General features: G+C 42.2%; 2 long non-coding RNA genes and 1 pseudogene across 2 annotated transcripts; 2 read left to right on the top strand and 1 right to left on the bottom strand.

The window, feature by feature from the left end:
• Nucleotides 1–42,008: 42,008 nt before the first annotated feature.
• On the bottom strand, nucleotides 42,009–119,655 carry Gm40056. Its single transcript, XR_003954487.1, has 6 exons — nucleotides 118,252–119,655; nucleotides 115,974–116,071; nucleotides 90,276–91,950; nucleotides 86,612–86,707; nucleotides 44,815–46,832; nucleotides 42,009–42,794 (listed from the first exon to the last, which is right to left on the bottom strand). It is a non-coding gene; the product is annotated as a predicted gene, 40056 (long non-coding RNA).
• 1700007F19Rik (RIKEN cDNA 1700007F19 gene) lies at nucleotides 45,264–67,364 on the top strand. The gene is made up of 6 exons (NR_040538.1): nucleotides 45,264–45,309; nucleotides 45,518–45,564; nucleotides 46,605–46,725; nucleotides 60,561–60,756; nucleotides 62,247–62,298; nucleotides 66,185–67,364. It is a non-coding gene; the product is annotated as an RIKEN cDNA 1700007F19 gene (long non-coding RNA).
• Gm5537 (predicted gene 5537) lies at nucleotides 104,775–106,513 on the top strand (annotated as a pseudogene).
• Nucleotides 119,656–144,179: the final 24,524 nt, after the last annotated feature.

Here is a 144,179-nt window from a genome sequence, read left to right as displayed (position 1 = left end):
GGAATTGACCCAATAGGGTCCTTAGCATGTGAGGAGTGACAAGTTGCCAATCGATTTTAATGTCACTGTTCCTGTGCCCCATCCCCTGTGGGCTCAGAGTGACAGAGATGCTCCTTTCTCACTCTGGCTGGATAATGACCAGTGTTTCTTGACAAAATATGTGCTTATAATTCCAGGATGCATCAGCTCTTGAAAGCTGGTCTGACTATATTACAAAATGCAGCATGAAGAATCTATTCCTTGGCATTATAGTTAAAAATAAAGGGAGTTTGTGATGCTTATATTAAGAAGGTGGTACTCTTATGCCCTATGATGAAGGACTAGTTTATGCAAAATGAAATCAATTGCTTCAAAGCTAATTTTTCATGGCAAATAAATATTCATAGTTACTGTTGTTAAGCAGAGAATGACAGTCTTAAATCTGAAGGTACCATTTTCTACTTCTCAAATAGATCCAGAATTTTAAGGATGACAATCCTCAAGATCTGTCAGATGTAAATGAAACAAGTATTTTCTTCCTTCCTTTAATAAAAAAATGGGTTACTATTGTGTGAGTGTGATGTATCTGTGCATGTGCGTGTGCGTGTGCATGTGTGTGTGTGTGTGTGTGTGTGTGTGTGTGTGTGTGTGTGTGTGTGTGTGTGTTGTATGCATGGGAGTGGTCAGAGGGAAACTTTGTAGAATCTCCCCTTTCACGTTTATGTGGGTTCCAGGCCTGGCCCACAGGTAGTCAGGCTTGTACAACAAGCATCTTTAGCTTCTGAGCCATCTTGTTGCCCTAAAATAGGTATTTGTAGAAGCCATTCAGAAGGCCGAAGCTTGGAATATCTTTACCAGATGATGATTGAGCTTTAGTTTTTACGTGCTTTCTTTCCTATCTCCTGCTCTTCCTTCCTTCCTTCCTTCCTTCCTTCCTTCCTTCCTTCCTTCCTTCCTTCCTTCCCTCTCTCTCTAATTTCCTCCCTCCACCCCTTTCCTCCTTCCTTTGTTCCTTCCTTCCACCCTCCTTTCCTTCTTTACTGTATTTTATTGGAGACAGGGTCTCACTACATAACCTTGGCTATCCTGAAACTATCTATGTATATCAGGCTGATCTTGAACTCATAGAGAACCACTTGTCACCTCTGCCTCTGCCTCTGCCTCCTCCGCCTCCTCCGCCTCCTCCGCCTCCTCCGCCGCCGCCTCCGCCTCCGCCTCCGCCTCCGCCTCCGCCTCCGCCTCTGCCTCTGCCTCCTGAGTGCTGGAATTAAAGGTATGCATCACCATGCCCACCTTAAATGCTTTTCAACTTATTCATTCCACTTCTAGGAATTTACCCTGTAGACAATGTTACAAAGATGATTTTAAGGACATTTCCCCCAAAATATTATTTGAAACATTAAAAAGCTAGAGACAGTACCGTATCCACAGTTTTTGTAATAAATTATACTGTATTCCAGGACGAACTGTTTTATACTTAATGAAAACAAGCAACTATTTTGAGAATACATAGTAGGAGTAAAAATACAGAAACATGTAAAATTATAGGCTTTTAGTAGCTCGAGTTTTAGTTTGACAATATTTGCTGCTGCTCTCTTTGATCTCAAATTTACATATATGAGATAGGAAAATGAATGCAAGCATGGACGTGGGTGTCTGCGAGGAGCGGCATTTTGGTGGCTGTCTCCACTCCTCGCCCATGCCCTGGCATTAGACAGCAAGGGACACTGTTTCTAAAAGATGAGCCATGCCCAGGCTGATGCCTGTTTGCCTGGCTTTCCTGTTGCTCTGGACACATTTGTTTTGCTGGTTGCTACTGAGCATTATTTTCCCCTAACCTTTGCTCCCTTTCCCCACCCTTGGCTTCCAGTTTTAACCACATTCAGGGCACTCGTTTGCATTTTCCTTTCTCGCTTGAACAGAAAGTCCAGAAACTGCATAGAGGCTGCCAATCTGATAGAGTCAGCACAGACATGCATGTCATCCGAAGGTCTCTTGGCATTATGAAGAGTTCAATGAAGTTTTTATAGACAAAGTAGTGTGTGTGTGTGTGTGTGTGTGTGTGTGTGTGTGTTGGGGGTGAGCTTGAAACCACATGGGATATGAATGGCTTAGTTCTGTCCATCTTACTTCCCTGCTTGTGACTGCTTCTATTGAGGACTTGGTATGTGTTGTTGGGGTAAGGAGGAGGGATGAAAAGAATTCTACAGCTGTTTAACCTTCTGCTAACATCTGGTTACAAGAAACATATTTCCAACTTCCCGCAGTTTGTTAGTGTGAAATATACAAGTTAGCTGTAAAATAAACTGGTTAAGTAAAAATATGGCTTTATATGGATTTTTACCTTGAAAGTGAGAAATATGAGGTTTTTTTCCCCTTCCTATTTATTAATGTTGTCTGTTCCTTGAAATTACATGTAAAAGTCTGAAAACATTAGATTCTGTTTCTGCTCTTTTTTTAAAGCTTGGATCAATTTCCTCCTGGGTGAAGTTTAAAATAATAAAAACTGGGAAACCATTTGCTCAATGCCTCCTGTTGCATAGCAATGTAAACAAACAGGTCCCTTTCCTCTGTTAGGAACATAAGAACATCCAGTGAAACAAACCACAAAGGTTGAGTTTTAAAAAGATGATTTCCAGGACTTCTTAAAAAAAAACAAAAACCAAACTTCCTTAAAAAGAAAAGTAGAGGGTGTTTTGTTGTTGTTGTTATTATTTTATTTTTTGTTCTTTTCAGGCAAAAGCACTCAGTTGACTTCTCAGGGAGTCAGACTTACACAACTGAACAGATTAGAAAATGTTTTCATTAGCTGGGTATGGTGGAGAAATGTCAGGAGTTTGAGAGCAGCTTGGGATACATGGGAGGCCTTGTCTTAAAGCAGCAGCAGCAGCAGCAGCAGCAGCAGCAGCAGCAGCAGCAGCAGCAGCAGCAGCAGCAGCAGCAGCAGCAAGTTCTTCCTTTAGTGTGTGCCCAGAAGAGCTGGGCTGGACACAAGCCACCCAACTCAAGAAAACATCAGGAGCACCCTGAGCTGGCCTAGCTCTTCTGTATGAAGTCTGTACTTCCAGACTGCCTTGTCTCCGTACAGTTCTCCTCAGGACCATCCTTTGCTCCTCTACTCTTCCCAGCTTACAAGTATGGTCTCCAGGACAGTAGCAAAGAACTTTTTTGCCCACGGGCCCTGGCAAGGAGAGATGAGGTTGGGGTAAGATGGGCTATTTCTTTTCCTGGCTCTCTTCTGCTTTGCTATGGGCAGGTTGGCTGTGTCCCTTTACCCAGAGTTACAAGAAGCTTCTGCCAGACAGCCTTCTTCATACATCTATCCTTCTTGGGCTCCAGAAATTTCTCCCTCCTCCTTGCCCCTTTCAGGCCTACTGCCAGGAAGAGCAGGATGCTGTGGTGTTGGTAGCACTGCATTGAAGTTTTGCTGGCCAGTCTTCCCATAAGGCTTGTTGGGAAATCCACTGACTATCATTTTTACCATATATACGCTAGTATCTTAGAAGTACTATTTAAGATTTCATTTGACTTTATAAAATCATGAGCTTTGGCACTGACTATAATCTCTGTCAATGAGGAAAGCTTACATGAGTTAGTAACCTGGCAGAGGATCCCTGTGTTTTAAAAAAAATGAATGCACAGGCTGGAGAGATGGCTCAGTGGTTAAGAGCACTGACTGCTCTTCCAGAGGCCCTGAGTTCAATTCTCAGCAACCACATGGTAGTTCACAACCATCTGTAATGGGGTCAGATGCTCTCTTCTGGTATGTCTGAAGACAGCTACAGTGTACTCATATACACAAAATAATAAATCTTTTAAAAAATGAATGCACAACAGTAATGCCCACCTTCTGTGGCACACTAAGAACTCAAAACTTTTAATATAAAATATGACAGATGATTGGTTTTGTTACCCTCTATCCTACTGCTAAGGGCCCCAAAACTGGCCACAATATACTAGCTCTTATTACCATATACTGCTCTAAGCATTTTATACCCATTATTTCCCAGTAGTTCTGTAGAGTATTTGTTCTATGGAGGCACTGAGGGATATAGAATTTAGGAAACTTGACTGAAGTTTACTCAGACATAGAGGAGATCACTAAATCTCAATTAGATTGTAGAGTTTTCAAGGCAAAGACCCATCACACATGCCAATTTTGTCTAGCTTTTCAGTGTCCTGTGCAGTCATCCCTATAGTAGGTGTCCAATAAATGTTGCTTTTATTCCAAGAGCAGAGGCACTTAAACTTGTTTTACAATAAGCAGTAGACTAGAAACATGAATGGCCAAACAGCAGCTGCTTTCTCATAGCCCAATAACCTGTGTGGCTAAGAGCTTGTAGGCCAAAAGTCTGATGACCAAGAGTGAGGCTGCAGCAGGCAGACAGAAACCGGAGAGCACTTGTAGGGCGGAGTGGGGATGGCAAGGTAGGAACCTAAGCCTAGGACAATGGAAAGCTCCACTAACTAAGCCTGAGCAAGTCTCAGCAAGGCTGTTGGCCCCAGTGAGACAGTCAACCTCAGTCTATTCCATGGTCAGGGTGAAAGCATCTTTAAGAATACCTAGCTGTTGATCAGACCTTCCTGCTGCTTTCTTCCCCTAAGCCAACAGCTCCTGAGCTTTCTGGCATTTCTGTTAAAGCATTCAGATCCCAGAATCCTTTACCACCAACTTAATGCCTGCTCACATCATTCCTAGGACACATGGCTGAGCAACTGGGAGGGGGCGGGTTGTCCAGGAGTGCTGGCAAATGGCACAGGCTTTCCTTATACTACATGTGTCACAGTAAATCCGGTTATAAATGTTCCCTCCCCCCTTCTTTGCATAGAGAAACATAAAGGGAGACAATTACTCAAGGCACCGTGACACTGTTTGAGTATGCCAAAGCTTGGGCTGGAGGCACTCACTGCATCTCCTTAAATATCTTTTTAATATCTTGGCCCGATCAGACATACCAAGGCCATTACAAAGTTTGCAAATCAATGCCCCAGCTGTTTTGGTTTTTAATAAAACTGAATATGATCTATTTAAAATGATTGTTTTCTATAGGGCTTTCCCAGAACAGGGCTGTGGGCAGCCCTGAAGGCAGGTCTTGGCTCTGATAGAGGTTCTCTCTTTGGATTCCACAGGGTGGGGTGGAAGTGAGGCCTCTGCAGGATTGAGGCTGTCAGCCTCACCTCAGTCCCCCAGCCTCACAAATGTGCGCTTCCTGATGAGTTTACCAAAACATTACTGAAGAATCTTAAAGTTTCAGTTCTTTAAAAATCACAGCTTCTCCATCTGGGATCAGTTCAAATGATTCCTTCGTAATTTTATTAGAGGTCCTGGCCCAGGCAAAGTCTTTTTAGTTGATTACTGCCATGTTGGAAACCGAAAGAGATTCTATTAAAAAAAATTAACCCTCTTGTCCCAAGGAAAAATAAAAGGAGATACACAAAACTGTCTCCTCAGCGACTATGATGTCCACAGTTCCCAAAGCTCTCAGTTTCAAAGTTCCCAAGCAAAAGGGATGTAGTATTATTAAGTTTGGGGCCTGAATAGAAAAACCACAATCTAAGTGCCCGTATATCAATTTTATAATGTTGATAGTTGAATGCAATTCATCTGGGCCATAAATGTGACATCCTGATAAACAAGTCCTTTTGAGGCTGTATTTGAAGATGATTTTACTAGTTTTGAGACATTGCAGTATGATCAGAAATGCGTCACCCACTCATGCAGTTTGCTTTTCTTTGCTTCAGTTTATATAAAATGACTAAGGCTGTGTTGCCTGGGCTACTTGACTGCAGATCTGTGTTCCCCTGGCTCAGCCAAAGGAGAAGATGGAGCCTCTTAGGAACCTTCTGGGCCTTGACTTCTCACCAGCTCATCCCAAGCAACGGAAACTCACTCTTCTTTCTCCTTCTCTTTTCTTTGTCTTCTTTCTTCCCTCCTTCTCCCCTTTCTCTTCATTTCCTCATTTTTTTCCTAACCACAGGCAAAGCACTGTCTCCCTAATTCTCTAAAGTTATCTATTCCTGAATTTTTCCCTTAACCACAGCCGAGAAGATTGAATAGCTGAGGTCGGGAAGCACGGAAAGAATGTCAACAATTTACCACTAAAATATACATTAAGAATATTTCCAGCAGTTTAATCTCCAGGTTGAATTTCTAAATCTAGATTTCTCTTGTCACATGACTGTCTGTTTTCACGTTTATTTGTGCCACTTTCAGCCATAATTTATCCTGTCCTAAATGAACTCTCTGTGGAAGGTAGAGCTGAACAAAAATAAACAAGTCATATAAACCTCAAAAGCAGGAGGCTAAAATAGTTGTCTTTTCCACAAGCCAATATATAAATACCATTAAACATTTTAAAATTATATTTGTTTATCTATTCACTCACTCACTCATTCATTCATTCATTCACACATTTAGTGGGCATATCTGTGTTCTAATTGTCTGCTCATCATATATACCAGTTTGGCAAATAAGTGACAGCACGTGTTGTATTAAATCTAAGGCAGACATTCTGTGGGTTTAGTCTTCCAAGTCTGATTGTTAAGGGATTAACGCTATCCTCAGAGTAAGGGCCTGATGGGCTTTATTATGTCCCCTTTAGCTATAAGAACATCATATATTATTCTTAGTTTGTGAACTTTCTTTAGAGATATTATTCCCACCTCTGTCCCTCTTCCTTATTGGACTTAGTAATTGAAAAATATTTTTGTTCTACATTTCTCTACATATTCCCTAATTGGGGGCATTAACATTTGAAATCCAATGAATGATTATCAAATGTAAGCATAGTTTGACAGAGGCAGGAGAGATGGCTCAGCAATTAAGAGCACTGGTTGCTTCTCTCCCAGAGGTCCTGAGTTCAAATCCCAGCAACTGCATGGAGGCTCACAATTATCTGTGATGGGATCCGATGCCGTCTTCAGATGTGTCTGAAGACAGCATACTCATATACATAATATAAATAAAAAAGAAAATTAGAAAATTGTTATCTTAATCACCTAAAAAATAGCTTGATCGGTTGGCACATGCTTCTTTTTTCTTATCTGGCCTGTGCAGTGTTTATTTGTTATTTCTTGTCTATCACAACCCATCCTGAATCCCAACATTCAGTTTTCCATTAAAGAGTTGTATTCTCCTCATTGTGTGAGATCTTGGTAGTTTAATCTGAACATCCATTTCCCAGTCTGAGAACTGGAAGGAAAAGTACTTTTTGTATAAATAATGTATGTTTTATTTCATGTGCAGAACCTAGATTCTTTCTGGTTTTTGTTTCTTGTTTTTTGTTTTTACGGAAACATGCAGTTAGGAGCATAACTAGTTGGTGGGGTTGGGGAATAAGGGCAGAGAGGGAAGAGGACAAGAAAGGGTGATGGGGTGAAATATTATTAACGTATATTGTAGACACATATGAAAGTCATGATACCCATTATCTTGTATAATTAATATACAGTAATAGAAATGTCCAGTTTCTCATTATATGTGTGTGTGTGTGTGTGTTTGATTAAAGAGTTAAGAGCCAGGAAGAGTTTGAAAGTCAAGCAAAGCCAAAGCCTATTCAAAGAGGACAAGTTCATTAGAGTTTAAAAGAATATCCCAAGGTAGGCACACTGTAAATCTCAGCAGCTGCCTGGAGGAAGAAAATGGAAGAGAGAGAGAGTGATGGCTTCTAGGAACTGTGCTACAGGGCATGAATTCTGAGAAGTATAAGTCTAGTTTCTCACTGAGAGGAATGATTATTCTGCCTATTTCTTTAGCATAGACTAAGGTGAAATGATCCTTGGACCTCAAAGGGATGGTCCTTCCTTCCTGAGAGGTGGTCCTTTGGCTAGATGATTAGCTGGCCTGACTGGACTAGCTTGTTTGTTTATGGTTTGGGGTGGTATGTAATGTCAGATCTTCACCCAGGCTGGAGATTTCATCCTCTTAACCAAAAGAACATAGGTTTCTCTTAATGGGTAATTGTTACTGCTGTGCTGCTAAGTGTCAGCTCTTCTGCCTGCTCCTGCTTCCTTATTGATTTTGTTCTTGCTGTTGTCACCCTATGGACATCCAGGGAAGGGTATTCTACCTAAATGTGACCACTTAGTCTTTTCTGGCTTGTTGAAGATCATGTAGTTTTCATGAGGACAGAGAATACACTTCCTTTACACTGTGAACTAAAACCCTATGAGATCAACTTGACTGGATCTGCAACCTCTTAGAAGACAAACCTCTGGATGTGTCTATGGAAGTTTATTTCCAGGGAGGATTAAGTGAAGGGACAAAACCTGTATTTAGATTGGATGATCTTCCCACAGTTGGCCTAGATATAAAGAGGTCTGAGTGAAAAAGAATTTTGCTAGCCTGACTTCACCTCTCCCAGAGTGCGTGTGTCTCTTGCTGTTGACTACTGCCATCTCCCACGGATTCAGTAAGATTCAGCATTTCAGCGTGGGCTGAATATCAGCCACTCTCCAAGGACTCTCCAGGCCTTCAGCATCAAACTGGGTCTGCTGAAGCTTTATACTCTAAGAGGTACCCGACTCTCAGCTTCCCCAGCATGCGGCCAGTTACTGTTGGACTACCCAGCACACCGCATGTAAGCCAATCTAATAAATCCCCCTTTATAGTGTTTATACACTCTGACCATTCTGTTCCTCTAGAGAACCCTGCCTAGTACACACTCAGCAGAGAGTGCATGAAACTGCATGCAAGATTTACAAGTAATTAATAGCAAGGGTTCATGCAGCAGGACCATGTGGATTTCCAGCCTTCAATGGTTTACTGTACGCTTCTCAGTAGTGGAAATCCCTCCATTTCTCAGGACAACATCATGGGTGGGTAAGGCCTTCAGGTGCTCTGTGGTCAGATGTCTTTCTTCCCCAATGCCTAGTTCAACAAGTTTCCTCCTTGAAATTTATAGTTTTTGAACAAATAAATCCACATTTAAAATTTTTCTCTGAGGCCCATGAGTTATACAGCATATCTACCTTCAGTCTGAAGGTGGCCATTTATTCTGAGTCTTCTCATGATTCTCTTGGGTTCTGTATACTTCTACCACTTCTGTGCTCATGTGGAAATATTTCTTCTCTTTGGAATATACTGATGATCCCTGCCATAAAGCCTATCACTCATATGATTATTGCCTCATAGGTCCATTTCTTTCCTAATACAGTTTGTTTTGCCCATGGTGACTTCTATTCCTTACAGCCAATGAAATACAACTGGCAGTCTATTACTAGAAAGCTCTTGACTGAGTTTGCTCATCTCTTTTTTCCTCAGAAAAGTTGCTATCCTGTTGTGTACTAGGTAATTTTCTGTTGTGGTGCTAAAACACCATGACCAAAAGCAACTTATGGGAGAAAGAGTTTATTTTGGCATAGGATTTCAGAGAGACGAGTCCACCATAGCAAGGGGGAAATCCATGAGAGCAAGTGCTAGCAGGACTAGGAAGCAGAGAGATCACATTAACTGCAAACACAAATCAGAGAGAATGTGAGCTGGACGTGGGATGAGGTTTTCTCTTATAAGAAAAACTCCAAACTGGCTTACAGTTCAGAGGTTTAGTCCATTATCAGTTTGGCTGGAAACATGACAGCATCCTACAGACATGGTGCCGGAGAAGGAGCTGAGAGCTCTTCATTCAGATCAGCAGGCAGCAAGAAGAGAGAGAGAGAGACACTGAGCCTGGCTAGGGCACTTAAAACCTCAAAACTCACCCCCACTGACATATTTCCTCCAACAAGGCCAAACCTATTCCAACAAGGCTACATTTCCTAATAGTGCCACTCCCTGGTGACCAGGCATAGAAATACATGAGTCTGGGGGGCGGTACCTCTATTCAAACCAGGGATTTGGGGTATTGCTGTGGTAGGATGGAACATGTTTTTGCTTGGGGAAATATGGAATTTTAGACTAGAAAATTGATTGGACATTTTAAGCATGGCTTATTGGGTCATCCTAGTAGAAACATGAAAGAGAGTCATATTGAGGGTGATTTGAACTGTGGGGGTCCAGCTTAAGAGGTTTCAAAGGAGAAGAATATTTGTATGTAGCCTACAGAACATTCTTTTGATATTTTTAAGAAGAATGTGAGTGCTTTTTGCCCTCGTTCAAAAAGTCTGCCTGAGGCTAAACTGAAGAGTTTTGGATTGATGTGTTGGCAGAGGAAATTTCAAAACAGCCTAGTGTTGACTGTGTTGTGGGGTTATTAGTGGCTGGTTTTATGCAGATCTATAACGAAAAGGAGCAAGCCGAGCAAGGAAAAATACAAAATGAGAAGAAAAGGGGCACCATGAAGTGTAAACAGATTAATGAAAAGGCTGATGCTGTGTGGAATAAAGGGAGTGGTGACCTCAGAGCAAAATGCCACCCAGACATGCTTCCAACTTATGAAAAGGAATTAAAGTAAAGTTTAGGGCCAGGTGTGGTGGTGCACACTTTTAAATCCAGAACTTGGGGTTGAGAGGCTGGGAGATCTCTTAAGATGGAGGCAGACTGGTCTACCAAGTGAATTCCTGGACAGCTAAGCTTAGGTAGTGAAGGAAACCATCTGTCTTAGTCAGGGTTTCTATTCCTGCACAAACATCATGACCACGAAGCAAATTGGGGAGGAAAGGGTTTATTCAGCTTACACTTCCACACTGCTGTTTATCACCAAGGAAGTCAGGACTGGAACTCAAGCAGGTAAGAAAGCAGGAGCTGATGCAGAGGCCATGGAGGGATGTTCTTTACTGGCTTGCTTCTCCTAGCTTGCTCAGCCTGCTCTCTTATAGAACCCAAGACTGCCAGCCCAGACATGGTCCCACCCACAAGGGGCCTTTCCCCCTTGATCACTAATTGAGAAAATACCCCACAGCTGGATCCCATGGAGGCACTTCCCCACCTGAAGTTCCTTTCTTTGTGATAACCCCAGCCTGTGTCTAGTTGACACATAAAACCAGCCAGTACACTATCAAAATCAAAAGCTGGTAAGGTAAGATCCTATTTGAACATGAGGGCCATGTTCCAGCTGCAGCAAGCAGAAGTTGGGAGCTTTGGCCACGTGGTTCTGGCTTTAGAGTCAAGAATAGAATTAAAAAAAAAAGGTTATGGAATTTCTCTCTGAAACTAAGGAAAGCCACTAAAGCCAAACATATGTGAAGGGTGTCCATGCAAGGAGGTCGGTCTAGAGAGGCCATTATGTGAAGCTGTGAAGGAGAGGCGTGGAGTACCTTGGAGACTCTAAGATGCTGGAGATGCCAGAACTGTGGGATACCTGTAGAGGAAAGCTGCTAACAGGGAATGGAACTAGCCCAAGAGAAAGAAGTGTTTTGCATCAACAAAGTTGAAAGGAGTTGGACGGAACTAGCCCAAGAGAAAGAAGTGTTTTGCATCAACAAAGTTGAAAGGAGTTGGACGTCTGAAGAGTGTTTTGACATCAGGCATGGAGATACAGAATTTGGATATGCCTGATGGTTTTTGGCTTTGCTTTGGTCCAGTATTTCCTCATTATGCTCCCTTTCCACCCTCTTATAATGGTAATGTGTATTCTGTGCCATTTGTATGTTAAAAGTAGTATATGCTCTGTCTATTTGCTTTCTGATTTTATAGGATATTACACTTATATGATTATATGGATTGATATGAGACTCAGAAGAGACATTGGTCTTTTAAACAGGGTTGAGAATGATAGACTATGTGGACTTTCAAAGTCGGAGAGTACGGGGACCAGGGATGGAATGTGATGGTTTGAATAGGAATGGCCCCCATAGACTGGTGTGTTTGAGAGGTCACCAGGGAGTGACACCAGTAGGTGTGGCTTTTTTGGAGGAAGTATGTCACTACAGGTAAGTTTTGAGGTTTTTAATGCTCAAACCAGACTCAGTGTCTCTCTTCTTGGTGCCTGCCAATCCAGATGTAGAACTCTCAGCTTCTTATCCAACAGCATGACTGCCTGCATGCCACCGAGCTTCCTGCCAAAATAGTAATGAACTAAACCTCTGGCCCTGTAAGCCAGCTCCAATGAAAGGATTTTCTTATAAGAGTTGCCATGGTCATGGTATCTCTTCACAGCAATAAAATCCTAAATAAGACAACTACCCTATGTCCATATTACCCCTATCTCTTAACTTAAATTCATTTGTTTGCCTACTTGTTTGTTTTTAAAGAGTTATATTTATTGTGTATGTATGAGTGTTTTGCCTGCATGTATATAAATGCACCACCTGTGTGTAGTACCTGCAGAGGTCATAAGGGAGTGTCAGATGCCTTAGAGTTCCTAAGACTAGAGTTACTGACTTTTGTACATCACCATATGGGTGTTAGGAACCAAGCCTAGGTCCTCTGTATGAACACCCAGTGCTCTTAAACCTCTGAGCCATACTTCCCACTCCATATTTCCCACTCAGCTTATTTATTTCTGATACAGGAGCTCACTATGTAGCCTAGGATATCCTCAAACTGTGTCACTCAACTTCCCCTTGAACACATTGTCCTCATATCTGGATCTCCTTATGGCTGTTGTAGCATGTGTGAGCAGATAGATTTTTCACATGAGTGTATCCTTGCTACAGAACTTTTGTTTGTCCCTCTTCCTTATAGAATCCTAATTTCTCTTAAGGCTGCATTTATTTGTTTATTTGTTTGTTTGTTATGGAGGGTATTGGAAAGGGGAGAGTCAAAGTCTCATATTGTAGGTTTAGCTAGCTAGGTAAGTGAGGCTAGCCTCAAATTGGTGACAATCCTCCAGCTTCCACTTCCCAAATGATAGGACTGCAGATTTGTACTACCATGACCAGCAACGCTTTAACTTAGGTGTCTTTTCCTTTAAGAATTTCATAAGCATAATCATCACTTTCTATGAGAAGATAAAAGGTAAGCAGAAGGTCTCTGACAGCCTCCTTTAATGTCATAGTTTTCCTACTTGGACTTTCATAGCCATTTCAGGCCCAAGCCTGGTTTGGGGAGCTACTGAGAAACATGTATTATTGTATTGGTACAGATAAGGACAGTCTATGTCCCATCCTCATCTATCCAGGCTGCTGCATGATAAAGTTTTGAGACTATACCAACCCAAGCTACAGAAGCAGAAGAAAGCATTCTGTTCTTGTAGCTGTGTGTGCTTGTCCAGAGTGGCCAAGTGGCCTTCATGTCTATGTGATCTATGGAAATGGATGGGTACATTGTTTCTCTATGCTGCATACTAATTTATAGTTGGTGCTCAACTGATGGGCCCATACTTGTGTACCGAAGGAAACCAATGGGCACCCAACTTTCAATTTTAGGCATCCTACACTTTTCTTAAAGCAAATATGCTCTGTCTAAGGGAGCTATATCACAGCTAGTGGGCAGTCTCAAAACCTCCTAAAAATAGGCTACTGAGACATGGCCCCCACAAAAGAAAATCTACTCTTTGTTGGGTCTGTAGTCTGTGTTCTATTGCTGTAATAAAACACTATAACCAAATAAACTTGAGAAAGAAGGATTTATTTCAGCTTACAGTTCCATATCACAGTCCATAACTGGGAAAATTAGGGCAGGATCTGAATTACGTCATGAACCTAGAGGCAGGAGTTGAAGCAAGAGGAGTACCACTTACTGGCTTACTACCACCTACCTTCTTATAGCACCCAGAACTACCAGCCCAGTGATGGCACCAGCCACAATGGGCTAAGTCTTCCCATGTCAATCACCAATAAAAAAAAATATTACAGGCTTGCCTACAGGGCAATCTGATAGGGATATTTTCTTAAATGAGGTTCCCTCTTCCAAAATGGCTCTAGATTATGTCAAGTTGACATGAAAACTAATCAACACTATCTTTCAGAAATGATGAATGAATAAAGTCTTAGGGAGACAAACAAAAAATCCATTACTACACTGGCCCACTGAGGACTACTACATTTAGGAGTTAAAGAAAGACAACTACAATCATGACAACACACAAAAGCATGGGACTCCCAAGTATGGCATATATGCCAAGTGTTATCAATACAGAAAACCATCATGTCTCAAAGATAATCAAAAGTAGAGGAAGATCTGACCAAAGAATACGCAAAACAGCCAGAAAAAAAAAAGACAGGAATAAGTCCTTATCTATCAATATAATCTTAACGTAAATAGAATTAAATCATTCCTTTAAAAACTTTAGACTGTAGGAGGGAGTTGTGGTAGACCTCTTTAATCCTAGCACTCAGGAGGTAGATAGAGGCAGGCAGATCTCTATGAGTTCCAAGGCAGCATGTTCTACATAGACAGTCCCAGGCATCTAAGGTGCATACTGAGACCCTGTCTCTAAAACAACAAACCAATCAACAAGCAAATAGAAACCTATTTTGGAATGGATGAATGGAGGGAGGGATATTTTGTTGTGTTGTATTGTGTTGTATTGTATTGTATTGTATTGTATTGTATTGTATTGTATTGTATTGTATTGTATTGTTTTCATTTCTTTAAAGAGACCCAAGATAGTGTGGTTGCACATAATTGTAGTCCCAGCACTCAAGAGACAGAGTTCAAGTGGGTCCAGAGAAGATGATTCTAAAGAGGAAAAAAAGGAAAGAAAGAGAAATCCACCTAAAATAAACATAATGGGAGAGAAAAAGAAACAAACAAAAGTAATAAAAATGGGAGAGACAGAAATATAGATAGACTGCCTATAAAAGTCTCATTGATGATAATGCAGACTAGAAGTAAAGAAAGAGGAAGAAGTATTTCACACAAACCCAAAACACAAGTGAGCAGGAGTTGTTACACTTAGATAAAACAGATGTATCCAAAATTATAAATAGACAAAGAAAGGTCTTTATAAAATAATAAGGGCATCAACTTGAGAAGAGGAAATAACAGTTACAAATATATATGCACTTTATTCCAGATCACACAATTATGTAGAGCAGATTTTTTTTTACTAAATGGAGATACACTTATATAATAATATTTGTTTTTGCAATTCCATTTTTTTTTTGAGACAGGGTTTCTCTGTGTACCCCTGGCTGTCCTGGAACTCACTTTGTAGACCAGGCTGGCCTCGAACTCAGAAATCCTCCTGTCTCTGCCTCCCAAGTGCTGGGATTAAAGGTGTGCACTACCACCACCTGGCCCATATTTCTATTTTAAAATTTTTACATGAACTATATTATGACCATATTTTTCCCTTTCTCTTTTTATTAGATATTTTCTTTATTTACATTTCAAATTTTATCCCCTTTCCTCATTTCCCCTCTGAAAACCCCCTATCCCATGCTCCCTCCCCCTGTTCACTAACCCACCCACTCCTCCTTTCCTGTCCTAGAATTCCCCTACACTGGGGCATAGAGCCTTCCCAAGACCAAGGGCCTCTCCTCTCATTGATGTCCCACAAGGCCATCCTCAGATTTAATATAATCATAATTAGAGACTTTAATATTCATTTTTATCATCTGACACATCAATCACACATTCCAAAACATATCACCAAAGTAACATTTAGATTAAACTATATTACAGACCAAATGGATGTAACAGATGTTTGCAATGGATTCCACCCATCAGCAACAGAATACAAATTTGTTTTATCAGCACATAGAACATTCTTTAAGATAAACTGTGACAGACCACAGAAAATATCTCAAAGAATTTTTTAAACTGATCATATCATGTGTCTTCTCTGACCATGGTGAAATAAAACTAGAAATAAAATAGAATAACTTTAGAAAATGGCTAAATAATGTGCTCTGGAAGATCAATAGGTCATTGAAAAAATTCAAAGGTAAACTTAGATTTTTCTTTAAACAAATAGAAATGGAAACACAACATACCAAAGCTACTGCACACAAGCTAAGAACAAAAATTAATACCGTGAGAGAAATTTATCAGAATATGCACGTACATTAAAAAGATTATAATTTATTTTTTTTCCATTTTTTATTAGGTATTTAACTCATTTACATTTCCAATGCTATACCAAAAGTCCCCCATATCCACCCACCCCCACTCCCCTGCCCACCCACTCCCCCTTTTTGGCCCTGGTATTCCCCTGTACTGGGGCATATAAAGTTTGCAAGTCCAATGGGCCTCTCTTTCCAGTGATGGCCGACTAGGCCATCTTTTGATATATATGCAGCTAGAGTCAAGAGCTCCGGGGTACTGGTTAGCTCATAATGTTGTTCCACCTATAGGGTTGCAGATCCCTTTAGCTCCTTGGCTACTTTCTCTAGCTCCTCCATTGGGAGCCCTATGATCCATCCATTAGCTGACTGTGAGCATCCACTTCTGTGTTTGCTGGGCCCCGGCATAGTCTCACAAGAGACAGCTACATCTGCGTCCTTTCAATAAAATCTTGCTAGTGTATGCAATGGTGTCAGCGTTTGGATGCTGATTATGGGGTGGATCCCTGGATATGGCAGTCTCTACATGGTCCATCCTTTCATCTCAGCTCCAAACTCCGTCTCTGTAACTCCTTCCATGGGTGTTTTGTTTCCAAATCTAAGGAGGGGCATAGTGTCCACACTTCAGTCTTCATTCTCCTTGAGTTTCATGTGTTTAGCAAATTATATCTTATATCTTGGGTATCCTAGGTTTGGGGCTAATATCCACTTATCAGTGAATACATATTGTGTGAGTTTCTTTGTGAATGTGTTACCTCACTCAGGATGATGCCCTCCAGGTCCATCCATTTGGCTAGGAATTTCATAAATTCATTCTTTTTAATAGCTGAGTAGTACTCCATTGTGTAGATGTACCACATTTTCTGTATCCATTCCTCTGTTGAGGGGCATCTAGGTTCTTTCCAGCTTCTGGCTATTATAAATAAGGCTGCTATGAACATAGTGGAGCATGTGTCCTTCTTACCTGTTGGGGCATCTTCTGGATATATGCCCAGGAGAGGTATTGCTGGATCCTCCGGTAGTACTATGTCCAGTTTTCTGAGGAACCGCCAGACTGATTTCCAGAGTGGTTGTACAAGCCTGCACTCCCACCAACAATGGAGGAGTGTTCCTCTTTCTCCACATCCTCGCCAGCATCTGCTGTCACCTGAATTTTTGATCTTAGCCATTCTGACTGGTGTGAGGTGGAATCTCAGGGTTGTTTTGATTTGCATTTCCCTGATGATTAAGGATGTTGAACATTTTTTCAAGTGCTTCTCTGCCATTCGGTATTCCTCAGGTGAGAATTCTTTGTTCAGTTCTGAGCCCCATTTTTTAATGGGGTTATTTGATTTTCTGAAGTCCACCTTCTTGAGTTCTTTATATATGTTGGATATTAGTCCCCTATCTGATTTAGGATAGGTAAAGATCCTTTCCCAATCTGTTGGTGGTCTTTTTGTCTTATTGACGGTGTCTTTTGCCTTGCAGAAACTTTGGAGTTTCATTAGGTCCCATTTGTCGATTCTCGATCTTACAGCACAAGCCATTGCTGTTCTGTTCAGGAATTTTTCCCCTGTGCCCATATCTTCAAGGCTTTTCCCCACTTTCTCCTCTATAAGTTTCAGTGTCTCTGGTTTTATGTGAAGTTCCTTGATCCACTTAGATTTGACCTTAGTACAAGGAGATAAGTATGGATCGATTCGCATTCTTCTACACGATAACAACCAGTTGTGCCAGCACCAATTGTTGAAAATGCTGTCTTTCTTCCACTGGATGGTTTTAGCTCCCTTGTCGAAGATCAAGTGACCATAGGTGTGTGGGTTCATTTCTGGATCTTCAATTCTATTCCATTGGTCTACTTGTCTGTCTCTATACCAGTACCATGCAGTTTTTATCACAATTGCTCTGTAGTAAAGCTTTAGGTCTGGCATGGTGATTCCGCCAGAAGTTCTTTTATCCTTGAGAAGACTTTTTGCTATCCTAGGTTTTTTGTTATTCCAGACAAATTTGCAAATTGCTCCTTCCAATTCGTTGAAGAATTGAGTTGGAATTTTGATGGGGATTGCATTGAATCTGTAGATTGCTTTTGGCAAGATAGCCATTTTTACAATGTTGATCCTGCCAATCCATGAGCATGGGAGATCTTTCCATCTTCTGAGATCTTCTTTAATTTCTTTCTTCAGAGATTTGAAGTTTTTATCATACAGATCTTTCACCTCCTTAGTTAGAGTCACGCCAAGATATTTTATATTATTTGTGACTATTGAGAAGGGTGTTGTTTCCCTAATTTCTTTCTCAGCCTGTTTATTCTTTGTATAGAGAAAGGCCATTGACTTGTTTGAGTTTATTTTATATCCAGCTACTTCACCGAAGCTGTTTATCAGGTTTAGGAGTTCTCTGGTAGAATTTTTAGGGTCACTTATATATACTATCATATCATCTGCAAAAAGTGATATTTTGACTTCCTCTTTTCCAATTTGTATCCCCTTGATCTCCTTTTGTTGTCGAATTGCTCTGGCTAATACTTCAAGTACTATGTTGAAAAGGTAGGGAGAAAGTGGGCAGCCTTGTCTAGTCCCTGATTTTAGTGGGATTGCTTCCAGCTTCTCTCCATTTACTTTGATGTTGGCTACTGGTTTGCTGTAGATTGCTTTTATCATGTTTAGGTATGGGCCTTGAATTCCTGATCTTTCCAAAACTTTTATCATGAATGGGTGTTGGATCTTGTCAAATGCTTTTTCTGCATCTAACGAGATGATCATGTGGTTTTTGTCTTTGAGTTTGTTTATATAATGGATTACATTGATGGATTTTCGTATATTAAACCATCCCTGCATCCCTGGAATAAAACCTACTTGGTCAGGATGGATGATTGCTTTAATGTGTTCTTGGATTCGGTTAGCGAGAATTTTATTGAGGATTTTTGCATCGATATTCATAAGAGAAATTGGTCTGAAGTTCTCTATCTTTGTTGGATCTTTCTGTGGTTTAGGTATCAGAGTAATAGTGGCTTCATAAAATGAGTTGGGTAGAGTACCTTCTACTTCTATTTTGTGAAATAGTTTGTGCAGAATTGGAATTAGATCTTCTTTGAAGGTCTGATAGAACTCTGCACTAAACCCATCTGGTCCTGGGCTTTTTTTGGTTGGGAGACTATTAATAACTGCTTCTATTTCTTTAGGTGATATGGGACTGTTTAGATGGTCAACTTGATCCTGATTCAACTTTGGTACCTGGTATCTGTCCAGAAATTTGTCCATTTCGTCCAGGTTTTCCAGTTTTGTTGAGTATAGCCTTTTGTAGAAGGATCTGATGGTGTTTTGGATTTCTTCAGGATCTGTTGTTATGTCTCCCTTTTCATTTCTGATTTTGTTAATTAGGATTTTGTCCCTGTGCCCTTTAGTGAGTCTAGCTAAGGGTTTATCTATCTTGTTGATTTTCTCAAAGAACCAACTCCTCGTTTGGTTAATTCTTTGAATAGTTCTTCTTGTTTCCACTTGGTTGATTTCACCCCTGAGTTTGATTATTTCCTGCCGTCTACTCCTCTTGGGTGAATTTGCTTCCTTTTTTTCTAGGGCTTTAAGATGTGTTGTCAAGCTGCTAGTATGTGCTGTCTCCCGTTTCTTCTTGGAGGCACTCAGCGCTATGAGTTTCCCTCTTAGAAATGCTTTCATTGTGTCCCATAGGTTTGGGTACGTTGTGGCTTCATTTTCATTAAACTCTAAAAAGTCTTTAATTTCTTTCTTTATTCCTTCCTTGACCAAGGTATCATTGAGAAGAGTGTTATTCAGTTTCCACGTGAATGTTGGCTTTCCATTATTTATGTTGTTATTGAAGATCAGTCTTAGGCCATGGTGGTCTGATAGGATACATGGGACAATTTCAATATTTTTGTATCTGTTGAGGCCTGTTTTGTGACCAATTATATGGTCAATTTTGGAGAAGGTCCCGTGAGGTGCTGAGAAGAAGGTATATCCTTTTGTTTTAGGATAAAATGTTCTGTAGATATCTGTCAGGTCCATTTGTTTCATAACTTCTGTTAGTTTCACTGTGTCCCTGTTTAGTTTCTGTTTCCACGATCTGTCCTTTGAAGAAAGTGGTGTGTTGAAGTCTCCCACTATTATTGTGTGAGGTGCAATGTATGCTTTGAGCTTTACTAAAGTGTCTCTAATGAATGTGGCTGCCCTTGCATTTGGTGCGTAGATATTCAGAATTGAGAGTTCCTCTTGGAGGATTTTACCTTTGATGAGTATGAAGTGTCCCTCCTTGTCTTTTTTGATAACTTTGGGTTGGAAGTCGATTTTATCCGATATTAAAATGGCTACTCCAGCTTGTTTCTTCAGTCCATTTGCTTGGAAAATTGTTTTCCAGCCTTTCACTCTGAGGTAGTGTCTGTCTTTTTCCCTGAGATGGGTTTCCTGTAAGCAGCAGAATGTTGGGTCCTGTTTGTGTAGCCAGTCTGTTAGTCTATGTCTTTTTATTGGGGAATTGAGTCCATTGATATTAAGAGATATTAAGGAAAAGTAATTGTTGCTCCCTTTTATTTTTGTTGTTAGAGTTGGCATTCTGTTCTTGTGGCTGTCTTCTTTTTGGTTTGTTGAATGATTACTTTCTTGGTTGTTCTAGGGCGTGATTTCCGTCCTTGTATTGCTTCTTTTCTGTTATTATCCTTTGAAGGGCTGGATTCGTGGAAAGATATTGTGTGAACTTGGTTTTGTCGTGGAATACTTTGGTTTCTCCATCTATGGTAATTGAGAGTTTGGCCGGGTATAGTAGCCTGGGCTGGCATTTGTGTTCTCTTAGTGTCTGTATAACATCTGTCCAGGCTCTTCTGGCTTTCATAGTCTCTGGTGAAAAGTCTGGTGTAATTCTGATAGGCCTTCCTTTATATGTTACTTGACCTTTCTCCCTTACTGCTTTTAATATTCTATCTTTATTTAGTGCATTTGTTGTTCTGATTATTATGTGTCGGGAGGAATTTCTTTTCTGGTCCAGTCTATTTGGAGTTCTGTATGCTTCTTGTATGATCATGGGCATCTCTTTTTTTATGTTTGGGAAGTTTTCTTCTATTATTTTGTTGAAGATATTAGCTGGCCCTTTAAGTTGAAAATCTTCATTCTCATCAATTCCTATTATCTGTAGGTTTGGTCTTCTCATTGTGTCCTGGATTACCTGGATGTTTTGAGTTAGGATCCTTTTGCATTTTGTATTTTCTTTGACTGTTGTGTCGATGTTCTCTATGGAATCTTCTGCACCTGAGATTCTCTCTTCCATTTCTTGTATTCTGTTGCTGATGCTCGCATCTATGGTTCCAGATCTCTTTCCTAGGGTTTCTATCTCCAGCGTTGCCTCGCTTTGGGTTTTCTTTATTGTGTCTACTTCCCCTTTTAGTTCTAGTATGGTTTTGTTCATTTCCATCACCTGTTTGGCTGTGTTTTCCTGCTTTTCTTTAAGAGCCTGTAACTCTTTAGCAGTGCTCTCCTGTAAATCTTTAAGTGACTTATGAAAGTCCTTCTTGATGTCCTCTATCATCATCATGAGAAATGTTTTTAAATCTGGGTCTAGATTTTCGGTTGTGTTGGGGTACCCAGGACTAGGTGGGGTGGGAGTGCTGCGTTCTGATGATGGTGAGTGGTCTTGATTTCTGTTAGTAGGATTCTTACGTTTGCCTTTCGCCATCTGGTAATCTCTGAAGCTAGCTGTTTTAGTTGTCACTGTTAAGAGCTTGTTCTTCAGGTGACTCTGTTAGCCTCTATGAGCAGACCTGGAGGGTAGCACTCTCCTTAGTTTCAGTGGGCAGAGTATTCTCTGCAGGCAAGCTCTCTTCTTGCAAGGCAGGTACCCAGATATCTGGTGTTCGAACCAGACTCCTGGCAGAAGTTGTGTTCCACTCACTAGAGGTCTTAGGATCACGTGTGGAATCCTGTGTGGGCCCTTGCGGGTGTCAGGCGACTCAGCTGGCAAGGTAGCCGGGGCTCGAGTGGAGTGGAAGGGGTTTGTGCCCCAGATCAAGCCCGGGTAGCCTGCTTCCCTATGTACCGCAGTCTCAAGTTCCACGCGATTGGATTGGGGTAGGCGCTGTGTTCCACTCACCAGAGGTCTTAGGGTCCCATGGGGAGTCCCGTGTGGGCCCTTGCGGGTGTTGGGCAAGACTCTGCTGTCAAGGTAGCCCGGGGCTCGAGTCTCGAGTCGAGCGGAAGGGACTTGTGCCCCAGATCAGGCCCGGGTAGCCTGTTTCCCTATGTACCGCAGTCTCAAGTTCCGCGCGATTGGATTGGGGCAGGCACTGTGATCCACTCACCAGAGGTCTTAGGGTCCCGTGGGGAGTCCCGTGTGGACCCTTGCGGGTGTTGGGCAAGACTCTGCTGGCAAGGTAGCCCGGGGCTCGAGTCTCGAGTCGAGCGGAAGGGACTTGTGCCCCAGATCAGGCCCGGGTAGCCTGCTTCCCTATGTACCGCAGTCTCGAGTTCCGCGCGATTGGATTGGGGCAGGCACTGTGGTCCACTCACCAGAGGTCTTAGGGTCCCGTGGGGAGTCCCGTGTGGACCCTTGCGGGTGTTGGGCAAGACTCTGCTGGCAAGGTAGCCCGGGGCTCCAAGATTATAATTTAATAATCTACTGATGTAACTCAAGACGCTAGAAAAGTAGAGCAAGCCAAATCCAAAATTAGACACAAGGAAAGCAAAAACATATCTGAGAAAAAAAGCATGGGCTAAAAATCAGCCAACACTACAGATTAAAAGGAAGAATTGGGGTTTTGAAAGGTTAAAGAAAATCAACAAGTACCTTGCTGGTTTAAATGAGATAGGAAGAGGAGGAGGGAGACCCAAACAAATGAAATGAGGCCGTTGTATAGACCAATGAGAGAGAGATTGTAGCATATAACCCAGAAACTCAATGGATTATGTGGGATCATTTTTGAAAGTCTGTGTAACAACGGACTGGAAGCCTAGGAGAAATGGGTAGACCTGGGCACATATAACCCATGGAAACTGAGTTATAAAGTTAAACAGAGGGGTCTTAGAAAGGAAAGGCAATTCAATAACTTCACTGCTGAGTTCTGTAAAAAATTAAAGATGAGCTAAGACTGGATTTTCAAATAAATCCCAAAATATAAAATGAATGGAAAAGAAACAGTCTTCATACACTCAATCTATCCCTTCAAAATTTTATTTATCCTTATTTATGTGTATGTATGTGCTGCTGGCATGAGTTTATTAGGTTCCCTGTAACTGGAATTACAGGTGCCTAGTGTGGGTGCTGGGAACTGGGTCTTTTGGAAGAGCAGCAAGTGCTCTTAACCACTAAACTCTCTCTTAGCCCTGTAACTCATTCCTTATATTAAAGCCAGACAAGGAGACAACAACGAGAGAGAAACTCTAAATTAACATCACTCATGAATAAAGATGTGAAAATTCTCAAGAATCCAAAGCAAATCCAGCACTGCATAAAAAGGATCATATAATGTGATCCAGTGAGATTTGTCCCAGGGATGAAAGCATGTTTTAGCATACACAATATAGTAAGTGTAACACATTGCACATCGGTAGAATAAAGGAGAAAACTGCTATTATTGTCTCAATAGATGCCAGAAAGCATTTGATTAAATTCATTATGAGCAGAAAAATCTTCAACCAGTTAGGTACAGCAGGATTAGACCTTCACACAATAAATGTAGGAAATTTCTTGGGCAACATGATACTGAATGTGAAGAGCCAAGCTGTTCCCTTGAATATCTAGAATGAGAGCAAGATTTCATCTTCGTAATCTTTATAAAAGAGGCTGGACTATAACAGTATATGTTATACAAAGAGGAGAATATCCCCCATGCTTCTGAGGGAAGCTTCATGGTCCACCAGACACTGACCCATCCCTAAAGATGGCAGAGGACTAAAGGAGCCAAGGGGCTTCTAAGTCCACAAGAATAACTCCTAGAAGCTTCAAATGACTTTAATGGTTAGACTGGAGTGTTGTTATTGTTGTTGTTGCAAGTGGGCTAGTGACTTCTGATCCTCTATGGGTTAATTGTATAGTACCCTCTTCTTCTGCATTTAATTATTACAGAGCCGACCCCTGCCTGCAGTGCGCGCACACACACACCCACACACACACACCCACACACACAGAGAGAGAGAGAGAGAGAGAGAGAGAGAGAGAGAGAGAGAGAGAGAGAGAGAGAGAGAGTTGTTGTTCATTGCTAGCTATGGGGTCTTTAACTTCCAGCAAGAATTATAGCCTGATAATAAAATGATCAGTAATAATACAAAAACATTAAAACACAGGCTATATTTTAAAAAGAAAAGGGCAGACAGTACTTCAGGTCTTAGGGGACTTCTTGTTGAATGCCGAGCATAGGCTACTCTGTGCCAGTTGGGATGACCACAGCCACCTGAAGTGTACATTCCACTTGTAAACATACTAACTTTGTGGAGCTGTACCTGATCGTATGATTCAGTTTGTACTCTGTTCCTTTTGACGTTGTAATTCAACCATTGCAACCTCACACTGTCTTCTTTTTAAATGTGTTCCACCATTGGATTCCTCCTTAAACATTTTTGTTTGTTTGAATAGTCAGTGTTTTGCTTTGTTTGTATCTCACTCACACTCTTGAGTTATGTTTTTGTCAAGAGCCTAGGTGATTGCACCTAGGAGAATAAGCTGTGCAGAATGACTTCTCTTGGGACAGGCATGGCCATGAATTTCCTTGTTCTTGCCTTTCTGGCTCATCAGCTGGCATAGTCATGATTTCTCAAAATTTATGTTTTAGTCTTGTAAAATGTGTGTGTTCTAGAATATGCTCGCCACAATGTCAAACTAAACTCCTTATGATAATACAGTATTATAGCAGTTCCTAACACAAAGAACCCCAAACCCCATTTAACCAATAGAGAAAGAGAACCTTGTGGTCACTGGAGTAGTGATTATGCCCCTCATATCCACAATAGAAGGTCTTTATCCTATAGCTCCCATGAAAGATTTCTGGACCACAGCTACCAGGGAAGTTGGGACTGGACAAAGATGCATCAAAATTAATGTGTTTAAGAAGCCAGTTGACAGAAAAAGGAATCTCTCTCTCTCTCTCTCTCTCTCTCTCTCTCTCTCTCTCTCTCTCTCTCTGTGTGTGTGTGTGTGTGTGTGTGTGTGTGTGCACTGCAGGCAGGGGTTGGCTCTGTAATAATCAAGTGCAGAAGAAGAGGGTGCTATAAAATTAACCCATAAAGGATCAGAAGTCACTAGCCCCCTTGCACCTTGGGGAGTGGTTTTGTTTGTTTGCTTGCTTTGTTTTTGTTTTTGTTTTCCTTCTTAACAAGTTGTCTCTAGGTATACTATTAAAAAATGAATTTAAATTTAAAAAATAAAATTAGTGTCTTCACCCCCTGCATTATAACAGTGGGATATAACACTGGGGATATAACATGGTCGGCCCCCTCCGGCTTCTGCGGCTGTGACTTCCCTGCTATGATGTGTAAGTGGCCCTGATTCCTGTTACATAAGCAAAACCTAGGAATTGAATCCTTAAGCTGAATTTTATTCAGAGAGCCAGAAATAGGGGGGGGAGGGGGAGGGGGAGGGTGGAAGGGCAATGGGGCAGCATCCTAAAGACCTGTTGTTGTTTTTTTTAACTCCCCCCCCCCAATTAGCAGATTATATAGAAAGGAGAAACAAGGGCCATCATTCACTCCCAAGTCTAGTCTTTCCCCTCGGGTCAGGTGGCTGTCTTGCCACTGGTGTTGGTCGTTTTCTCCTTATTGGCTCCTGTGCAGAGCTGGGGGAAGGGCTGCAAACATTGAGGCCTGTTGAGCCAGTTCTTTTGAAGAGATCTAGACTAGAGGTTAACTCAGTGCAAACAAACCATCAACAGTGTTTATGCATAGATTCCTTCCTGCAGAAGAAAGTGCAAAGGAGTTCTTATAATATAGAATATGCATACTCTTACCATGCTCTGTCACATGGGCTGTGAGTTGAAATAAGCCCTTTCTTAAGTTGCCGTTGTCAGACAGTTTGTTCCACCAACACATGCAGTGACTCAGTTCTACTTCCAGAGCTGGAGCCCAGGACTATAGTGCTGGCAAGAGAGATCAGAGAATGGTACTAGTATCTGGTGAGAAAAGTGTGGGACTGGGGTTCCGAATACTGTTGTAAGAAGACTACTAGGGAGCTTGAGTTTGTGTAACGTGCTGCCATCTTGACTGTTTAGTTTTAGACAATTTCCCAAGCCTATACCACTTATTCTCTTACATGTTTTCACTTGTATTGAATGGCCATCCTTCCCAGTCAGTTCATGTTTAATACATTAGAGGACCCATTTATTTCATAATATAACTAGGATGTCTGGCGAGGTAGTCTTGGAAGCTAGGCTAAGGCTGGAGGGTCCTGAAAGAAGGCCATTTTGTACTACAGAGTGAGACCACATTTTAGAACACTGAAACTAGCACATAATTTTGGTTAAGAAGCACATTAGGTGAAATTGTTTGGACTCAATGACAAAGCACAAGCAACCAAGCGGATTCCTTCATTTCTGTGGAAACAAATGAGGAAAGGTGGGGGTGCCACTTCTCCCCCAGCCACTGGGAAGCAGCAGATAGGTAAGGGCGTTGGCTTTTAGACCATAAAGGAATATCGGTTTATTTTCTTGTTCTTTTGAAAAGACTTCCTATCTTTAGGAGGCTATGACATAGGCACGCAGAATGCTGACCAGCAACACTGTAATCAAAGGAGCAGGAAACAGATAACACTCTGATGTCAGCTAGAGCTGTAGGTGCTTCAGCCACTAGACAGGGCTGATGGAGAGCTAGCCTTCCCTGGTGGCTGGGAAAAGAATGCTTCAGAAATAGCTCTGTCCCAGGCAGAAGGATCTGTAAGCACCCTAGAGGCATGCTTACCCCTCCCCAACACACACTCCCCCAAATCATCTTCAAAGGACCCGAGTTGGTAAGTACTACATCTGGGAGAAGTGTTTCAGAGGAGAAGTCATGAAGTCAAAACAGGAAGCATGTGGATCGCACAGCCTATGATCAAATTAGGTATTTTGGATAAATTTGTTTTCATTAGCAGTGCTATATTTTCTGCACCCCAGATAGTCATATAGAAAAGTTATGCTCTACTTTGTGCTCCTTGTTATCAATTTTATAAAAAGATTTAATTTACTTATCTTCTTTGTTAACCTATTTAAATCAGCAAGTTAGCAAAAACTATGAGCGAATAATGGGAGGGACTGAAGTTTCCTCTCCTATTCAGCACACATGGCATGTGGAAGGAATGTTTGAGAATGTATTTTTATCTGGGTCTACTAAAGGTGGCTGTCAGCACCAGTTGGGGCTGGCCTCTGGATACTTATGGGGCACGTTCATAGCTATGTCCCCCTTTCCATAGCAGCACAGCCCAGCAGGCAATCAGCATGTTCTCCCCCTGGTGCCTGCAGTTGGCTCAGAAGCCGGGCCCCTCCCACAACTTTGGTGAATGGATCAGATCTGGCTGAAACCTGTTTGTTGTGCTTTGTCTAAGACCTGACCTTGATTAGAATTAGCTGATATTCTGTAGCTCCCTAATAGCCACTCAGAAAGTTAAACTAGCTGTTTAGGGGGCTTGAGTTTATTCTTTCATTTTCCTAATGTTTGCTGGCTGCAGTTAGCTGAAATAAAGAAAACTTGATAGAGAAGTCAAACTAAAATGCCCGATTGTGATTCCAGACACCCACTTCTTTTCCTTTGGCTATAAAGGGTATTTGGCCTTTCTGGTGCCATTAACTTTAAGCAAGTGTGCAGATCAGGGGCTACCTAACTCTGAGGTGGGACAGTGTTGACACAGACGTGGCGTCTTCCCTAGCCTACTTGGCTAGGAGTGTTCAGTGAGCTGGAGGCTGAGGCTCAGGATTGTGTACAGAGACAGTGGCACACAGGTAAACCCCACTTTTCCTCCTTTCATATTTTTTGTTTGTTATTAGAAAGAGTATCAGTCAATAGGATTCACTGGCTTCAGATTTGGAATTGGACCGCCTTAGCTTTCCCAACCTGAGATTACATACTCACAGCTGCTAACCCCATCTACAGGTCTTCCCTCCCTCCCTCCCTCCCTCCCTCCCTCCCTCCCTCCCTCCCTCCCTCCCTCCCTCCCTCCCTCCCTCCCTCCCTCCCTTTTTTCTTTCCTTTCTTCCTTAACCTTGGCTGGCCTAGAACTCACTGTTGTAGACAAGGATGGCCTCAAACTCACAGGGATCTCGCTGCTTCTGCCTCCTGAGTGCCAGGATTAAAGGCATGCACCACCAAACCCAGTTTAGAACCTAGACTTCTAATTGTAGTGAGAGTTAGTTGGAGAGCTCAGGGTAGGGTGTATATACCTGGAAGTAGGACCCTGTAACTGAAGGATGCTGGGAGAACATGGTAGCCAGCATCAGCATTAATAAGTTAATAGGCACCTCAGTTGGCCTGTCCCAGTTTGAAACTTAACAACCTCTGTATAGGCACCAGCTTTATATAGGCACCAGCTCGACTTCTCCGTGTTTAATGAGTGATGTAGCTGTTGTCTCTAGCAATACTTTGATGTCAGTTTGTGGAGAGCAACCTACAGACTTGACAACAGCTTGGGTTGTTTGGGGATATCTATGGGTCCCGGTTAGATGTAACCCAATCCTGGTAATGGAAGCTTTATTTGGTGACAAGAAATGTCCAGGTGGGGCTCTATCTCTTTCATTATTTGGCAACTTCATTTAGATTGCCTTCATATTATTTTAGGAAGCTTCTACTGTTTTTGGTTTCCATACCACCCCCCAAATAGCCCTTAACTTTAGCTGTCTCTTCTCATATTCCCTCTCCTGTCTCTCTCCCCTCCCCTCCCCTCCCCTCCCCTCCCCTCCCCTCCCCTCCCCTCCCCTCCCCTCCCCTCTTCTCTTCTCTTCTCTTCTCTTCTCTTCTCTTCTCTTCTCTTCTCTTCTCTTCTCTTCTCTTCTCTTCTCTTCTCTTCTCTATTTGGTCTTCCCTTCCAGCCCCCTCTTTCATCCACATCTATCTATTCTATTTCCCTTACCTAAGGAGATCTATCTGTACCCCCTAGTTCCTTACTCTGTACCTACCCTCTGTGGTTCTATGGACTGTAGCTTGTTTATCATTGATTTAGCAGCTAATATTCATGTTTGAGTGAATATATACCATATTTGTCTTTTGGGATTCGTATTACCTCACTCAGGATGATTTTTTTTTCTAATTCTATTCAGTTACCAATGAATTTAATGATTTCATTATTTTAGCAACAGAGTAATACTTCATGGTGTAAATGTACCACATTTTCCTTTATTCATTCTTCTGTTGAGGGACATCTATGTTGTTTCCACTTCCTGGTTGTTATGAATAGAACAGCAGCTAACATAGGTGAGCAAGTGTCTCTGTGGTAGGATGAAGAGGCCTTTGGGTATATGCCCAAGAGTGATACAGCTAGATTTTGAGGTAGGTTGATTCCCATCTTTCTGAGGAATTACCACACTGATTTTCATGGTGCCTGTATGAGTTTGCACTCCCACCAGCAATGGAAGAGTGTTCTGCTTACTCCACATCCTCACCAGCATGAGCTGTCACTTGGTTTCTTAAGCTTTGTTACACCATTCTGACAGGTGTAAGATGAAATCTAAAAGTAGTTTTGAATTGCATTTCTCTGATGGCTAAGAATGTTAAACATTTTATTAAGTGTTTCTCAGCCATTTAAGTTTCCTCTTTTGGTAATTCTCTGTCTAGGTCTTGTCTTAGTTTAGGGTTTCTATTGTGAAGAGACATCATGATCACAGAAACTTTTACAGAGGAAAGCATTTAATCGGGGATGGCTTGCAGGTTCAGAGGTTTAGTGCACTATCATCATGGAAGCATGATGTATGCAGGCAGACATGCTTGAGAAACAGCTAAGAGCTCTACATCTTGATTGGCAAGAAGCAGGTCTTTCTATGACTATGAGCCACTGAGCCTTGGCTTGAGCCCACCCATTAGTAACATACTTCCTCCAACAAAGCCACACCTACTCCAGCATGGCCACACCTATTTGTTTGTTTGTTTGTTTACATCCTCAAAGCTACTCCCCGTCCTTGTCCATTCTCACAGAGTCCTTCCCCCATGCTCCCTCCTCTTTTCCTCTGAGAGGGTGGGACCTCCTTGGTATCTTCTGACCCTGGAGCATCAAGTCTCTGTAGGATTGGGTGCATCCTCTTCCACTGAGGCTAGATGAGGCAGCCTTGTTGGAAAATGGATTCCACAGTCAGGCTAGAGCTTTAGGGAGAGTTCCCCCTTCAGTTTTGGGGGACCCACGGGAACACTGAGATGCAGCATGTCTGGTTCATGTTTGGCTGGGCCTCAGTCTAGCCCGTGTATGCTCTTTATTTAGTGGCTAAAGACTCTGAGAGTTCCCAGGGGTTCAGGTTGGTTGACTGTGTTGGTCTTCTTGTGGAGTTCGTATTCCCTTCAGGGTCTTCAGTCCTTCCCCTAAGTCTTCCAAAAGAGTCCCTGACCTCTTTTCAATGTTTGTCTGTGGGTATCTGCATCTGTTTCAGTCAGCTGCTGGGTAGAGTCTCTCAGAGGAGAGCCATGCTAGACTCCTATCCGCAAGCATAACAGAGTATCATTAATAGTGTCAGAGACTGGTACTTGCCCATGGCATGGGTTTCAAGTTGGGATGGTTATTAGTTGCAGCCACATATCTTAATAGTACCATTACCTATGAGCCTACAGGGGCCATTTTTATTCACCCCACCACAGATTTGCACCCTATTTTTAAATTGGGTTATTTGTTTTCTTGATACCTAGTTTTTTGAGTTCTTTATATATTTTAGATGTTACCCTTCTATCGGATGCATAGTTGGAAAAAAAAAAAGCTGCTGCTTTGTCCAAATGACAGTGTCTTTTGCCTTACAGAATCTTTTAAGTTTCATGAGGTCCCTTTGTTAGTTAAAGTGCATAATTCTGCAGTAATGACTAAGGCAGATATTTTGAGATCTCTGAGAGAACTGTAATATGGCAACTTTCTGTGATCTGTTGCTGACTAAGTCATAGACACTGACAATACCCTATGCTTTATGCCACATCCAAAATAGGAATTAGCTAAGCCAGGCTTGATCGTGTTGGCCTTTAATCCTAGGCAGGAGGCTTGTACTGAAAAAAGAGAAGCTGCTAAATGTCACACAGCAGTTAGTGAAAATGACGGGCCCCTTTGCCCCATCTATCCAACTGTGGGACCTCTAAATTATATCCAATGGCAAAGCTCGAACTTAGGCAAATTAGGACATGAGAATGTCTCAGTTTTTGAGTGCTATGACAGAAATAGAGTGACATATTTGTGTCTTTCCAAAATGCCAGAACTTATTGAATAACCATACATTCACAAGCTACTTTATTGGTTGTAATTTATTGGCTGCTTTTGTTCAATCGCTGAGCATTGGCAGTCACAGTTTTTTTTTTTTAATCCTGAGCTTAATAGCTAATATTAACTTATTTTATCTCATACAGCAGTATTTCACAAAATACATTACACTTAAACATTGCACCTCATATAATTGTGTGTGTGTGTGTGTATGTGTGTGTGTGTATGTGTGTGAGAGAGAGAGAGAGAGAATGAATGAATGAATGAATGAATGAATGAATATAGGCCACATAATAGCAGCAAAAAGATTGAATAGGAAGCTGGAGAAATATTCTAAGTGGTCTAAATGGTTACAAGCACTTGCTGTTCTTTCAGGGGACCTGAGTTCAGTTCCCAGCATCCATGTCAAGTAGCTCACACCAACCTACAACTCCAGCTCCAGGGGATCTGACACCCATTTCTAGTCTCCATGGGCATCCACACACAGGTAGCATATACCCACACAGACACATACAAATATACGTAAATGAAAAAAATATTATTTTTAAAAAGAGGACTGAGGAGGCATCAAAATTCAGAAAGATCTACTGGAAGCAGAGGTATAGAGCTGATGCTGTATCAGTAATTCAAGTGGTATGTGCCAAGCAGTAGGGACCAGGCCAATCTGAAGTCCCCAGAACAGTCAGGAATTCTCTGGGATGGTCAGATGGAAAGTGGATGGAGCCTTCACCATCTCAGGGTTAGCTGTCTTTCAAAGGAACCCGGAAGAGGGTGGGTATTATTATATTCTTTGTTAGTCAATTGTCTTTGATGAGATTTTTAAAAAGATTTATTTACTTATTTAAAATTGATATTTTATTTACCTGCATTTCAAATGTTATCCCCTTTCCCAGTTTCCCCTCCACAAATCCTCTATCCCCCTCCCTCTCCCCCTGCTTCTATGAGTATGCTGCCCTCCACTCCTGCCTCACCTCCCAAGCATTCCCCTACACTGGGGCATTGAGCCTCCACAGGACCAAGGGCCTTCCCTCCCATTGATGCCAGATATGGACATCCTCTGCTACATATACAGCTGGAGCCATGGGTTCCTCCATGTGTACACTTTGGTTGGTGGGTTAGTCCTTGGGAGGGGGTCCTGTTTAGTTGATATTGTTGTTCTTCCTATGCGGTTGCAAACCCCTTCAGCTTTTTCAGTCCTTTCTCTATCTCCTACATTGAGGGAGGTCCCCACACTCAGTCCGATGGTTGGCTGTGAACAATCACATCTGTATTGGTCAAGCTCTGGCAGAGCCTCTCAGGTGACAGCTATATCAGACTCCTTATTTATTTTTTTATTTATGAGTACAGTGTTGCTGTCTCCAGACATATCAGAAGAGGGCATCAGATCCTGTTACAGATGGTTGTGAGCCACTGTGTGGTTTCTGGAAACTGAACTCAGAAACTCTGGAAGAGCAGTCAGTGCCCTTAACAGCTGAGCCATTGCTCCAGCCCCAGTTTGGTGAGTTTTTGGACGGGTTTTTAAAATATGGTTTTGATGCAATCAAATGCCCATGTTTTCAATATACTAAGATTTCAGGTGGCTGGTATGTTTTTACATGAGGAGTAAATTATTATCAGTCTGTGCCTCCCAGTTGGGTTGCTCCAGCTTTTGGGTCTAAGCCTGGCCTCTGGCAGACCCAACAAGCTAAGCTTGTCAACATCTCCCCAAGACATCAAGAGACAAGTAAGCATGAAAACAGGGGGAAACCTTATTTAATGCAGCCACAAGGAGTTCTAACAGCACCCTTATGTCCACCTTTAGGGATCTGACCTGAAGTTTAACTTCAGAGGACAAGAAGTCTACATAAGCAGACAGTCCTGATCACAGCAGAGTCTTAGCCATCACAGACCCATCTTTGTCTCTGCTCTATTTGGCTATGAGAATGATTTGATAAATTGTCAGAAGTGGATGAAGTATCCTCCTGGGAGATGTTTCTCCTTTGGCTGGCCACAGGCCTCAGCCTTTCTTTCTCCCAGCATAACATTTCTGAAGAAACTCCAATTTCTTAGGGGCCATTATTATAATAATTTGACAGAGAAGGGGGTGGGTTCAATTGTTTTTCTTTGTAAGATGTTTCTCCAGGATGGCCATGGAGGAGGTGTGTATGTTACAGGTTAGACCCAGAGTCTTTCCGGACCTCCATTCACTTTCAAAACAGAAGCAAATGTTGCTTTGTAAACTAGAACAACAGAAGGTCTCACAGTGGAGACAAGAGAAGTCCTGTCCCTGAGGGGGCCAAGTTGCTCCCAGGAAGTGGTCACCTCTGTCCAGGGTGCAGCCTCCCTGATATGGACAATTGCCCTCATCTGGGAGGCATCCTTCCTGGTAATTCTGCTCTTCCAGGGGTCTGAAGGGATTCACAAAAAATATTACAGACAGTGATATCTCTGTACCTTCACTCCAGGAAGAGGAAACCGAATGATGGGAGAGACGTTAGGAAAAATAGCTTCTAGATGCCTGCCTCTTCACCATGCCCTCGTCACTGTCCTCACCTTTCTATCACATCTCATTGGCTTGGCTTGTCTTCTTCTAGAGTTAGGAGAGTGTTCAGAATTCAAGAAGGGTCTTTGTCCATCCTCCTCCCCCTTCCCCTCCCAGAGCCCTCCACTTTGCTCCTCTTTCTCCCTCTCCCTTCTTCCTTAATTTGTTTTCTCTTGAGATAGGGTCTCACTAACAAGCCATGGCTGGTCTAAAACGTGCCATGAAGACCAGCCGGCCTTGAATGTGCAGTTTCTCTCTCACCTCTTCTTCATGTAGATTATAGGCATAAGCCCTGGTTCTGCCTCCAGCCCCAAGCTCCCAGAAGTAAGACTCAGACTCAAATTATATTTAAAAATACCTTGGCCATATAGCTAGGCTTCACTCTGACTAGATCATAACTAAAGATAACCCATTTATCTTAACCTACATTCTGCCATGTGGCTGGTTACCCATGCTCAGGTACCATGTGTCTGTCTTCTTACATCTTTTCAGACTTCTCTCTCTGCCTCCCTCTCCCCAGTATTCTTTTTCCTCCCTGATATCCCACCTGTATTTCCTGACTAAGCCATAGGCCATAGGCTTTTTAATTGACAGGTGAGGGCATCCATACGGTACACAAGATGGTCTCTCTACAAGCCACATACATGACTTGAAGACCCATGTATTTCTTTCTAGTTACTTTCCCTTCCCACTTAAAAAAGGTTGAAGAAATGACATATACTCAAGCAAAAACATCATCAGTCCACAAGTAAAATACATAAAACAGGAAGGCCCTTAGAGCAGGAAGCGGGGCCATACACTCACTCAACACTGGGGAATCTGAGTCAGTAGGGTTGAGAGCTTGAGATCAGACTGAAAGTAAAGGTGTCTTTCCTTGACACTCAGTAAAATGTCCCATTTCTTTATATAGCCAGGAACACGTGCAACTTGTTAGCTTTATTGTTCTGTTTCATTTTGCCTTTTGAGATATGTTCTCACCCTAAAGCCAGGTTGGCCTGGAACTCGTGGTAATCCTCCTGCCTCAGCCTTCTGGTTACTGGTATTGCAGGCAGGAGCCTCCACACCTGGAGATCTAGATTTTCTACTTAATATTTCTCAGACATCTTGATGTGTTTACACATGGAACTCTTTCTTTCTTTTTTGAAGGACTACATACTATTCCCATATTATATATGTATATGCATGTGTATATGTATACACAGATGCCTCATATTCAACCATTTCTCTGTAGGTGGATATTCATGTCATTTGGAGGTTGACTCTTCTGTTTATATTATTGCTTTTAGAAACAGTACTCTGATAATATTATATATATTTCTGTATATGAGTACACTGTAGCTGTCTTCAGACACATCAGAAGAGGGCATGCATGGGATCCCATTACAGATGGTTGTGAGCCACCATGTGGTTGCTGGGAGTTGAGCTCAAGTCCTCTGGAAGAGCAGCAGCCAGTACTCTTAGTACACTGAGTCATCTCTCCAGTCCCAGTATTGTATATGTTTAAACTATTAAAACCATCCCTGGAGGCAGAGGCAGAGGTAGGTGGATCTCTGAGCTCGAGGCCAGCCTGGTCTACAAAGTGAGTTCCAGGACAGCCAGGGCTACACAGAGAAACCCTGTCTCGAAAAACCAAAAAAACAAAAAACAAAAACAAAACAAAACAAAAACAAAAACAAAAACAACAACAACAACAACAAAAACAAAAACAAAAACAAAAACAAAACAAAACAAAACAAAACAAAACAAAACAAAAAACTATCCCTAAATGTACTTCTTCTTTATATCTGAATGAGTATGAGTTAAGGAGAAAGAAACAGAAATGTTAGCTGCTGTCTCTTCTCTTCATGCCACCATGTCCTTCCTGCTTCCCATCTTTTTGTCCAACCCCCTCTCCAACCCCCAGGATCTCCCTCTGTTATAATGCTTTTCCCATTCTACCTCTCAGTTGGAAACCTCACATTTTAGCTCCCTAAGTTCTTCATCCCATCATTATGGTAGGTCAAGGGCTCCTCCACAGTTCTATGGAACCTTCTGCGTCTCATAATGTGTTGGTTATCTTTCTATATACCTGCCCTTGCAGGATAGAGAAAGGATTCACTGTGGATCCCAGGTACCTGCCATCATGGTCTAGCTGTAACAGGTCTAGTGACAGACCTAGAAGCCCGAGTTGCATTCCTCCAAGTACCTAGGTGTTCACAGTTTACATTTGATCTTATTACCTGTAAGTCTGTGTTGAAGCCAATGGCATTAGATTATGAATCACCTGGAAAACATCAGGACATAGGATGAACTGTATAGACTAAGAGCATTTCAGGAAGATTAGAATGACACATGACAACATCAATGGCCAGATCCTCCCTTTTGTCACACTTGTAGGAACTGCTCTGGCCCTGCTCAGGCAGCAGCCTGCTTGCTTCAGCTTTTTTGGTGTGTTTTATTACCTGAGCCCTGCTTGAGTTCTCACAGCCTGGTGACTGTGCTATGACTAGATATGGTGGCTTCTTCCTCCTATGCTTCTACTGCAACACATACTAACAACTAAGGAGGCAAAGTTTCCAAACTCCATCGCTGGTGAGACCTCCAAGAATCCAGGACTCCTCCATGTTCCTCTCAGCAATTTCTCTGCATTCCGAGTGGGGACAACAGTTATCTGTAGGGTGGGGATCTGTTCTGACTGCAATGCCTCCTCCTCCTCCTGACTTGCAAATTCCCCATCCAAAAATATTAGTTGTATTCTTTGCTTCTTTCTAGGACAAAGACCCCCTAAGAGATGTGCAAATTCCTTAAATGATTTAGAAAATTATTTCTCTAAAGTAGACTGAACAAAGGAAGTTGGGGACCTCATAAGGGCCTGGGAGAAGGTCCCCCAATTTTCATGTGCCTGTGAGTGTGTGTGTGTGTGTGTGTCTGTAGATTTCTCACTTTCAGAAGGAATATGGATGCCAAAAGGGAAGAAAGAGATGGTTCGGGTTTGCTCTGCCTTTATACCTCTTCTGTTAAGAATATCCCTGATCACTCTAGCCAAAAGCTAAAGAGTATACTCATTATTGCTCACATCCTGGTCTGACCACTCCTGCAACCGTAAACTCCACTGACCCAGATTTTTCTTGGCAGCTTCAGGGAGATGAGTCTACATTGATAAGCAGATTAGGTCTTGAAAGTGAAGGCTGCCAGAGAGATGTGTCAGCGGAAAGGTAGGGGAAATGTGCTTTGGATTAAGGTGTGCGCTGGGCCAAGTGCTCATTTGGGGGTTCACTTGCTTGTTCCCATGTTCCTTCCTGCTTTCCTCACAGTAGATGACTCGGTTCATTGCCACCAGAGCCTTCATACCCTAACCAGGTTCCCTCGAACCTTACAGAAGCTCCACCTTGACCCCTGCATGGGAAACTGGGGATTACCAACACCGCTGCAACCATACAGGAGCGTCATTTAGACCCAGCTCTTTAAGCTGTGGTGTGTGATCCCTACGGGGCTGCACAATTGAATATTGGTAATGTCATAAAACACTACCAACATTTTTCTGAATGTCCATGACCAAAAAGAAGTAAAAAAATCCAACACGTAATCAAGCAAAGGTGTCTGTGCATTCCCCGCCCACGTTGCTTGTGCGACTTCACGGCAGCTTCGGTTGCTTGGAAACACACAATATTCACATTGTACATGCTGCCACACCAGCAGGGCCAACCTGGAATAAATAGCTCAACCTGAATTCTAGGCTACCCTGTGCTATAAATTATGGTCTTTTTACTACAGATAAAAAGTTGTCTTCTCTTATAGAAACAAAGACTTTTAATGTTTTCTACTATTTTTCAGCATTTAAATATCAAGTTAGTATATCTTTGGACTGTATTCTATTAGAATGCTTGATTTTTGTTTTTTGGGTTTTTTTTGTTTTGTTTTTGTTTTTGTTTTTGCTGTGTGTGTGTGTGTTTTGAGACAGGGTTTCTCTGTATAGCCCTGGCTGTCCTGGAACTCACTTTGTAGACCAGGCTGGCCTCGAACTCAAAAATCCACCTGCCTCTGCCTCCCGAGTGCTGGGATTAAAGGCGTGCACTACCACGCCCGGCTTTTTTTTTTTTTTTTCTTTTAAAGAATGCTTGATTTTTAAAACTGTGGTTTGTCTCTGTCCTTGAAAAAAATTGACTTATGGTATATTTCTTGTGTTCCCATGGGTGGCCCTATACCCATGTACATATGGAAAACACTAATTGGACTCAGTGGGTTCTTAGCAAGAAATAAAAATGAAAATTCATAAAGGTTGTGGGGGAGTTGTGGAAGTGGGGTCTGGGACGAGTTGGAGGGAAGTTGATAGGAGTTGTGAAGGAGTTGGGTGAGGGATTGGAGGGGCTTGTGGGGAGTGTATATGATCTACATATACTATGTAAATATGTGAAATTAGAAAATAATAAGTAAATAATGAATTTTATTCAGTATCCACAACAAGCAAATAAAACAAAACCAAGCAACAAAGAAAGACAAAAGTGTTGCCTGGATCACTGACTTGAATTTAATCTATGAGAGTGTTAAATGAATTTTGGCTTGGGATTAGAACAGAATTTCTAACAATTTGTGAAGTGGAAACAGCCTAAAACATACTTCTCTAGTTTTGTGCTATATATCTATGTGATGTGACATTCTTTGTGTTGATGATTATGAAATCAAAATATTAATCAATTCAGAGAAATGTTAGAGATGCTCTGTGTCTTGTAGTATCAAACAAATGTTCAGCTAAGATTTCATTTTTTGCATATAAATAAACAAGTGCATTCATCTCATTAGTATGTAAATTTGCCTTAATTTTTAATAAATGGTAAAGTTATATATATATATATATATTCAAGAATTGTTTTAAAATAAAGTTACTGCTTATCATTGTTGTATGTTTGATTTTCATGCCTACTTTAGATACCTGTGTATGCAGGGTCACTTAAAAATTTCCCAGGTAGAAAGGGGTTGTGAATAAAAACTATCTGAGAAGCGCTGATTTAAAGCGGTCTGATCCCGGATCCCGTCCTTCTCGCATGGAATGTGAGGATTAAAACAGTAAAACCTCAGAGCTCTCTGAGCTCCCAGGGGACAAGGGTTGTGGATGGCAGATTCTGTGGTTTAATTGGGGGCATTTAATAATGCCACTAACTGCTAGACTTTTCCTCTTAGCAGAATTTCATTGCAAGATTCTCCCAAAGGTCTCCTCTTAAATAGAAAGTCAACAAAAGTGGAGAACACTGCAGGCTTCAGTAATGACTGACCCCCGGCTAGGTCCTGCTGACCTCGGGGGAGAGGGTACATTTAAGACATGGAGACTTCTTCCTCTCCACAAAGAGACTAGAGGGATAATGAGAAACACAAAAGGAAGTGGGAATGCTGAAATTTAATAAGACTGTGCATTTCTCTGCCTGGTCCTCATGTATATTCCATTATGGTGATTCTCAAGACAGACCGCCATGAGGCTGTCTTGTGCGCACCAAGGCAATGGAAGGCCAAGGCAGGAGGGAGATGTCAAGTCACAGACAATCTCAGCAAAACTTCGGGATACCGGCTTGGTTTGTATTTCTCAAAAAAAAAAAAAATTACTTTTAAAGTGTCTCCTCTTATAAAGAACTTAGTCCCAATGTTCTTTTTTTAAAAAAATATTTTCTTAAAGATTTATTTTTTTACTTTATGGATATGAGTACACTGTAGCTGTACAGATGGTTATGAGCCTTCATGTGGCTGATGGGTATTGAATTTAGGACCTCTGCTCACTTTGGTCCAAAAATTTATTTATTATAAATAAGTACAAGTACACTGTAGCTGTCTTCAGACACACCAGAAGAGGATGTCAGATCTCATTACTGGTGGTTGTGAGCCACCACGTGGTTGCTGGGATTTGAACTCAGGACCTTTGGAAGAGCAGTCAGTGCTCTTACTCCCTGAGCCATTTCCCCAGCACCCCCTACCCCCAAGTTCTTTAGATACTTAAAAAATGTGATTCAATATTAAGCTCAACATTTGGAAAAGCAGAGTCATAATTTCTTAAGATGGCATCAGGAAAACTGGGAGGAAGATGGCTTAGGACAAAGCTATCTCTATACTATTATAGACAACGAGACAAGGGAGGGATGTAGAACGCAGTTGTACAGCTTCTCTCTGGCTGGTCAAACATTCTTTTAGGCCCTAGTGGTTAAGACACAAAACAAAAGACAAATACGAAACCCAAAACACCGAGTGTGCAGGCAAAGGCGGTAACCCACTGGGGAGGTAGAGACAGAAGGATCAGAAGTAGGTGATCTTTGGCTACTTATTGAGTTTAAGGGTAACCTGGGTCACATGAGGCCCTGTTTCAAAACAGAAACAGAACTTATAGTTTGCTTTGAAAATCAAGCAGCTTCCATTGGTGCCGGCTAGAATGTAGAAGGCTGGTTCTGGGCTCAGCCTGGCCAAATCAGTGGAAGATTACAATGACTTATGTAAGGCTGCAATACCCTCCAACAGAATGAGTAATTTTGTGTTATTTTTGGATGGTGCAGTTCTTTAAAACAAAGTGATAAATGAAAGTGGCCTTGGTAATGCAGCAAAAATGTTTAGTTGCTTTGAGGCAAATGGAAAACGTGGCCTCGTTGCTCAAAGGCAGCGGCCGAGTCCTCTCTCAACTCAGTTTAAAAAAAAACATGGACTAGTCAGTCAGTCTGGTACAGAATTGTAAAAGTGCACTGTAGCAAGCGAGCCTTGTGTCTGGGCCCGAGGAATTGCTAATGAGATCGGGTGCTCACAACTGAGCTCCAGCTGGCAGAGGATTCCTTGAAGGCAGGCAGACCATTTGCTTTCTTACTGAGCCGGGTCATGCCCCTCCTCTTGTGGTTCCGCGGCTTGCGTGCTGGCTTCGGTTATGTCCCCTCAAGTCCAGACCTCCTGTTCCACACGGCATGTTGCCAAGTCCTGAATCCCACAAACTGATTCAAACTTCAAAAAGGCATTATATATTTTTATGTGGTACCTTTTGGATCTTTTTCAAAAGGGTCCTCACTTGCTTCAGGTTTCTCTGAAAACAGAGGTGATGACGTCAGAGGGGGCGATCAATTATTCGGTTGTTGCTTACTTGCTTTAGGTTTTTTTTTTGTAATGTTTAGTGTATTTCATTTGCTCTACTTTATAATTTATGTATCTGAATATAAGCAAAATAAAGTAAAATAAAAGCATTAAAAAGGAATCTATTACTTATTAAAGAAAACATCATGTTCTCATATCAATTAAGTAAAGCAGAGTGTTGACTGTTTAAGCTGCAGCCAGATATAGTGAGTGACCAAGCCTTGTAACCCCAGCACTGGGGAGGCTGAGGGAGGACAATTATTGTGAGTTCAAGGCCAGCATAGGTTATATGTTGTCTTAGTCAAAGTTCTGTTGCTGTGAAAAGACACCATGACCATGGCAACTCTCATAATGGAAAGCACTCACTTGGAGTTGGCTTATGTTTAGAGGTTTAGTCTGTTGTCATCACAGTGGGGTGGATGGTGGCATGCAGGCAGACATGGTGCTGGAGAAGGAGCCCAGAGTTCTACATCTTGATTGGCCGGCAGCAGGAAGAGAGAGACAATGGGCTTGCCTTGAGTATCTGAAACCTCAAAGTGCATCCCCATTGACACAGGTCCTCTAAAAAGCCACACCCACTCCAACAAGGCCACACCTCCTAGTACTCCCACTCCCTGAGGACCAAACATTCAACTCTGTGCGTCTATGGGGGCCATTTTTATTCAAACCACCACAATAGTGAAACCCTATCTCAAAATCCAAAACTAAACCACAAAGTTGAATTTAAGTGCTAGGAACATAGCTGATTTTTTTAAGTCTTTTTTTTTCCTTTAAACTTATTGCACAGGAAAATATCTAATTTGCTTCAATGTTTTAAATTCTGTAAAATTTACCTGCTCTTATTTGTTAATAATGTCCCCAAATGAACCAACTTCCTGAATTTTTTCCAAAGAAACTTCACGATGTGCATGCCCCTATTTTGCATTTGATTCGTGAGTTCCTGACCAGTGGAAGATAAGCACCATAATTGGGTGCATGAGGAATACCACCACATTCTCTGTCCCTCCCTCCCCATGGAGGCAGGAGTCACTTACAGATCACAATGCCCTTGTCCCTGACTTCAGTGTTAGCCCTCCAGGCCACCACCAGGAGCCCACAGTAACCCCCTGTTTCCCTTGATGGAGCAGCCATCACCTCTTTCTTGGTGTCTGGCTTCTAGCTGCTTGTACCTTGCTTTTCTTTCTCACGCTGCTTGAGGAAAGGAAATCTGGGAATAAAAAAAAAAAAAACTACTCAAAGTGAAAACTACATCCCTGAATGGTTTCTCAAACATAAAGGCTGAGAAATTACAACTATTAAGTTGACATTGTCAGAAGTTTTTAGTGAGCAGGCCTGCAGGGGTTGGAATGGAACTAGAACCTGTGTTTTTCCCTGATGCTTGTCGGACTCTGGGCTTTATCAGACAGGATGAAGACAATGTTCCTGGGGTTTGACACTTGTAAAAACACCCCTCCATCATCCTGGCTATGCCTGGCAGCCTGCCAAGGCAGGAACAAGGCCAGATTTAGCAGGTCCTTCAGCACCATGACCGTGGTTGACATGATCAACTGATGTAGAACAGGGAACCCTTCCCCTAACCCTCACCACACACCCCCTCCCCCATAAATGCTGCCTCCCAAAGCCCAAAGCCTGGAGTAACTCATGCTCTTGATCCTGTCTGTGGTGGCTTGTCAGCAGTTGCCAGTCACTTGTGTATGGCTACAAAGCAGCTTTGCAGGCCTCCTGACTTGGATGCTGTTCTCACACACAATTCTCAAGCCTTAATCGTTTTCCTGGGCTTAGTCTTTTGTCTGTTTTGCTCTGAATCTCAATGGCATTCTTAGTTCTCATGTTTTAAACACTTGATTCCCCAGTTTGTGGGGGCTGCTTTGAAGGCTGTAGACTCCTGAGGAGATGCTAGACTAGATGGGCCACCAGGGGCAGGCCCGTGAAATTTATATCCTCTTGTGGCTCTAGTCCTGAACTCTGCTTCCTGGACAATGGTCAGGTGAAGAGCTGCCCGTGCATTCCCCTTGTAGTGATGGATTCAAGTCTCTCTTTAACGATGAATCAAAGTAAAATTTCTTCTCTTGACTTGTCCCGTGACCTGAGGCAGCAATGGATAAGTAGTTAATACGCTGTCCTCAGTACTGAGCTTAAGAAGATGTCAACTATTCTGGGCATTATGGGCCACCAACTGTCTTAGCTTTTTGAACACTCAAATAAGCACCCAAGTAAGCTGGTTTCTAAGATCACATAACAAGGCATAGTTGAAGAAACCTTTTGGAAGAGGGAAAAGGCCGAGTTTTCTGCCTCTCAAAATGTAGTCTTAGGTGTATACTAAAGAGGCCGGAGTCAGGCAGGACAGGCCCTGGTGCTGAGCCGCCCTCTAAGGATGAGCCCAGTTTGCTGCATTCATGCCTCACTGCACCCAGGGACCTGCTTTTTGTCAGATGCCCTGTGACTAAAGGTTTGCAAAACTCAGCTGCTCAGGCTATAGAGCTGGGGGCCTCCCCTGCCTGCTATGTATTTACAAGCGATATGAATATACTTTCATGAAAAGATCAACACACAGATTAAATGCGACACCCTGCTCTGTGAGCGGTAGTCTGGATCTCTGCCACAGTGGCCCACGTAATCTCCCCTTTTAACTCTTTCTGAGGACCCAGTGTGGGCTCCCCAGGTCTTGTTCGGCCCTTCTCCACTGGCTATGTTTGCTTTGCTTCCAGGGTTTGGTTACTCTACAAATTGCTGGAATAAACACGTGTTTTAGCTGACGTATGTGACAATTTCTCCATGGTAGATAACTGGAACGAGAACAATTGGATTTACAGAGATTTTGAAAATGTATACCGCTGGATTGTCCGGTGTGGTAGCACCAGTGGTAACAACCATGCTCCCACGGATATTCTGCTGTTGAATGGGTGATTTTACGCGTGTTGGGGCATGTAGACTTTTCTCGTTGCTTCTCTTTACCCTATGTTCATGTTTCAGTTATGTTGCCTTTTCTCTAACAGTTTGCAGACTTTTTTTAAAAAATGACGCTAAAAATGGTGGTACCTATAAAATTCTAGTGCTCAGAAGACTGACGTAGATTGGGCCACACAGGGAGCCAGCTTGGATTATACAGTAAGACTCTACCTCAAGTGGAAAAAAAAATGGTCTTAATAACACATGTATTCATCACTTAGCTTCAGTATTATTGAGTCCTGGACAGTACAGACTCCCATCCACTTGTATCTCATACAACTATTATTTTGAAGAAAATTCCCATGTACCATTCACACATAAACATAAAAAGAATTTTTATAATATCAACAAATATTTCCTTCATTAACTCTTATTTTTTTTAAAAAAGATAATTAATATTATCAAATATCCAGACAGTTAAATTCATTTGCCTCCATTTTTTTTTTACCAGAATCAGTGTGCAATGGAGTCTTTAATTCTAATTGGATAAAAAGCCATAGACAGACGAATGATGGGTAGATAGATGAATAGATGGATGGACAGACAGACAGATGGCAGGCAGATTCTCTCCTCTGTCACACTGGAGAATTCTGATTGTTCTTCTCATGAGGTTTTCTTGAGCCTTGATCTGGTGGCTGTATCTGATGGTGTCATTTAACGCGTTCCTTTCCTCTCAAACGTTTGGTCAGATCCAAGGCTGGACAAGAATCAGGCTTGATATTTTGTCCAGAACACTTGAACTGCTATGTTTTAGACCTCCAGCAAGGCCACATGATTTTCCTGTCTCTCCATGACGTTACCACGCACCCCCCACCCATGTCATTGGGCCTACTTTGGGAAACAGAAAATTATATAGTAATTTAAAATAACGGAAGTTTAATATACAGAATTATTAAAATAATAGCTGTGGAGGTGTAAAGTTGCTTCTGAAGGGCACCCTATATCTGAGGGAGAATAGCAAAGAAAAACAACCCTGAAATAGGGGCTCTCCCTAAGGCCGGACTTTTGACATTGTTGAAGGCAAAAGCTTGAGTGAGGCACAATAGCCAGTAGCTGGGGACACTAGGCTATCTGGTAGGTGCATGTTCATACTTGCCATGCAAGAAGGGAAGGATGCAAAAGGTACAGGCGAGCTGAGGCTATGGCTGTTTACCTACCATACACAAATAGGAAGTGTAAGGACTCGTGTGAAGCATTCACACTTGGAGGGCTTTAAGAAACAAAGTCCTGCTGCCTTGTCAGCCAGCTGTAGATGGAAAGTGGTCAGGAGGTCTGTGTAAAACTGGTACGTTACAAGGGTGAAGGCAAGGGGTCTCTGAGTCCAGGCAGAGGATCCGGGAGAAGGACTGTACACTGTAGCGATCTTGATGGCACATGGCCTGGCTGATGAGCCTACATGTGCACTGCTGGAGGTCAGACACCAGGAGTAAAACCAAGTGAAAAGCCCCTTGTTCCTGTAGTGTCTCTTTAGCGCCCTCTACTGATGAAGCGTCAAATCATGCGCGTTGGGAAGGAGAAGTGTTTCGAATTCCTTCAATGAATGACCCCAGAGCACTGAAACGGTGGACTTAGGGTTTAAAGGCAGTAAATTAGTAACTGATATAACGGTCACTGTTAACTTTCATTGTTTCTTTGGAGGCTGCAAAACGGTGGTAATTTGGTTTTATTGATCTCCCTGTATTTGCTGGATGCTTGTACGGGGAGAACTTTCCCACGTCCTCTTGAGTACCCCAGGCACCGTGTATACAAGCACCAGGCTCCTTCCCTGTTGCCAGTTGTTTTTGTTTGTTTGGGTTTTTTGTTTTGTTTTTTTGTTTGTCTGTTTGTTTGTTTTTTAACATGTCTTCTTTCTCCATCCAGGCCTAGATTCGTGTAAAAGCTATTTTCTACCGACCACATCTTTCTGGGTGAGTCTTGGTTCTGCCCACAAAGCCCCTTAACGGGGTGTATGGAGATAGAGCTGTTTGCTCCCACCTCATGTCACCCTCACCTAATGAACCTAATGAAATGGGTATCCGCTCAGGGAAAGGAAAGACGACTTCCAAGTCTCCCAGCTGGTGATGGGAGGAAATGGGGTTAGAAGACAGGCTGTTTGACTCTGAGCTGAGTCTGGGAAGACCTTATATTCAGCTTGTTTCTCCTGGGATAACTTCAAGCTCGGGTCTCCTGGGTCTTCATCTCTTCTCTATTTGCTTTTGAATTTCAAGGTCATGGCTCTTAGCATCATTGTTGAGAACTCCCAGTTTCTCTCCCAGGTTGGTCACACACTCCAGTGGGGTGGGATCTTTATGGAGGGGCCGGTGCACGCTGATTAACTTCTGCTTTTTGTCTTGTCTCACATGGGTGGGCAGGTGCTTCTGCCCTCTCCAGGTTTTTGTCCCTTCCTCTGTCTCCTCCTCCACACAGAAGAGAATGGGAACTTCTCAGGGGATGGTGAGAGAGAAACAGTAACTGCTGACCCTGGTAGTGACTTGAAGACGGACTGATTCTCCTCCCTGCTCCATTTCCAGAAGCCATGATCCAGCTGTGAAGGCCCAGTCACTCCAACTACGTGGGCCGCTGAAAATCCAGTTTCAACCTGCTTCTCTTTCCCTCTCTTCTCCAGTTCAACCCCATCCTTCAAAAACTCACCTAATTCCTCTGGGAATTAGTCTCTTCCCCCAGGGTCACCAATTCTGCTTGCTAATCTCCTGCACCCCTCTGATCCCCTTCTTGCTTTCCTTCCTCCTACCCAGGCTTTCCTGGCAAAGGCCAACAAAATAACAAAGACTAGGGAATAAGTAAACAGCAGCCTCCCCTCGCTTGGGAGTCCCTGGAAGCGCTTCCTTCATTCACACCGATGAGCCTCGGGATTTCAAAGTGCCTGGCACTGCTTCAAGGCCAGTTACAGCGGCCACGGAGTCATTGTATTGAGATGAAGGTGGATCCAGGCGGTTTCTATTTTTAGGTTCGATTGTTTCTGGAAAAGGTTGCACATCACATAATAGGAAATCCCAAGAGTGTGAAGACTGTTTCCTGCCAGTGGAAGCCTTGTTGTGGTTGGCTGTTCTGACCATAGAGACACTGAGGTAAGCGGACAAGGGTGGAGGGTAAGGTCCGGCTGTGCTGGGGACAGACAGGAAGGTGAAGTATGGAGTCAGGGAAAGTGAGATTGCAATTGTCAGGAGATGTAGAGCTGTGAGAGAAAGCAGAGCAGTTGTAAGAGGATGAAACCGTCACGTCTTCCTCAGAGTCTGCCAGGGCGGGGTCAGCTAGCACAAATTATTGTCAACTGGGTCTGTGCTATTTGTCACTAAAAATTATCCTGCGTAACTGAGTATGTAAATGATTATGCTGGAAGCTGATAATGATAACTGGAAGCTGATAATGACATCAGCCCACAGATGTCAAGATGTAGGTAATAAATATCCTTTCCTCATTACAGAATTCCGGGAATGAGGGCCAGGGATATAGGCCCTGGTATTGGACTTGTCAGAATGTGTGAAGCGCTGGGCTCCACCTTCCACATCCCATGAGCCACGTGTGTGGCCTCTCAGGCAGGCATCATTCAAAGGTCCCTGCAGGTGGGATGCATTGGCTTCTTTTTCTGTCTTGCTCGGTTTTGTGACATTGACTCCCACCTTACCTCTGGTTCAGAGCCACCACTTGGCCTTTGGTGTTACAGAACAGTACCATACGTTGGCAATAAACCAGGATCCATCACACCATCCCCTGCAGATAGTATTGTCCTAGGAACACAACCGTGGCTCAGTTTTCTGGCAAATCTCCGTCCTCCCTGAGGACTACTTCTCTTTCTGAGCTCTACTGACATGTGGCCATAATCACTGGAAAGGAGCCAATTTCCAGCATATTGAACATTCCCTAGGAAGTAGGTATTTGTTTTAGGGGACAGGACACTTATGTTACTAGAGGTTTGTAGGTGTCTACAGGACCAACATACTTTAGAGTACCATCTTGGGTTCCTATCCTGTGCCTCAGGTTCCACTCTTTATCAGAACTTTTATATCCCCACAATAGGAGTATCAGGGTGTAAACTCAACTGCCTTTATTACTCTGGCTGTGGACTGGATTTTCTTCACAACCTTGTTTCTGGCTGCAGGAGATGACAGAGGTTAAATTCTGCGGCAGAAACCTGCCACCTCTGGCCTTGTCCTCTTAGTCTCAGTCGGTTTGGGAGTTTTTGTTGCAATTAGCATCTGCTATTTTGTTTTGTTTTTTTTGTTTGTTTGTTTTTTGCCACTCCCCTCTGGAGTGCCAGAGATGTGTAAGCCAGTACATCTCCTTCTAGGGGATTCTGCCTCAATCGATGTTCCATTCCTACAGTAAGGAATCCATCTGGTTCCAGAATCCCTCTCCATTTGTGTCTGTTTTTTTTGGAGTGCTTCTAGTACTAGCTGTCTTAGGTTGGGCTTTTCTGGAACTGGGGTCCTAAACAAGGATTTGTGTGCAACAGATTGCTTGTGAAGGAATCCTAGGAAGCAAAGGTAGAGGCAGATGGGAAGGAAACTAGCAGAGAAGCATCAAGGAGGAGAGACACTGGCGATTAATTATGCTGGGAAAGTGGGCAGTCCTGGTGTTATTAGTCAGTGTTCTCAAGAGTCAGAGAACTTTGGGGCTGAATCTGTCTCGATCTGGGTATCTCTATCTATCTATCTATCTATCTATCTATCTATCTATCTATCTATCTAAAGGGAATTTATTGAAATGACTTACAGGCTGTAGTTCAGCAAATCCAACAATGGCTAGCTGCAAACAGAAAGTCTCAGCTGCTCTTCTGTATATGTTGAAATCCTGAAGAAGCAGGCTCCAATGCCAGTGAAGGAATGGATGTACTGGCAAGGTGAAGGGAGGCCTGCAGGCAAAGAGCCAGAACTTCCTTCCTCCCTGCCCTTATATGCACTTCCAGAAGGTGTGACCCAGTTTAAAGGCCTGTCTCGTACCTCAACATATAGATCACATGTGTGTGTGTTCCTACCTCAAAGGGCTGGACTAGAAATGGATTAACACACTTCAAACCAAGTCTAAAATCTCCCACAGGTGTGTTCTCCATATCTGGATTGTAGTTCATTCCAGATATAGTTAAATTGACAACCAAAGATAGGCACTGTAGTGAGCTATTCCCAGAGTTCCTACATCATGAATGAGGAAACAAGTATATTAGCTACCATTCCTCTTCTGGCACTGCAGAAGTCTGGTCTGGGGACTTTAACTCAATAGCTGCCAAACAAACAAACAAACAAACAAACCAAAAAACTGTCCTCAGCAGAGAACAGGGGCTTCATATGATCAACCACTGTCACTGAGATACAGCTTAGGCATTGTCAATCTCTGTCACAGATGTGTGTCACAGAACTGAAGTAAGGGCCACTCCAAGACAGTGGCAGGAGCCATGCTGACAAAAACATCCAATCAACCAACCAACCAGCCAACCAACCAGCCAACCAACCAACTTACCAACCAACCAACCAACCAACCAGCCAACCAACCAACTTACCAACCAACCAACCAACCAACCAACCAACCAACCAAATAAACAAAGCAGATCTTGAGCATACTCAAAACAAATGGGGAGGTACTTGGGAAGTCTTTGGGAGAAACCTGGAAGAAGGCCAATGGCTACAGTGAGGGAGACACTGCATGGCTCTGGAATCATGTTTTTTGCAGAAGCTAGCCATTTTCCATATTGCTTTAGTGAGACACCAGCTGGGTTCTATTTGACGCTTAGCTCTATCCAGGAGCATTTATTTACTCATCCTTGCATTGTAGTGGGTATGCAATAACCACTTATAGCCACAAGAGGGAGCCAGTGATGTGAAGAGCCATGCTTAAAAGCATGGCAGGTGACAAGAAGGACCCCCAAGAGCTTCAACATAACCCAGACTGAAAATATGGGAAGTGCGCTCAAGCTAGGAGAGAGGAGGTCTCCAGTGAGCTGGAAGGGCCTGAGAAAAACCTGAAATGTAGACTAAAACAGTGGCATGGCGACATTTTAATCATACCAAAAATTCCATGTGGAGACTTCTTTTACAGTATACTATTGTTAATTTTAAAAATAAGTATACATGATTTTCATAAGAATGAATCAGGATCAGATATAGTGGCACAAACCTGTAATTCCAGCATTTGAAAGGTACAGACAGGAGGTCATTTTTGGCTGCATAGTTCAGGTTTGAGGACATTCTGGGATATATGTTGCCTCAAAAACAAAGATACAAACAAAACAAAACAAAACAAAACAAAACAAAACAAATAAACAAAGAAGCCCAAGTAAGTAAATGGAGCTGGGGGTGCAGCTCAGAGGTTGAGTATTTGGTTAGCATGCATCAGGTCATATCTGGATTCTAAGTACCTCCAAAACGGAAAAAGATGTGTAACGAATGAATATACGCTCACATATGAAGCAAATGGAACAAATTAAAAAGCAGTGTGCCTCCCGAAAGCTGGGATCAAAGGCGTGCGCCACCACTGCCCGGCTTGCACTGAGGCTGTTAGGACATCATTTTTATTCCTTCATGAAGACAAATCCCCTAGATGGGCTATAAATCTAATTGTTAGAACTTCATTAGAAAGTAACGCCATCTTGTTTGCCTCTCGGAAGGGTCTGAGGCAGCTAAAAAGCAATGGGGATGATTTTAATTAAGCCGCTTACATTTCATATCTAATCAACACTTTCCTTCAAACCACAGGAACCAATGCGATTACGGCAGACGTACCCAAAGCATTGTGTTTAAGAAACTGCCTGAGTCCACTTCAGAAAAATACAAAAACAAAATCAATTTATGCCATGCCTCTTCGGGACTCTAAATGTTATTAGCCGTGTTAAAATGTCTTTTACTCCGTTAGATTTAGCTGTGGGTGATCCGGAGCACTGCTGGAAGTTCATTTTACAGTGAGGATTAACTAACCCTCGCCAACTAGACGCTGTGGTGTCAGAGGACCGAGGGTTGATCAGCATGGAGCCTTGCTACCAAGGGGAAGAGGAGTGTTTAAGGAGGGGGAGGTGGGATATCTAGCTGTTAGGTTGACCCACAGTCTGCCTGGAAGCTGCTGAGGTGAGAGAAACCTGGGTGTCACCTCTGCCATTTCTCTCCCTCCCCCAAGGCAGGGTTGAATGCATCTGCATCCTGGGTAGAGGAAGTGTTGCTTGCATGGTCTCAATATTGCCCAGACTTTGCATATCACGTAAGTCCGGAGAAGGTGCCAAAAACAAACAAACAAACAAACAAAAAAAAAAAACCAAAAAACCAAACCAAAACAAAACAAAAAAACAGAAGACAAATTGGCACTTAGGGATATTTGAGGTTCTATATGGGTTGATGAAAAATCTGCTGTACAAGTTTCTTATGTACTGGTAAGTTCTGGATTCATATAAAACATCCAGCTCTTTTGAGATTTTAAAGAAACAGATTGTGTTTGTTTGCAGTGGTTCCTCAAGACGAAACTGATGAGCAGTTTGAAGATTTCATCATGGCTATCATTGACTTTATAAATCTGAAGATAAAAACATGTTAAGACCAGTTTTACTACCATTCAAGTTTCTACAACATTTGAAATGAAAATAAAAGATAACCCAGCTATTCTTCCTTTGGTTCTTCAATAAAGGCAGTGTAGGCGTTACCCGTGAAAGGGAGAGTGGATTTTTTTTCAGTCCAATGGAATGCTTTAAGATCAAATATATCAAAATAAAGGTCTGTGGGTTTCTGAAGATACATGCATCAGTCAGTAGCATACTTAGCTTCCAATAAACAAGATTGCTTCCTTTTGGAGCAAAGCTCCATGCTGCTCGGCTCTCAAGATTTCCTCAGGGATATGAAGACAAAGACTAAGGAGCTTCCGAGTCTAGGAACTCCACAAGGCCTTCTTGCCCCCGTATTCCCCAGTAATAACACCATGGGTCCCTGGGCCTGAGCTCTCTTGGCATTTGACTTGGTTCCTTGCTCAGACAGGCAATCCTGCCTTCTGCATTGATGAGACCGTCCAAAGAAGGGTGCCTCTCTCACTGCTGTTTATTGATTGATGCATAGCAACTAAGACCTATGTAACTTGTGGTGTCATGGGCTGTTGGTCTACAAGGAGGCCCAAGATAATCTGTGTCTTGTAACCCATTAGAGCATGCCACTGGAAGCTGGATGCTGTCTTCCAGTTTGCGTTCAAGGAGTCTGCTTTATTCATACCTCTGAACAAGCTTCTCTGGTAGAAAATTGAAAGGGTATTTCAGGCCATAGGGCTGAGTATGTCACACACACTCAGCTAGCTTGGGGCCAGGGCCCAAGTTCTCTTGAAGGTCTCTGTGGTTCCCCACACTCACAGGAACTAAACGTCATAGGGTTCTTGGTTTAGAGTATAGGCTATTATTGAGAAGTGACCAACAACGTGTTTGCTATTCTATGTGAGATAGCTAAGCACTTAGCTTAGCTGGAATGCCAGGATCACAAGCTAAGCGCACACTCACCCTGGGTGACAACCTTTAAAGGAATGTCACTCAAGTGGACATTGAAGTTTTTATGGCAGAATAAGCCAAATATCCCTATCCTTAAACATCCTCCTCTTTTGTTTTGTTTTGTCCAATGTCAAATTCTTCTGAATTTCAGAAACTCATTTTAATGACCAGGTGAATGAGCTCTGTGAGTGGGCACCTGCTGAACGTCAGTCTTTATAGCTTCCTGTCTCTAGCAACGCCCTCACTGATAACAAATTCTCCCAAGTTAGCAATTTGGTGTGGCAGAGCATAGTCTCAGTGGGGTACTTCCTGTTCCACTGTGTCAGGAGGTGATTGGCTTTGTTGTCCTCTGAAGACTCAGGAGGGAAAACCATGTCCTTGGCTTACTCACATAGCTGTGGACAGGAGATTATACTTGTGGGTTGTTGGGCTAAGGACTTCAACAGCCCAACTTGTTGGCTGTTGGCTGAAGCCTCCCTTCTCTTAGTGCCTTGCCATGTAGGTCTTAACACAGGACAGGCTTGCACATGGTAGTTGGTATACCCCAGAGAGAACAAGAGAGAAATTCTCAAGATGGAAGCTTGTAAAAGTATCTTTAATTTGCCTGATGCAATTGTCATCTTAGAGGCTTACTACCTCTGTATGCTAACATAGCCCTAGTCCTGGAAGCTTCTAGCCTCCATATAATCTTATCTAGGCCTAGAGTGTTTTTCAGCCTCTGGGACTTACTATCTCTAAGCTCACCCTTTCTAGCTCTTTCTGAATTATGGATGGATGATTAATTCAGCTGTTCTGGCTCAAAACCCCTCTCTAGGCTGACTGATTCAAACTGATTTCTTTCAGCTTCTGACTAAATTGCTCTGCTTGCCTTCATACTAACTTTGTCAATATGTTCTAATTCTCTGGCTCATTTTTTCTTCGCCTGTGTCTAGCATGTTCTCTTTCTGCAACCTGTCTCTCTACAACTGTTCTGATAAAATCTCTCTCTTAAGTAGCCTCTCTTTTCTCAATGTTCTTGAGAGTTGGGCATATCCTATTCTGACAAATCTTTCTCTGATTCATCACTTTGTTTGACTATCAATTAGGCATCACTTTCAAACATGGCTGCTTCTTTCTACTTTACCTTCCTTGTTTGGAATTAAAGGTGTGTGCCAAGGTGGTGTCTGTATTCCAGCCGGAGTAGCCATGTTGGTTGGCTGCATTCTGAGTTAGTTTCTTGGTTCTCTAGGGTAGGAATATTGCTTGATCCTGTTAAAAGTCACCTTGACATCCATGCACCCACTGCATCTTTAAGCTAGATAACTCTTCTTCCATGAATTCAACTGCAGATAAATATTTGAGAAAAATCCAGCTGTATAGATAGATACTTCTTATCACCATCGCCCAAACAAAATGACAATCTATATAACATTTGCATTGGCAATTATGTATTATGAGGAATGTAGAGATGATTTAGAGTATATGAGAGGATGTGTCCAAGTTGTATGCAAATATAGCCATTTACATAGGAGAATTGGACAACCCACAGATTTAGGGATCCTGGGGATAGTTCTAGAACTAGTCTACCCTGGATGCAGGTAAGAACTATGCATGGAGGGTCACTAGACGCCAGGTCCCATGCTGGGTACTGGGGAGCCAATGGAAAGCAGGCACAACCTGTAAGTATGGTTTCTTCCTTCTGACCTGAATCTGTGGCCTGAGTAGTCCCTTCAGAAGCTAGGTAGAACCTGGGTGACTGACCATAAGGATGGACCAGGTCAGAGATGCTATACTACATGTCCGCTGGCTCCACAAGTCAACCTCCCTTTGATACTGCCTCCATCTGGTACAGACTGTAATGCCAGCCTGGTGTCCCACTTCTGAGGTCTTCAGTTCAGCCCATCTTACTGCCTTCTGAAGAATGGAGCCCCTAATGATCAATTCCCTCGCAGAGGAATAATGAGTACAGCAATTTGAGATAATGCAAAAGAAAATAGTGGTTGGCAACAATGAGGGAGAGAGAGAGAGAGAGAGAGAGAGAGAGAGAGAGAGAGAGAGAGAGAGAGAGAGAGAGAGAATCCTCCTCGTTGTAATTCCATACTCTGGGTCAGGCAGCTACAGATGCCACACTTTGCCACAGAATCATCCCTCTGGCTGTGTTGACAGGAATCTGGATTAAAGATTTCCCTTGCTTCCTCCACCTTAATAGCTATTGTAAGCTTCTTTCTTAAACGCACATCTTGTTTCATTATGGAAACTCGAGCTCAGCCACCGTGGTTCTTTGTTTCATAGGTTCGCACGTTGCTGATGCGAATCCTCGGAGTGATGGAGATGAGAGTGACGGTGGTGTTAGGAATGCAGCTGCCAGCTATAAGCTCTTTCACACGGTGGAACTGTAGCCTGTTATTGTGGCATGCATTGGCTTCAGGGGCAATTTGATGGAGGTTTCATTTTCTACCCCACGAGGGCAGTGCACCTCCAATGCCACATGGTAAATTCCAGACCAGCAACCATGCTGAAATTGGGATTCTTCTGGAGTTAGGTAAAGGGTAAGCCCCGATAGACTGTGAACAGTGCCTCACCGGCACCCAAGCCGGAGTCTCAGCAGGATTCCTCTAAGCAACTAAACTTAGTTCAGTGCCTCGATTCTGCCAGCTGCTCCCTTTCCACCGAGCAGACATCGCCTGGGTATGTCTACCCTCGTCCCGCCTGTGTCACTGCTGTGCAGCTGTGTAGAAACATGCTGAGAATGAGGGTTCCCTGGCACGATGGTTCACTTCTTGCGGGGCAGAGAAATGTTTGTGTTCTCATTTTGGCCTCCTATATGTGGCCAATAAAGAAATAATTAAGAAAGTTAGAATGCCTACTGTTAACCACGAGACAGAGATGTGTGGGGGAGTGGTGGGAGCCTGGAGAGAAGGCTGAAGCTTTCTCAGTAACAGGCAGAGCTCTTCAGGGTTTTCTAGCAGGAAGGCACTATGTAGGAAGGGTCTTCTCTTGGTAGGTCCACTGTCTGCCTCTTTATGATATTCACCTTGCTCTTTCACGATTTTCTTCTTCTCTTTCATGTTTCAACATGCAAAGTCTTCACCTCAACTGCCATTTTTTTTCTACAGAACCACGTCAATCATTCGTGCTCACCCCTTATCCTGATGTCCTTTCTGAGAGGAAGCCCCTCCTCCATCTAGGACAAACTATAGAAGGTTCCTCGGCAGATTGGGGCAAAAGTGTGGCACTAAATGGGGAGAGTGAAAGGCTCTCTTGGAGTGGGGACATGAGAGGTAGAGACAGACATACAGACAGAGAGACCAGGAAACAGAGAGAATGAGAGAGGGACACACACACACACACACACACACACACACACACACACACACAGAGAGAGAGAGACAGACAGAGACAGAATGAGAGAGAGACAGAGGCAGAGAGAGACACAGACAGAAAGAGAGAGAGAGAGAGAGAGAGAGAGAGAGAGATGCTGTGATGTTAGGGGGCACCTTATAAAGGGTGTGCATATTGCACTGGAAAGTAAGCAACTTGTAGTGACAGTGAAAATGCACGGCACCTGGCAGCAGGCTATGACTATGAGCTGCTGAGGCTGCTGCTGAGTCACTGAGAGGCAGGCTGGCAGAGCACCTGATTTACAACACCTCCCAGACTGCAGATCCTCTGGTCTCCCATACTCCTCTTGCCTCAAGCCCTGTCACTCTGCTGCTGGCTGTGGGTGGAAATTCTGCAGAAGACAGTGGGAGTGGTTGGAAGCCCCTATTTTTGTGTCAGGCAGGCTAACGGAGCTTCAGTGCGTGCTTGGGAAAAGCCCCAAGAAGTGGAGCCTGTATCCATTTTTTAGAAGAAAGCTGGTGGTTTCAGGTAGGTGCAGTGGATGCTCAATGACCTTAGTTCCCTTACATATTGTACCCTTTTCTGCAGCTACTTTTATGGCTTTTATGCAATGCATCTGTGGCAGCTTAAATAGATTTGATGCCCATAGACTCGTGTTTTGATGCTTGGCCATAAGGAGTGGCACAATTAGGAGGTTTGGCCGTATTGGAGGACATGTGTCACTGTGTAGGTGGACTTTGGGGTCTCCTATGCTCAGGTTCTGCCCAGTGAGGAAGATAGTCTCTTTGTGGCTGTCTTCAGATCAAGATGTGGAGCTCTTGGCTTCTCCAGCACCATGTCTGTGTGCACACTGCCGTGCTTCCTGCTGTGATGATAATTGTAAACCAGCCCCAACTAAATGTTTGCCTTTATAAGAGTTGCCCTGGTCATGGTGTCTGTTCACAGCAATAGATCCCTAAGACAGCATCTTTTTCTCCAGCTGTAACTTTAAGACTGACAAATGTGTGGCTGAGCCTTAGATAGTCACTTAAGACATCTCCAGAAAATATAACTTCTACAGCAAGATCGAGTGTTGTATACCTGTAGTCCCAGGAAGCTGGGGCAGGAAGATCTCCAGTTTGAGGCCAGCCTGGACTACATAATGAAACCCTGTCTCAAGTAAATAAATAAAAAAATAAATAAGCAACCTCTTACAAAAAGGTAAACAGCCCATACAGGAATTTTGAGGACTTATAATAGCTGTTTCTCTGAAAAAAGGCATATAAACGGCCAACAAGTGCATGGGAAGATGTTCAGTATCATAAAGAGAATGCCATCAAAAGTACAATGAAATGATATCCTGTGTCAGCCTCAACAGTTAGAATAAAAAGGGGAGGGGGAAGCGTCAGGGAGAACCTAGAGGGGTCAGAACCTTTAACGTGGCTGGTGGCGATGCAGAGTGGTAGACAATAATTTGGCATTCTTCTTCAAAACTAAATAAAACCACTCCATGACTTGCTAGTTAGTTCTATGCTTCTCAGAACCCAGAGAACGGGACCTGGGACAGATGCTTCCCTTACAATAATAAACTTCACAGAACAGACACTGTAGGGAACAAGCCCTTCCCCCACCAGCTCTCCCAGCAGGAGTGAACTTGGCTGCACATGGTCTCTCTCCAGCACCAGTGCTATGGGGACCCGAGGGCCTAAGAAGGGTTCATGGTACCTCACTGAGGGTGGCCATGTGGTGGCCAGAAGGCTGTAGCTTAACAACAGTGGTAAACGCTAGGCAGACCTGGCACCTGCACCCCGGGCTGCCAGAGTGAGGTGCGGGTCTGGGTCCTGAAGCAAGAATTAAGGCTGGAGATTCTGTACTGGGCCCCCTGTGGTGGGATGCAGACGCGGTGCAGGGTGGGAAGAACATGATTTCCTATTTGCTATTTTGGATCACGACATTGTACTTGCAGATCTGTTCATCTGGAGAGCAGACCTTGTTCAACTACACAACGGAAAGTCACTGGGTTAAACCATTCATCAGATTAATCTTAGAAGATATTTTTTTAGATTAAGATTTCTTCCTCCAAGAGACCCTAACTTGTGTCAAGTTGACATAAAACTAACTAATGCGCGCATGCACACACACACACACACACACACACACACACACAAACACACATCTTTGTTCCCTCCCAATATTCTCATATTTATTTGAATCTTATTGTACAAGTGTTTTCCTTGTATGTATGAAAATGCAATACATGAGTGCAATGCCCGAGGAGGCTGGAAGACAGCATTAGAAACCCCCTCCTAACTGGAGCTATAGATGGGGGTTAACTGAACGTGGATCCTCTGCAAGAACAACAAGGGCTCTTAACCACTGAGCCATCTCTCCAGCCCCAATACCCCCCATATCAAATTCCAGGTAAATTTGTTGAAGTCTACACTTTTTCATCTTCTTTTCTGTGCATGTGCAGGTATGTGTGTCTGTTCATGTGTTCTGTGCATGTGCCTTCCAGAGGTCAACTCTGAATGTCATTCTTTAGAAGCTGTTAACCTTGTATTTTGAACAGAATCCCTTACTGGTACACCTAGCTTGCCAGTTGACCTAGACTGGCTGGTTATGGAGCTCCAGAGAACTTCCTGTATCTGCCTTTACAGAATTAGGGTTACAAGCAGAGGTCTACCTATGGGTCCTGGGAATCAAACTCAGGGCCTCTCAAACTGATACAGCAATCATTTAACTAAGTCATCTTCCAGCTGCTTTCTATCTGCCCCGCCACCATTGGTGTGTGTGTGTGTTTCTGATGTTCTAAGCACTTTTTAAGTTTGCCTAAGCAGTTTTCACACGGCTGAGAATGAACCAACAAAAAAATATTTATAACAAAATGTTGTTTTAAAGTTTGCAAAACTTTTCAGGGCATGCAACACTCCTCAGTCCCCTGAGACACAATGTTCCTTTTTATGATAGTTCTCTGCCCTAAGGCTCCTGCCACCCCCAATCTCATGTGCCAGTCTGCACAGTCCCTCTGCAGCGTGTGTGTGAGCTGAGTGAATGTGGTGTGGTATCAGTCCTGTGATTTTGGTTACTACCCAGCTATGACACAGTAGAGGGAATTTTCCTGTGTGAATTTGACCTCTGGAAGATAATAAAGCATTTGAAGGCTTCTCGGGCTGGGACAAAACCAGGTTCTTGGTTGTGAGAAGTGAGGAACAGCCACCTGGTAAGTCCCACAAAGCAGCCTCTCACTAGGGAGAGGTGTCCAGGTGGACGCCAGAAGGCAGCAGGGCCTCTGCGCAACCACAGCTGCAGGGAACCACATCTTGCCAATACCTGACTCTCATTGGAAGCTGGTCTTGTCATAGTCAACCTTCATTCTAGTTTCACGAGGTCCTGAGCAGGGGACCCTGCTGAATCTCTGCTGGACTCCTGCCCAAGGAACCTGAAAGTAACCAGCATGGCTTTAAGCTACTAAGTTCTTGGTAATTCTTATGCATCAATGAATAGAACATTAATGCTCTCTTTCCACTTTGAAATAAAATTCACAGATAAGCAATATACTTATACACATAATTTTAAAATACCCTAAGTATATAATAAGGAGAAGAAAAAAATTGCTAAAAAGTGAAACATATGCGTACTTGGACTGGTTGGTTTTGTGCGTCAACTTGATACAAGCTAAAGTCATCGGAGAGGAAGCAGCCTCAGTTGAGGAAATGCCTCCACGAGATCCAGCTCTAAGGCATTTTCTCAATTAGTGATCAATGGGGGAGGGCCCAGTCCATTGTGGGTGGTGCCATCCCTGGACTGGTGATCCTGGGTTCTGTAAGAAAGGTTGAGCAAGCCATGAGAAGCAAGCCATTAAGCAGCATCCCTCCAAGGCCTCTGCATCAGTTCTTGCCTCCAGGTTCCAGACTTGCTTGATCTAATGATGGAAGTGTAAGCCAAATCAACCCTTTTCTCCACAACTTGATTTTTCATCATGGTGTTTTGTTGAAGCAATAGGAACTGCAACTAAGACAGCACTTATATTTCAATAATAAAGTACAGAGAGGCACACCCACACTTGAAGACTTATCCAAGAGCCAGATGTGTGCACCTGTACACAGAAGCATTCCCAGCAACACTTGTGGAGGACTTTGCAGGGATTCTGCAGAGGATGGAGAGTGTAAAAGCCCACTCTCAACTAGAGAAATGATTCTCAGCCTGTGGGTCAGACCACAGAAAGCACACATTTCCAATAGTCTTAGGAATCCCTCAACCAGAAATTTATTTTTGTTGCTACTTCATAACTGTGTTTTTTGTTACTGAGCCGTGTCTCAGTTCATAAGACCACCAGAAATATGTGTTTTCTGATGGTTTTGACTTAGGTTGAGAATGGTTGAACTAGAAGTTCCCTCTGAGCAATAGTCCTTGACTGCGAATTGATTTTTAGCTATGTGTTAGAACAAAATAGACCAGGAAACCTCTCCGTCTCCCCAGGAGCATCAGAGCAAAGCCGTTCTCAGAATGCTCTTCAGACAGAAAGTCTCTCATCTCCTGTTACTAAGAGAACCAGAGGGATACTAGGCTTCCACAGCAGTTGCTGATGTGGGCTGTGTTGGAAGTATTCAGTGTGTGGAAGTGTTCAACACAGTCTCTGTGCTGTCTCTGAGGTTCACTGTGTATTCCCTGTTCTGCCATGTCAAGGGTGTCCTTTTTGAAACCTACTCAAAAGGGGACATCCCTGCTCTGTGCCAGAAATGCAAAAGGCTCATATTATTACATTCCCGGGTCATACATAGGCAAGTCTCACATCAGTCTTCATCCTGAAAACAAAAGAGTATATTGTTGGTGCTTCATTGGACACCAGCTTCACTGCTGAGCATCAGTAATGCCAAAATTCACTTGTAAGGCCCACCTGCCCAAGGACCGGGTAACCTTCTAGAATGCTGGGAGTTGTAGTTCTTGCAAAATAATAAATCCTCTTGGGAAAGTGAAGAGTGGTCTGTAGGTTTGTCTTTATAAATCCCCGCAACACATGTCTTGGGGCCATGCAGCTGGGAAGTTCCCGGGAGTGGTCCTGATTAAAATCCATCTCTTTGTCAGTGTTTAATATTTAATAAGATTGCTTCAAATTTGGTCCAAAATGGTGGAATTAGTTTTGTTTTGTTTTGTTTTTTTCAGAAAAATCTCAGGATTAACAGTTGAGGCCCATCATCAAGGTAACTCCACCTGAAATTCTCTTTTCACTCCGGGATCCCCAAGACCTGGGGATTCGCAAGCCTTCTGATAGCCAACCTTGCTGACCCAAGGTTCCCAGAAGTACTTTCCACCCTGCAGAATCCTGACGTGAATAGCTACACTTGAAAGAAAATAGCAGGTATTTTTTCTTTTCTTTTTTATTGAGGCTTCCTTTTTTTTTGGGTACATGATAGAAGCTCTTTTTAAGTTAGCTTTCTGTGACAATTTCCTGCCCAGTTTCTGGATTCTTGTTATGGGATACCCTATCTGATGAGCGGGGAGGACTTGACAAGGTCTGTGCACCCCTGTTTGGGCTACAGGGAATATGTCCTAAGGCCCACTGGTTATTTCTGGTTATTTGAAGAGTTCAGCCTGAGTCATCAGATTCACTCTCCTGACTGAAAGTTCTTGGAGAGGCCTGGCACTTTGGGATCAACACACTCCAAAGCCTAGGGACTATGTGGGTATTGTCCATGAGATTGGGAGACAAAAACGAAGTATTTGGATAGTCAAAGCATGGATTTGGGGTCCAGGAAAGACTGTGAATGGCTTTGCCATCAATGGGACTCTTAACAGTTGAGCCATACAAGAAGGAATGGTTAAATGTCATTGTCTCATATTCTCTGTTGTGGCTGACTTTATGTTTTTGGTGTTGTTTTGGTTTTATGTCTTGTGTGTCTGATCTATCCTTGTGTGTTATGAATTGGGACGATATGGAGCTACGTTCAGAGACTGTCCCACCTGGGGATTCATCCCATATATAGTCACCAAATGCCAACACTATTGTAGATGCCAAGAAGTGCATGCTGACAGGAGCCTGATATAGCTGTCTCCTGAAAGGCTCTGCCAGAGCCTGACATATACAGAGGCGGATGCTCACAGCCAACCATCAGACTGAGCGTGGAGTCCCCAATGGAGGAGCTAGAGAAAGGACTGAAGGAGCTGAAGGGGTTTGCAACCCCATAGGAACAACAACAATATCAACCAACCAGACCCCCCAGAGCTTGCAGGGACTAAGCATGGCTCCAGCTGCATATGTAGCAGAGGATGGCCTCGTCAGGAATCAATGGGAGGAGAGGTCCTTAGCCGTATGAAGGCCTGATAGATGCCCCAGTGTAGGGGAACTGAGGGTGGGGAGGTGTGAGTGGGAAGGTAGGTGGAGGGACACCCTCATAGAAGCATGGAGAAGGGGTATAGGACAGGGAGTTTCTGGGAGGGGGAAACAGGAAAAGGGGAAAACATTTGAAATGTAAATAAAGAAAATATCCAATTAAAAAAAAAGGGATTTGCTGCTTATAGAAATTTGGCAAGCCCTTGTCACTGGGCTCTGGAGGAAGAGTTAGGATCAGATAAGAGTATTCACATTTGGGCTGATGCAAGGATCAAGGTGAACAAAACCAAGGAATGTGTGACTTGGGGACTTTGCTTATTGCTTTGTTTGATTACTACCTGGTGTGATCTTTGCTCTTTGCCTTGTTTAATCACTTTGTCTTTGATCTAAGAACTGACCCTATTCTCTGCTAGTACTTAGAATAGTGTAAAAGCTGACTGGGAAAAAAATTAACCCTCTTCAGCCTCAGCACTAGCTAGAGTCCTGTTATGTTTGTCTAATTGTCTTTTTCTTTTCAGTCCTCACTCCTGCCGTTGAGACCCTGTTGACTGACTGGGCTGGCTTGGTCAGGTAAGAAAAGTTTGTCTGTTCATTTTGTGTATATGGATGGATCTGTGATTTCCGATGTGCAAGAGACATGGAGCTGAGGCAGAACTATATCAGGCTCAGTTTTAAAAAGATGTTTAAAAAAACATGGTCACTGCATGCTTGCTTCTGACTGGTCTCTCCCTTGGATATATAAGTTTACTGTGTTTATTTATGTGTCTTGATTATAGCTTGGCTGCTACTGTTATAGCCAGCCATTGTGTTTGTTTGAATGTGTGAGCTTAAAGGATGTTTTGTGCTGTTCTACTTTAAGGGCCCATGATTCGATGAAGATGATACCCTGAACTCAAATAGTAAAATGAAAGAGTGTTTTATTCTGCAGAAGTCCAGCATCCTGGAGTCTCCCATTACCAGAATAGAGAGACAGCCAAGTGAGCTGTCAGGCCTGATTTAAAGCACATTAGGGAATTCCGGGATAGTTATCCTCTATGTTATTCTGTTGGGCCCATCTCTACAGACATTCCATTACTGGGTTGTGGGGGCTGGAAACTTGCTGGGGAGGTCTGGAACTGTTACTGAGGAAGTAGCTGAGGAAGTCTGGAAACTGCTGCTAACCTATTGTCCTTGCCTCAGGCCGGGTGACAGGGCAGCTTCTGAGGCAACTCTGGACTGACCTGGAATTGCTCAGTTCTTGGGAACAGAGATTTAGGCCTAGTCTCCTTAACTGCCCATTTGTAGCCTGTCATGGAATCAGCCTAGCATTCTCACTACTTTCTTGAGAATCTGGCTCTGGAATTGGGTTACGTATGGCTCACCCTTCTTCAGACTCGGCATGCTTTAAAAGGCTATGTCAGAGGTTAGAAACAAAAGAGATTATTGGCTTATTAGTTATTAGGTATGGTTAAAAATCTGTGACAAAAAGTTAACTTAAAACTTGTAACTTGGGGTTGGTAATTAAAAACCTCTGCTTAGATGATCTTAAAGAGACCATGTGACATTCTGTTCTGGGTAGCTTGCTGCCACCTTGAGCAGCAATACATGGTTGGTCGTTATCTTTGATAGAGATGGAGAAGGCAGACATCATAGCTTCACCACCATTTTGACCAAGGGCAACCATGGTGGTATTGGCTGGCCAAGATCCTCAGAGATGCTTTTAAGCTGGGATAAGGTTTTTGTATACTTCCTTTCTGTCCAAAAACAAAACAAAACAAAACAAAACCAGGTAAAACAATGCCTGTTTAATAAGTTATTAAAGTTGCACCTCTGCGTGTTCATATACAAGAATGTAACTTGCTGGAAGCCAAACTTTGTAACATAAGAGTAACCCATTTGGCATTGATTTTAGAGACTTTAAATTGTTTTTACTGTTAGAGCTTGGCTTTGCCTTCTGAAAATTATGGTTGTGCTCTGTGTCTTCACTCTTTAAACAGGTTCTTTATTTTGATTTTGTAAGAACAAGAACACATAGTTGAAAACTTTTAAAAGTCATTTTAGAAAGTTTTGGAGTTTTAAAACTGGATGTTAAAATAACAACAGCTTTTTAAAAAATATATTTAAGTTTATAAGGCTGTGGGACATTTTAAAGCTTATAAGATATTTTATTATATTGTCTTTATTAATATATGATCTTAATAAGTAGGTAAGTAAAAGGCTAAAAATTAGGGCTACAGATAAACATGAGAGACTGAGGAATTCCTATCTTATGATACAGTAAGACAATGACCTGAACAGGTGTGACAAAGAACTTGGAACAGTTTTTTAGCCTATGGATCATAACCCCCCTTTATTTATTTTTTTTTACAGGAGTAGCTTAGGGTTGCCTTCATGTTGGATGTTTGCACCGTCATTCATAACAATGTCAAAAGTACAGTTGTAAAATAACAAGGAGAATAATTTTATGGTTGGGGGTCACCCAAACACAAAAACTTGTGTTAAGGGTTGGAACACCAAATGGTTGAGATCCACTGGCCTAGAAAACTTCTCTCCTTACCTAAGATCTATTCAGGCTAACAGAGACTGATTTAAGCACATAGGTCGAACTTCCTTGCTTTTGCTTGCATTGTTAAGCTGTAGCTATTTTGGTAAACTGAGTCACACAGGAAATTGTTATGTTCTATAATGGCACACCATGTGAGGATCAGGAGGGTTTCCAGTCTCTTTATATACTCTGCTTATGAGTTAAAAGTTTTATTTTGATACTAAAAGAACTTCAATTTAGAAATCATTATTTTTAAGGCTAACCCTAACGGGGATGAAATGTAAAGTCCTATTCTTATAGGACTTTACTATAAACTGTTATATTTTACTTTACTATAAACTGTTACATATATATTCTTATAGGACTTACTATAAACTGTTAAGGATAATTAAGAAGTGGAGGTTAATAGTCTGTCACCTTATATGTGCCCCAAATGTTTGTGTTCAGAACTATATTTTAGTTATATTAAGTACTAATGTTATTTAGCCACCTGTGGTATGCTTTCATAAAGCAAGTAACTAAAGACAGACACAGATTGTTTAACTCAGATGTGCTTAATAGATCCTGGCTCTCAATCATGTCAGAGATCTGCTGAATACGGCATTTAAGATGTTTAAACTTTGCCTAGCAAAGTAAGGTTAGTCCCTCCCATGGTGCTTCTCCACAGAAAAGCCTCTCATCTTCTGGACCTGGTGGCTAACGACTGATGCTTCTGACTCCAATGCCACAGGAGCCTGGGACTGCTGCCTCGGCAATGGACTATACACTAGTCTCTGACATTTTGAATGATACATTGGACATTTAAATTATAATTTATCCTTCTCAGGTCTCTGATCATATTGATAGCTAAACTAAGCTTTGCTTTACCAGCTAGGGAACAACAGGTTACTAGCTCCTTCTCCCAAGGCTGCAACCACCTTGATAGCTCATTAATGAGTTCATTAGTTAGTTAAAGCTACTAGGTCTCTTATTAAAGAAAAGTCCTCCCCAAAACATGGTCAGGCTGTCACAAGAATACCCCACTATGCTGGTACCAATTTGTCTTAGTCAGGGTTTCTATTCCTGCACAAACATCATGACCAAGCAAGTTGGGGAGGAAAGGGTTTATTCGGCTTACACTTCCATACTGCTGTTCATCGCTGAAAGGTTTCCAGTGTAACTTTCCACTAAAAGAATACGCATTGCAATGACTTCTCCATGATAACTACTCATGTCTCTGGTAAATGGTTAAATAAAGAAAAAATATTCTGAGGTATATGAAGGTTTGAGGATATAAAAGCTTAAATAATTTCTGAGGGTCTCAAAAGTAATTTAAAGTTTATAAAAACATTTAAAAATATTTTAGATTTCTTTCCTCTTCTATGCTATTGTTACACTAAGATTTCAAAGGCTTGGAGTTTTAACATTGATCAATAGGGTTATGAAAAGAGGGTAGAACCCCGAGTGCTTGCTATTCAGTCACAAGCTCAAGATCTTGAGTTGTCTTTGGTTGTATTCTGACTGTAGACTTAAAGACACTTTCCATGGGGCTAAAACACCTCTTTCCAATCTATATAGCTGGCTCTTTGGACAAAGGAAAACACATTTGTGCTTTTTAACCTAAAGCTATACAGCTTTTGTAAGGACTCAAAGACATGAGTCTAGCCCTGCTGCCTTACAAACACCTGTTAACTGCTTTTTTATGCTATGTGGATTTCAACACTATGGCAATGCTGATGTATCTACTTCTGTAAACTAATAAGTGATGTAAGCTTCAGGGAGTCAAAGAAAGCCTGAGCTTTGGGTACACCCATCACAGTTCAAAGAGACTGTAGATAAGTAGAGTCTAAGTTTCTACACCTGTCTTTTCCTGAAAGTGGGACTTCCCCCCTGCCTTTGAGACTCCAGTTTCCCCTTCTCCAGTAACTAGGAAATTTTAACTTCTGTCCCTAGATTATCTTTGTCTCAGCAGATTTTCACTTGGCCAACAGACACCATCAAGGAATCACCTAAGGACTGCAAACTGCACTAGAAGCCGTTACAGAAGAGAGTGTGTTATCCTTTGCCACTGCACCTCCTCCAGCTTCCGTTCCACTCTCTACCCCACACACAGGCTGAAACTCTAAGTCAAAAGGAAACTTCCTGGCATAGGGAACAAAATGGATATCTATAATGCCAATTGACATACCCGAAAAGTGGGCCCAGATTTGTCAACTGGTAGGTCCATTAATGAAAATAGTCCTACCATATAATAGGATACTTGCCCTGCTTTATGCAGAATAAAGGAGTACTATATAGCTTTGAACAAATTGTTATTTCTGTACAATCCATTCGGGATTATAATGGGGCTGTACTCAAAAAACATCACAAAAAGAATCCCTGAGATAAAATAAATGACTGGTGCCCCATCCATCTCCAGGCTTCTAGATAGTAACTCTGATGTCAGCCATCATAGGTCCTTACTTCTACTAATTACATTTGGTTCTTATGTCACTGATACAATAACTAAATGTTAATCCCTGTCTGGGTCCTATTAAACTGATGATTATAAGATTCTAAAATAAACAAGTACCCATCACAGAGTCAAGAATTTGACCAGAGACACAACTCCAGTGGGGGGTGTAATGCCCAAAATTAGCCCGTAAGCCCCATCTGCCCAAGGACCAAGTAACTTCCTAGAATGCTGGGAATTGTAGTTCTTGGAAAATACTAAAGTCTCATAGGAAAGTATGGTGGCCTATAGGTTTGTCTTTATTAACCCTTGCAACCTGTGTCTCAGGACCACTCACCTGGGAAATCCCAGGGAGTGGGCCTGACCAAAGTCCACCTTGCTCAGTATTTAATATTTAGTAAGATTACTTCGAATTTGGCCCAAAATGGTGGAGCTTGGTTTTCTCTGGTGAATCTCAGCATTAACACAACTTTCTCCCCAGTATATACTCATGGCAAAGTATCTCCTTTGCCCCCATTATCAAGGAAAGAGGCAAGGCCTGGATGTGGACCTTGTGAAGGAAAAGTAGACTGAACAAGATCAGCTACACAAACTAGGTTCTAGAAAGCTCTCTGATCTTAAATGCATTGATTTTATTAGATTCTGGACACATTAATTAATACAAACTTATGTTTCAGTCCTGATATTCTTGATGGTTGCCAGCTAATTCTCCTTTGTAGGGGCTGTGACTTGTGGGACATTTAGCAGCATTCCTAACCTCCAACTCCTAGGATACTTTATTCATCCATTGCTATCATGGTAATAATAATAAAAAAAACTCTCCAAATATTCTTTGAGAAACCAAACCATACAGTCCCAGCTAAGCGTAACACTTAAGAAACCACATAGTAAGAGGGTGATAACCAGGCTAGAAAAATATTCCCCTAGAGGGCAGCAATCACATTAAGCCATTTATTGAACACATGGAACATATAAAGCAAATGTTGATAAGGAGTATTTAAAAGCAAGAATCCCAGGGCCTTGAGTGAGCATTAAATACCCTTCACTCAACATGGAGTAATAACCATCATCAATTATTTGAAGAGCTCTTGATTGAAGATGGGCTGCAGTGAAGAGTATAGGTCACTGGGAGGCAGATTTTCCAACATAGTGAAAGCTTTGCTTTTTGTTATTCTTTTAAAAGAAAAGGAAAGGAAAAAAAAAAAGGTCATGGGGAGAGAGAAGAGGAGGTGGGAGAGAAGGGATTGGGGGCGAGACAGAGGGTGGATTTGTTGAATTCTGTAATGAGGAGCAGGGAGCCAGAGAGGTTGGGGAGACTGTGGTCATTGTAGCAGTGGTTGAGTGCTCAGCCACCAGGGGTGTGGCCCTGGATGTTGTTCCCAGCATCACAAAATAACCTGGCAAGCTAGCAAACAGACAGACAAAACAAACAACTAAAAAATCCAGGAAGGAGAGGTAAGAGAACTCTGGAATGATAGACTGGCTGGACCTGGTAAGCTCCGGGTTCAACGAGAGGCTTTGCTGTAATAAATGAAATGGGAAGGCATGACCTAAGACAGCTATATCAACTTTGGACCTATACATACACATGTACACACACATATGCATATACCTGCATATGTGTGCACACTCACATACCTGCATATACACACATGAACACTCATGCACACGTGCACACACACACACACACACATACATATCTGAATACACATACCTACATACACACACATGCACACACATGTACACACAATTGTGAACATATACACACACTCACACATAATGCAAACACACACACAAGTAAATAATATAAAAATAAGTAAACATAATCAAAATGGAAATTTAACTTTATACTATAGTCACGATTAGATTCTTTCAGAAGACTAAAAGATTAAATTTTAAAGGTCCATCTTTAAAAATTACTTTATATTTGACTACTAAAAGTGGCTCAGTCTGAATGTCTCTGAGGCACGTTGAGTGTGGGTTTGTCTTAGAAGTCGGAAGAGTTTTCACTCTGCTATCTCAGACCCTCTGATCATCAGCCAAGCCCTAATATGATTTATTTTTTTTACCTCACCCCCTTTTTTATTTATACAAATGAGATTGAACTATTTTGTTCAAGATCGTTGCTTTGGAGTGCCGTGCTGGCTAGTGTTATGTCAACTTGACATGTCACCTAAGAGGAGAGAGCATCAATTGAGAAAATTCCTCCATCAGTTCAGGCAGGCCTGTAGGGCATTTTCTTAATTAGTAATTGATGGGAGGCGTCAGCCTCTGATGAGTAGTACTCTCCCTAGGCTTGTGGTTCTGGGTTCTATAAGAAAGCAGGCTGAACACGTGAGTAAGGAGTACTTCTCTGTGGCCTCTGCATCAGCTCCTGCTTCTGTGTTTCTCCTCTGTTTGAGTTCCTGCCTTGGCTTTCCTCAGTGGACCGAGATCCAGGATATATAAGCCAAATAAACCCTTTCCTTTTCAAGTTGCTTTTTGTAATGACGTTTCATCACAACAATGCTAACAGGGGCTAAGTCAGAAACTAAGTCAAGCTTGTGGCTTTCAAGCACTCTGTAGTGTGTTGTGAGTGGAGGCCGGTCCAGAAGTGAATGGGAAGAGTTTTGAGGCTCTTTGCTGTTAGAACCAACATCCCTACTTGTCTTGTATTTCTTTGGGGAGTCTGTATTTGAGCGTTTTCTATTGCTTAAACAAAATACCTTAGGATTTTATACTGTTGAGGGTATTTACTCATAGCAAGAGGCCATAGATCTGTCTACCTATACATGCCTATAAAAAATGTAAGCTTTAGCAGGAAGGCAAAGGCAAGGAGAAATTTGCTGCGGGTGGATATGGTGTTCCCGCATAGAAAGCAGCGATTAGGAGTGAGAATTCTGATGAGTTTCAGGTCTTGTCCTTATCTTTATGAGTTCTGGGGCTTTGGGACAATAACTTATCATCTGTTTGTTCTTGGGCAAAGGTTATAGTTCTTGCACTATTAGCAGAGTTGGAATTGGATAGAGAGCAAGAGAAGGGTATAGTCACAGGGGACAACACAGAGAGACAGCAGTGTGTAGTTTGTGGCTAGTTGGGATGCCGTTGGCTTTGTTCTCCGACATGGGAGGCATGAAGAAGCCTGTGTCTGACAAAGTGCACAGTGCTAGAAGAGCACCCTTGAAATTGAGGTTACCCTTTGGGCTAGTGTATAGATAGTCAGCACTTGCTGACACGCTGAAGTAGTGCTTAATAGGTCATTCATGGAGGCAGATCCATGCACTACCAGGAGAGCCTGTTAACTGGTCAGGCCTGCTCAGCATGCTGAAAACACAGCTAAGACCCTCTGCAATGCATTTGGACTGATGGACCACAGGTGTAGGACTTGTGTGGGCTCACTCACCCACTTACTCACTCACCCACTCAGAGAGAACTGGGAGGATGTGCTCATACCCCAATGCAAGAGTTATCTTCCCAAAGTTGCCTGTGGGAATTGCGCCCCCTTGTGGGTGACATAGTCTGAGGAAATGGATGCCAGTCTGACAAGGATAACCCAAAACTTCAATAAAGTCAAATATTACAGAAAGCATGTGTCTCCACCCCCCAGGGACAAACTACTACGAAGAAGCAAGAAATTTTATCAAGTACTTTTTGGGAAAAACTAGGTTGGGGCTCTAAAATTAATGACAAAATTATTTGGTTTGCACTTGAAGATAGAAATTAAACCACAGCTTCCCTTCCTATTTTCTCAATGTTTTTTTTTTTCACACATAAAAGGTGAAGTTAAATGGCAATTTCCATCCCTTGTAGTTTTAAATGATTGCAATCTCTCTCTCTCTTTCTCTTTCTCTTTCTCTCTCTCTCTCATCACATGTCTCTCTCTAGCTTTATCTGTATGTAAACTGCTATGACTGAGTCTTTTTCTTTACGTATGCATGAAAATGTCTGTGTCTGTCTGTCTATGTATCTATTCTTGATTTTAGAGCAAGAGGTAAACATAATACTTCACGTCTTAATATTTAAGCAAATATATCCCCAAAAGAATAAGCATCCAAATGCTATCATTAGTCTTAAGAAAACTGCAGTGGTTTGAATAGAAATGGCCCCCACAGACTCAAAGTGTTTAAGTGCTTGGCCCACAAGGAATGGCATTACAAGTGGCCTTGTTCGAGGAGTTATGTCACTGTGTAGGTGGCCTTTGAAGATAAGATCAGCCTACTATAGAATTCCAGCCTCCTCCTTTGGACCAAGATGTAGAACTCTCAGCTCCTCCAACACCATGTCTACCTGCATGCTGCCATGCTTCCCCCCATGAAGATAATGGACTGAACCTCTGAAACTGTAAGCCAGCTCCAGTTAAATGCTTTCCTTTATAAGAGTTGCCTTGGTCATGGTATCTCTTCACAGCAATGGAATCTCTATCAAAGACAAAAATTAACAATTAAAAAAATATCTAATATTAATTCTTCCAACTGTGCTCTGTGATGATTAGTTCCATCTTAACTCTTAGGAGGCACCCAGGCACACCTTTGAAAGATTTTCCATATTAAGCTTATATCTTCTGAGAATGTCTGTGAGGGGTTATCTTGATTAAGTTAGTAATATGGGAAGATCCATATTAATTGTGGTCCAGACCATTCCCTAATCAAGGAACTCTGGGCTGAATAGAAAGTGTTTAGAACCTGTGTAGTGGCATGCATGCACCGGGGCTTGGTAGGAAGCCCAAGGCTCCTTCTCTGTCTCTATTGCACCAAGCTTAGCACTAGATTCTAACCTTGATGCTATAGTGTGACCACAAGTGGTTGTTGGAAAGCCAGCAATCGTACCTGCTTTCCACACAGTGAGAAGAAAATGAGAGTCTGCCTTCTTGAAGAGACTTCGAAGTCCCAACAAATTACTTGCCATCAACTTTAATTACAAGAAGGGGTTGGGGGTCATGACTTTTATTTTAGCTGTTCCTTAGAGAATAAAACTGGATATCAGTCAGTGAAGAAGAAAGAGAGAATACAGATGGAAAGAGAACTACCACCCTCTCTCTGCCAAACCATCCAAGCTAGGTTGTATAGACAGGCAAGTCTACAGCGAGCTCTGAGAAAGTAGCATGGAGAGCGATCTGGTCTCATGGGAAGAAACAAGAGCCAGGAGCTGCAGGCTAGAAATCCGGGTGGCCATGCTGGTTGTGTCTGCCAGGGTTGCGTGGTTTATTCTCTTTTCTTTGCTCAGCACCCACTGCCTTGGGTTGCTTGCTTATTTGCTTATTTTGAGACAGAGTTACTTGAGGCAGCCCATCCTTGCCTTGAACTTACTATGCAGCTCGTGTTGACCCCTGCTCCTTTCTTCCCTTGCTGCTGAGAGTATCACCGTGACCCCACCCCCAATCTCTGTCTCTCATCTTAGGGGAAACTGAGGAAGATGTGAGGTGTCTTCAGATTCTGTCACCCACTTTCCCTGTAAAGAGAATCTGGTGCCTTCACTTTAGCTAAGTCTTATTCTTTGGGGTCAGTGGCCACAGTGTACCTTCTGCAAAGACTTTACCCCTGACCCCAACCCCCATCCCCTCTGTGTGTGTGTGTGTTCTCAGGAACACACATACACACACTCTTTAGAAGTACCTGTTTAGGTAAGAAGCGTCCTTCTTAAAGGAGCTTTTATTTCTAAAAAGGACCAGAAAGTTCACATCCAAAGAGAAGATTCTCTAACTATGAAATCTTAAGACCTATGAGCTAGCGATACCTCATCAGTTAAGAGCACTGACTACTCGTTTAAAGGACCTGGGTTCAATTCCCAGAACCCATGGAGGTTCACAACTGTCTGTAATTCCAGTCTAAAAGGATATAATACCCTCTACTGGCTTCTGGGCACCAGGCACACATGTGATGCACAGTCATACACGAAGCAGAATACACACACACATAAAACTAAACATAAAAATTAATTTATTTAAAAAAGAAGAAATCCTAAGGCCTAGAAATGGTATTTGAACCAGTACATGCAGGAAGGATGGAGTGAAGCCTGAATCTATCTTTAGTGCTTTTTTGTTTTGTTTTGATCATTCTGAACCATTAAAAACCCCGTCATTTACTTCTGAGCTGGGTGGAGGTACTCAGCTCGCCAGAATATTCCGTTCCCTGGCCTGCCAAGTAACCGCGGGTTTACTGTCTTGCCGGGAGTCAGGGGTGGGGTCCTGTCAAATAGGCTCCACACTTGCCTGAGCTTTAAGATGCTGACTGATAGTCAGCGCCAGCCAGCCCACTGACTGTAATTGTTGACAGCTGTGTCTTGAAAAGCATTCCTTTTGTTGCTCATCCTGCTGAGTGAGTCAAATTGCTTCATTAACATTTAGGCCATGTTACTCGTTCAAGTGATCACAAGGTATTTAGACTTCAGAGCAGAGGGGGTGTTATTTTGGTGGGTTCTTTTCTTTTTTTCTTTTTGTGCCAAACATGACAAGCCCCCATTTTTTTTGTAATGAGTTTCTGTGTTTGCTGGTGCTTTTGAACAGTGGATTCACATCTTTGTTCATTTGTCATGCAAAGACGTGTGGCAGTGATTGTTACAGGTTGGCCTAGTTATTAAGGCCTTTTATATTTGTGAAGAGCAAATTTCAAATTGTTTCTTAGAATAATGATGACTAGTTTGCTGCTTCCCTGCCCAAGAGGAAAGTGTCCTCTCCAGTGGCCCAGTGGATGTTTGACAAGTTGGGGGGTGGGGAGGGGGACATACTGCCCTTACAAAAAAGTCTTTATAGATTTCACTAAGCTTAAATGTATGACGTAAGGCAAACACAGGGAACTTTCTTTTTTTTTTTCATTTCATATTTTTTAATTGGGTATTTATTTCATTTACATTTCCAATGCTATCCCAAAAGTCCCCCACACGCTCCCCCACCCACTCCCACTTCTTGGCCCTGGCATTCCCCTGTACTGAGGCATATAAAGTTTGCACGACCAAGGGGCCTCTCTTTCCACTGATGGCCAACTAGGTCATCTTCTGATTCATATGCAGCTAGAGACACGAGTTCCATGGGGTGGGGGGTATTGGTTAGTTCATATTGTTGTTCCACCTATAGGATTGCAGATCCCTTCAGCTCCTTGGGTACTTTCTCTAGCTCCTCCATTGGGGGCCCTGTGATCCATCCAATAGCTGACTGTGAGCATCCACTTCTGTGTTTGCCAGGCCCCGGCATAGTCTCACAAGAGACAGCTATATCTGGGTCCTTACAGCGAAATCTTGCTAGTGTATGCAATGGTGTCAGCATTTGGAAGCTGATTATGGGATGGATCCCTGCATATGGCAGTCACTAGATGGTCCATCCTTTCGTCACAGCTCCAAACTTTGTCTCTGTAACTCCTTCCATGGGTGTTTTGTTCCCAATTCTAAGAAAGGGCAAAGTGTCCACACTTTGATCTTCATTCTTCTTGAGTTTCATGCGTTTAGCAAATTGTATCTTATATCTTGGTTATTCTGAGTTTCTGGGCTAATATCCACTTATCAGTGAGTACATATTGTGCGAGTTCCTTTGTGATTGGGTTACCTTACTCAGGATGATGCCCTCCAGGTCCATCCATTTGCCTAGGAATTTCATAAATTCATTCTTTTTAATAGCTGAGGAGCACTCCATTGTGTAAATGTACCATATTTTCTGTATCCATTTCTCTGTTGAGGGGCATCTGGGTTCTTTCCAGCTTCACAGATCAACTTAAGATGAATCCTCTTACATATTTTCCCACATGACATTTATGCTTAGAAAGCACTTTCCCATAAGAACTCAAGAGCTATAGCCATTGCTTGTTACTTGGTTGAGTCTCCAGAAGAGAAGGGACTGTTGCAGACCCTAGTAACTTATCTATGTTGTTCCTTCTTCCTAGCAGAATCCAATTTTTGTGAAGGTGGTGATGCTCTGTGCCAATAATACTTGCCTTCCAAACTTCCTTGCAGTTAGACGTGGTTTACGTGACTCCATCTTGCCAATGAAGTGTAAGAGAAAGTCATGGAATACAGTGCTTAGAAGAAGCAAGTTTACTTGGCAGCCCCAGGGGCTTTTGTTCCCATGTTGTTTTCCCTTGCCTCTTTTTGTACCTTAGAGCGTGACTACAGTGGCTGGAGGCTACACAACAGTCCTCCTGTGTGCTTGAGGAAATCGGAAGGGGCCCAAATCTCTGTGAACAGCCTAGAGAAGCTATACTGATTTTCTCTGTCTAGTTCCGGAATTCTATTATCCATTTAAACAAGTATAACAGGTTCCCCGTTATTTTCAGTCAAATATTCTTTATTTGCATTTCAAATGTTTTCCCCTTTCCAGTTCTTCCCTTTGGAAAACCCCTAGCCCATTCCCCCTCCCCCTACCTCTATGATGGTGCTCCCCCACCCACCCACTCCTATCCTCCTGTCTTGGCATTCCCCTACACTGGGACAGGCTCGAGGGCCTCTCTTCCCACTGATGTCCAACAAGGCCATCTTCTGCCACATATGTGGCCAGCACCATGGATCACTCCACGTGTATTCTTTGGTTGGTGGTCCAGTCCCTGGGAGCTGGGGGGTGGGGTGGGGTGGGGTGTCTGGCCTGTTTTCAGTCAAACATTCTTTCTCCTTTTACTTTTTTTGTAAAGCTAATGTTGTGAGAAAGAATTCTAGGAAGAGGCATAAAGTCACTGAGAGTTGGGGTTGTTTCATTTGGGTATGGCTGGAGCCTATTCTGGTAGTCTATTACTAATCACTCTAAAAATTTAGGACTTAAAGCAACAGCCATTCAGTCTCCTGACTTAGTGGTTGGGATCTCAGGTAGTTGATCTCAGCTGGACACTTTTTCTTCTCTCTAAATTGGTGCAAGTCACTGAGTGATGCTCAGCAAGTAGATAGGCTGGACCAAGGCAGCTTCACCTACATGTCTGATGCCTTAGCATCAAAATTCACAGAGCAGGGATTAGCAGGGTCTCTCAACGACAGCCACATGCGCCTTCTCCAGCATGAAGAATTCACCGGGGCTGGATGGATATTGTACGATGGCTCAGAGTATTCAGAGAAAGAGTTCCATAGAGAGAAGCCTGCAGCTCCTGAAGCCAGCGCCTGGGAGAAGGCAGACTAGTATGTGAACCAATGCATCACTGTATAGATTCTTGGGCAAAGGGGATTTGGATCTGCCTCCAGGTTGGATTGTCACCAAAGACTCTGTAGTTACCAGGACAATGGTCCATGGTTACTCTGACAACATTTATTTTATAGACCCACCACAGACAGGTAAGATAGCTGAACACAGGGATGAACAGGTATTTCTATGTGTCGCTCTAGGAAAAGCAATGTAGCAAATTGATAATGGAACGAGGAACACAATCGACAAAGTGCACTCCTGTTAGGTTTGAGGTTGTAGAGAATGAAAAATAAAAGTTTTCCCTCCACTTTTTAGTGCTCTTAGTGTTTTGTTGGGCTTACAGATTGAATTGACATAAAACAGATTAGGAGAGAAAAAAACATATTTAATTATATACACACACAGCACACAGGATTCCCACAAAAATCTAAGACTCAAACAAGCCTGGTGATTCCACCTTACACAGCATCTTGAGCTATGTGAAGAAAAGGGGACTTAGGGCTTCTAGAGGTGGTAAAGAAGAGGCACTGACCAATGGAGGAAGGACTGCATGGTGCCTGCCAGGTAGCACAGTCTGTCTTTATGTTTAGCAGGAACTTAATTTAGCTGTCTTTGTAAGTGTAAATTCTTTTACAAAGGCTATCTTTTTAGAGCTGCCTTTGTCTGTAGTTTCTTAGAATAATCATCTGAAAATACACCACAGAAGTATATTTTAGGGTAGCGCATCCTGGTCTCCTGCAGACATGGAGTGGTATGTTTTGATCCTCAAGGTTCTCACGGACTTTCCACAAAGTGTAACTCTTACAAGGTGTTTCTTGAAAATGCATGGTGGCACAAGGTAGCCATCATGATGGGACAGACAGACTGGTCCTCAGACCTGGAGTCCTTGACTCTTCTCTCCACCTAGTGCTAAGGGTGTGCGTGCCTACGAGCCCATCCAGCAATGCTTGGGGCTGCCATTTCACTATCAACACCATAACTGTGCTTTGTAATTTCCAATGTCTTTTCTGTTGTAAACTTCCATGGACCCAAACAGTCACTACCCACGATTATAAAAATGCTGAAGTCTCCACTTCTTTCCTTTCCTTAATTAAAAACAAAAACAAAAACAAAAACAAAACAAAACAAAAAAAACCAAGCTTCCTCTGGAATCAAATTCCACTGCACTTTTCTTCACAGACTTAATTTGCTTGTAGAGCAGACCTGAGAGAGAACTCGGACAAAGGCAATATTTTTGTGAGAACTAAATATGCCCAGTTAATTTGATTTCCCTAGCTTTTCCTGAGAACTCCTTCTTTCTAAACTTCCCCTGCTGTTTCCCTCTTAAAATTATAGTGTACAGTGTCTCCATCAATTTGTGCATTGGAACAGGACAAGCAGACTGAAGGAACAATCCAGACTTCACTGGTTCCCTCTGTGCTTGGGAATCGAGTGGTCTTAATAACAAAGCGAGTGGAAGGAGCTTCCGAAGAAATAACTTGGAGTTCAGCAAAGAGAAGGGGGCCCTGTGTGATCAACAGATGAATGCCTCCAGGAGCATAACACTGACCTCGGTGAGGTAAAACCTTCCTTTTTTCAAGGAATGCGCTCATTTCTTTCCATATTAAGGATTTTTAGAAATAACACGTATTTTAGTTTCACATGCATTTGGAACCGTTAAGTGACTTCTCAGACATCCGAGGGACTGGAGCACAGTGAATTCTGAGAATTGAGAGATGGAAGAGCTTGTCTTTCTGAGGAGCTAAAAATATGTGCGACTTTCTCATGACTTCCTACAGCAGCTGGTCAAATCTATTAATCATTTTATGGTTACAGAGAAACAAGACTTGGGTTCTTCAAGAGCAGTGGTTCTCAACCTGTGGGTCATAACCACTTTGAGGATCAAGCAGCTTTTTCACAGGGTTACCTAAAACTGCAGGAGAGCATAGATATTTATATTATAGTTCATAACTGCAGCAAAATTACAGCTGTGAAGTAACCAGAAAATAATTTAATGGTTGGGGTCACTGTAAGACCCCCCTTTCGGGGACCCCTACTCTAGTCTCGGGAGTGTGAGAGCACCCAAAGAAACACGAGGACCCATCTTGCTGTAATTACATGAGGACGTTTAATTACGGAGCTCCGGTCCGACATGTATCCCACACAGGAGATAACGGATGTCGGCCACGAGGCTCGAAAGCTAGGGGTTTTTATGGGGTAAGGGACTTAGGAGTGTGGAATTCAGCACAGCGACACACTATTGGCTTATTCAAACATTAACAGAAAGAACACAGGGCATCAGGACTTTGTTCCTGTGGGCTGGGGGCTTATCTTTGTTCACATAGCAACCAGTTGATGTATGACTTTACCCGGTGTCAAGGGGCAATAGACAGAGGGGAGGTTTTGGCCAGGTGGTGTTGACTCAGATAATATAGCCCTGCTGGTCCTTGCATACCTTTTCATCTTTACAGTCAAGATGTTCTTAGGAATGCCTTAACAACAGCCCTGCCCTGGCATGATTGGGGGCTGTTCTGCTTTGTTCTCAGTCCCAGGCCGGGCCCGTGGGCTCTTAAACTCACAAGTTACAATATTTTATCTTCCTTCATCACAACAACGAAAGGAGCTGTATTAAAGGGTCAGTCACAGCATTAGGAAGGTTGAAAACTACTGTTCTAGAGGGAATGGTTCTAGAGTAGGGTTTTCATGATCTTAATAGGATTTCCCACTTCTGAGTGCTGTAGCTTGTTTCAGCAAATAAATGTGCCACTTCAGCTTCACTTCAGATGGTCTTAACAAATCAGACAGCTGCACATCAGCACCTAGTCTCCTTTGGATATTTTGTCCCCAAGAGAATTCCGAGTACACAAATGTTACTTTGCAAGTGAGTAACATTATACTGAAATTTCACTAAATAGTAATGCAATAATCAGGATATTTACCAAGGACCAGTAATGTCTCCAAATAGGGTTCCTTTCCCCCCACCCAACCCCCCATGCACAGTTTAATACTGAGAGCTCTTATGTCTTCACTTGAAAGGTTGCAGTCCTGCAAGACAGCCTTCACCCTGGTGAAGACTCCTTCTAAGTCCGTCTGTTCTTTGTCAAAGCCTGAGATGTTTCCACTGCTGTCTTTATCCAATTATCTCTTTGGGGGTAATGCAAATACTGCTAGAACGCCAAGGAACAGTTTGAAAACAAACAATTTGTATTTTGTTCACTTAGTAACAAAAGACAAGACAATCAGGAAGTAATTACTCCCTTCAAGGCTTACGTGGTAAACACCCATTGTCACCAATTTCTGTATTTCTTTGAGTGTCTTTTTACTTCAACAACTGTTTTACTGAGAAATCCACGGAACCTGTAAGGCAGACAGGGCTGCCTGGTGGGTAGAGAGTTAACTCCCCCACCCCCTTCATCAAATCCTGAGTTTGCAATTAGGGGCACCTTTCACCACCCCAGCCTCTCCCGTTTTCTTCACTTAAGGAGTTTTTTCTCCTTACTCTTTTTTTTCCGTTGTTGCCTGTGAGGACTCTCATCATTTCTAAGCGCTCTTTCTGTAAGCCTGTCTGGCTGCCTCAGCTACTCATTTCTGTTTTCTCAAGACCAGTTAATACAAGCAAACTAAAGAAAACCGCACTTTCCACACAACACTTCCTCTCTTCCTATCCTAAATCAAGATCTTGATTTATTTTTCCTCTTTCCTCTGTTATGTGGCTTTGTAGGCATTTCATTTCAACTTAGAGCCCCTGTCATCAAGCTGTTAAATACAGTCATAAATATAACAGGTACTTAGAAAAGACTCCTCTGTGTGGGTCTGCAATATAAGAGCCTGGTATCGCTGCTCTCATTTGGTGTCTGACCCCTTTATTTAAAGTGGACTGTGGCTCAACTCAGCGCACAGGTATTAGGTAATAAGACAGACAGCATCTAGGTTGTAAAACATTTGGGTTAGAACTCTCCCTCATCAACAGCTGGTATAGCCAAGCACTGCAACTGGAGACTGTAATTATTGGCCAGAGGGATCTAAATACATCTGCAAAACTCAAAGCCTCACGATATTATTGTGTCTGAATGGGCTGATCAGTTACTTAGGAATGACTTCTGTCTCAGAATTTAAGACAGTATAAAACCTGCCTAAGATATAGATGGAGTCTTTGGAGCCGTAGCCTGTGCTGTCTCGTTAGAGTGCTTATGTTACTCTTGTAATGAACTTTGCCTATATCCACACTACCCTGCATACGTGTTTAATCTGAATGTCTTTCAGATTCATTTTAAATTTTATTTGTGTGTGCCAAGCATTCCTGCATGTGTGCATGTGTGAGTTTGTGTGTATGGGTGAATTTGTGTGCTTGGGTGAGTTTGTGTGTGCGTATGTGTGTGTAAGTGTGTGTGTATGTATGTTCTCAGGTATCTGCTGAGGCCAGGCATATTTGATCTCGTGGAGCTGGAGTTACCAAGGGCTTATGAGCCACCTGACTGACGTAAAGGCTCAGGTCCTCTGTGACAGCAGGAAGCACTCTCTACCGATAAGTCATTTCTTTAGCCTGCCTCTAAATTCTTTTAATGGAAATCACAAGGAGCTGAGGAGAATCCAAAGCAAGTTCCTGGTGAAAGGCACATTAACCAATAAAGAAGAATGTTTGTGAAACATCTCATGCTCGAAAGGCAAACGGCAGGCAGCTGAGGCAAAATATTAAGGTTTATTTGGTCAGCTTTGACAATAGTCTGCTCTAGACCTTTGAAAATGTCTCTGAAAATACCCAGTTATTACCCCAAACCTATAGTTAGTGTGCACTGGAACAGAAGAGCTTCAGATAGGTCACCCCACGGTGGAAACTGGGGACAACTCTGCACAGAGTAAGAACAGTCATTGGAAGAACACTAGGTTGCCTCCTTAAGCAATACAGACTTCTCCGAAGTCACTTTGTAAAACCAGGATTAACCAGATCACATGGCTCACCGGATCACGGTTTGACCAAGACTACTTCATTATGCATACCCTTGCCCTCTGCCATAGTTCTTTCTCTATTTAAACTATAAGCTCGTCTTGATTGTGTCAGTCAGGGTTCTGTGGAGGAATGATGCACTGACTCACGTGACCCACGCCTGGCTAGTCTAACAGCGGCTGCACACTGCAGAGGCCGACAGCCTGATACATGTTAGCTCCAGCATGCTAGATACCTCAACAATCCCAGACTTGTAATGAAAGCCTGGAGGATTCCTGGAAAGCCACTGTTCTCTGTCCATCTTGGAAGGATTAAAACCTGGACTCTGGGGTCATTAGAAAATAGTTAGAAACCCTCACCAGCAAGGGGGCAAAGGTAAGCAGGCACAAAAACCCACTTTTCCCTGGACCTCCACATATCTGGGCTTCCAGTGGAAAGTTCTTCCTCCCCTCAGCCTCTCAGCTAATCCTTCCCGGAAATAGCTTTACAGACTTATGGTTCCAGATCCAATCAAGTTGCCATCTAAAAGATGAGCCTCCATTTTCCCAACAAGGCTCTATTGGCTAAAAACTTTCTCTAACTGCCCCCATTACTTTCTGGTGCCCATGCTAGAACTAATTTGTTGTAACCCTCTCTAGAGCCAAGCCTCTAGCCTAGGGCTACAGCTACATAACATGCTAATGTGATATTTATTGGAAACTTTTACAAAGATTTTGAGGGAAGAAGAATGAGAAGGTAAGTGCTATCTTGCATACACAGAAACTTATGTGTCTGTCCACAATGTCAGAGCTTACTGAGTAACATTAAATATGTAGGCTCCATTGGTTTTGTTGACTGTAATTTACCTAGTAGACCTTTGCTGGCTGTTCCTGCCATAGGTTATTTTATAACAATATTACTCACTATTATTAACTCCCAAATCACACGTTGCAGTGCGTGGGTGCATGCGTACGTGCGTGCCTACATGTGTGTGTGTGTGTTCGTGAGAGAGAGAGAGAGAGAGAGAGAGAGAGAGAGAGAGAGAGAGAGTATGCAGTATCTATCTATCTATCTATCTATCTATCTATCTATCTATCTATCTGTGTATATGTAAACACACACAATGACTACAGAAGGGCTGAAGAAGCTGCAGAGTTCAGAGAGGCCTACTGGGAGCAAAGGTAGAAAACTCATACAGATGCAAAGAGAGATAAAAGATTAGGTATTAACTAGTTCAGAGAGCTTCTTGTAGAGCAAGCAGTAGGGTCACAGCTTAGGCACAGAAGTCATAGGACCTTGAAGGCAAAGCATGGGATCAGGTATAGACAGACAGATGGGAGGATGCACAAAAATGATTCTAGTGGGCCTTGTCAAGCAGTGGGAACCATACTAAGATGAAGCCTCAGAGACAGGACAGAGTCCTCTGCCTGTCTGTCCCTTGATGCACACACAGGTGGTAGACAGCACACACTGGTGGTTAGGCAGCAGGTAAGTGGAACTGTCACACCACAGTGCATTGCAAAGGTAAGAGTCTTTGTAGCCATTGATGGTTTGGTGTAGTCAACAAGTTCTTGGACTGGTTTTTGTAAGGCGATATACCAAGTGCCCTGATGGTCCCACTCTAGTTGGTTAATTTTATAGTTGGCACTTCCATATTGGTAGTAATGAGTTATTTATCAGTCTGTGCCTCTTGGTTGCTTCTAGATAGGTAGAGATATTTGTGCGCGCACACACACACACACACACACACACACACACACACTCACTCACACATTCACACACACTGCAGAATAATTCTGAGGCAGAATAGAAGAACTTAGAAAATTAAAGAAATGTGTAAAGGAAAGCTTGATGCCTCACTGAAGCTTCTCATTCCAGCACAATTAACAATATTTCCTTTGGAGTTTGCCATACAGAGAAAAATCATTATTTCATATAGAGGTAATTTAAATAAGAATATTAAAATAACAACAAGCCATGCTTAAAGCCCAAGTGCAAATGACCTTTGAGGATGGCCTTCCTCTTTGCCCAGCTATAGGGCTATAATTCTCTAGGACTCGCACCACAAACACATTTGCAGTAAAAGGCATATTTTAACCTCCTTATAAAATCCTTTGTGACCCATAGACTTATCTCATCAGACTAAAATTCTATGCAAGACACCTTCAGAGAAACCTATAATGTTATTTCTTTAAAGGGGTGGTAGTGGTAGTGGGGTGTTTCTTAGCAACTATGAGGTATAACTGGAGAGCCGCCGAAATTCTTTATGTGATTACTGCTGAGACTTCTGTGTAGCTGTCTTTGGGAAGCCCACACCAGTGCTTGGATGTCCTATATTGTTCCTAAGTACCCGCTTTTCTGTTAGCCACAACATTTAAAAATATACTAAAATTTCTTTATAATCCCCACACTGCTGCTTTGTCACACAGACAGAGAAGGAAGAAATAAAACCAGCTACTAATGTTTATGTAGATAATCTGAACAAATTGACAAAATGCTCTTGGAACTCACTGTAGCAAAGTTGTAGGTTACAACATTCATATACAAAGCGAATCATTTTCTTATGTGCCAGCAATAAACAAGTGGAATTTGGATTTAAAAATACAACACCGTTCACATTAGCATTTGATAAAATAAAATATGTAGCTATAACTCTAATAACATATACATATATAGAGTAATTTGAAACATGCTGGACTATATGAGATCCTTTCTGTTTCAAAAAAAAGAAACAGAAATCACTATGTGAGGTCCTTTCTGTCTCAAAGAAGCAGCAGAAATCATGAAAGCAATGGTGATATTTTTCAGCATATAATTGGAAAAACTGATGTACTGGTTAGTTTTATGTCAACTTGACACAAGCTAGAGTCATCAGAGAGAAGGGAGCCTTGATTGAGAACATATCTCCCTAAAATCACCCTATAGGAAAGCATGTAGAACATTTTAAAATTAGTGATTCATGGGAGAGAGCCCAACCCATTGTGGGTAGGGTGACCTACTGGCTGGTGGTCCTAGGTTGTATAATAAAGTAGACTGAGCAACATGGGAAGCAAGCCAGTAAGCAGCAGCCCTCCATGGCCTCTGCTGATATCAGTTACTACATCCAAATTCTTGCCCTGTGTGACTTCCTGTCCTCACTGCTTTTGATAATGAACTGTTCTGTGGAACTGTGAGAAAAATAAGTCCTTTCCTTCCCACATTAATTGATATTTCATCCCAGCAATAATAACTCTAGCTAAGACAAGTTAGTTCATCCAGGGGATGGGATATTCAGCACTAGACAGGAATGAGTTAACAAGCCAAGGAAATATGTAGAGGAGCTTAGACACACAGTGCTGTATGAAACAGGCCAGGTTTGCACCTCACTGTGTGGCATTCTGGAACAGGCCCAGCTATGGAGACAATAGGCAGGAGGGAAGGTATACGAACAGATGAAACACAAAATTTCAGTACAGAGAAAATACTCTGTGTTTTAAATATATTTACTTAAATTATATTTATTTAAAATATTCTCCCATGCAGAATGCCTGCCATTACATTTTCCAAAACTTAGAATGTAGCACACCAAGAAGGAGTGTAAATGACAGATTTGGGATTATAATGATGTGTCAACACAAGCCTATTAATGACAGCAAGTACTGCACTCTCCAGGGGTGTTGGTAGTGTGGCATTGTGCGTATGGACAGGAAGGGGGATGTGAAAGAAACCTCTGTTCCTCCTGTCAGTTTTCCTGTCAACCTAAAACTAGTCTAAAATTTCTCTCTTTAAAAAAGAAAATGAAATGTATAGGATCATAAATTGTCAAATACTCAGAGATAAATCTAGAAAGATTCCATTAAAATTAAGAGCCCGTATTCATCCAGATACACACTGAGAGATAGAAATAGGAAGCCAGGAGAGGGGGTGATCCCATGAAAACATATCGATGAAGGTCTCTTAGCTAGAGCGTGTCAGGAACCAGAACAATCATTAAGAAAAAGACAGATATTAAATAAGCAAAAAGGGAGAATGGCCACATGGAACACATGGGAACACGTGACAATCAGACATGAGGGAGAGTCACCCAAGCCACCAAGGAGTATCAGTACCATAAGCAAGAAACTCCAAAAACACAGGTAACAATACCAAGTCTCTGTCTCAGAAGAGAGGGACAAAGGGAACTTATGTGTTGCTCACTCTAACACATACACAACTACACCCCCCGTACAGACCCCACATACCACACACATGCAACACATACATACCACACACACAAACACATATACATATTATACAAACACACCACACATACACAACATATATCACATACACGTAAACACAACATAAACACACTACATACCACACATACACATATACCCAGCATACAGATACCACATACCACATACACACATCACATGCTACATATCACATACTTACAACACTACACACACATTGTATCACCACAGACACACACACACGCAGGCACCATACACACACACACACACAAATACATACCACATATACATACACACCACACACGTGCCACATACCACAGATACACACATACAGACTACATACACACACCCCATGCTACATACCACACACTGCACATACCACACACACACATACTTTATCACCACACACACATACATCCCATATATACAAACCACATATCACACCCACACACAAACCACAACATACACACTACATACGACACACACACACACAAACACAACATACATATATCACATACCAGATACACACCACATTATCACATACCACACACACACACCACACATACTACACTCACTACACTATATCACGACTCTCTCTCCCTCTCTCTCCCCTCCCCCCACCTCTGCCTCTCCTCGGAGATTGGACTTATGCGTGCAGGGCTATGTGCTACACTGGGTCACAGCTCCATCCCCCTTTTACCTTTTATTTTGAGAAGGATTTCACTAGGTTACCCAGACTGGCCTTGAACTTGCGTTAGCACCAAGGAAGGATCAACCTGGAGTTTTCTAGCTTCAGCCTTCTTACTAGCAGAATTACAAGGCGCAGTCTGCATTTCCCTTTGCCCATGGTTTGACATTATATACTAACGTTCAATGTATGAACATCCTATGTGACTGATCAGTTATGAAAACAAATGCCCAGAAGCTGTACAGAAACGGGGCTCAGTGTATGCACATGAACTGGGCTCAGTGTACGTGCCTTTCGGGGTTTCTATCTGAGCCGACTCATGATGGGCTCTTTTCAGCATCAATGAATAGTCAAGGTCTTCAGACAACTTGTTCCTCCTTGATTCCTGGTTCCAGTCAGTCACATCGTGCCATTTCCCCCACATATCAGCAGCTTTGTATATTTTCTGGGATTTTTTTGGAGGGGGGGGTGGGGTGGGGAATAGGGGCAGTATTTTTTATTGTGCGAAGGCAAAAGTGAATTTGTTCCAACACTGCCCTTCCTTCTGAAGAGGGTTAGTCTGGATGTCTTTGGTACTGCTTGGAAATGACACTAGGTGGCGCTCCTCCTTTTCAGTCCTCGCCGCCTGCTGGCAGCTGAGCAAAGGGGTTTTCCAGCACACGTGAGCCCTTGTGTTGCCAGAAAGGACAAGGTCATGCCAACCCGGAATGAGAATGGCGTGGAGAAGTCTGTCCTTTGGAGGAGGGTGAAGAACATCCTTCCTTATGACAGCTAGGGGCTTATTCAGCTTGCAGGTAGCTGTTCTACTTCTAGACAAGCCTCAGAAACTGATCAATCAGTACTTCCCGAAGGGACCCAAGAGGAGCAGAGTCCACGACCTCGCTCTCTCTGGGCAACCTTGGCTCAATCCTTCGCTGGGGCAAGCATTTACTGGTAGCCCATAAAGGGCTCAAACAGTGTCTGCTGTCCACTGAAGGGTGACGTTATATCATTTTGCAGGGAATGGGAGAAAGAAGGGCAGGTCTTCAAACTTCACGATCCATATCCTCTACTTACCCTTCCTAGCTGCTGGGAGACCCAAGAAACAAATATACGTGGAGATTGGCACCAAACTGCCTCCAGTTGTCCCCTACCCCAGGTGACTGTAAATTTCTGGAAAAAAAAAAGTCTCTGCTTCAACACTTTCTGTGCTACCCATACATCCATATATGCGCCCATCCACCCACCCACGGAGGAGCCTCCAGGCACGGCCACACTGCCTGCTTTGCTTTTCCATCTATTCGTTAGCCCTATTTTACCGTTGTCTGTTACTCCATGAGGTTGTGTGCACCCGCTGTGTTTAAAAACATTGCCCTTAAGCACATAGATGCTTTGTAATTGGTCCTGGATGACCCAGAGATCCAGCTGAATCAGTCTTCTGTAAGCCTGTTCCCACCTGTATAAACTACCCTATTCCAGTTTGTCAATTTGATTCTCTCTGTAATATAAGCCTTTCCTTGGGGGGAAAATATCTCATTAAAGTACTTTTGATCTGAAAATCTCCACCGAAAATTTGGAGAAGAAAAATGACTGGAGAGTTTAACCCTGAACTTTATGGTTGTTAACAACCACAATACCTGTGGTCACCCTACTTTCTCCCATCTCATGAACCTCTCTGGGACCTTTGGATCTTCCCAGTTCCCATATTCAAACCAAACTTCGATCCAATGTTTGCTCACCTAAAACCCATTGATGTATTAACCAAACTGAAGACCTTTCCTTCATAACAAACCGAGAGAGCAGAGATAGGACAATCCTCTCTTATGGCAGCAACCAACTTGCTTCTCTACGATGAAGCTTTCACCTGCTCATCTGATCCTGTAGCTTTACACATCTCTGTCTCAAGTTAGAATACGCCGTCCTCTTCCTATCTGCTCATGGTTTTATAGAGAACAAAATGCTTAGGAAGATGATAGACAGAAGTCTCCAAGAAAATCAATAGACCCTCTAAAAGTCTGGGATCTGAAGCTGAAGTTTTGAGTCTGGAAAAAAGGGGAATCCCTCTTACCTTTGCCACGATGACTGTCTAAAGAGGCGTGGAGAGTTGTAATTGTCTGTACTAGGTTTCTTATTTGTTGCAAGGAGGAGTGAAAAGAGGCCATGGTTCTCATTCTAGAATTTCCTCTGCTTCCCGAAGCAAAGACCTCCCCTCACTTTTAAACATGTTCATAAAGGGAGTTGCCGAAGCAGATTCACCTAGGAATCTCAGAGGCTCACAGCACCACTGTACATTGTCAGTCCTGCAGACCAAGGTAGTTTTACTTGTTTTCATTAAGAGGCCCCGTTCCCTCTACTAGCCTGGTCCATCTTCCTCTCCATCTTTACAGTTGCTGCCAGACAGAAAAAGATGGCAAAGGAGATGTGTCTGCTGCTTCTGTTCATCGTGGCCCTTTACAGAAACTTTGCTCACATTCCAAATGGCTCGCTACAGGCAAGCAGAGGGTTTGGGAAGCTTGACTGATCGGGAGGCACATGAACCTCTAAGGGACAGTTTGCTGTGTTGGTCACTGGCTGGAAATTCAAATTCCCATCTGGGTTTCTGTTCCATGTTCCTACCTTTTCTGGAAACATTTTTCATTTTTATTCTTTTAACCAATTAATTAGTTGATTAGTTTTTGTGTGTGGTGTACACACAGGTGTATGTGCATTTGCGTGTGGGCAGGCACACACATGTGCGCACACACAGAAGCTATGAGTCCATGGCAGGTGTCTTCCTCAACTGTTCTCCATCGTATATTTTGAGGCAGGGTCTCTCACTGGCCTAGAGCTTGCTGAGTTTACTGATTAGTGTTGTTGAAGTTTTAATCCCATCCCAGGATTTCTACCCCTCCCCTCCTCCTAATCATTCAGTTCCCAGATAAAAGATACACAACTTTTATTATTTGTAGTAAGCCTTAAACAGCATAATAGCTGGGCACATATCTACCTTCTATGCTGTTAGAATCTACTTTCCTATCCATAACCCTGCGTTATTACTTACAACATTTCATCTGGACTGCTCTTAACTCCAATTGGCCAGCCGTTTTCATGACTCACCTAACCCATAGTGGCTTCTTCTCCATGCAGTCACTGACTTCTCCCCTAGTGGTTCTCCTACTACTATAAGCCTGGGAACCCTAAACCACACCTATGTCTCTTCTGCTGAGCTATTAGCTGTTGACATCTTTATTCACCAATCAGAAATAACCTGGGGCAAGGCCGAGTAGTGTCACTTGGTTTTACAAGCAGGCTCGGGAGGAACCAGTATTAGCATTAGAATACAAGCATCATCAAGCCAACCCACCACAGATTAAGCTGGGCTGGCTGACATTGAGGTCCAGTGATCTTCCTGCCTTGGCCTCCCCACACGTTGTCACATTCAGCTTTTCATGTGGATGTTGTGGATATGAACTGAGGTCCTCATTCATATGAACTTTACCCATTGAGTCATCTCCCCAGCCATTTCTCATTGTTAAACCTGAAGCTTCAATGGTTAACCCTTTACCAACTCTTTGAATGCATTCTCTTCTCTAAAATTTAAGACCTTTGTTCTCACTAAATATATATATATATATTGAATTTTCCTTGATTTAGACTTTCTTTTACTGATCAGTTCATGCATCACTTTCTGGCTTCCTTTCACGAGTGTGTTGCCACATACCCGAGGATCTTAGGACTCCAAGTTTCCACGAGAGACTACAATTCCCAGTATTCCCTACTCATACACCACTTATGTCTAGCTGGGCCTGTTGACTAATTTTCAACAATTGGATTTGAGCAGAATAATTTTGTAAAGATATGGGTATACGGTGTCAATGGGAACACATGTACCCATAGTCTCTTTCCTCATATGCAGATGCTAAGAAGAAAGAATTGCTGGACAGAGAGGGTCTGGGCTCTGAAAGGCCTTAGGGACCATAGCCTCACCTTGAGCTATCCATAGCTATCCTAGGAAGATAACTTCTACAGGGATTGCAACAGAAACATGGAAGTCTGTGATACAGCCTCATCTCTCTTCTGACTTGCTTTTCTTCTGGCAACCATCCCACTGTTCACTCTCTCTCTGTCTCTCTCTCTGTCTCTACCTCTCTGTCTCTGTCTCTCTCTCTCCCCTAAATAAACTATTGAAGGTTTAATGCCTTTCAAAAACTGTTTCTTTAACAAAAGTCTTGAAATTAGAAAAGACTTCAAATTTCCATGAAAAGAATTTGGAATTGTAGAACCCTTGAGAAATAGAGAGAGGGATGGAGAGAAACAGAAAATTACTTGACCATAGCTTTTAATCATCTATAATTCATACCTAATCATTTGTTGACACTTACATACATTTTTATTGAAATTTACATACATTGTGATAAGTACTGCATTGAATCCCCCACCCCCCAACTTTTAGATATCTCAAACAGGAATTATTCTGAGGAAATCTGGCAAGCTCTTTCCCTTTTCATTCTTTACATGTTTTAAAACACCCACTTATTTTCTCTAGAAATCACAGCTTCATCATTTTTCTCTATATCCCAATGAGCTATAAACTGATATCTGAAAATTTATGTATCTGTCTATCACTAATCTACCCACCTATCGAATCCTCCGTTGCTGTTCAAAGATATTTGAGACATGCTGCATATATGTGGGTGCTCCAGAGAAAAGGAACCGATAGTATGTAGATAGTTTGAGTCTGCTATCTCTCCCACATACTCACGTCTGAACTCTTGGTCTCCAGCTGGGGGTTCTACTGGGGAAGGCTGTAGATCCTCTAGGTGATGGGGTTTAGCTAGCAGAAATAGGTACCAATGGTAAGTCCTTGAGGGTATAATATCCTCGGCTCCTTCTCATCTAGCTCTTTCCTATTAGAACCACCATAGAATGGTTTCCACCATAAGCTCTCAATGCCACAGAGCTGCTTTGTCTTGCCCTGCCCACCATGCGGTGGACTGAAACCCTTGAAACCCTGCACCAAGATGAAGCTTTCCTTCGTTAATGATGCTCTTGTCAGGCACTGTGTCACATTCATGAGAAAAGAAAGTACCCACCTCCTGGCGCATGTGTGTGCATGGTGTGTGTGTGTGTGTGTGTGTGTGTGTGTGTGTGTGCGTGTGCGTGTGCGTGTGCGTGTGCGTGTGTGTGAGTGTGTGTGCATATGTGTTTGTGTGTATGTGTGGTGGGATTTATTAATTGGCTTAGCAGACCAGAGGCTGAGTAGTCACAGGAGCTATAGGCAGAGATCCACAGAAACCACTAGCTTCTCAATCAAAGAATCAGGACTAGTAATACGCCCCCATTCTGAAACTGAAGGCCTGGAAACTCCCCAGAGAATTGCTGGTGTGAGTCTACATTCAAAAGCTGAAGAGTCTGTGATCTAACGTTCACAGACCATAGCAATAGCAAAAGTGCATCTGCTCAAAATGAGTTTTGTGTGCCCTTGCTTCTGCTTTTCCTTTTGTTTGATCTAGGCTTCAAGCTTACTGGGCGAGGTCATGCACATTCAGAACAGGTCTTCCCAAGTCAGTTTCCTGACACACATACCGACTGTCTCTGGAACCACTGTCCGACGTAAGCCCTAAGTGTGCTTTAATACTTCTCTAGATGTCTTTCAATCCACTCAACCTGGGAACCAAATATTAACCATCACAGACTATCTCCTACATGTTTGTTATTTCCAAAGAACTAAGCCTGGCAACTTTCATGCAGCTGACACTTAATAACCACATATTTACATAATGGATGCATACCAGTCTTCTAAATCTTACATATTAACTACTCCTTTCATTTCTAAACCTAACTATCAGAATCAAGCATAATTTGATACCACATTAAAATTTCTGGAGCTAGGTTTCAGAAATGTCTATTTTCAACAAGCTCCCCAAGCAATTTGGAAGCTGCCAGCTTGTTACCAGCCTGCAGACTGGAATTTGAAAACCAAGGACTGCTGTATCTTTCTTCGCCCCAGAATCCTACATTCCCTTTTCTCCACCTGTGTACCACTCTAACCATTTTCTCTTAGCAACCAAGTAACCACGCTGGCCCATCTTGAGATGCTCACCATGAGATAAAGACATGCTTTCAAAGTCTTTAGAAAATAACCATGTCTACAGACATCAAAACTTTGTCCTACCAATCACCTGCTTCCTGCAAGTGAGTAACTACTTATACAACTCAGATAATCATAGAACATGGTCTAGATACATTTCAGCACATGGCATCCTTACTCCATGACAGACTCATTAAAATCCCCACACTGACCTTCATCTGTTTTGTCTCGTCTTCATTTCTCCCTAGCACTTGGGAATCTCACCTTCTTAGATAACCGGATTCTGCTGGTTTTGCAAGCTGAGCCGACCTGGAGCATCCTCTTCTGGGCAGCCTTCGTAAAGAGGCTGTTGAAGGAGAACAAAGCAGATTCAAGAAAACGGCCATCTGGTTTCCATGTTGCAGATGCCCACATGAGCCTTGAAAAACTCCAGCAGGGGAGGAGGTGGAAGATCCCGTGGGCTGGCTGATGAAGGGAGAAATGAGGAGGAGACTCTTTCCCCTCAGAATTCCCACAGTTGAACCGAGTCTTCATAATGGCAACCAGGAAGTGAGAACTGGTTGACATAATTATACATCTAAATTCTTAAGTAAACAACCTTATTTTTATATTTATAGCCCAGAGACGAGTGTGTGGCCACCTTCCTATCCTAGCTCTTTGGAGAGGATCAGAACGAGAACCTTTGTCTAATTCCCTATATTCCCTTTTGCTTGTGTGTTTTAGCCAAACTTCTGCCAAGGCAAAAGGAACTCTACACGTGTATGTCATTAAGCGCTACATATGTTATATATCATATGCACATCCATCCATATATATAAAATACAGGGTAATCTCCTATATCTACTGTAGACATGGTAAAAACCAGGGTAAGAAATATAATTTTATTTAAAGTTTCATTTAAAATGTTTAGAACTTTGGAAGTTAAAAAAAAAAAAATCTTAGCAATGTCCTAATCCGATCAGTCTCGTTTTAGAGGATAAATGTAAAACTCAGAGAGGCAAATTGCCCTGCCCATGCACATACAAGTTAGTCAGGACCAGATTTATAGGGGTCTGAGTGATATGTGCCCTAGATCTCTCCTAAAAGAAGAATTTGTTGTTTCTGCTGCTCTGAAGGCAGATGGCAGCTAGCCTTCAGCTGTCAGCTTCTTTGAGACTTTCCTGGGTTAGTCCATATCCAAAGACCCACTGGAGTGCAGAGGACCAGCCTTTTGACCTTGCTTGGGGACACTTTAATGGTCACTTTATCTTCAGACATCCTTGTTGGCTGCATGAAGCTATCAGGTTGGTAGTGGATCTACTTTTGTTGATTCCAAGGGCACTACTGAATATATTTCCTATACATTGATCTTCATTGTAGACCTTTATCTTCAAATAATCTGATCTGGAGCAAGAATGAAATAAGAATGGATAAGAATTATTATCTTTTTGTTCCTGAGAAAATATCCATTCTGGAATTGTGGTGTGCATGTGTGTGTGTGTGTGTGTGTGTGTGTGTGTGTGTGTGTTGTCCACGCATGTGTGTGTGTCTGTCTCTGTGTGTATATGTTTGTGTGTATGTATTTGTGTGTCTGTGTATATGTATGTGTGTGTCTGTATCTGTCTGACTGTGAGATAGACATATGCATATGCATTATAGAGGCATATCTACATGCTTTCTTGGTCTCCACACTTCTAAGAGCTTTGGAGAGGTGAGGTGGAAAACAGCTCCTTTAAGAAAAAAAAAGTACAACCCACTTTAAACTCCCTGGCAGATGCATGTGCATTCTCACCACCCGCCAAAATGCTCTGGATTTGCAAATGAAAGACACACACACACACACACACACACACACACACACACACACTAGCTTATTTTTAATATGCTCTAAGCAGTTCAATGGTTGGACACTTCCAAACCTTCCTGGGGCTAACACACTCTCCCCTCTGACATTCCTGAATTATTTCTTACTAAAATTTGTGTTTCATCTCTGCTGCTCCAGATTCAATTAGGGGACTGCTTTCCCCCTATTCTTACATGGCTGGTTCTCTGTCTTCCCCAGCTCTCATGGGTGTATCCTATTGTTTCTCTGGCATGGCAATTCTAAACTGTTGTCTTCCCATGGTTCTTTGCCCAGGAAATCTAAACTCCCTCCTTTGTCTCCCTGTCCAGCCATTGGCCACTGGCAACTTTATTTACCAATTAGAGCCACCTGGGGACAGGGACACTCAGTGGCTCACACTCAGATGTGTGAATTCTCATGTGTGACTTTGGGAGCCGAATTAAAACAAATAGCATTACAACCAATCGACAACACAACCAGACCATGAAAGAAATGCTGTCACATCTTCAGACAGTAATTTTCAGGCATGCAAGGGGAAGCCACATGACTGACTCTTCTGGTTCAGCAAAGGTCTGAGGGTTCATAGAGGGCAGGTTGTGCTGGAGGCTCTCTGAATGCAAAATGCAACTCAAGGACCACGGCCAGCAGGCAGGTAAGGTGGAAGGATATCCAGGAGCATAGCACTGGGGCTTTCAGAAACCACAGTAGGAACAAGGAAGAGTAGATTAGATTGGGCAGAAGCAGCAACATTTTATATCAATAACCTAGAACAGTAATACTTGTGAAATTCCTTATTTGATTATTTTTCATGTTTTTCCCCATACATGAATATACCATGGTTTACCTGATCTTAGGCCAAGACCAAGAAGTGACAAAGGGCCTTACAGGATTGGTGCCTTTGGAATCAATGGGCTGAGGCTGAAAGGCAGGTCCAATTTGTGTGTCTGTATATGTGTGTATAAATGTAGAGGCTAGAGGACAACCTTGGGCATTCTTTAAAAGCTCTCTGTCCTGTTTTTGAGAAAGGGTGTCTTGGTTAGTTTCTTTCTGTTAGCTTGACACAAGCTAGAGTCCTGAGAAGAGGGAACTTTCATTGAAAGAATGCTCCCTCCAGATTGGCCTATGTGTAAGCCTGTGGGGAATGTTTTTGCTCAATGATTGATGGGGGGAGTGGGGGACAGGCCACTGTGGGTGGTGCCCTCCCCTTGAACAGGTGATCCAGGGTTGTATATGAGCAAACAATGAGGAGAAGGTCAGTAAGTAGAACTCCACAGCCTCTGCGTCTCTTCCTATCTCTAGGTACCTGCTTTGAATTTGTCTTCAAACTCTCATTCATGGCGGACCACAATCAGAGCATGTAAGCTGAGATTAAACCCTTTCCTGGTTTCTCTGGTCATATGTTCTATCTCAGCGATAGAAACCCTAACTAGGACAGATGGTCTTTCGATGTTCTTCAGCTCATCAAGTAGGCTGCCTGGCTGCCAGCAAGCTCCAGGGATCCATCTGTCCCAGCTTCCCTAGCACTGGGATTGCAAGCTGCCGCAGTGTGTGGGTTCTGGAGATGAAGCACAGCGCACATGCTTATGTGGCAAGCGCTTAACTCGCTGATTATCACTTCCACCTAGCAATATCAACTTAACAACAAATGGATGGTCAAAAATCTCCTCTTTTATATTATTAAATGTGAGACTAATTCCAAGTGGAGATGACATATTTGGCTGTCTCCTCCATTGCTTCTTTTCAGCCAGCACGATTGATCCTATAGATTTCCGACTGCTGTAGACAGGAAGCCACAGCTCTCACCTTAAAGGGTGAGAAGAGGTGGTTAATCTGAGTGAAATATGGCCTGGGAATTTAGATACCTATTACCCCAAATTCCACAATCCAATATGGTAACAGTTTAAAGAAACTTCCTAGTAACAGAACACAAATTCATAAATCAAGATACTTTTCAAATGCATTAATGGAATATCAGGTAGGTGGTTTACAGCAAAGTGTGTGAGTGTGTGTTTCTCTGGCATAGGCCTCACATACTAGTTGATGACATCTTAGCCATTGGGTTCATAGAAACTGGTTGCCTGTTTGTTACTGCACTAAAAAGTTTTTAATGTTTGAGTCACAGAACGTTAGGTCAGGCAAGGAGGTATAGAAGGCATGGCTGTTAAGGGGCTATATAGATAGCCTAAGATAGGTTCTAATGCAGCACTGGAGGCAAAAATTACAACCTCTCCACAACCACTGAAGAGCTAATCAATTAATCAGCCTGGCAGAAGAGTCAGTAGAAAGTATGTTTCTTCCCAGGAACTTCCAACATCTTCCTCCTAATTGGTTTTGTTGCTTCAACTCCCTTCAAGGAGACTAGGACCCTCCCACAAGAGGTTCCTACCCTGCTCTGCCTGTGCCTCCCTTTGTGTAGAGCCTCAATACTGCCTGGCTCTCTGTCTAGCTTCTCTCCTTCCCACATTCTCTCATGCCTTGTATGGGCCAGTCTCTCTGCATAGGATTCGTTGTAACCAAATGCAGATTTGTTTTCAGATGGTAGGCCCATCAGAGACTTCTCCAACCTCTCTGTCTGGGTTGAGCATCTCTTTGCAGAAGACTTGGCTATGTAGATGTCTGTTCCACTCTAAAGGGTGCTGGAGGCCACAGACTAGTCCCCATTCTTGAGTCCAGGAAGTCTAGTCTAGGTCTGACTTAGAGAATGATTGAAGGTTTTCACTAACTCTGACAGCGACAGTGGAAGGAGCTGCCTGCCATGGGTAACTGGATCTTTCTGCTTCCATTTTCCTTTACTCACTGAGGCCCACAGCGGGTAAAAGATCCCCCAGTGTCCCTTTGGAGGCAGGAGGAGGATGAGGAGAGGACCTTTGTTCAGCTCCAGATGGCAGAAGCTGGGATAGAGCCCAACAGCTGTGTTTGGGTGGAAGTCGAGGGGGGCAGATGGCCTGATGTCTGTTTGCACACAGCCCGAGAAATCACCGTCCTGATGGAAGACCTTCTCTGAGGCTAACTCAACAGGACAGTGATGGAGCAGGGCATGTGCCAGGGCAGCCACTGTGTTAGCATTTACTGCTCAAACACTGGTCAGCACGATTCCAAGGCAGCAAAAACTGAATGCTCTGTGCAGAAGGCCCCCGTATTCTTCATGGCGGCTTTTAACATTGCAATCCAAACAAAGCCTTCTCTGTGTTAAAGCCCCATTAATTACTATCATTTAACAATTGGTTTAACAAAAGCAAGCCTCATTAGGTTTCAATCTCATTTTGTGTAAATTTGGACAGCCACTGAAGTATTCACCCAACCAGCTCTTATGGGGGTGGGAAAGAAAAGTTGGGGACTTCTTAGTTGCTCAAAATATTTTATGTGTGTATAAATGTATTTATATTTTTATCGATGTATTTTGTATAGTATATAATGTAAATGTATTTGTATAAATGTATACATTTGTATACTGCATTTATATTATTTGTATTTACAGAAATACAAATATATTTTTGTTTATGTATACATATATATTTGTATTTATTGGCAAGTAAATCATTGCAGAAGAAGCTGAAGGTGAAACTGATACCTCTTTACTGACGGTCCTTCTTCTCTTGATCCAGGCCCAGTCAGTCCTACCTGTATTCTGAGGATGTGAGGATATGCATAGGATTTATATTAGTTACCAGTTTGGGTACTATATGAGACAGCCCCTCCAAATAGGTCATGTTTTCTTCATCTGAATTGACTGTTTTTTTTTCCTAATTGAATATTCAAGCTCTGACTTAAAAGCGTATTTTAATCCCTGTTCTTACTAAAATTGAGGATTTGAAAGATATAATGCCATTAATTATAGGTATTCATTCTTTTAAATAGTTTGATGTTTCTGAGACAAAGCCTTACTATATAAGCTTGCCTCAAATCTGTATGCCTTAATCCCCCTAGTACTGCAATTACAGGTGTGTCTAACTGAGTCTGGACCTCCAATAATTTTCTTAAACAATCATGAAAAATCAAAATGAATTGGCAACACACTGACGAAGAAAGAGTTCTTTCTCCTTCCCCATCACACATTCCTGCTTAGCAGGTGCAAGGAACCTAGAAAGCCTTGGATTATTTCTTTCGTGTCTGCCCTTCAAGAGTTCCCAGCTGCCAGACAGATCTAGCTGAACTTATCCAATGAGAGCCACTAAAAGTTTTTATAATTAAGTAAAAATTTAAAAGTTAAACATTCAGTCCCTTGTCTCGGGGATATTTTAATAGTTCTATGGGCACACGATTTAAGTAACTCCTGTACTGGATGGCACAAATACATAGCATTCCATCACTGTTAAAAGCTCCACAGCATTGAAGACTAACTAGGCAATTCGCCCCAGCGCCGGTTCAGGCTTGCTTGTTTTTATGACTGAATTGACCTGTTGTCTGAGTTTATTAATCAGTTCAGTTGGAATAACTGTATACTCAGGCAGCTGTGGGAGAGAGGACAGAAGGGGTTTGTTCCATGAAATGGTAATAGTACAAGTGTTGAACAATACTAATAGCTGATATCTACTGAGCCATCTATGCTGTGCTGAACACCTAACCTGTGTTATCTCATCTTCTGCACAACACACAACAGCCTGATTATCCCAGGCCATCAGGAAAGCAAATTAATAGCAGAACTGGAAAGGGCCTCTAGTGTCTGTCTATTCAACCCTTAATTTACAAAGCTCACTCTCTAGATTTTGATTGGATTCAATTGTGTGGCCTTGGACAAGTACCTTTTTATGCTTGAGTTATCTTATAAGAAAAAATGGAGACTTTTATAGATATTATTGATGTTTCAATCTATGAATATAGTTCATGTTAAGTACTAAAAGTCTAGTTAAGTGCTTACTGTTGATTATTAAATACAGTCACGGAGATTCCAGAGGGATTAATAACTTGCACAAGTTCACATATTTAATGCCAAACTAGTACTGTTTCCATCACAACAAATGATCCCTTCTTATATAGAAGCCATACTGTGTCCTATTCCAGCCACCATCAAGCTTTGGCTTAGCTTGGTCCTTTTTGCCTTAATGGCTTGGCAGCCAGTTGCTAGTGTCCTGGGAAACATGAGTATTTTTGCTTTGGCGAAGTCAGCAATGACTTGTGATAGCATCTGGGGCTCCCTGGATTGCTGATGTGTGGAGGCTAGCCTAGATGATCTCCAACATCCCTGCCATTTAAAATGTGATCAGATGATTTGAGCTAAGAGATCATGGCTAAATCAATGAGGAAAGATCGTTTGACATAGTTGTCTGTATGTTAAGATTAGAATCTAAGAATCCTGTCTCCTAGAAGTTAAGAATAGAACGCTTGTTGGCAGAGTCTGAGGTGAGTGCTTTCTTTATATAAAAAATGTTGAGGAGCAACACATGGTGGCTCATGTTGCCATCCTGGCACTCTGGAAGCTGAGAAAAGAGAACTGAGGGTTCAAGACCAGCCTGGGCTATACAGCAAAGCCCCCTTCTCTGGTATGTTTAAACTGACTTAGACTCTGTACATGTGTACAATGAACACATGTGTGAAAGTATCAAACAGCATTCCATTTGTATGGATAATTTTTAGGTTTTTATATATCAGTTAAGCATATTTAATTTCAGAAAATTTTCTGCTGTAGGGTAATAGTGGAGTAGAGAGAGCTGAGACGGAGAACATATTCAGAGACCACTAGACTAGTCCAGGCCTTCCAGGGGCCTATTTATACCATGCCTGCAGCTAATGCTTCAGTGGTCAGCACGAGTGTGGTCTTGAGTCAGGAATAAAGATGTCCTCCTTGGCTCTGTCTTCAGTTGTTGCCTCACAGGGTATATTGCAAAATACCTGAGTTTGTTTAGGAGATAACTCATCTGTCTGTTTGCTTTGTAGACTGAAGATGAAAATTCTGTTGAACCTCAACTCTACAGATCGCTGGGCAACTTGTGAGTGGTTGTTTCCTCTTTTATTGTAATTTGGTATTTTCTTTTTCTTGTTGACTGGTACGACTCTCTGAACAAAAACTTCAGTCTATCCCTAGCAAAGGATGCTCTTTAACGTGACGTTCATTAGGCGCAAACACCACCTCTAGTGGCCTTTTCAGACTCTTTCCTACCCTTGTTTCCTATTATTCAATTTTTTGAAAGGATATGAATGATCTTCAGATAGTTTAGCCAACTTGTTGATGAACGTAATCTTAGCACTCTGAAGACAGACACAGGAGCACCTCAAGTTTGAGGGCCATTTTGGTCTATGTAGGTAGTTACAGGCCAGGCAAGGCCACAGCTGATAAAGTCTGATGGGTCGTGAAGTAGGGGAGCATACTTGATTAGACTGTGCTCAGCTCTAAGTTCTTTCCTATTCTGTAAAACTGGTTTTCAGGCCATGCCTTGCTCTGAGTTCCTGCACTGTGCAAGTGAGTAGTATTTGGCCACCTGAATGCAAGCACAGAGGCAGGCACCTCTATCCACATAGATACCATTACCTGTCCAGTAATACATATGAAAGACAGAGATAAATAAAAGGGGTCATCTGTAATATAGCCAAATGGGACCATATGATTACAGGGGCATGTTAAAGCCATGTCAGAAAGGCCAGGCCCAAGAACTTATTGAACACAGTAGACCAAGGAAGGGTCTAATACTCACAGCTGTACCCATAAAGAAAGATACCTAATATAGCAATGATAATGGCTCTGCCAACCTGTCACCTGGCTACCCAGTATGTATATAAAGGGACCAATAGGCAAAGAACTACTTTTGGGGCCTCTGCTACTGATACAACTTGTTCCAATTATTGCCCATCTGTCCATACATTTGTCTGATCAAAGTAGACCTTCACCTTGCCTCCACAGTATTGTGGTCCCGCCCTGTTCATGGATTCTATTTTGTCTCTAAAGCTCTGCCCAACTCCCAGGCCAGGCTCAAACCTTGTGATTTTACTTGCAACCCTGCAGCCCCTGCTCTGAACCTCTGGCGGCTTTCTAACTGTGTACAGTAGCAGTGACTCGCCTCATAATATCTATTAACTTAACTTTCTACCTCTTCTTCCAGGAAGGCCTCTGTGAACTCATCCAACCTAGCTGTGGCTTCTTTGAACCCTCTGTAGCCATTGTGTAATCTGTATCGATATGGATATAATTACTGTGTTGTGTGTGATTGTGTTTGTGTGTGTGTGTAAGAGAGAGAGACAGAGAGAGAGCGACTTGAGAGTTTATATTAATAATTAAGATTGAACAAAACGATCCCATATTTGCCCATGGAACACTATCAAAGGATATCAGATCCACTTGGCAAATTGCAGTAACTATAGCCAGTGTAGCTTAAAAATGTATTATTAAAAAAGTTCTGACATTTAGGAAGACATTGATATGTGTTTCTAGCAAAACATGCTCATGAAAACAATTTTACACTTTGTGCTGTGTTTTCTCAGGTCACAGTGACATCTGATATTTAAGAAAAATCTTATTTAAGATTCTTCAACTACGCCAAAATATTGGGGTTTTCATTAGTGGTAAAACCTTGGAAGAGTCTCAAGAACAAGCCTAATTAAGCAAGCATCCTATCTCATGTTGTGAGATAACGCACCATTAAATTGATCATGTCAGTAGAAACCTTTGACTCTGAGTTCAAGAAATCACGGGAACTCAGGTCAATTGACTTTTCCTGTTATGTTTACAATGCTTTATGAATTCTCAGTGAGAGGAGAATCTACAAACGTCTGTAAAACTAAACCAACAGGGAGAAAATTTAGAAAACTGTGTCAGGTCTAGATCAATACCAATAACCATCAACCTAAAGAAGAATTCCTGACACAAACAGAAATTTTAAAGTGTAAGTCAAAATTATAACACGCGCCTGCAATGTATCTGTATGGAACATCCTTAGCCCAGAGGCTGATTTCAGTAGGGCAGCTTTACGTGGGGATGGAGAAACTGTTCACTTGGAGTGAGATGGGCAACTTGCTGTCTAGGTCCCTGGTGAAAAGATCGTTTATCCCATCTCTTCCTCTCAGGCTTCAGCCTCCGTGTCTGAAGCTAGAGTTACAGGCTGAGCTACAAACCATCTTCGTTGTTTTTCCATTTGTCTTCTTTAAAACTCCAACACCCCTGACAGGAGAAGCAGACTCACCACTTGTGATCCTGTAACTCCTTGGCTAACTCTCCCCCTTGAATTTGTTTGTCAGACCCCTTTGTCTCCCCGGTAATTAAGAATAGTCTTCAACTAAAGTCAGTGAAAAGGCAGTCAGTATCGGACAAAGAGTTGCATGTCTGGGGCCTGGCTTATTCCCTGGGACCTTCTGTTACATAGTTCAGAATTTTATTTTCTGCATTTGCAAAAAGTGATCAATGGCGATGGTGAAATCTGTCCTGCCAGCAACCCAGGTGAGATGGCAGGTGGGAGTTAATGTGACTGTGAATTGAAGCCCTAAACAGTATTTAGCAAGTGTGTGACCCAGGAAACACGCATCAACCACAAAGATGGCTGAATGCTCACTGGGGAACCTAGCTGGATCATCTCACTGTAACTGAGCACAGAGCTGAAGCTGTCCTATTTTCATACGACTCCTTGTGTAAATGCTATATTTTTTCAGCCTTTTCTTTTTCAGCCTTTTCTTTTTTTAAGGCAAGCTCTCGCCATGCATCCCCAAGGGGCCTAGAACTCACTATGTAGAAAAGGCTGGCCTTGAACATACAGAGATCTGCCTGCCTCTATTTCTCAAGTGCTGGAATTAAAGGCATGTGTCACCTTGCCTGGCACTAATTTTAATTTCTTGGGGGAATTTGTCCGTTTTAACATTGTCATCAACTCTTTGGTACAAACTGTCATATCCTCTCTTGCATTTTTTATTTTATAGTTAGGACCTGTAGTCTCATCCCTTTTTACCGCCAACTTTGGTAGTTTGTATTTTTTCTTCTTTATTCTATGTTCAAGTTTTACCAATTTTACAGATTTTTTTGAAAACTAACTGGAGCTTGTTTCTGATTTTGTTCTACTTCTATCTCTGTCTCACTGATTTCTCTTCTCATCTTTATTCATGTCTTTTTGTCTGTCTTTATTTGCTTCTTCTAGTTTCTTAGAATGAAAACTTTAAATTGCTATTGTCCAGCCCTCCTTCTCTTTAATCACTAATATCACCCCTCTTTCTTTTTAATCACTGGTGTCCAGCCTTCTCTTAGTCATTAGCGTCCAGCCCTCCCCCTTGTTAAGCAACAAGTTCCCGTGGCATTGCTTTACCTCTGCCCCACATGCTTTGGTGTGTTCTATTCCCACTTCTTTGATTTGTCATTTGAATTATTTTCAATTCTTGATAGATAAAGCAAGCACATGAAAAATGTAATACAGATGTGCATGGAGTGGAAAGCAAGTTTGTCATCTTTGTGACAGACAAAAATAAATAGAAATAAGAGTTTTCCCAATCAAAGTGGTCCAAATGAAGGTATTTTAATAAGGCCTTTTTGTAGAAATTCTAATACAACATCTAACAAGTATTGTCATGACATAGAGATGATTCATTGGCAGAACACCATCAGGGCCTCTAGTAAGGGGAACTTGGGGAAAGTGTTATTAAGAATTCCTCAGAGCCAGAACACAGAATGCAGGATGCGAATTATCCTGGCCACTGGTTTCCATGCTTCCAACCTTTTCTTCTCTCTAACTCAAGCCTTAGGTGGGGCTCAAGAAGTCCTCAGGGCATAAAGCTAGTAAAAGAAGAGTATAGACTGGGGGCATTATAGGAGACAATTGGATGACAAGGTCAGAGATGTCGCTCAGATAATGGGGTGGAGCTATGACAACCTGCTCTGAATGGTCGGACTGGAGCATAATGGACAGTTGTATGGCAAGCCCTCTGATAGTGGAAGACCAAAAAGCCTCCAGTGGTCCTTGAAGTTCATTCCAAAAAAAAGAAAGCATCATGGAATCACAAAGATATTGCCAAGATGGTGCTTTGTATTATAAACCCTCTGCTCACTGTGGGGGATGTGCCGTGATGGTATGCAAACTGGTAAATGTCTCAGTATAACATCACATTGAATCACATAATAAAAAATCTACTCCAGGGACTAGACAAGGCTGCCCACTTTCTTCCTACCTATTCAACATTGTACTTGAACTCCTAGCCCCTACCTATTCAACATTGTACTTGAACTCCTAGCCAGAGCAATTCGACAACAAAAGGAGATCAAGGGGATACAAATTGGAAAGGAAGAAGTCAAAATATCACTTTTTGCAGATGATATGATAGTATATAAAAGTGACCCTAAAAATTCCACCAGAGAACTCCTAAGCCTGATAAACAGCTTCAATGAAGTAGCTGGATATAAAATTAACTCAAACAAGTCAATGGCCTTTCTGTACACAAAGGATAAACAGGATGAGAAAGAAATTAGGGAAACAACACCCTTCTCAATAGCCATAAATAATATAAAATACCTTGGCCTGACACTAACTAAGGAAGTGAAAGATCTTGTATGATAAGAACTTCAAGTCTCTGAAGAAAGAAATTAAAGAAGATCTCAGAAGTTGGAAAGATCTCCCATGCACAAAGATGGACAGGATCAATATAGTAAAAATGGCTATCTTGCCAAAAGCAATCTACAGATACAATGCAATCCCCATCAAAATTCCAACTCAATTCTTTAATGAATTAGAAAGGGCAATCTGCAAATTCATCTGGAATAACAAAAAACCTAGGATAGCAAAAACTCTTCTCAAGGATAAAAGAAACTCTGGGGGAATCACCGTGCCTGACGTAAAGCTGTACTACAGAGCAATTGTGATAAAAACTGCATGGTACTGGTATAGAGACAGACAAGTAGACCAATGGAATAGAATTGAAGACCCAGAGATGAACCCTCACACCTATGGTCATTTGATCTTTGACAAGGGAGCTAAAACCATCCAGTGGAAAAAAGACAGCATTTTCAACAAATGGTGCTGGCACAACTGGTGGTTATCATGTAGAAGAATGGGAATTGATCCATTCCTATCTCCTTGTACTAAGGTCAAATCTAAGTGGATCAAGGAGCTCCACATAAAACCAGAGACACTGAAACTTATAGAGGAGAAAGTGGGGAAAAGCCTCGAAGATATTGGCACAGGGGAAAAATTCCTGAATAGAACAGCAATGGCTTGTGCTGTAAGATCGAGAATTGACAAATGGGATCTAATAAAATTGCAAAGCTTCTGGAAGGCAAAAGACAACGTCAATAAGACAAAAAGACCACCAACAGATTGGGAAAGGATCTTTACCTATCCTAAATCAGATAGGGGACTAATAACCAATATATACAAAGAGCTCAAGAAGCTGGACAGCAGAAAATCAAATAACCCCATTAAAAATGGGGCTCAGAGCTAAACAAAGAATTCTCCTCTTCCTCATCTCCGGGCCTTTCGACCTCACGGTGTTGCCAAAATGTCGCTTTCCAACAAGCTGACTTTGGACAAGCTGGACGTGAAGGGGAAGCGGGTCGTGATGAGGGTGGACTTCAACGTTCCTATGAAGAACAACCAGATAACAAACAACCAAAGGATCAAGGCTGCTGTTCCAAGCATCAAATTCTGCTTGGACAATGGAGCCAAGTCCGTTGTCCTTATGAGCCACCTGGGCCGGCCTGATGGTGTTCCCATGCCTGACAAGTACTCCTTAGAGCCAGTTGCTGCTGAACTCAAATCTCTGCTGGGCAAGGATGTTCTGTTCTTGAAGGATTGTGTGGGCCCAGAAGTCGAGAATGCCTGTGCCAACCCAGCGGCTGGGACTGTCATCCTGCTGGAAAACCTCCGCTTTCATGTAGAGGAAGAAGGGAAGGGAAAAGATGCTTCTGGAAACAAGGTTAAAGCTGAGCCGGCCAAAATTGATGCTTTCCGAGCCTCACTGTCCAAACTAGGAGATGTCTATGTCAATGATGCTTTTGGGACTGCACACCGAGCCCATAGCTCCATGGTGGGTGTGAATCTGCCACAGAAGGCTGGTGGATTTTTGATGAAGAAGGAGCTGAACTACTTTGCCAAGGCTTTGGAGAGTCCAGAGCGACCCTTCCTGGCTATCTTGGGAGGCGCTAAAGTTGCAGACAAGATCCAGCTGATCAATAATATGCTAGACAAAGTCAATGAGATGATCATTGGTGGTGGAATGGCCTTTACCTTCCTTAAGGTGCTCAACAACATGGAGATTGGCACATCTCTGTATGATGAAGAAGGAGCCAAGATTGTCAAAGATCTCATGTCCAAAGCTGAGAAAAATGGTGTGAAGATTACCTTGCCTGTTGACTTTGTCACTGCTGACAAATTTGATGAGAATGCCAAGACTGGCCAAGCTACTGTGGCCTCTGGTATACCTGCTGGCTGGATGGGCTTGGACTGTGGTACTGAGAGCAGCAAGAAATATGCCGAGGCTGTGGGTCGAGCTAAGCAGATTGTTTGGAATGGTCCTGTTGGGGTATTTGAATGGGAAGCCTTTGCCAGGGGAACCAAGTCACTCATGGATGAGGTGGTGAAAGCCACTTCTAGGGGTTGCATCACTATCATAGGTGGTGGAGACACTGCCACTTGCTGTGCCAAATGGAACACAGAGGATAAAGTCAGCCATGTGAGCACTGGGGGCGGTGCCAGTCTAGAGCTCCTGGAAGGTAAAGTCCTTCCTGGGGTGGATGCTCTCAGCAATGTTTAGTATTTTCTTTCCTGCCTTTGGTTCCTGTGCACAGCTCCTAAGTCAACCTAGTGTTTTCCACATCTCCATTTGGTGTTAGCGCAAGATTCAGCTAGTGGCTGAGATGTGGCACCAGGAACCCTTAAACAGTTGCACAGCATCTCAGCTCGTCTTTACTGCATCAGGATTTGTCTGTGTTCTTCAAGATCCCATTTAAATTCCTTAGTGACTAAAACCATTGTGCATTGTAGAGGGCGTCTATTTATATTCTGCCTGAGAAAGGAAGTGAGCTGTAAAGGCTGAGCTCTCTCTCTGACGTATGTAGCCTCTGGTTAGCTTCGTCACTCACTGTTCTTGACTCAGCATGGCAATCTGATGAAATCCCAGCTGTAAGTCTGCAGAAATTGATGATCTATTAAACAATAAAGATGTCCACTAAAATGGAAAAAAAAAAAAAGAATTCTCACCTAAGGAATACCGAATGGCAGAGAAGCACCTGAAAAAATGTTCAACATCCTTAATCATCAGGGAAATGCAAATCAAAACAACCCTGAGATTCCACCTTACACCAGTCAGAATGGCTAAGATCAAAAACTCAGGTGACAGCAGAAGCTGGTGAGGATGTGGAGAAAGAGGACCATTCCTCCATTGTTGTGGGATTGCAAGCTTGTACAATCACTCTGGAAATCAGTCTGGCGGTTCCTCAGAAAATTGGACATAGTACTACCGGAGGATCCAGCAATACCTCTCCTGGGCATATATCCAGAAGATGCCCCAACAGGTAAGAAGGACACATGCTCCACTATGTTCATAGCAGCCTTATTTATAATAGCCAGAAGATGGAAAGAACCCAGATGTCCCTCAACAGAGGAATGGATACATTAAATGTGGTGCATTTACACAATGGAGTACTACTCAGCTATTAAAAAGAATGAATTTATGAAATTTCTAGGCAAATGGATGGACCTGGAGGGCATCATCCTGAGTGAGGTAACCCAATCACAAAAGAACTCACATGATATGTACTCACTGATAAGTGAATATTAGCCCAGAAACTTAGAATAACCAAGATACAAGATACAATTTGCTAAACGCATGAAACTCAAGAAGAACGAAGACCAAAGTGTGGACACTTTGCCCCTTCTTAGAATTGGGAACAAAACACCCATGGAAGGAGTTACAGAGACAAAATTTGGAGCTGTGACGAAAGGATGGATCATCTCTAGTGATTGTCATATCCAGGGATCCATCCCATAATCAGCTTCCAAACGCTGACACCATTGCATACACTAGCAAGATTTTGCTGAAAGGACCCAGATATAACTGTCTCTTTTGAGACTATGCCGGGGCCTAGCAAACACAGAAGTGGATGCTCACAGTCAGCTATTGAATGGATCACAGGGCCCCCAATGGAGGAGCTAGAGAAAGCACCCAAGGAACTAAAGGGAACTGCAACCCTATAGGTGGAACAACAATATGAACTAACCAATACCTCGGAGCTCTTGTCTCTAGCTGCATATATATCAAAAGATGGCCTAGTCGGCCATCACTGGAAGGAGAGGCCCATTGGACTTGCAAACTTTATATGGCCCAGTACAGGGGAATGCCAGAGCCAAAAAGGGGGAGTGGGTGGGTAGGGGAGTGGGAGGGTGGGTATGGGGGACTTTTGGGATAGCATTGGAAATGTAAATGAGGAAAATACCTAATTAAAAAAAAAAGAGTAGAGTTTTACCTTGTCTAGACATTTCAGTTGGAATGGACATCTCTTTCTTTAACCCCAAAATGTTTTTTAATACTAGAATTATGGACATATGCTCCCACTCTTTATTAAAACCATTTATTTATTTATTTATTTATTTATATCATCATTGTCATCATCATTATTTTGAAACAGGGTCTCATTATGTAGCTCTTGCTGTCTTGGAACACTGTGTATATCAGGCTAGTCTCAAATTTCCAGAGGTCCATCTGCCTCTGAGTGGTATGATTAAAGGCATATGCCACCATGCCTGGTCTAAGATTTATTGTGTATAAATGTTCTACTGATATTTAAGTGTACCACATGTGTACAGTGCCAGCAGTTGCCAAACGAAAGCATCAAATTCTCTATGAGCTGTCATGTGAGAACTCGGAACTGAACCTAGGTGGGAAGCAACAAATGTTTTTAAGCTCAGAGCTATCTCTCCAGCCATTCCTCTTCACCCTCCCTCTTTCTGAATACTGCCTATAAAAGAATAAACCATCTTCTGCTGTGAATAATGGACCTTCAGATTCCCTTTGATACCCAAGATTAATAAAAATGGACCAAGAAGTTCATACACTAGTAATTAGATTGTTATAACAAAACCACTTGTGACTAACAGAAATCCAGAGACATTGACAACTGGTATAGAGATGACTCAAGGGTAAGATTTTGATATTTAACATTGTTTTGTTTTGTTTAGTTTTTTGAGCAACATGAGACAAAGCCTTGGAATTGGAGAGATGGATTTTCCAGAAGACCCAAGTTAGATACCATACCCATATAGATGCTTGCAACTGTACCTAATTTTAGGAAGAATTCATAAATCTCCAGGTTTCCAGCCAAACATGAATGATTTCAAAAATCACTTTTTTCAGTCATAACAACAAATAGAAATTTGAATATTTGGTTTTGGTGAAGTTTTTTGCTTGTATCATAAAGATGAGGTCAGTAAAATAATGATAAGCTTTATTTCACCAAAATAAAAAAACTAAATATTGGGTGATATAAGCATGTTTTGTGGTCTGCTCCTGGAGCTGATCCTGTGCCATGGTGCTCCATATCCAAATAATATTAGGAGAGAGGAATGCCAATATACCTGTGAACACAGATAAGACCACCACTTCTGCTCAAATTTCTGGATCAAGGGGGACCCTCCCTGATCCAGGAGGACACAGGAACCAAGGAACATCTGGGGACAGGATCCTTGAGGTTTCCATCTGCACCCAGAAGCTGACCCTGTGCCACAGCTCTCCATACCCAAATTCCTCCTGGAGAGAACTGACACACAGTACTGACACATAGGCTTGCAGGAGGCGTAAGCCACAGCCAGAGATATCAGGAACAGTTAACAAAAGAGATAACCAGATGGCAAGAGGCAAGAGCAAGAACATAAGCAACAGAAACCAAGGCTACTTGAAATCATTAGAACCCAGTTATCCCACCACAGCGAGCCTGGGATATGACAACAACCCAGAAAAGCAAGACTCTGATTTAAAATCACATCTCATGATGATGATAGAGGACTTTAAGAAGAACATGAATAACTCCCTTAAAGAAATACAGGAGAACACAGGTAAACAGGTAGAAGCCTTTAAAGAGGAAATGCAAAAATCCCTTAAAGAATTATACAAAAACACATGCAAATAGTAAAAGAAATGAAGGAAACCATCCAAGATCTAAAAATGGAAATAATAACAATAAAGGAATCACAAGAGGAAAAAACCCTGGAGATAGAAAACCTAGGAAAGAGATCAGGAGTCATAGATGCAAGCATCACCAACAGAATACAAGAGATAGAAGAAAGAATCTCAGGTGCAGAAGATACCATAGATATCATTGACACAACATTCAAAGAAAATGCAAAATACAAAAAGCTCCTAACCCAAAGCCTCCAGGCCCCAGGACACAATGTGAAGACCAAACCTAAGGATAATAGGGATAGAAGAGAGTGAAGATTCCTAACTTAAAGGGCCAGCAAATATCTTCAACAAAATTATAGAAGAAAACTTCCCTAAAGAGAGAGATGCCCATAATCATACAAGAGGCCTACAGAACTCCAAATAGATTGGACCAGAAAAGAAATTCCTCCTGTCACATAATAGTCAAAACACCAAATGCACAAAACAAAGAAAGAATATCAAAAGCAGTAAGGAAAAAGGGTCAAGTAACACATAAAGGCAGACCTATCAGAATTACACCAGACTTCTCACCAGAGACTATGAAAGCTAGAAGATCCTGGGTGGATATTACACAAAGAGAACCTAAGAGAACACAAATGCCAGGCCTGGCTACTGTAACCAGCAAAACTCTCAATCACCATAGATGGAGAAACCAAGATATTCCATGACAAAAAGAAGTTTACACAATATCTTTCTACAAGTCCAACCCTACAAAGGATAATAGATGGAAAATGCCAACACAAGGAGGGAAACTACACCCTAGAAAAAGTAAGGAAGTAATCTTCTTTCAATAACTCCAAAAGAAGATAGCCACACAAACATAAAAATAACAGGAAGTAACAATCACTATTCCTTAATATCTCTTAACAACAATGGACTCAATTCCCCAATAAAAAGACATAGATTAACAGACTGGATATGTAAACAGGACCCAGCATTTTGCTGCATACTGAAAACACACCCAAGTGTCAAAGACAGGCACTACCTCAGAGTAAAGGACAATTTTCCAAGCAAATGGTCCCAGAAAACAAGCTTGAGTAGTAGCCATTCTAATATCAAATAAAATCAACTTTCAACCAAAAGTTATCAAAAAAGATAAAGGACACTTCATACTCATCAAAGGAAAAATCTACCGAGATCTCTCAATGCTGAACATCTATGCTCCAACACATTGCACCTCACACAATAAAAGTGGGAGAATTCAACACCCCACTCTTATCAATGGACAGATCATGGAAACACAAACTAAACAGAGACACATTGAAAATAACAGAAGTTATGGACCAAATGGATTTAACAGATATCTATAGAACATTTTATCCTAAAACAACAACAAACAAAATACCTTCTTCTCAGCACCTCATGGTATCTTCTCCAAAATTGACCATATAATCGGTCACAAAACAGGCCTCAACAGATACAAGAAGATTGAAATAATCTCATGCACCCTATCGCATCATCATGGACTAAAGCTGGTCTTCAATAGCAACAATAGCAACAGAAAGCCCACATGGAAGCTGAACAATGCCCTACTCAATAATAACTTGGTCAAGGAAGAAATAAATAAATTAGAGAGTTTTTAGAATTAAATGAAAATGAGGGCACAACGTACCCAAATTTATGGGACACAATGAAAGCAGTGCTAAGAAGAAAACTCAGCTCTGAGTGTCTCCAAAAAGAAACTGGAGAAAGCATACATTACCAGCTTAACAGCACACCTGAAAGCTTTAGGACAAAAAGAAGCAAATACACCCAAGAGGAGTATATGGCAGGAAATAATCAAGCTCAGGGCTAAAAATCAACCAAGTAGAAACAAAAAGAACTATACAAAGAATCAACAAAAAGAGGAGTTGGTTGTTTGAGAAAATCAACAAGATAGATAAACCCTTAGCCAGACTAACCAGAGGGCACAGAAACTAACAAACTAACAAAATCAGAAATGAGAAGGGAGATATAACAACAGAAACCGAGGATATTTTTAAAAATCATCATATCCTACTACAAAAGCCTATATTCAACAAAACTGGAAAATCTGGATGAAATGGACAATTTTCTAGACAGACCCCCAAATACCAAAATTAAATCAGGATGAGATAAACCATCTAAACTGTCCCATAACCCCTAAAGAAATAGAAGCAGTCATTAAAAGTCTCCCAACCACAAAAAGCCCAGGACCTGATGGGTTTAGTGCAGAATTCTATCAGACCTTCAAAGAAGACCTAATACCAATACTCTTCAAACTATTCCACAAAATAGAAACAGAAGATAATGTACTCAATTCATTCTATGAAGCCACAGTTACACTGCATATTCTCCCTTGTAGATGGAACCGTTTCTGTCTAATCAGGAACTTGTCATAATTTCCTTTCATAGAAGACTTCATAGGAGATATTCTTCTACTTCTATCATGTTTAATGTTTTAAATAGACTTTAAAAACTGGTCGAGTGCATATTACTGTTAGCTTCAGAAGACATCATGTATATTTAAAAGGCAGTTAACCATTATAAATTATTTTGTTGAGTTAAAAAATGTCAATACTGAGTTGCGTATTTTAAAACAAATTTTATTAGTTTAATAAGAACGTATGTTTTCATGATTTAAATATCGCATGTGTGCTTATGTAGCTTGTGTGCATGCATTCGGTACTTATTTTCAGTGTTCTGACCAAATATTTGACAAGAAACAACTTATGGGGAGAAGGGAACACAGGGGTATAGCCCATCATGGAAGTCATAGTGGCGAGACCCGAAGGTAGCTGACTACAGTGTTTGCGCTTACAAAACAGAGAGCAGACAGAAAGAGAGACCATGCTGTAAATCTCAAGGCTGTCCTCTGTGACCCAGAGCTGGGACCAATGTCCAACACATGAGCCTATGGGAGACATTTCACGTTCAAAGCACCACAGTATTCCATATATTCATTCATACAATTTTCTTGCTTTATATATCCACTCAAAAAATAAATTTAATTGCAAGTTTAAATAAAAGCACTTGTCCCTTTCCCCTTTGTGCTGGGTAGAATGGCGGCAAACATGGTAAGAGAAAATAATAACAAATTTCAGCCATGGTCAGGTGTGAATGATGTATGCATTTTATTCCTGTACTTGGGAGGCAGAGTCTCAGGGATCTTTATGAGCCTACAAGTGAATTCCAGGACAGCAGTGCCTCAGAGAGAGACCCTGTCTCAAAACAAAACACAAATAAAAACAATAGGATCTCAACTATTGAAAGCACTATCAAGAGCAAAATTATAGCCACAGACTGGAGGAAGTATTTGCAAAAGACACATCATATACAAGATGGTCTCTAGAGCTGCTGTGATGGTACACGCTTGTAATCCCAGTTATTGGAAGGACTTAAAGCTACTCAAGCTGAGTTAAGGTTAGTGTAAGCTACAGAGAAAGACTGGGTCTCAAAAGGGTAAAAAAGGCATCATTATCCAAGAATACAAAGACTCTAAAACCTTAGAAGCAGTCAAGCAGCCCTAATTTAATCATGTGTAAGCTTGTAACAGATGCCAAATACAGGTATATGTATATTCTAAGTATTTGAACTCATATAAAAAGATATTCCACACCATATGTCATCAGGAAAGTGCAAACTGAGATACCAATGAGATATAGACTATTACATACATAACGACTAGAATGGCTCAAATTCAAAACAAAGACCACACCAAATGTGGGCAAGGCATGAAGCAACAGGCAGGCTCATTTACTTTAGACAGGAATGCAAGATAGTACAGCAACTTCAGAAGAGGTTGGTACGTTGCTACAATATAAACATATTCTTAACATATGATCTAGAAATCACACTTCTTGGTATTTTTTTGCAAAGGAATTAAACATTTATGTCCTCACAAACCCTGTACACAAGTGCTAATTGCTGTTGGGGGCACAAAGGTTCTTGCACCCCTCCAGATCACTACAGAAACCAGAAATGTTAAACACACAGGGGCCTTTTCTCAGTAGAGGAGATAAAAAAATACCTGTTTTCCTACTCAGAAGGCTAAGCATGGATTTTGTTAATGACCTGGTGAACATTTTGCTATCTGTAGCTGCAGAACTCACCCACCTTTTGCTATAGAGGCAGAACTCATCCAAATTCCCCAGCATGATTATCACAGACTCTTCCCTCCCTAGACCATTACCCATTCTTAAGGGAGATGTCACAGGAACTTCATGGCCTGCTGACCTCTATGCTATTGGTCAGAGACCACACTAGATTCTAAGGCCTTTTAGTTATAGAACTCCCCACCCTCGTGGTCACATACAGAAAGGAGTCTCTATGCAGTCACACATTAAGATTTATTGTGCACCTGGAATTGGAATGGTTGCTGCCTGAAACCCTTTTCCCAAGGGTGATTTAAGTATGATAACAATGAAGAGCTAGACACTAGACACCCATAAGTCTGATCCAGGTTGACAAAATCGATCTGAGTGAGGTTCTTATTATCATCTCTTCTCATGGTTTGCTTCCCTGTCTGACACCTACAAGGACCCGCTCAAAATACACACACACACACACACACACACACACACACACACACACACACACACACACATTGCAGCTTTGTTCATTATTGCCAAAATTTTGAAATAATGACAATACCCCTTTAACACATAAACAGACAAACTGTGCTCCATCTAGATGATGGAATATTATTCAGTGCTAAAAAGTAAGCTCTCACATGGTAGAAGCATGCAGAGAGATCTTAAATAAGTACCTCCAAGTGAAAGAAGTCCTTCTTTCACTAAATATGGTGTGATTCCTGCTTTAGAATATTTTACCAAATGCAAAACCATCAGGCATATAAATGAATGGATTCCAGGATTCTGAGAGGAGGGAGAGATGGCTGGGGGAAACAGACTATTTAGGGAGATGAAACTACTCAGTGGGATGCTATCGTGGTGGGTGCATGTACATTATGATTGTTTGCATAAATGTATAATGAAAACAGCATGAAGAAACCCAATGTAAATTGTGCACCCTGTGTATAAGGACATTTTACTGTAGGCTCATCATTGTAAGGAACCTCTCTCTCTCTGGTGGGCGATGTTGGTAATAGAGGGTGGGGTGTGACTATGCCTCTATGGGGCCGAGATCTCATGGGATATTTTTGTGTCTGTTTCTCAAGTTTACTCTGGACTTTAAACTGCTCTTAAAAGTAAAGTCTTTTAGAGGCTCAGCAGTCAAAAGCACATAACTGCCCTTACAGAGGTCACAAGTTAGGTTCGCAGCACTGTGAGGGGCAGCTCTTTACTGCCAGTAACTTCAGCTTCAAGGGATCCAAAGCCCTTTGCTACCTTCAGGGGCTTTACACCCTCATGCAAGAATCTCTGCAAGCCCACATATATATATAATCAAAATAAAATCTCTAAAATAATAAAGTCTTTTCTAAAGGGAGGGACTTTACTGCATTGAGCCAGCAAGGTGACTCTCTCTCTGTCCTACCCTAATCCTTATTAGACACCATCCCTGTATCATATTATCTCTCTCACTGCGTCAGTTACTTTACTGTTGCTATTATAAAGCACCACAATTGTGGTGGCTTGAATGAAAATGGCCCCCATAGGCCCATAGGTAGTGGCACTATTACAAGGGGTTGCCATGTTGGTTGTATGTGTGGCCTTGTTGGAAGAGGTATGTCACTGGGGTGGGCTTTGAGGTTTCAAGCTAAGCCCAGTGTCACACTCTCTTCCTTCTGCCTACTGATCTGGAGGCAGAATTCTCAGCTCCTTCTCCAGCACCATGTCTGCCTGCATGCTGCCATGCTTCCCTCCGTGATGACAATGGACTGAACCCCTGAACTATAAGCCACCCCTAGTTAAATGTCTTCCTTTATAAGAGTTCCTGTGGTCATGGTGTCTTTTCACAGCAATAGAAACCTAAGATACCACCCATGCTCAGACTAACAACTCTTGTTAAACTACAAGGGCCACACACAAAAGCATGGAAATAGGAGGATTGATAAGAAGGGTTCTGGCTAGAGGGGGAGGGGAGGTTGATTCTGATTTAGAAGTTCTCATTCTGGTTCTATAAGGAGCAGACCCAGAGGCTGCATTTAAAATAGTGTGTATGCATGCATATATGTATGTATGCATGCATGCCTATGCAACTTAGCCTAGCCAGGATGTCATGATCCTTCTACTTCAGCCTTCCTGAGTGGTAGAATCACACATGTAATGTGTCTTTAATAAGCACTGAGAAGTAAGCATGTGCCTGCAATTGTATGGAGTAGCTGACCTCAGTGGTAAAAGACGACAGCACTTAAAACTATAAGCCAGCCCCACTGAGATGCTTTTCTTTTTAAGTTGCCACGGTTGTAGAGTCTGTTCACAGCAGTAGGACACTGACCAAGATATATCCATGAGGAGGCTTGTGCCTGGTGGTGCGTTTGGCAACCCCCTCACGGGTAAGCTCCTGCAGTCAAAGTTTAACAGCCTTTTGTTAGAGCAGTAACCTCCAAGCTCTCAGATCATCAATTTTCTTACCATTCCGGTGAGCCTCCCAAATCCCCGCCAAGAGTGAAGTTTCATCTTAAATATGTCTGATTGGACAGCTTGCTGTGGCTTGCTTTTAAGACCTTCAACTGCAAAGAGATCACAATTGTATTGAGACTACAGAACACAGGAACAGTCTCCTCCATCTGAAACTGAGGCTTTCAAACTTGACTCATCCGGTATAAATACATCTATCTACTCCACAGGTAGGCTTTAAATCGACCTCTTCCTCTGTCCGCTTTGTTCATACCATGTAAACCCGCTGATGCCACCTCCTCGAGATTCACTGGAACTCCGCCTGACTGTAACTGTTTCCTTTACGACTCCAAGCCTCTTGAGGAAAAGACCTCCATGGAGATTCTCTGGAAACAATACAACTGTCTGAGCACAATTTAGTGCTGTACAACCAGCATGCACTGTAATGACCGTGGAGAGGCATTCACATGTATGAGAGTCTTCCCTGGGCCCTAAGGATTATTTTTAAGTCTGTGTATAAAATAATAGTGTTTCATTGTGACAATTTTGTACATATATGTCACTTTGTTCATAATTGCCACTCCCACCTCATTTCCCATTCTTCTACTCTGAAAAGAGGCCTTTTTTGCTTTCATGTCATATGAATATATATACATATATTATATGTAGTATATGTAATATATATACATATATATTTATATGCTGCTTTTGCATATGAAAAGACACGTGGTATTTTGTTTTCCCCATCATTCTCCCTTTCTCCTCTTCTTTAGAGTTCTTCCTGACATATAGTCCTTTCTGTTTTCTCATGATAAAGTGTTTTTGGTTTGTTTTGGTTTGTTTATTTTTGCTTTATTGAGTGTGTTGTTTTGTTTTTAGTTTTAGGTTTTTGGTTCATGTATCTTCTTTTCCACATCACACAGAGGCAGCTGCTAATCTTCTTCAACCAAAACTTCAGCTTGTTTGGTTTTTTTATCCCCTTCCAAAAAAAAAAAAAATGAATGGGACGATTGCCTCTCCCATTCTGCTGCTTCCCAGTGTCTTACACCCAGAAATAGTGATGAGTTTCTGCACAGAAACCCAGAGCCTTCAAATAGCCTTGGCACGCTGCTTGGGAGAGTGGGAGCAGAGAATGAGCACAGCTCTGATCCAGACTTGTAGTTCAGGGATACACAGACGAGGCAGGATACAGAAGCACATGCATACCTGGGGCATTTGCAAGAAGTAGGAAGTCCCTTGCTTTTATATTTGATAATTCTATTCATAGTTTGGCCTTCATCCTGCCTGCGGGCACAAACTTAATATGATTAATTCTGGATCCCCCTTTGCCCGTGAGCTTGGACCTAAGTAGAGCGGGCTGGTGACATGCCATGGCTTACAGCAGGAGCATCTTGATGTTGGTGACTCTCAGCAGTAGTGAGAGATGGAACTCAGGGTTCTCCACTGTATTAGTCAGTGTTTTTGCTGTGAAGGGACACCATGAGCAAGGCAACTCTTATAAAACAAAGCATGTGTTTGGGGGTTGCTTATAGTTCAGAGGATCAGATTATTCTCAGCATGGGAAGGAGCAGGGTGGCACACAGGATGCTGGAGCAGTAGCTGAGAGCTACAACTTGATCCTCAGGCAGAGAGGGCTAACTGAGCCTGGAGTGGACTTTTAAAACCTCAAAGCCCACTCACAGGGACACACCTCCTCCAAAAAGGCCCCATTTTTTTCCAAACAGTTCACCAACTGGGGACTAAGCATGCAATTATATGGGTCTATCGGGGTCATTATCATCCAAACTGCCTCATCTGTGTACCTGAGTTGTTCTCACAGACTTCTCCTTAGGGGAAAGTAGGATCTTGACATACGTCACAGAAAAAGTCTTAGAACATGTCCATGAGAATTGAAGTTGGAGTTCATTAAGCAAGACAGTATATATTCAGGTAGAAGACAGATACATGCTCAAGGATGTCAACAATAGTGTGTGTGTGTGTGTGTGTGTGTGTGTGTGTGAGAGAGAGAGAGAGAGAGAGAGAGAGAGAGAGAGAGAGAGAGAGAGATTTTGTGGCTTTAAGTAACAATGTTCAATGAATGTCATCTATATGGAAGTTTGAGAAAGTAAAAATGCTTGGTTTACCTTTTTCAGAAGGGTCTTTTGCTTATAAATATGATTCTAAGGAGGTTTAATGTGGTTTTTGTTCAAATGAGGAAGGAAAGCTATAATAATAATAATAATAATAATAATAATAATAATAATAATAATAATAATAAAGTAGTAGTAGTTAGAAAGGCCAGAGGAATTCTTACCTCACAAGGAGTCCTCGTGAATGAATTAATTCTTAAGTCACAAGGAAGTTAAGACGTGCTTTTTGTCTGGAAAGATGGTTCATAACCTTGTTAGTGAGACTTTCTCAGACGGGAGTACGTCCTCTGCGGGCCATTTGGTCAGCTGTCTTGAAATTCTTGACTGTCCGCCAGCAAGAGATTTCATCCAGATCCTAGGGCGCCACGGCTTCTCTTTCTTTCTCATGCCTCCTCGGCTTTCCATCTTTCTCCTTGTCTGAGTAACCATCAACTAGGCAGGAATGTGCTGAGATGTACAACTTTGCCATTGCTCCAAGTCCTGCTGTTTCTCACCCCCTTTTCTAATCTCTAGGCCTCCTCAAGAGCAGTTATTTTGCTTCCTTCAACCTACTTTGTCTGCTTCTTGGTACATCTATCATTGCTCTTGGAACTGGGTATTGATTCTAGGAGGCTGCTCCATCTCCCTAGATCCTCCACATAACCATCCTCCCTCGATGCTGCTTACTGCCAAGCACGTGGTCAACAGGCAAGTTTTCCACCCCTCAGATCTCACTGGGAAAGCAACAATGGACTCTTAGGCTTGGATCCATCAAATCCACCTAGACTCCTACCATTGTCCCCGTTCTACCTTCAGGTACCGCCTAGGGAAGGCAAGTCTCTGGGCACCTCTTCAGGAGCCAAGTTCCTCTGAAGTTCTCTTTCCCATCTATCCGGGGAGTTCATAAAGCGAGTCAGGAGGGTGGGAAACACGAGCTCAGAGCTGCTATGTTTTCTTTGGAATCCTTTGTCCTACATTCTTTCTGGATCCTGCTGTGGGTTGCACATTTAAAACTGAAAGACACCTCTTCCTCTCCACGGTGAGGCTCCCTGTTCTTTGGCAAAGTGCCTTAAGTTCACTGAAGCTTGAGTGGGAGACGTGCCATAGGCAAGAGCTGGCGCCTGAGCGGGGAGCCCTGCGGTTAATATCTTAAAATATTCTTCCACCCGGGGTGGGGGGTACTAATACACAATGCTTCGCTGAAAGCCTTTTTGAAAAAGCGAGTTTCCAAGAACATTCAGCTCCTGTTCCCTCTCCCTATGCTAAACGTTAACCCTGGCTTCAGAATGGTCAGTACTATAGATTCGTTTAATCCTTTTGGTTTATTTAAAGAGCCAATCTCGTCTCGTCAGTTTTGCAAACAGGCTGTGCCCTGCTCTAACCTACTCCCCGTTTCAGACTGCCTTACCCTGAAAGACGCCATCTTGCGAGCAGCTCTGACTCTATTTTGAAGATAGAGGAACGCTCTGCACCTGGGTGGACACGTAAACGGCGCCATCTGTCACACCACCCACACGACACAGAACGGGGTGAACTGAGACTGGATGGGTGCATGAATGCATTAAAATCATATGAGAAAACCAGGCCCAAGAACTTATTAGACACACCAAACCAAGGAAAGACTGTAACTCCTTCCCTGGGACCTTATACCAGGTAAACAACCAGTATTGTAACAGCATTGCCTTGTGACCAAACTTGTGGTCACAGTCTGTGCCCCTAGGAACCAAGGTCTGCTTACTTATGTTTGGAAGGGCTGACATAAACGGCTCCATCTTGTTGTTTGAAACAGGGCATTTCTACAAAGCCTGGACAGGCCTCAAATTTACAGTCATCCTGTATCATCTTCCCAAATTCTAGGATTACAGGCAAACTCTACCATACCCAACATGGCTTCATTCCATTCATTTCCCTTTGTCTCTGAAGACATGGCTGATTAAACGTCTGTTGGTTTCTTTTCTATGGTAACAGGATGTCTGGTCCATCTTTCCAAGGAGGTCATATTGAGTAAATCCCCCTTTTCTGTTGTTTCCTGTTAGTGTGCCTGTTTTAATTGGCTTCTTAAGCCTAAATTACTGAATATGGCTCCCAGAGGTACAGGCTGTGACCCCCAAGTTCGGTATTAGTCCCACAAACCTGTCATCTCATTATTCACTGTGTGCATAGAGGAATCTGTAGGCAGAGAACTCCCAGGGCCTTCAGCTTGGCTCATCCTGGCCAGTATCTACTAACACTACTGTCTGCCCATACACCTGCTTATACATTTGGACCTTCCATCCATTCACCTGCCTGTTCATTGGTCTGAACCATGTCCTGTCCTTTGGCTACTTCAACTGATTCAGCCCTATAGCTTTGTTCCCATCTTTGACCCAACAGCAGTGGCAGCAGTAATGTGTTCCCAGAGTTCTCTGGCCTTGTTGGTTATCTCATTCCTTCAGACTCTTATATTTCTATCAGATTGCGAGCGCTGGTTTCACAGGCCTCTTTGAAACACCTTGCCTCTTTAGTACTTTGTAGTCATTCTGTAACCTACACACACACACACACACACACACACACACACACACACACCTGTGTGATATGTAATATGTAATCTGAGAAATGATATTAATATTAGGATAAAATAACGTGTTTGCCTCAGTCGTGTATCTGGCAAATCATTGCTATTGAAACCCCTGTGCCTTGTGAAGTTATTATTATTCACTAAATATTGTTATTGTGGGGGAAGGCAAATATGATCATTCATATTGCTGACATAGTACACTCATGGCAATCTCTATGAATTATGGAAGTTCAACTTCTGAGTACAGTCACAATTGATTGGTACATGATGGACATCTTCCTATCATCCATCCTCAAGGCACTTACAGTGAGGACTCTGTTGTGTCTAGATTCGAGATTCATTGTCTGAGCTTAAGATTTTCAAGATTTGATTATTTTGTTTGATGTGGTTGCTTTATTATTGTTATTATTATATAGTATCCCATTATACAAATATACCAAGACTTATTTTTTTCTGTTCTCTTTTTGATAGGCATTTAGGGCCTTTATAGTATAAGGAAAGTTGCTACAAATGTTCTTAGACATATCTTCTAGTAGACAGAGGCTTCAATTCTGGGAATATACTTAGTTGTGGGATTACTGGGTTTGATATTTATATATATATATATTTAGCATTCATGTGTATGCTAGTTTATTTTCTTGTTGTGGCAAAATATCTTATAACAAGCAACTTAAAGAAAGAAGGATATATTTTGACTTGCGGTTTGAAGGTACAGCCTACTGTGGAGAGAAAGGTGTGGCCGTGAGAGTGGTTGCAGGAGCATGAGGCAGCCACAGTCAGGGAGCAGTGCGATGATGGTTTTACTCACTGCTTTCATTATTATTATTATTATTATTATTATTATTATTATTATTATCATTGTTAACATTATTGTTCAGCCTGTGATCCAGTCCTTAGGATAGAGCCATTCCTATTCAAAGTGAGTTTTCTCTTCTCAGCTAAACTTCTATGGAAACACCCTTAAAGGTACACCCAGAAATGTACCGTCCAAATTATTCCAAGTTGACAGTGTCCACAGTATACAATACAAACAACACAGTTTTCAAGGACTTATGTGACTTTCTGTTATCACAAGCAACATATAAACATTTCATTTCCTAATATCCTTACTTATAAAATATGTCTTTAAATTTATCCATTCTAATACATACCATTTTGTTGCATTGAAAAGATTTGACTTTTGCCTTTATGTTGTTATTGCACAGTGAGTATATCTATATATAATATCTATTAATATGTGTTATATATGTATCCAATATACACTCAATATACAGTATATATGGAGTACTATATATATATATATGTATATATATATATATATACTCAATATATATTGGTATATTTCTATGCTTTCTAGTATATTTTATCTGTTTATTTGCTAACTATGATCTAATATCAAGTTGTCTGAATTACCATAGTTTTATGATAAAATTTGAAATTTAATTATACAAATCAACCTATTCTGTAATTTTCTTCAATATTATTTTTGATTCTTTACTGACTTTCCACATAAAATTTAAAAATTTCAAATAGACCTACAAGGATCTTAACTTTAATTTCATAGTATCTTTAGGCTAATTTGAGAAGAAATTGGGTCTTTAAAAAAATTAAAAAGTTTAACCCATTTTAGCAAGATCATTAGCTATATTTCTCTACACAAATAAAAACTTTCATTTCATTTCCAGATTTGTATATTTTTTTCTTGCCTACTCTCTAGTTTTTCCATAGTAATACCTAGCCAAATTGCTAATAGTAGGCTCTCATTTCTGGCATTAGGAAGGTCTAAAGACAATGTGGAATATCTCGCTCAGTCAGTCTCCATTTTATGCTTTTGACACAAGGTTTCTTACTGAACCCAGAGCTCACTCATTTTGCGGAACTTGCTACCCAAGTCATAGGGGTCCTCCTGTCTCCTCTCCACAAGTGTTGAGATTACAGGCGAAGCTGCTGCTTCTATGTTTTCACATAAGTCCTGGAGAGCAAACACAGGTCCTTGTGCATGCATGGCAAGGAGTTTACTATTTAGTCAACCTCCATCCCCCCACATTGATTAATCTATGCCTGCTAAATCAGTTTTGCAATTTAATCAAACTTCATTTGACTGTAATGTATAATCTCATTCCTTATAACTGTATCTTGTGTTTAGGATGTTAGCACCTCTACTCTTCAAGTATAATAATTTGTGACATTCCTTTCTTCTAATGCCACTGGGAGCTTTTGATAACAAGGTCGTAGTTACCTGAAAGAAACTCAAAAGTGTGGACTGTTTATACTCCTTCTTGAAATAGACGTAGTTCTCCTTTGACTGTTTGGGGGAATCTTACCAACAAAGCTACCTGAGCTGTAGTTTTATGTTGTTTTGGAGAGAGGAGGCTTTTAATCCATATTTAATTCTTTAATCAATGTAGAGTATTTTTAAGTATAGAATTTCAATGTCCTTTTTCTATTCTTTTTCTCTCTGTCTCTGTCTCTGTCTGTCTGTCTCTATCTCTATCTCTGTTTCTCCGTGTGTGTGTGTGTGTGTGTGTGTGTGTGTGTGTGTGTGCATCAGTGTATACACATGCTTGTGTAGTATTGGTGTTCATTTGTGTGGTCTTGTGTGCATACATGTGTGTGCAAACCCATGCATGACTGCATGTGGAGACCAGGAGTCAGGATCAGATCAACCACTGATCACCTTGTTTTTCCAGATCGGGTCTCTCACTGAAGCTGGGGCTCAATCATAGGCTAGACTGACTGGCCAGCAAACCTCAAGGATCTATCTCCCTGTCTCCCTGTCTTGGCCTCCCCAGGCCTGGGATTAGAGGTATGCATTGTCATCCCTGTTCTTTTTTTTAAATTAATTAATTAATTAATTAATTAATAATTTTTATTAGATATTTCCTTTATACACATTTCAAATGCTATCCCGAAAGTTCCCTATACCCTCACCTCGCCGTGCTCCCCTACCCACCCACTCCCACTTCTTGGCCCTGGCATTCCCCTGTCCTGGAGCATATAAAGTTTGCAATACTAAGGGGCCTCTCTTCCCAGTGATAGCTGACTAGGCCATCTTCTGCTACATATGCAGCTAGAGATACGAGCTCTGGGAGTACAAGATACAATTTGCAAAACACAAGAAAATCAAGAAGAGGGAAGACCAATGGATGGATACTTCATTCCTCCTTAGAATAGGGAACAAAATACCCATGAAAGGAGTTACAGAGACAAAGTTTGGAGCTAAGATGAAAGGATGGACTATCCAGAGACTACCCCACCGGGGATCCATCCCATAATCAGCCACCAAACCCAGACACTATTGCATATGCCAGCAGGATTTTGATGAAAGGACTCTGGTATAGTTGTCTCGTATGAGGCTATGCCAGTGCCTGGCAAATACAGAAGTCATCCCTGGTTCTTACGTAGAACCTATAGATAAAAAATCAGCTGCTGAGCAGGGCGTGGTGGCACACACCTTTAATCCCAGCACTTGGGAGGCAGAGGCAGGTGAATTTCTGAGTTAGAGGCCAGCCTGGTCTACCGAGTGAGTTCCAGGATAGCTAGGGCTATACAGGGAAATCCTGTCTCGAAAAACCAAACAAAAACAAAAACTCAGCTGCTCATGCTTATAAAGGAAGTATTTCTTTTTGATTGAGCAAACTGAAAGGCATTCACAGTGAGAGTACACAATATATAACCACAACACATATTTTAAACTTAATGTCTGACTACACTTGTTTCATCAAACATCTCTGCATGTAACTAGGACTTTAAAACAATTGTTTTCTCTCCTTTGTGTTGTTCTTGAGATGTTTTATCTGTTCCTCTTCCATGGGTCCCCAGAAGGGGGAACAAAATACTCATGGAAGGAGTTACAGAGACAAAGTGTGGAGCAGAGACTGAAGGAATGACCATCCAGAGACTGCCCCACCTGGGGATCCATCCCATATACAATCACAAAGCCCAAACACTTTTGTGGATGCCAACAAGTGCTTGCTGACAGGAGTCTGATATAGCTGTCTCCTGAGAGGCTCTTGGTAGTGCCTGACAAATACAGAGGTGGATGCTCTCAGCCAATCATTGGATTGAGCACAGGATCCCCAATGAAGGAGCTAGAGAAAGTACCCAAGGAGCTGAAGGGGTTTGCAGCCCCATAGAAGGAACAACAATATGAACTAACCAGTACCCCCAGAGCTCCCAGGAAATACATCATCAATCAAAGAGTACACATGGTATGACTCATGGCTCCAGCTGCATATGCAGCAGAAGATGGCCTTGTTGGTCATCAATGGGAGGAGAGGCCCTTGTTCCTGGGAAGGCTCTATGCCCCAGTATAGGGGAATGCCAGGGCCAGGAAGCAGAAGTGGGTGGGCTGGTGAGCAGAGGGAGGGGGAAGGGGAGGGAGTTTCTGAAGGGGAAACCAGGAAAGGGGACAACATTTGAAATGTAAATAAAGAAAATATCTAATTAAAAAAAAAGAAAGTCAAGAGAAAAAAAAAAAGATGTTTTATCTGTAACGAGCATGTACAAAGGGAGTCTTTTTTTAAAAAGCATTCTACATGGGCCTATTATTTTTAATAAGAACCTTAATGGCTAACTTGCCATGCTATTTTCTTCCAGTTTTCAAAATATCAACACAAAGTAGGAAATTATGAGACTTGTTTTTGTTTTTGCGTAAGGCATGGGCAGAGGAAGTGAATGTAGTATTTTTCAATACGAGGGAAAAACAGTAGATTGGAGGGCAGCCTACATAAGACCTTCTTGTAGTTAGAGTGAGATGTTCCTCACAGTGTCAGATATTTGAATACTTGGTCCCCATTAGTGTTGTCTGAGCAGTTTGGGTATGTGGCCTTGTTGGCAAAACTGTCACTGTGGGCAGGCTTATTAAGTGCCAAAAGTCCCCTCTCTGGGTTCCTGCTCTCTCTATATATATATGTGTATTTCTACAACTTTGTCTTTTCAAGCCCTGAGTAAATTCTCTTTACTACTGATGTGGCGAAACCATTCTGATGCTATTTTCTGTGGCAGGATCTACAGTTTCCATATCAAACACAGAAAGGGTTTTCATTTGCTGTAATTTAGAGCAGAAGCCTTTGGGTAGGTGAGAATAGAAAGCTCATGGTCGTATTAACCTGTGTCCCACACTTAGCCTCTCAGGTATCTTTTCACTATGCTTGCCCAAACATTAAATATGATGATAGATATCTCATTTAAGATGGCATTTTAATCTAAGCAACACATACACACACACACACACACACACACTTGTTTTGAGAGAAATTCTTGCTCTGTGGATTAGACCTCAGATTCATAATCCCCCCTGCCTTTGGCTTCCCTGTTTGGAACTACAGACACACGATTCGATGCTGCTTCACTTTGATAAACACATAGAGCCAAAAATGTAGCCTGCATCTTCCACATGGAGAGAAAAACAGTAGTGTTTTCCATAAGCAGAATTTTGAAAGTCGGTGCTCTGAATATGTCCAACTAGCTAGTCACTAACTCATAGCTAATCCTGTTGTTTGGCAGAAGCTCTGAACATGGGCTTATTCTATATTTGAGAAAGAAAATTAGCAAGATGGGCAAGAGTCAAAGTTGTTCGAAGTTTTAAATGGAGACTTTCTTTTTGATTTACTGAGAAGCTGTAGGCCTAGGCTTTTCAAAACATTCTTTTAATACAGGTTCACAAATTCTTCCACCTCCCTCTCTTCTAGCCCACCATCCAAAGATAGGGAAGAAAAGATGGTAAGTAGGACAAGGGGATGTGGACCTGTTTAGAAATAGTTCTTTGGGGCAATTGCAGTTTCCATTGTCAGGATACCAGCAGCCTAGTTCAGTAGTGTCAGGATACCAGACACAAATCAGCAGTGGTAGCACGATCTAGCAGAAACCATCAGGCCTCCACGGAATCAGCATGAGTCAGTGGAAGCAACCAGGATCAGTCAGGATGCCAGGAGAAGGTCTCTGCCATGCCTCGATCAACAAAGAGAAGATCAGTGAAGAGGTGAGACCAAGGAAGCATTGCAGAGCTAGGTAAGCAAGGGTGCCTTCACTGCTGCTGAGTCCTAGTTATACTCTCTCCAAGCAAATTGTATCTTATATCTTGGGTATCCTAAGTTTCTGGGCTAATATCCACTTATCAGTGAATACATATTTGTTGCGGCCGAGAGAGGTTGGAAACCGTACTATTAGAAGGGCAAGCCCTTCACTGCCTCCCACCCAAATAATAAGCCAATTGGCCTTATACTATGGAGCCAGTTGTCACCCCCTTCTCCCTGTTTCCCGCCTATCACCCAAAAATGCAGAGGAATATCAACTCAGTGTTATTCTTAATAAAATGTATTTCAAATTTGTTCAGTCAAACTTAGCCAGGGTTCCAACGCCCTACTTAAAATTCAACTAGGAAGTTACCTATTCAGCACAAATTAGCATTATAAAGTCAGAGCCTACTGCTCAAGGCTTTTCTGTTAGTTGTTTACTAGGATAGAAAGGACAGTCTTAGCCAGATACAGTTTACCATAAGAAAAGTTAGGGAATCCCATGGAAACAGGTTTTTTCTTTAGCCCTGGAATTCAGGCAGAACTATTGAGCATAGATAAATTTTTTGCCTCAGGCCAGCCTTTTCTTTTCTTTTTTTTTTCTTTTTTTAATTTTTGTTAACAACAGGGAAGAGATGTAGTCTCCCCTCCCCCAGCCTGAAACCTGCTTGCTCAGGGGTGGAGCTTCCTGTACTCATTCGTTCTGCCATGCCCACTGCTGGACTGTGCTGCTTTGCTGTTTGGAGCCACACACGTGCTCACCCTGCTACTGGACTACGAGATTATTTGGCGGGAATCGGGTACCCTCTCCCTTCCTTCATAACTGAGTGTCGCAACAGTAAAATAGAGCTTTGATCAGAGTGACCTTGACTTGGCTCCATTCTTTTTTCCACCCGTCTACTTCCTCTCTTTCAGCCCGAGTTGCCATCTCAGTTGAACCATTCTTTGCGAGCTGCTGGTCGGCTGCAACACATATTGTGTGAGTTCCTTTGTGATTGGGTTACCTCACTCAGGATGATGCCCTCCAGGTCCATCCATTTGGCTAGGAATTTCATAAATTCATTCTTTTTAATAGCTGAGTAGTACTCCATTGTGTAAATGTACCACATTTTCTGTATCCATTCCTCTGTTGAGGGACATCTGGGTTCTTTCCAGCTTCTGGCTATTATAAATAAGGTTGCTATGAACATAGTGGAGCATGTGTCCTTCTTACCGGTTGGGACATCTTCTGGATATATGCCCAGGAGAGGTATTGCTGGATCCTCCGGTAGTACTATGTCCAATTTTCTGAGGAACCACCAGACTGATTTCCAGAGTGGTTGTACAAGCTTGCAATCCCACCAACAATGGAGGAATGTTCCTCTTTCTCCACATCCTCACCAGCATCTGCTGTCACCTGAATTTTTCATCTTAGCCATTCTGACTGGTGTGAGGTGGAATCTTAGGGTTGTTTTGATTTGCATTTCCCTGATGATTAAGGATGTTGAACATTTTTTTCAGGTGCTTCTCTGCCATTTGGTATTGCTCAGGTGAGAATTCTTTGTTCAGTTCTGAGCCCCATTTTTAATGGGGTTATTTGATTTTCTGGAGTCCACCTTCTTGAGTTCTTTATATATGTTGGATATTAGTCCCCTATCCGATTTGGGATAGGTAAAGATCCTTTCCCAATCTGTTGGTGGCCTTTTTGTCTTATTGACGGTGTCTTTTGCCTTGCAGAAGCTTTGCAATTTTAAGAGGTCCCATTTATCGATTCTTGATCTTACAGCACAAGCCATTGCTGTTCTCTTCAGGAATTTTTCCCCTGTACCCATATCTTCGAGGCTTTTTCCTACTTTCTCCTCTATAAGTTTCAGTGTCTCTGGTTTTATGTGGAGCTCCTTAATCCACTTAGATTTGACCTTAGTACAAGGAGATAGAAATGGATCAATTCGCAATCTTCTACATGATAACAGCCAGTTGTGCCAGCAATACAGGTGATGGAAATGAACAAAACCATACTAGACCTAAAAAGGGAAGTAGACACAATAAAGAAAACCCAAAGTGAGGCAATGCTGGAGATAGAAAACTCTCCTCTTAATCCAGAAGGTATGCTAAGGAAGACCTACATACACCAAGATATGAAGTGCATCTAGTTCTTATTCTAACTCAGGTAGTGACTATGTCTTTTCCCATTGGCTAGGGTCTAAATTCACAGTCTTCTCCCATTGGCTAGTATGAAAAGAATTGGTGCTCAGAAAATGGAGGAAGGAGAAAAGGGTCACCACTTCAAAGAGAAAACTACCACTGCTCTAGGCCATCAGATTCCTAGAACAGAGCAGTGGGCTTTTGTGTAAAGGAAGGTTTGACTGGGTGAGGAGAATTAAAACATTTGCTAGTCTTATAAGGTAGGGGAGATTTAAAGATCTTGATTCCTTGTAAACTCAAGACTCATTTGATAGACGAGACACATTTGATACTTTCTTACAAAACTTTTTCTTTTTAACATTTTTTACCAAACTCATTAAGATACTAATTTTCTTCATCTACTACTTCTCCTCTTCCTCCTTCTTCCTTCTCTCTCTCTCTTTCTCTCTCTCTCTCTCTTTAATTGAAAATCCATACACTATATTCTGATCTGTTTCCTTTTCTCCATCTCTTTCCAGATCCTCCAGCTATCCTTCCCCATCCAACCCAATGCTTTCTTTCTCTCTTTAGAAGATAAAAGGTAAAAATAAAAATGAAATGAAAATAAAACAACAACAAAAAAGCACAAGAAAAACACACAGAGAGACACAAACACACACACAAAAGAAAACTAAAATAAGCCGGGTGTGGTGGCACAGCCTTTAATCCCAGCACTCGGGAGGCAGAGGCAGGTGGATTTCTGAGTTCGAGGCCAGCCTGGTCTACAAAGTGAGTTCCAGGACAGCCAGGGCTACACAGAGAAACCCTGTTTCGAAAAAACAAAAAAACAAAAAAACCAAAAACAAAACAACAACAACAACAAAAAAACTAAAATAACAAAATTGGCAACCATACTATACAGGCATAAGATCAGTAAGATCAACAATGCCAAAACAAAGCAATATGAGATTTAAAAAAATCTACAAAAACACCATTGAGTTTGTTTTAGGTTGGCCATCTACTGCTGGGCATGGGGCCTAAGTGTGGATAATACACCCAGTGAGAATCCATTGGAGTAAAATAAAATTTCCTTTGCAAGCAGTTGTTGACTAGAGATAGGTTATTGTTTAGGGATGGGAGCTTATGTCTACTTTTTCCTATCAGTGCTGGAACACCATCTTACTTGAACCTGCTCAGGTCCTGTGCATGCTGTAAAGAACCAGCCTGCCTCCATCTTAGGCTTAAAAGCCATCTTATAGTAAAGACAAACTAGGTTCATTGCTGTTTATGATTAAACTTCTGTTTCTCAAGGATTGGGCTATGCCCCATCTGTAACCTTAACTACAAATGGCTCTGTACTGCCTATTCTAGGTATAGCAATCATGTCTTTGTTTCAAAAAGTTAATATATATCTTTCATAGGATATATCTTACCTTTGTTACAAAAAAGTTGTTATGACTACCTTGTTACAACCATTTTGCATGTCTTTGTTGCAAGTGGTCAGTATGACTTGAGAGGCTTTTATTCTGTTCTTGTTATCCCACCTATTTTGCCTACTAAATCCTCCACTTGAAAACTCCTCCTACCTTGTGCTATAAAACCCCTGTCTTCCTCACATCTAATGCTAACCTCTTAAACTCTGCCTTAAGGGAAGGCACCCATGTACACAAATAAAAAAAAAAAAGCTTGCTTTAATTAATTTGGACATGATGCTTTGGGTCAGTGGTCTTTCTTCTACCATTTTTGGGAGCTGGCACCATCTCTGTAAGTTCTTATGTGCATCACTCAGTGTCCTCCATCCCCTCTACCTCTTATAACCTCCCACCTCTTCTTGAGCATACTCTGAGGAGAGAGGTTTGAGGGAGACATTCCATTTAAGATTGAGTGTGCCAAAATCCCCTTACATTTTCCAGCTGTGAGTCTCTGTAGTAGTTTCCATCCATCTTCTCTGATGATGGCTGAGAGATTCTGATTTTAGCATAAAGGATGTGGACACTTGACAACCCAGGTAGAGAGTGTTTCTAGGTATAAGTGGCTCATAAAAAGGAACGGGAGAGCTGAGAAGGTCCAGGAAGAATCCTATGCAAGGTTCCATGGAGTCCCAGGGAAATAAGATTCTATTCTCTTAACCAGGAGACTTTGCTACGTTAACATTCTACCTCCCTAAAGACCCTAGGAATCAGAGGAACCAGAGGAACCAGATTAAATACCAAATATTTTGGCATCTTTGGTCTCAAGAAAGGAGTAAATCGCTGAGTTCCAAGGACATCTCTGCCTTTTAGTCAAGAAAGAAATTAATTATGTTTCTTTAGCATCTTTTTACCCCAAGCTACATAACTATTTTCTCTTATCCTTGTTCTCACTGTCTGCTATTATCACCCCTACTCCCTCTGAAGAGGCAGACCTAGCTGCCATTATGGAATTGGGGTGATGACCAGTCTGGCTTCTTTAAGCTGAATTTGGTATATTGGATCTGGCAGTATTGGGGTACCCCTCCAGAGGGCCTGTCTAAAAAACCCCAACTCTCAGTTGTAGGAAGGGAAAGAAGTCCTTGACTGGTATCTGGAAAGGATTTTAAGATATCCTAATCAAAGACCATTAGAATCTCTCAATGTGCTCATAAGAGCCTCTATTTATCTTTGACCTAAGGTTGATCTCTAGAGTGCTGAACAGACAATTGCCCTTTGATAATTGTTATATCAGCTAAAAGTCAGTAAGCATAATGCCCTTCCCATATGGCTTATAGATAGATGTTTAGCCATTGTTTAATTTTTAGGTTAAAACAATAGTGGGCATGGAGCTGGTTGTAGACAGGTGCTTTAGTGAGCTAAGGTCTAAGGCTTATATTTGAGCATTGTCTTTTATCAAGAAGAAAATATGAATGAGGCATAGTTGTTTAAAAACTATCTCCTAGCCAGGCGTGGTGGCGCGCGCCTTTAATCCCAGCACTTGGGAGGCAGAGGCAGGCAGATTTCTGAGTTAGAGGCCAGCCTGGTCTACAAAGTGAGTTCCAGGACAGCCAGGCGATACAGAGAAACCCTATCTCGAAAAAACAAAACAAAACAAACAAACAAATCTCCTGTAGATTGTGTCTAATGTCTGGGGAGTGTGACCCTTGGACTGTTACCAGTCCTTCATCATTAGTTACACTTTCCTGCTAAGCATTTAAGACCATGCAGTGATAAGAATAAATTTTTCATTTTGTATTGTCAAAGCCAGTTAAGAATCTGGTCCTTGAGGATTACATGGGCTTGGGAGGAATCACTGAGCCCTTGAGTCTTTCTTTACCAGTTGTCTATGTGAGAATAAGTCAAAGGCTCTGCTTAACCTGACTGTGGCTTCCCTTGGAAGCACTGAGGGAATTTTTCTCCTGTATTGACTGTCTTCTTTATAGACTTCACTATGGTTAGAATTCATTGAGTGGGGTCCCCATGGCCTCCCTGAACAAGAGAGCAGGTGACTTTCCACAGTTACAGAATATTTTTAGAAATAGCTCACAGTCTCCTTGGCAAGTGTGGGGGGAAATATTCTTTCTTTTAGTTCCTCCGACCACATTAGAACGAACTTCAAGTGTGGTTCTTACCACCCAGAGGATCGATTACAGCACTCTGGTACTGTTAACTACTGTATAATATTCCAATGACCAGACACTTCCAAGTAAACTTTGATTAGACATACACATTAGCCAGTCCTTGTAATTGTTACTCTTTGGGCTAGCAAACTTTAAGTCTCATCCTCTATGTACCTTAAATAACTTACTTAGACCTTCATAACTTGCAAAAACTCTCTAGTCTTTTCCATTTTGGAAACATCCAACTATATTTATCTTCATATATAAAAGTCCCTCTTTATTAAAAAATTTCTATATTTACTCCATCTAGTACTTTTTCTCATTTACTAGTTCCCTTTCATAGTACCATGAGACATAATAACATAAACAAGTAAATGTATCTTTTTTTTTTTTTTTTTTTTTTTTTGGTGAGAATTTTCTCCCTGGAGCTGGGAACTAAGAAATGCCTGTTCCCTTTTCATAAGGTCCCAATGACCAAAGTTCAGTTTCACCTGATCATTTACCTTTGGGAACCAATGAGTTTATTGAGTGTGAGAAAGTAGGGTGCCCCAAAACAGCCACACTTGAAATCCTATTCCAAGTTTAATTAAACAAAAGAACTGTTCAAAGTTACAGACATCTTGTCTCAAAACAACAACAATAATAATAAATGAATAATGTAAATTTTTCTAAAGATTTTATTGTACATGGCATATTAGAATCTTTTTTTAAAGAGTCAAACATAATCATAGAGTTTAGTCTCCTTAATTCTTCATGTTGACAGAAAAACATAGCTCTCATCTCAGAAGGGATAAAAGATGGGAGCCAAGTGTGAGTGACTAGACCTGGGAACACAGATTTCAGTTACCTCAAATTCTATGTTCTACAGATTTAATAGTTTGATGAAATTTTTCTAGTAACAGAGAAAGACCAAAATTAAGGTGCTTTTCATATTTACTGGTGGAAACAAGAAGTAAGCAGGTTCAAGCAAACTGGGGGCTAAGAGACTGGAATGGGACAGACCTAGGCCTTGGATAGGATTTAATCTGTTTGTTAATCCTCTGGTTGGTGGAAACAAAAGTTTTTACAAAATCAATATAATGCAGAAGGTTTTTATCTATTAGTCACAAAGGTGGGAGGGGGATGGCTATTTTGGGGTGATTGCTGGCTTTAGATCAATTGTAATTAGCCTCTGGACCTACCTCAGTCCAACCTCTCCTCAGCCATCGATGTTGGAGTCAGTTAATCATCCTTGCAGAAAGTTCAGGTGAAGGTCCACTTCTTTCTGGGACATGCATCTTTCTTTCTTTCACATCCATCATGTTCTCTCTTACCTTGAGATTTCAACACCTGTGAAGCCACACATTGCTCAGATATTTCAAAGCATTTCAGCACTTTACCCAATGTTCCACATCTTTACTGTTGAAGTCTACAGTTGTTAGCATTCCTTCAAGGCTCCGCCCCACAGTTACCTAGCAACAGCCAGGTATGCCTGATTCACTCTTAAAAAGGGCTGTTTGCCCCCACCACACTCTCTTAATCTCTTCTCTCCCCTCCCTGCTCTCCTTCTATGTGTTCTTGCCCTCCCATCCCCCATCCCTGTGCCTTTCTTTATCTCTCTACTCCATCCTCAACTCCCCTAGTCATGCCCTAAATAAGCTCTAGTCTATAGGTATGGTTAGTACCTCAGGGGGAAGAGATGCCTCAGCATGAGCCCGCAGAGGCACCCCCTTCCACCTCATCATAACATGCCTCTACCAAACATATACTGGCTCTTTCTTTCTTTTTTTTTTTTTTTTTGTAAAACACAACAGAGATAAACATTTGATCCTTGTGTTTCAGAGAGCTCACCAGATGATTGCTCAAAAGCAGTCTAAGTCCAAGTGAAAGTCTTTATCCCAGTCAGCTGGGATCACACTCAAGTGTTGGGGGACCTAGGCGTGTTCCTGAGTGCTCAGAACATGGAACTCTTAGGAACACAGACATCCATTCATCTCGTTCAACAGCTATGATGGCGGAAGGTGCTTTACAGAGTGAGCAATTTGAAGCAAGCAGTTTTAACAGAAGCTAGCTGGAGGAGGTTCCACACAAACAAGCAGTTTTAGCAAAAACTAAGAGAGTGAGCAATTTGAAGCAAGCAGTTTTAACAGAAGCTAGCTGGAGGAGGTTCCACACAAACAAGCAGTTTTAGCAAAAACTAAGAAGGTTAGCTAGGACATCCTGATCTTTGCTTCCTAGAACAGAGTTGGGTAGTTTTCTGTGGGATTTTCCATCAAGGAGATCAGACTCTAGTTAAACCTGAAATTGGCCTCAACAAGAATACAAGATGGAGGAACTGTCTTGGCCTGTCATCTTTGTGCACATGCTTGCCTCTTTATTAGCCTGTCTCTTCACTTCCTTTAACCTTTTGAGCTAGTCTCTCCTACCACAGAACACGTGACTGGCTGTGTAGGTCACAGTGTGGATTAGAACTTGTGGAACCAGGTATGTCTACTGCTACAAAAGCAGCCAACCTACCTTGAAGTCTTTTTTTTTTTTTTTTTTTTTTTCAAGACAGGGTTTCTCTGTGTAGCCCTGGCTGTCCTGGAACTCACTCTGTAGACCAGGCTGGCCTCGAACTCAGAAATTCGCCTGTCTCTGCCTCCCAAGTGCTGGGATTAAAGGCGTGTGCCACCAGCTATACCTTGAAGTCTTAATTATGCTGGTTCCAGGAAGGTTTGCTCAGCACAGACCTGCTATTGCCCACATAATGAGAAACCCAGCTGCGGTATTGTCTCTCATTCTTTACAGAACACAGTTTTATGCTACACAGTGAAGAGGAAGCACAGGTTTCCTATTCATAACACATGTTTACATACCTCTCCAGCAGAAAAAAAGATTCTAAAGAGGCTTTCAGACTACTGAAACAATGAACCTCAAAGGATTAAAAGTTCTCCAGGAATCCCTTGTTGGCGGGGAGAAAGACTAAAGCCCACATGCTGGCGGAAGAGGGATTTGCTCCCAGGAAGAAATTTTACAGTTTGGACAAATTAACATATGTGTATTTCATGGCTTTTGTTCAATCTTTTCTGTAAAACACTTCAATAGAGAAAGCAGAGAGAAACTAGGAATCTTTCTTCTCCCACTTTGACCAACGTGTAAATAAATTCATTTTCTCTTATACATTGGTTCCCAATCTCTTTCAAGATACAAAGTTTGTGACTCTAAGGTGTGCTACTTCTCATGGGTCGTTACCCTCCTCTCTACCTCCTGTCTTGGGAGATGAAAGTAAGTTAGGAAACTCAAGAAAAAAACTTAAAAAGTAGCAGCTGCTTGAAATACATACACACATATATTTAAATGAAGCTACCCTATGACGGGAGACAATACCCCATCTATATCCTATATGCTAGCAAAAGCAAAATAAAACAACAAAAAAAACCCCCAAAACTAACAACAACAACAAAACCTAAACAATTAAACAAGCAAACAAACAAACAAACAAAAAACCTCAGCCAGAAATGGTTATCTTTTTTTGAGTTGTTTACAAAGTGGATTCCACAGGCCATCAAATACTATGGATTATTTTTCGAAATTATAATCTAATTACAAGATGTCTCCTTTCCTTTCTGTTTTAGCACAATTGGCTCTTTGTTAACACCTAAACACATCACTGTTAAGCTACAACCTTTCCTTTCTTTTTCATTTCCAAGATGACACATTAATATCTATATTATAATATAAAACACTTATCAAACTTTAAAAAGTTCCACAGTCTTTACAAATTCAAATACTTTGAAATTCAATTGTTTTTTGTGTTTTTGTTTTAATTCAGTCTCTTTAAAAATCTTGAACCTCTTTAAAAATTCAGTCTCTTAATTATGGGCTCCTGTAAAATCAAAAATAAATTGTGCATCCCTACTTCAAGAGATAAGAACCAGGACACAGTCAAAATCAAAGTAAATCAAAACACAACTCCAAAAGTGTAAACAACTCATTGTCCAATTATCTGGGACTCACTCATTGCTGCCTTGCAAGGGATTCCTCCAGGTTTCTCCCAGGGACCTAGCAACAGGGACCGAGCGGTAGCTTTCATTATCATCTGCTGCCATTGTCTGCCTGGTGACAGCTTATAAAAAGGACTACTGGCTACCCTTCCTCTCCTCCTCCTCTTCCTCCCCCTCTCCTCATCTGCCCCCCCCCCCCATGTGTTCCCATGAGTTTCTGGCCAACCACCCTTTCTTTCTGCCCTTCTCCATTCCCACTTTCTTTGTCCTCTTGGCTCTTTGTTTGACTGTATCTCTTCTCCAGGTCTTCACTGATGTGTTTTGTAATACAGTGGCATGACGTGGAGGGAGGAGGTGCCTTAGTGGGCCAGTGCTGAGGCATCCCCCCTGAGGTACCAGCCATACAACAGGTCTAGTATGAAATGAAGTTTATTTAGGGGCCTGAGAAGGGGGTTGAGAGGGGAATGTGGGAATGAAAGGGGACAGTTAGGGACAGAAAGAGAGAGAAGAAAGAAAAGAAGAGGCCGGTGGCTGGCCGGGAGCATGGGGAGAAGAGAGAAGGGTTGGGGAGAGGACAGAGAGGGAGAGGGGAAGGAAGGGAGAGAGGGAGGGAGGGAGAGACAGAGACAGACAGAGAGACAGAGACAGAGAGAAAGCAGTTTTTTAATAGCAAGCCAGGTTTGTACCTGGTTGTTGCTAGGTAACTGTTGGGCGGAGCCTAGAAGAAACTCTAACACCCATACCCCTCCCTTCCCCCAAATAAACCTCCCTTATAACAGATCCATTGCATGGTGTGATTTCTGAGGGAGAGAGCTTAGCATGGGCCCACCAGGTACCCTTTTGCCTCCTGCCATGGCTGCATTATATTTCATAATACTCGTGTCTTCTAGGTGTCTCTAAGGGACTTGGGCCACTTCTATGCTCTGCCTTCTGCAGCACACACAGCTAATCTCCTGGGCTCAGGCTAGCTCCCTCTGCTGCTGCTCTAACTAGGGGTCATCCCAGGGCCCTGGCATCTCGGGTCTGCTGGGTTCCCTTGGTTACAGTCACATCAGCATTCTGTTGCCCGTGCTGTCCTTCACTGCCTGCATTAGCTTCTCTTTCTCCTTGAACTGACTTGCATAAGAGCAAACAGAAATAACCACACAGTAGAGTCAATACTAGGCTGTCTTAAAATTTTCCTCTGCCAATAATTAATCCAAAGCTCTTCAACTGAAACTCAGGCAGACTTTTTTCAGACAAGGGCAAAAAGCAGCCATATCCTTTGTGGAATATCACAAGAACATTCTCTAGGTCACTTACTAATTTTCTTCTCTGAAACCTCTTGAGCCTGGCTGTCATAATCCACATTTTTCTCTCTCATCATTCTCTTCCTTCTGGTATAGTACATTACAACTGCTTAAAGTATTCAACTGGATTCCTAATCCAAACTCCCAAAGCCCTTTTTCTGCCCACAAGCAGCATAGTCAGTCTGTCACAGCAATAATCCACTCCCTGGTACCAAATGATGTGCTAGTGTTCTATTTCTGTGAAGAGTCACCATGCAAAGTCAACTTTCATAAAATAAAGCATTTAATTGGGGGCTGGCTTACAGTGCTAGAGGTTTAGTCCATTATCACGTCAGGGAGCATGGTGGCACACGGGCAGACATGGTGCTGGAGAAGTAGTTGAGAGTTCTATATCTGGATCCACAAGCATTAGGAAAAGAGAGAAAGAGGTGGTGGTGGTGAGGGTTGGGCTTTTGAAACCTCCTAGCCCATCCCCAGTGACACATCTCCTCCAATAAGGCCATACCTACTCCAACAAGGATACATTTTCAAATCTTTTTCAAGTAATGCCACTCCTCCATGATTAAGCATTCAAATATAGGAACTTATGGGGCCATTCCATCAATGCTGAGATGGCTACTTTTGCGCTTTAGATAATTGACACCACAGGATTAGTTGATTGCTAATAGATAATATGCTTTCTTAATAAAAAATATTGCAGGCTTGGACTTTTAAATATCTACTATGCATAGTGTATGTATAGTGGGAAATTATTAAGATAAAACCAGTTTCATTCATAAAAATACTGATGCTGGATTTAGTGTCTTTATGTTCATCAGTTTACTGCTTCATATTTAGTTTGTAAAAGAAAATGTAATGATGTATTTCACATGAGTACAGATGGAGACAAAGCTCCACGGTGCACCTGTAGCAGCCTGGGGAATTGTTTTCAAAAACTGCCACTCAGGAAAGGACAGATTTATTACCTCCCCACAGAAACATATTTGAGGGTGAGCCAGTTTGAAAAAGAGAAATCTTCATTCCTAGTTTGACAGAGAAACATGAGAAATATCCCTCATTAAATTACCCTTCAGTAATCTTGGACATTCACTCCAGGAAAGACTGGGCTTGGAGAATCAATGCACAGAAAAAAAAAAAAAGGAAAATACATGCTTTTATAAACCCTTGAAGCACATAAAATGGGGATCTATGGTATTCTGCTATACTCGTAGGCTGGAGCATATCTTATCGTCATCATCATCATCATCGCCACCACTGCCGCTGCCGCCACTACCACCACCACCACCACCACCACCACCACCACCACCATCACCATCACCACCACCACCACCACCACCACCACCATCACCACCATCACCATCACCACCACCATCACCACCACCATCACCACCACCATCACCACCACCACCACTATCACCATCACCACCACCATCACCATCACCACCACCACCATCACCATCACCATCACCATCACCATCACCACCACCATCAGAGGAGCTACATCCAAGAACTGATAGGAGCAGATGCAGACACTCATAGCCAAACAATCCGTGGCACTCTAGTAATCCTGCAAAAGAAGGCAAGGAAGGATTGCAGGAGCTACAGGGGTCAAGGACACTCCAAGAATGGCCCACAGAATCAACTCTCTAGGGCTCATAGAGGAAATCGCAGAGAATGAATTGACAATTAGTGATTCTCTATGGGTCAGACCTAGGTCCTCTGTATATATGCTATGTTTGTGTAGCTCAGTATTCTTGTGGGACTCCTACCAGTGGGAGTAGGGCCTGTCTTTGACTTTTTCAGAACCTTTTTCCTCCTATTGGGTTGTCTCTTCCAGCCTTAATATGAAGGGATGCACCTATTCTTGTTATAACTTGATATGCTATGTTTGGCTAATATCCCAGGGAGGGCTACCCTTTTCTGAAGAGAAAGGAGGAAGAGTGGATCTGGAGAGGGAAGGTGGGGTGGGGAAAGGTCTGGGAGAAGAGGAGGGAGGGGAAACTGTGGTAGTGTAATACATGAGAGAAGAATAAATAAAAAAGGGACAATAATGGGTATCTAGCTAAAGCTGAGGCCTTATCATAACATCAAAGTGCCTTGAACTGCTAAGTGCTTAGTGAAATTATAGATAGGATACAAGGTGTCTTAGTTAGGGTTCTTATTACTGCAATGAAACACCATGACCAAAAAGCAAGTTGGGGAGAAAAGAATTTATTTGGCTTATACTTCCAGATCATAATCCATCATTGGAGGAAATCAGGGCAGGAACTCAAGCAGGGCTGAAACTTGGAGGCAGGAGCTGATGCAGAGGCCGTGGAGCAGTGCCACTTACTGGCTTACTTCACATGGATTTATCAGCCTGTTCTTTTATAAAACCCAGGACCACCAGGCCAGGGATGGGAGCGCCTACCATGGGCTGGGCCCTCCCCCATTAACCACTAGTTGAGAAAATGCAGCTGGATCTTATGGAGGCATCCTTTCAACTGAGTCCCTCCCTCTTTGATGACTTTAACTTTGTAAAGTTGACATACAAAACCAGTCAGTACACAAGGTTTGCCCTGGGCCTGTTCATCAGGAAGCTGATTCTCATAATGTCAGTGAAGGGTTCATCTCCTGCACCTTCAGTGGTGGAGAAGCTGTAGATGATGTAGATGCTGTAGATGATGTAGATGTAGATGATGTAGATGCTGTAGATGATGTAGATGTTGTAGATGATGTAGATGCTGTAGATGATGTAGATGTTGTAGATGATGTAGATGTAGATGATGTAGATGTTGTAGATGATGTAGATGTTGTAGATGATGTAGATGATGTAGATGTTGTAGATGATGTAGATGTAGATGATGTAGATGATGTAGATGTTGTAGATGATGTAGATGATGTAGATGTTGTAGATGATGTAGATGTTGTAGATGATGTAGATGTTGCTGAACCCTCACGCAGCAGTATCTGGGAGCATTTCATGCTTCTTTGGCTTACATAAAAAGGAAACCAGTGCATAAAACTGGGGTTAACGGGAACCAAGGCCCAAGGGAAATAAGAGCATTGGCCTTAGTTCTGATTCTTTCCTGTATCCTGAATTGGGGAATTGTAGGGGCTCAAGGTCACTTCCTTCTCCCACTTCACCTTGTCTTCCTGGCCAGGGTGATGTGATTGTTGGGTGAGATGCTGATATCTGTAGTCACACATCAAACATGAATTCAGGTGGCATACTGGGTGGCGGTCTGGTTGAATTGACTTAACAGATTAATTAGAGTGCAGCCCACGGCTATAAGAATTGAAATGATTTTTAATGGGTTACCAATTGATATGAGCCAGGAGAATTCTGTAAGCATCTCTTCTTCTTCTTCTTCTTCTTCTTCTTCTTCTTCTTCTTCTTCTTCTTCTTCTTCTTTGTCTTAGTCAGGGTTTCTATTCCTGCACAAACATCATGACCAAGAAACAAGTTGGGGAGGAAAGGGTTTATTCGGCTTACACTTCCATACTGCTGTTCATCACCACGGAAGCCAGGACTGGAACTCAAGCAGGTCAGGAAACAGGAGCTGATGCAGAGGCCATGGAGGGATGTTCTTTACTGGCTTGCCTCACCTGGCTTGCTCAGCCTGCTTTCTTATAGAACCAGGATTACCAGCCCAGAGATGGCACCACCCACAAGGGGCCTTTCCCCCTTGATCACTAATTGAGAAAATGCCTTACAGTTGGATCTCATGGAGGCATTTCCTCAACTGAAGCTCCTTTCTCTGTGATAACTCCAGCTGTGTCAAGTTGACACAAAACTAGCCAGTACAATTGACCCCTTGTCAACTTGACACACAAAAACATCACTAGTAAGCCTCAACCCTTACAATCTTATTCATCCCCAAGATCTAAATAACTTTAAAAGTCCCACAGTCTTTACATATTCTTAAAATTTCAATCTCTTTAAAATATCCATCTCTTTTAAAATTCAAAGTCTTTTTACAATTAAAAGTCTCAACTGTGGGCTCCACTAAAACAGTTTCTTCCTTCAAGAGGGAAAATATCAGGGCACAGTCACAATCAAAAGCAAAAGTCAATCTCCAACCGTCCAATCACGATCCAACTCACGATCTTCTGGGCTCCTCTGAGGACTTGGGTCACTTCTCCAGCCATGCCCTTTGTAGCACACGCGTCATCCTCTAGGATCCAGATACCTGTACTCCACTGCTGCTGCTGCTCTTGGTGGTCATCTCATGGTACTGGCATCTCCAAAACGCTGCATGACCCCTTCAGTCCTGGGCCTTCAATTGCAACTGAGGCTGCACCTTCACCAATGGCCTTTCATGGCCTCTCACAGTGCCGAGCCTCAGCTGCTCTGCTCAACTCCTTCATGCCTTCAAAACCAGTACCACCTGGGTGACCCTTACACATTACCAAGTCCAGCCACAGCACAAGGTACAACTTTGGCTATATCTGGAACGCAGCCACTGTGCTCTCAGAAAACACTTCCCAGAAGATGTCACCTCAATGATGCTGGTCTCTTCTTAATCACCGCTAATTTCTTAGCTCCAGCTAACCAGCATCAATAGTCCCAGGAATGCAAAGTTTTTGCTTTAGTAGTTCTGGTATCTTGTTAATCACAGCTGATTCTTCAGCCCCAGCTAACCAGAACTACAGAATCTTCACAATCAAAACAGCAATGGCCCTGAAAAGAGTCTTTAATTTTCCCTCTGAAATTTCACAAACCAGACCTCCATCTTCTGCAGTGTTCTCAACATTATCTTCCAAGCTCCTACACAACATCCGACAGAGCTCTTAACAACAGATGGATCTTCAAGCCCAAAGTTCCAAAGTCCTTCCACAGTCCTCCCCAAAACATGGTCAGGTTGTCACAGGAATACCCCACTCCTGGTACCAATTTGTCTTAGTCAGGATTTCTATTCCTGCACAAACATCATGACCAAGAAGCAAGTTGGGGAGGAAAGGGTTTATTCGGCTTACACTTCCATACTGCTGTTCATCACCACGGAAGCCAGGACTGGAACTCAAGCAGGTCAGGAAACAGGAGCTGATGCAGAGGCCATGGAGGGATGTTCTTTACTGGCTTGCCTCACCTGGCTTGCTCAGCCTGCTTTCTTATAGAACCAGGATTACCAGCCCAGAGATGGCACCACCCACAAGGGGCCTTTCCCCCTTGATCACTAATTGAGAAAATGCCTTACAGTTGGATCTCATGGAGGCATTTCCTCAACTGAAGCTCCTTTCTCTGTGATAACTCCAGCTGTGTCAAGTTGACACAAAACTAGCCAGTACATTCTTCTTCTTCTTCTTCTTCTTCTTCTTCTTCTTCTTCTTCTTCTTCTTCTTCTTCTTCTTCTTCTTCTTCTTCTTCCTCCTCCTCCTCCTCCTCCTCCTCCTCCTCCTCCTCCTCCTCCTCCTCCTCCTCCTCCTCCTCCTCTTCTTCTTCTTCTTCTTCTTCTTCTTCTTCTTCTTCTTCTTCTTCTTCTTCTTCTTTCCTCCTTCTTCTCCTTCTTCCTCCTCCTCCTCCTCCTGGCTTAATTTGGGTAAGTCACTAAGAGTTAGGGTTCAGATGTCTGTGTTCAAACATCATATGCCAGGCTACAAATAATGGTCATGGTCCGGCTGTTAAAGTGTGGGAAATTTGCTTTTATTTTTGATAATTTTCAATATTATTAATAAATATTGATAACATTATTTTTAAAATAAGAAAATAAAATCCCTGAATAAATGGTATTGATAAAGGAATCCAGGCTTTATTATTAGATATATTAAAAGTTTTAATCACACCAATTTCTTGGCTATAAGGATTTTACCTCCCCCTTATCCTACTTCTAAAAATGCTTAATTAAAATACCTATCATGAGGCCCAACATGGTCCTCTGAGTTATAATTTTAGTGTACTGTTTGGTTTTTGTCAAGCTAGTTAGGTTTGTGACACCAGTTTGACACATCTGGGAAGAGAGACTCTCCACTGAAAAAAAAGGCCTCCATCAGATTGGCCTGCAGGTGAGACTGGGATGCTCTTACCTTGATTAATCATTGATGAGTGTCCAGCCCTCTGCGGGTGGTCTCGTGCCTGGGCAGGTAGTCCTGACAGATACAAGAAAGGAAGTTGACTAAGAACCCAGGAAGCAAGCCAGTAGGCAGTACTCTCCCATGGCCTCTGCTTCAGTTCCTGCCTCTAGATCCCTGCCTTGATTTCCTGCCCAGATCTCCCTTTATGATGTAAGCTGAAATAAACCCTTTCCTCCTCAAGTGGAATTTTGTCATAGCAATAGAAAGCAAACTAGGATACCTAATTGTTTCCAGATATCATTCAGAGCTTTAGACAATGTACCACTTTTTTTTTCCTTCTCATAAAAATGTCTAGTCTGTTCAAGTTTCTACTGTTGCAAAGGTCTGCAAGATTGAGTCTTTGCTGAGAGTGAAGTAGTTTGGTTCTTAAAACCACTGTTTAGGAGAATCTGGGGTTAGTGGCCAAGAATATAATAATTAAGTTCCATAGGAGAGCCTTGTCTTAGCTCACTTTCTATTGTGATAAATACCAGGACCAAGTCAACATGAGGATGGAAGAGTTTATTACAGTTTATAGCTTGTAGTCTGTCATGCAGAGACATCAGGGCAGAATC

Source organism: Mus musculus, chromosome 3 (assembly GCF_000001635.26).
Source record: "Mus musculus strain C57BL/6J chromosome 3, GRCm38.p6 C57BL/6J".
Classification (NCBI taxonomy): Eukaryota; Metazoa; Chordata; class Mammalia; order Rodentia; family Muridae; genus Mus; species Mus musculus.
This window is presented reverse-complemented; position numbering and strand designations above follow the sequence as displayed.